The sequence below is a fragment of the Chenopodium album genome, chromosome 6 (assembly GCF_948465745.1).
Source record: "Chenopodium album chromosome 6, dcCheAlbu1.1, whole genome shotgun sequence".
NCBI lineage: Eukaryota > Viridiplantae > Streptophyta > Magnoliopsida > Caryophyllales > Amaranthaceae > Chenopodium > Chenopodium album.
In genome coordinates this window covers 7,392,218-7,536,396 of record NC_137839.1, presented here as the reverse complement: position 1 = coordinate 7,536,396, position 144,179 = coordinate 7,392,218, and the positions used below count along the sequence as shown (strand labels likewise).

The window sequence follows — 144,179 nt, the reverse complement described above, 5'->3', positions numbered from 1 at the left end:
AAATAGAGGTCGGCCAGGTATAAAAGTAGCATATACAACAAGAGTTAATAATAGCCAGCAAAACTGAAAGCAATTAACAGTCAAAACTAAATTAGTGGATAATCACTTATCTCCGTAGTGGTAGGTCTGTCACTCTTACAACAAATTATTGTTTTTTTTTATCTTGACTACTCATTACATTGTGCATCTATATTATTGCCACTTGGCATGTGTTTTATGAATCTCAATTTCTCATCATTTATTATATGCTTAAATATCTGCCTCTTTCTTTTTCTTTCTATTATAAAACTCTTCTACTAGTATATATTTTCTCATCAATCATAATATCACCACAAAACTATTTTACACTTGAAAAAGATAAGTTTATCGGATCAAAAAAATGGCAGAAAGTAATCGGTGTCATATTGCGTTTGAGATTCTTTTGGCTATCCTTTTGCCTCCTCTTGGTGTTTGCCTTAGAACTGGCTGTTGCAGTGTATGTTTGTTTTCCTCTCTATCTTTCTTTTTGGTTGTTTTTCTTGTATTATTGTTGTCGGTGGTGTTGCGAGAGTAATTAACTAAGTTTAAATGATGTAAACGAAATTTAATCTGATCCGATCTGATTTGGTCCTTTATTTTTTTTTGGTTTAATTTGTTGTCTAGGAATCTAGGATGAGTAGGATCTACTTTTATTCTATGATATGGTATCTAATTTTGACTTTTAGTTTGATTTTGACTACGTAGTATTTGTAGACATTACTTGAGATTATTGTGAATGGGATATTTTGTGAGAAATCACTTGACACAAGTATATTATTTGACATAAAGGGTAATTTTAATTAGTTGTCTAATTGATAGAGTATAGAGCCCATCCGGCCTCAAGCTCTGTTCATTGGTTTAAGCTATGATTGAATTGGTCATTTGTGATGGTTTATGAGTTAGTCACGGGTTTAAATCTCAAATACCTTGGTCAAATTTAATATGATTGGGCGTGATAGAGTATAAATCCAATTGTGGTCTCTAACTATCCCCTTCACATTTGAATACTTCCTCTGTTTCTTTTTTATTGCTCCACTTTTCTATTTTGAAAATTGTAAATTAGTTGCAACACTTTTCATTTTTTACCTTTCTTTCTCTATGTCTCTCTCCCATCCACATGGGTTACTCTTATTTTTCTCTGTATTTCTCTCCACTTAAAAAATTGTCTAGAAGACCTTGATAATAAAAGCAGACAAAGTATACGGAGTTATATTTGTAGTTTTTTATGCATAAAAATGTTGCATTATTACTCCCTAGTAATTTGGTCTCTATAACATTTTTGGTTACTTAATTTTGCAGTGTGAGGTCTTGATATGTGTGTTGTTGACATTGCTCGGATACATTCCCGGGATCATCTATGCCATCTATGTGATCGCGGTGCAGCCGCAGCCCATCTCTTCGGAAGGCCCGTACCACGCACTTCCTCAGTAGATGAACACGGAACACTCATCGATTTCTCAACGTTGTAGAAGATAATATTGTTCATTTGGTTGTATTGTTTATGTTTCATCTTTGGATCGTAATTTTTGTTTACCTTTGAATCTTGATCTGTTGTACCAAAAAGTGCCAGAATTTTCGACATTTTGGGAGTTGTTGTTGCAAGTCTCATTTTAGGTGAAATATGTTTGATTCTTGCCTTGAGTTGATACAACCATTGCTATATAATTAATTGTGTACAATGGATAAGAGATTTAAATTTCCTTCATCTATTTGTAATTGCCTAATTGGTAATGCATTTGCGATTATTTGGAGCCGAATAAAAGAAAACCCAAATTGTGTGAGTTATGGAGTAAAATGGAATGAATTCCAAGATTGTTGGTGGAATGATAAGAACTACGAAGTATGTATTTAATGAGTATTCCTAATATTGGAATACATGGAAATAGATGGAAGTTTGTGAAATAATTGTAAATGTTAATATTTCTTTCATGGATTAAAAGCATATTTTATAATGATCGTAATCATTTATAAATTATAATTATGAATTTTAATGCAAGTTGTGTCTTATTTATTGATTAATTATATTTTTATCATCGTATATGACATAATTGACTATGTGATATGTAATATGTTTAAACAGACGAAGTATGCATATGTGATAATATAATAACCAACAAAAACTAAAAAACCTAATTTCAACCAAACATCAATGTTCAAGATGCGATTTGACAAAGAACAAATAACAAAGATACTTCTCGACCACTTTGGAAGAAATCCACGCTGGACGAAAGAGATTGAAATATCAGAAAGACTAAAACTTTCAAGGACTAAACTTCATAGGGCACTCTGCTTAATTGAAGACGAAAAAATAGTGCAACGTGGTTAGGATGGGTCACTACTACAAAAAAGGCAAAAGAGACCCGTTGTAAATGGCATAAGAGATCTCTTTAGAGGAGGTCTCTAGCTCACAGGTCTCTTTATCAAAGATACCTGTTCTATTGAACAGGTCTCTTTGAAATAAATAAGAGACCTGTTAACTAAGGTAACATGTCTCTTTGCATGTAATTACACCATATATTTAAGAAGGGGAAGAGACCTGTTATTTAAGACAACAAGTCTCTTTGATATCAATAAAGAGACCTGTTATCTAAGATAACAGGTCTCTTAAATATATTTATTTTTTTTTAAAAAAATCGCTGATATATATTTATTATTTTGTAATTACTCTTCTAAAATTAGAAAGAAATTGTAAATTACAAAAAGAAACAATTAATTTGATAAATTTACATAAGCTTATATTATTATTGAATGTACTAATATGTAGTAACTTAATTACAATGAGTAAGATCTACAGGTATATAAGAACAATACTTTACAAGTACACAAGACATTATGAATAATTTACAAGTATATAAGAACTTATGGAAATAATTCTAAGTTACCAAAACTAACAACATTCCCATCCTTGGTAATTTCTTTAGCCCTCCATTATCAGATTAGCGAGTTTCTCGAACTGCTCATCCTCCTGTAAACCACTAAGGGAATCAATTATAAAAAATGCACCAAAGCTTATAATTCAAATTAAAAACTAGATTTTAACAACATAAACACAACTTTAACAACTGTATTAGCAACATATCATCCTCTTCCTGTATAGCTTAATGAATTTAGATTAATTAATTTTGTCATACAATCTAACAACATCAAATTTTTTCATTATGGAAGTCTCATCATCAATAGCAAATCAAGGGGATAAATCACTTTAAACAACATTATATCTTCACAAAAATCAACTCTTAGGCATAAATCAATCAATTGACCCATCAACACCAACATTAAGCCTAAACCTCACTTAACACCACCGTAAAAATCTCCTAACCCCTGTACAAAAACCCAATACCATCCCAACCTCGTAGAAACCACCACCAACCCCGTGCTAAACCACCCCCACCCCCACCCCATGAAAACCATCCCGATCCCGTATAAACTACCCTTACCCAGGTAAAACCCTAACAACCCCAACCCGCAACAACCCTTGTATTAAAACAAAAACTACCCCTACCCAGGTAAAACCTATCAACCCACGAAAAAACCGGCCACGTACCCAATCTAACCAAAAACCACCTCCACTAAAACACCTTGTCACCAACTCAAAAACATTTCAAAATATTCAAATTAAAACTAATATGGAAACATACCTTTGCAAATTGTGGCATTTTTTGGGCGAATTTGACCATAAGACTCTAGATCTAGAGTTTTCTTGATCAAAATTGACATTTAAATCCTCTAACTCGAGTTAAAAGGAGACAACGCCGATGTAGGACGAGGATGCAATAACGCTGTAGATGAGGCTCGGAGGATTTAATGGCGCAATCAATTGCTCAAGGATTAAAAAAAAGAAAATGGAGATGAAAGGAGAGGTGATGAGGGTGAAGGAGAGAGGCGCATAAAAGGGGGATTGAGAAAGAGATGGGCGTATGAATGATAATGAGAAGGAAAATTTTGATTAAAAAAAATAAAAAGAAAAACAAGAAAGGGTCGTAGTGGGCTGTGGGCCTTTACACACATAAGAGACCTGTTGAAATATACAACAGGTCTCTTAATTCTCTTACTCGTAAAAAAGTGGTGGGCCCTCTAGCATTTTAGAGACCTGTTATCACTATTATTAGGTCTCTTATATCAAAGAGACCTGTTCTAGTAACCAACAGGTCTTTTATTATAGGTTTCTTTAGCCTTTTTTGTAGTAGTGGGTATTTTTTGAACTTTGCTGAAATGTGCAATGCAATCAATTACAATATATTTTAGATAAAAAAACTTTATAAAAATAAGCACAGTAAATGTGATAGAAAATACAATATTTTAGATGTAGCATCATATCTAAGGATGGAAAAAAATGTGGAGTGGAAGTTTTTTGTGAGAGTAAAAAGATGGGAGGATTTTTCAATGAATTACAACAAAAATTGGAGGTAAAATTATGTTTGTTTAGATCTTTAGATTATCTTCCTATGTATTTATCTTTAGTTTTTGGAAGCCAAATGACATACATAATTTGACATTGTCAAAGTTTTACCGATTTTCGTACGTTTTGTGTTTGTTATTATCCTCTCTTTGTTTTGCTGAACTGCATATCTTATACTTCTATGTTTTAATGATTATCTAATGATTGTGGTGCATTTTTCTTATTCTTATTGATAATCTGATACTTGAGGCTTTTCTTGTCCTGCTCTATACCCAAATTCTTTGTCTCTTTTAAGTTTGGATTTCTTGAAAAAGAATGGAATAGTTTTCGCTATGTGTAAGGATACATCATTGTGAAGATATAAACTGTATGCTTTACAAATTGTTTGAAAATTCAATAATGCGATAAATAGTGTAATATATGGTAGAAGTATTTGACAATTAGCATAGGATCAATTATTCTACTCAGTGATGAGAAAAACACTACATAACATGATGCAGGAAATTAAATAATAGTATATTATCCAAAATCATCTCTTTTTATATTAGTGATTAACATTATGAATCAAAATATACAACCTAAAGTATTTCATTTAACTCATTATCTACTAACAGTTGCATCAAAACCCCATACATACTCACGGTCTCAGTTTTTTTTATGAACGATAGATAGAGGAGCTCTCTCCTTCAATATTAGGGAGATTGTGTGTATATAGAAACTCCGATCATAATAGATATCTTAGAGAGCGATATTTGTAGGTAAATTCTCTATAAGCATGGAGGGACACTTATAGAGTGTATGAGGATATCGAATTATTTAAGGATGATGTAGGTGGATACATACTCCCAAATAATACCCAACACCTTATATTTATAGGTGATGTTAGGAGGTGGAGGAAGTGTGTGGAATTTTCTATACACAAGCTCTACAAATTGTCCACATAAACTTAGAACCTTCATGAGAATTTACTAGTTCTAGATTCTTCCACCATTCTCCATCAAATTCTCAATATTGTAGAATTTTTTAGAAATTTCAGATACCTTGAGACCAAAAATTTGGCTTATGGAATTTGGGCCACACTAACCCAACATGAGGTTTATTTTTATGGATGGGTTCTTGATTTGTGTTAAGTGTTAAGCCCCTTTACACTATGTTTGGATAGAGAACTTTCCAATATTCCCTTTGTTCCATGACCACGCTAGGGCATATAAGCCCGTCTGCAAATACCTTTAAAGCTTCTAAAATCGACGCCATAAACTTTGATTATGTGTCACACATTAACACGTTACATTCTCGTAACATAAGTTTATAACGGTGATGGTGTCATTCTAGACATAAGCACCTTAATGCTTTAGATTTAGAATGATGGTCTCGAAAGTATATTTTAAAATTTGGTGTAGTATTCTGTTTAATATAAAGTGTAGTGAACGGAGCTTGGTAGTTTGAAAGTAAGACCCCTAATAAACTTTGGTTATGTGTCACACATTAACACATTATATTCTCGTAACATAAATTTAACACGTTATATTCTCTTAACATAAATTTAACACGTTATATTCTCGTAACATAAATTTAACACGTTATATTCTCGTAACATAAATTTAATAACGGAGGATCTTCGGACCGTTTTATTGGAGGATTTGCGTGGCGTGACGAGGCCTCGGATGGTTCCATCAGAGACTGCTTGAAGATGGGGTTGTGAAGAGCTGCTTAATAGTTATTATTTGCTTTTGTTTTGTTTTTTTGTTTTTTTGTTTTGTGTGTTTTGTTCTATTTTTTTTCGTTTTCTTTTCTAGTTCTGTAGCTTTCTTTTTTCTTCTGGGGCTTGCCCCTCGTGTTCACAAAAAAAATAAAAAAAATTACATTAATAAATCACGTATACACGTTATTAATTCATCAATATCTTTCTCACGAAGGACAAATGTATTCAACTCTTCTCTTTCTGAGAGGGAACCCGATTTCAAACCCGAGATACTGAGAGGGAACCCGAACAAAACCCAACTTGATTTAACCTATTTATCATTTTTACGGAACTAGACTTAATTTAATGAAATGAACTTATTTTTATAGAATTACAATTAATTTTATTCAACTAGACTTATCTTTATTTAATATTATTTTTTATTGAATATTATTTTTTTAGGGTCATGTTCTCGCCACCTTATTATTTTTACTGGACTGGAACTGAAATTATTTTTACTGATTCTGTAGTATATTTCTTCTTAGAATAAATTATTGATTTTTGCTAAATTGAATCTATTTTTAGTAAATGTTATTCGGAATCTTTTAAGGTGAAGGGAGCCGGTAGAGACTAAATGCAAATTTTATTAATTTACCCCTTGATAAATTTACAAATTGGGCAACCCTTTCCACCGAGTGCCACCTTTACAAAACTTCCCAAGCATAACTACGAAACTCACAATTACATCCAACTACCAAAAAAAAAAAAAAAACATAGTTTTATATGTAACTGGCCACACGCCCATATCATGCTGCTGGGGTTACTTGTTCAGTACTAGTTACTTGTTCGGTTAGGGGTTATTCATTCAGAGGTTCCTTATTCAAGGGTTACTCAGTCGGTTAGGGGTTATTCAGTCGGTTAGAGGTTACTCGGTGAGTCAGGGGTTACTCTCATACAGAAAAACGCTAACCGACATAGTAATTTCAGAGTAAATAACCCTTGATCGACTAAGTATCCTCTAAATAAGTAGCCATGAATAAGTAATATTTGCGAAAACGTATTAAGCGACTGAGTAACCCCAAAACAAACAATTCTTGACCAACTAAATAACTTTTAAATAAGTAACTAACTCACGGTGACGATGTGACCATCCACACAACAAAAAAGTTACGCAAGGAAATAACCCACTTTAATTTTTCTTATCTCTTTTTTTTTCTTAAAAAAAAAAAAAAAAAAAAAAAAAAAAAAAAAAAAAAAAAAAAAAAAAAACTACATTTTTGTGCTTAAAACTAGAACATTTAGAATATCTTATAGACTTGTACTCATTACTACTCCCTCCGTGTTTTTTTAAGTGATACATATTGACCGGCACATAGTTTTAGGCAATTTAATTGACTTAAATAAAATAAGAGGCAAGTGGGGTAGTGGTGTATTAAAAAATTGTTAAAGAAAGATAGTTGGGTTAATAGTTTATTGAAAAGTAGTATATGTGAGAGGAAAGATATAATAAAAAAGTAGTAGTGAGTTTGGGTGAGGACCATGAGAGGAGAGAGATATAATATTTTAATGTATTGTTTTGCCAAAAAAGGAAATGTATCACTTAAAAAAACACGGCCGGAAATGGAAAATGTATCACTTAAAAAAACACGGAGGGAGTATGTGATTTCCATCATCGGTGATAAAAAAATCTTTCCTCTTCGTTATTTTTATTTCAACTCGTTTTTACTTTAGCATTCAGCCTATTTTTCACTTCTGGGTTTTCCGGGTAGCAGCGAACACTCACATTCTCCCGATAAAATTTAGGTAAAATTGCTAAAATTCTCACATTAATGGTTTGTTTGAATTTTTGTGATTTATAGGATTACTCATTTACCCTGTATATATTTACGACATCCAAATTTGTATTACTCCAAATTACTGTAGAAATGTCTTGTAGAAATTTAGATATCGTAAAACGCATTATTAATTTTTATTTGGGAATTTTCAACATTAAAATTTCTTGATATTTTATTGTGAATTTTGTATAATTGATTCTGGTCCCAAAATTTATGTATGCCTTTGTTATATACTTCCTCCTTTTTCTTTTACTTGCAACACTTTCCTAAAAAGGAAATGTCATAATACTTGCAACACACTATAAAAGGAAAGTTACTTTAGGGAAAAACTATACTATTTCCCTTATTTAAAGCATATGGCCCACTAAATTACACTCCTAACAACCACTCATCCTATTTTAAAGTTTATTATATCATGTAAACCTCACCTTTCTTAATTACCGCGTTAAAGGGTGTGTTGCATCTAAAAGAAAACGGAGGAAGTATATTATTAAGTTTAGGAAATTTTGACAATTACCACCTTCTATTATGTCCATTTTAGCAATTACCACCTTGAATTTTTTTTATTTTGAAAATTACCACGTTCTATTTTCAAAAAATCAAAAGTTACCACCTTCTCCACCACATGACGTCATGTGGGGCCCACCCTTTACCTTTCCCTCCTATTTCCCCTTCCTCGCTTCGATTATCAACTCCCTTGTCTCTCTTCTCTCTCCTTCACCATTAATGGCAATCAATTCTTCCTCACCCACCTAATACTTTCTGAAAATTTACTCCCTATTGTCACATCCTCTCTCTCCCTCATAATTCTTGGTCAAAATAGTTGCTAAATTGCCCAAAATTGTACCTTGTTCCAGGCGCAGTAGCATAGTACAATTGGGTTGGAAACGTCATTGTTGAAGGGGGGACCAAGCTAGGATATCTCAATTAGTTCACCAATTGAACACCTTCACCCCTAATTTGATTAGCAAAATCCTAATTTCAACCAGGTAATAATTCACAATTTGTTGTCAATTAGTTCACCAATTGAACACCCTCACCCCTAATTTGATTCGCAAAACCCTAATTTCAACCCTAATTTGTTGTTAATTTGATTCGTAAAATTACAATCATAAACCCTAAAACGCATTGAAAACCCCTAAATTAAGAAATTAAGATGAACAACATATCTTTCTTTTGGGAATCATTGTAATGTCGCAGCAACCACCAATAATTGTTCGTCAATTTGGATTTAGAGGAGTGAATTGAAGTGTTCTGATTTTTTAGGGGAAAAAAAGTGAGTGGAGAGATGAGAATCGAAGAAATGGGAGGGAAATAGGAGGGAAAGGTAAAGGGTGGGGCCCACATGACGTCATGTGGTGAAGAAGGTGGTAACTTTTGATGTTTTTGAAAATAGAAGGTGGTAATTTTCAAAAAAATAAAAAAAATATATAAGGTGGTAATTGCTAAAATGGACATAATAGAAGGTGGTAATTGTCAAATTCTCCTTAAGTTTAAGTAATCATCATTGTAACACCCCTGATTTACTAACTAATAATAAATAAGAAATAAAGGAAAAATAGACAACCTTTAAATAAAATTGCGGAAGCATACACTTAAATCGGAGGTATTACCGCCACACTCAACAACCTGTCGAGTGTTAAGGCTTACAAAATCCCAATAATTACAACCCAATAAACTAGGTGAGCTATTTATACAACTTTATAAACTCATGACATCACACTAATCGAAACACTTGAGCTCCTTTAGCTACGACCACTTGATCACCCTGCTTAGAAATTTTGACTGCTCATCATTAAGGACAAATTCCAAAATAGATCGTCGCAGGGCCACCATAAGAAAAAGACATGGCCGCAAATACAAATAGCACAATAAAACAACACACACGTCAACAAAAGGCTGAGTAATCACCACATATCAGAATATAGAGTATAATATAATAATTAACATTACTATATCAATTAAACCATGTAGTTCGAAACTACATTACCCATTGTACTCTGAAAATAACCTTTGTCAAATAAACCTCGAATAATAATACAAACCTTTACTCAACTCTATCCCATAAGTGTGCCATGCTCATTGTTCTATACCTAGCCTTGGACATGGGTAATTCAAATAACAAACCAACAAGTATAAAAACTTGAATACTCCCAATAACCAAAAAACACCTTGAACCAGACCACATACGGGCCAATTCCCACTGTAGGGGACCATAGAAAAATAAATATAAATAAAGATTGTACCTCATTCTTAACTCGTGATTATTACCCTCTTACCAACAAGCCAAGGACTAAGTTATATAACGTCGAGCCTCAACCCAAGAACAAAACAATAATTATTAACCATTTGATCTCATACATTGATCAAATAACCATTCACATGATAATAAATAATATCTCAATATTGGCACAGGTTCCCAATTCATATATGACGACTTATTCGGTTCATAAAATATCTCAACTCTTATAGAACTAATACTAGTACTCAAAATTAATCAAATCTCCACCCAAAAATAATACTCTGCATTAACAATCCTAAAACCTTGATAAAACAATACTCCCTATAACAACAACATTAAAACCCTAGAAATAATACAATCAATCAATACGACAATTAAATTATACAATACAACAACCAAACACATATATATAAATTTTGATCATACAAATAAGTCATAAAATTTACATATAATAATACAAAATATAATCAATACAAACAATAATCAATTATCAAATAAACAACTCCAAGGATTAAGATTCGTGTGATTACATAAAATAAATAATACAATCAAATTATAAACAAACGATATAAGGGTTGATAGTGTGATTACATATAACAAATAACAAATAGCAACGAGTCTGATTACACTTAATAAATAATATAATCAAATTATCAAACATCTCCAAATTGATAAAGTGTGATTACCTTGCAAAAATGCCACTCTGACAACATTAATAATGAAGACCACATCTCTGCATAATTCTATGTCATCCGTAAATGTTAGTTTTTAGATTAAACAAAATCACTTATATCATAATGCTAATAAGTGATGATGATAATCATGCGCAGAAGCAATTCTAGATTGTATAAGAAACCAAGTTTCTTTCTTTTAGTTGGCTGCACTCATTTGCCGTGAAACGTATATAGGGTTTTATAAAATAGGGTTTTATAATTTTCCAAACACTAAAATAAAAATATGAGATAAGGAAAGTTATTTAATAAATAAAAATAAACTATATTTTTATAAAATTTATTATATAAAATCATAAAATATTCCGGTATTACAATCATTTTGTGTTTAATTAGGTATATTTGAGGATTGGAATTAATGGTGTATGCAATGATGAATCTAGCATTTTTACAAGTGAGTTCAAATAACTTAAACAATTTATATAAAATTATTCATAAATTAATAAATTACGTGAAATTATATAAATGAATGAAAATTACAACAAAAATTGGAGGTAAAATTATAGCTGAATTTTGGTTACTTCAAACTCTTGTATGGGTCTATGTAGACGTATTTGTAAATGTGATACAAAAGCTTGTGAATATAGCTATTTTAAAATTGTTGTAGCACTCTTTTAAGATTAGGTGTTGCTGACATGGTGTGATGTTGATAAGATAATTACACTTGATATATGACACCGTTAGTTGTATTAATACTCAGTCTCCATGATTTTATAAAGATATATTGTGATGGAATTCTAGTAATACTACTTGACCTTCTTAGAAGAAATCTAAGGTGGTTGAAAGAGGATGAAATTTCAGAAAGCCTAAAAATTTCACAGAATAGAGTTCATCGGACGCTTTTTTACCTTGAAGATGAAAAACTAGTTGTACGTGGCCATAATGGTATCTATTTGAACTATGGTCAAATATGTGACATAGTAGATTTCAAGATATTAATGATGAGAAAATCAATACAAAAGAAGCAGAACAATGCAGAGTATTCCTGCCCGAGCTGTGAAAGAAAATATAGTGCATTCAATGCTGCTGCACTTATCTCTAAATATGGAGACAATTTTCTATGTAAAGAGTGTGGAGGAGAGATTATTTCTGAGAGGGAAAGAATGAGAGGGGGTCGGGAATATTTCAACGAATTACAAGATAAATTATCTTTTTATTAGGTTTTTAGCTTCCTATTTATTCATCTCTATCTTTTAGGAGATAATGATATACATTATTTTCATTATTTTACCGGTACAATTTAATTGAAACCCTTGTTAGATCAACTTGATGTTGTGAAATCTTTACCGATTCCTGTAAGTTTTACTTGCTTTTGTGAGGTTTTTTATAGTTATGTGCTGCTTCTAGATAATATCATTAACTATTGTCCTGATGTGTTGAGTTTTCTCGTGTGTTTTTTTTCCAGAGATTGCAGAAGAGAAGAAGAGAAGGATGAGACAAAAGTGGGTTTGGGGCTCAATTAGGCCATACCTAGAAGTATACAAAATAGGAAGAAATAGTTTGGCAATAAAGTTTGTGCATTGTGCAATGTGAAATGTGCACAACAGTCTTCTTCATATTCCGGGATGCATATTTTTGTGCTATGACGAATGTACAGTTTGATGAAAATAATGTACTTTTGATGATTGGCATCTTTTTGAGCAATGCTGAAATGCGTTGTTGTAAAACGAAAGAAATGGTTTGAGTCCCTTTTGCTAGGCCAGGATGAGGTATTCTGATCCTGGGTTCTAGAATTCTAGAAACTTGGGAACTCTGAGTGTGATTATATTTTTTGCAGGTCATTTTTGTTAAAGAATGAAGGGGCCTGAATTTTGGTTACTTCAAACTCTTGTGTGGGTCATCTGTTTGTAAATGTGATACAAAAGTTTGTGAATATAACTATCTTTAAATTGTTGTAGCACTCTTTTAAGCTTGGGTGTTGCTGACATGGTGTGATGTTTATTAGATAATTACAGTTGAGATATGACACTGATGGCTGTATTATTTCTAAATCTCCATTCTTTTACAACTGAAGTTTGTTTATTAATAATCCTAATTGCTTATCAATATTACTTGGCTGTGGCCAAGGCATGGTGTGCTGGTGCGCATTATACGTCTTGTTTGTGTGATTAACAACCAACCTGCCAGACAGAGGGCTCTGTGGAAAAGCAGACATGGGTTTAATTAATTAATTACTTAACCAAAACTTGATTAATAACTATCATTCAAAGAGGTATTTGTCGGGGCTATTATAATCCTTAGATGCATGGTATGGCGTATGTGTTTTTACTTGCAAGTTGCAATGTGTGACTAGAATGATTGATTGATCTTCTACTCCATAGGTATTATGGCTCGATGCTTGTCTGTTATCTTCGTCGGAGCCTTTTACTCCGTAGAGCCTTATTTTTCATGAGTCTAAGAACAACAATATAAGAGATTCGTTGTGCGTCTTGGAGCTGAGAGAACTTGTAATTGATACTAGGGAAAACAAACACTAATCACATAACAACTCTTATATCAATTAAAAGTTTCTCTTCTCTTTTAAAAGATACTAATTGCATGGACAATGTGAACAAGGTAGATTAGTAAGATTCGACTCCTTGCATCATGCCGGAGTGCTATCCTTACCATTAGAACCTTTTCAGATTGGTAATATTGGTAATGCACTTATAAGTTGTTATCTTTGGTAGATACTAAAGTCAGGGGATTCGAGTTATTGAGTGATCCCTACATAAGCAGAAAACCTTGCCTCCACCTAGTTGATATTCAGAAGTTTGATTATGTTATTCATTATCTTCAATTATTTGGACTTCTATACAAGTCTATTCTCCAACTTTTTTTGTTGGGGTACGATTATGGTTAGATGTTTTGAAAAATATGCTTCTTTTTCTTGAGATTACATTTTAATTTCATTTACAGGATACAAGCCAAATGTTGGGAAAAGCACTCTTATAAATCAAACGATTGGTCAGAAGCTGTCAATTGTTACAGATAAACCTCAGAGGCTCAGACTACCAGACATTGAATCCTTGGTATATGTTCTGGTTTGAATTTCCCTGTAAATGATGGCCTTGTGACATCGAATATTTATTTGTATAAGACAATAGCTCATATAATGGCAAAATGTTGTTTCCTGTGTGGAATCTTCAATAGCTTATATATCTTATAGGTGTTTAATTTCGATGCTGATAAATTTCTGAAGTTCAGTTAAGCATGAGTGTATAAAGGACCACATGTAGTATATTAATTTGATTGTTCTGTGTAAAGGCATAGTTACTATATCATACTTGAGCATCTTATTCGATAATCACAGTAGTCAGTAATCAGTGATGAGTATACCTACAGAAACTATTGTATATGCTTTTTAAAAACCTTCCTGAAATGCCTGAATGTGACATGGGCTTATGTTCTTCTTTTTAGATAATGTTGAGTCTGATTATTACGTTGTCTGAGAATGGCAGGGTCATCAATCGCTTAAGAGAAGATGGTATTGTTGATTTGGACTCTGATTATCACACTATCCCAGAATGAATATCAATGAAGGTGATGTTTAGCAGCTGGCTTGTGGATTCCCTTGTATATGAGCTATGGATAGCTTCAGACAAAAAGTATGTACAAAAGATCTACTATTCTGATCTACTTCAAGCAAATTCAGAGCCATCTTGGAATCACCAATGAGAATCGAAACTGAGGTCAAACTTTATCATGATATTATTATTCTAGAAGGAAGATGAGCCAATTGCTTCGATGCTACTGTAACACCCCCAAATCTCCCTCTACAGAAATACCAGTATAATATGTATAATTATACCGTAGAGATAGACTTAGGTGTATTACCGTCGCGTGATTACGCAATGCTACTCAACTTACTAAAAATAACAATACTTTGCAGCGGAAACTTCAATACTCTTCTTTATTAATAATAACCATAATAGTAACCAATGTTATGAGTACTCCAAATAGATACAAGACCAAATTCCTAATTCAGTGAAAACCAATCCCGGGACTCCAATGCATCATTTATTGACTCCCACCTGAAAATAAGCAACACTGCTTACCATTACGGTAAACAGGGCGAACCAAAATAAATAAGAAGTACGAGTTAGCAAAATACGCTAAGTACGGTAAGTGCAAGATAATTAAACTCAATTTATTCGCAAACATGCTTTAAAACCAATTTCCACTAAGTAATCCAATAATTCCAAACTCATGGTTTAAAACCAATTCTTAATAATTCTAATATCAATAATCAATAAAAACCAATTCCAATTATTTAAAAACCAATTCCTCATATTAAAACCAATTCCTCATATTAAAACCAATTCCTCTCCCAAGTGTGCACACCCCCCAAGCTAGTCTCCTTATGTTACAAGGCTATTCTTGAGGAAAGACCCGGTCATGCAAAGTCCAAGGCCTTATCAATAAACCAAATCCGCATAGTGGGATTACCAACATGCTTATAAAGCATAAATAATAATAAATCCATGATTCAATAAATCCTCTTTTAAATACAATAATTCAACCTTTAATGAAAACAATCCAAACTCCTTTTCAATAAATCCAACTTGCTTTCAAAATCAATCCTTTTTAAACATGAATAATAAATTAATTAATCAAAACATGTTATAAAAATCAAAACTCCAATTTAATTTTTAAAACCAATCCTTTAAACATACTTTTAATTCATAAACCATAATTCAATTCAATTTAATTCAATTCATCATAAAATCAGTGAACATGTTATTCAAATTAAATCGATCACTTTCAAGGTATCTAGCCACCTAACGTACTTTGATCTTCACTTAGCCAACAACACTTCAAAAGAACTCTCAAGTAGCTTGATCAAAAACACCCTACAAATAAATATAACCTTAATCAATATAAGGTTAACAAATAATCACAAATAATTAAATTAAACCCTCCCAACTATATGTACGTGAACCTCTTAAATTAATTCAACATGAACATTATTAAAATCTAATTTTATATAATTAAAACTACTCATAATAATTTCATATTAATCTCCCATAATAATAATAATAATAATAATAATAATAATAATAATAATAATAATAATAATAATAATAATAATAATAATAATAATAATAATAATAATAATAATAATAATAATAATAATAATAATAATAATAATAATAATAATAATAATAATAATAATAATAATAATAATAATAATAATAATAATAATAATAATAATAATAATAATAATAATAATAATAATAATAATAATAATAATAATAATAATAATAATAATAATAATAATAATAATAATAATAATAATAATAATAATAATAATAATAATAATAATAATAATAATAATAATAATAATAATAATAATAATAATAATAATAATAATAATAATAATAATAATAATAATAATAATAATAATAATAATAATAATAATAATTGAATAAAAGAAAAGGAGATCGAAAGAATTGGATTTGCGTAGGAAATAATAGGCAGAACTTTCAGAGGCTATAACTCCTTTGATATAGCTCCGAATTGGGTGATTCTTGAGCCTAACCTCAAGTATTTTTTGAGAGGAACAACTTTTTGTGAAACGTCACTACCCTAAAAACTGACCATAAGTGCCTGAAAATTGGATTCAAAGATGAACGGGATGATTTGTGTAAAATTGAGGAGAAGAAAAGAAGAGAATTGGTGTGAAGAATGTGAGAGGTATGAAGGGGTATTTATAGGCTAGTATGAGCATGAATTATGGTAGGAAAATGTAACTATGGTAATTAGGGTTTAAGAGATTACTTGGAGAAGTGAGCAAAGATTTACGGAAAGTTTTGATATTTGAAGGGATTGTGTATAATTGAATATGGAAGGGATGGGCGTCTCGCTGGAAGGAATTCTTCCGGTTAGGGAACGCCTAACTTTCTATTTCCAGTCCCTAAACATGTACTACTTCCCTCCCCGGGATGATTTTATTTCCTTCACCCTTCACCGCTTAGATGTACGCCCGGGTACATCTAGGACCCGTTTATGGACGCTCGGGGAAATAACGGAGACTTTGATTCAGGAACGGGGGAACGGCCCGCCACCATATAGTATGTATGTCATGAAAAATATTAAGGAAATTGGGATTTCTTGGGGAATAATTAAGAAGAATGAATGGCAAGAAAATATAATAATTGGATATAAAAAAGATGGAGAATTAGAATTATGGAAAATAGGAGATTTTAGGGAGATAATTAAAAATACAAATTACCAAAATATTTTCCCAAAATATTTATGGGATGGCCGAAATTATTGAGCTTTCCTAAGCTCATATTTTCGGCCTTCCTATTTAGTATTTAGGAATATATTTTGCTAGTTTTAAGGAATAAAAATAATTGTGTAAATAATATTTATTGTAATAAATAATTAAATAACAAAATACCAAATATTCACCAAATAATTTAACTAAATAAAAATCAGATTTTCACATAGGAAAATCCTAAATTATTAGCTAATTAATTGGGATTTTTTGGACCTATTAAAATAATAATAAAATATAGCTTTTTCCTTAATTAAAATATCTGAAATATAAATAATTCGGTTTTTAAAATAGGATAAATGGATAATAAATCTTATCCAAAATAATGATTAGTTTTCAAAATACTTTTGGCGCCAAAATTCAAATATCATTTTGCCTCCAAGATTTAAATAGTAAGTTGAATTACTAAAATACCCTTTTTAGAAAATAATAATTAATTAGGAAAATACGTATGAAAATACGGGGTATTACAGCTACTGCTGACAAGATAGTCTTATGAACCTTTTTTATTTAAAAAATAAAGGGATTTTATCACTGGTACCCTCAAAGATTTGACTTTTATCAATGGTGCACCTCATTAAGTTTTCATTATTAGCGGTGCCCCTAATATTTTCACCTAATTGCTACCGTGATCATATGTTATTAAAACGTTAATTAAACGTTAACCAGGGGGTTTTTGACTGGTTTAATGGGTTAGGAAAGTGTAAATACTCAAATGCCCCTACCCTAAAAACTCCCTCCAAAAATCAATTCTCCTTTTACCTCTTTTTTTTTTCTTTCCGATTTTTCCCTCTTTCCTCTGTCTCCTATTTATTCTCTCTGCTTCTTTAGAATTCCCCTCTTCTCTTCTCTTCATTCCTCTTATAATCTCATACATTTCAATGTCTTCTTCTGGTAAAAAATTATGGTCCAGTCTTTCCTATTTGATTGTTTGACAATGTTGTACAAATTCCAAAGAAAGTATGACCACAAGAATTTATACAAAATAATTCACAAAATCAAGATGGAAGTTGAGTACTAACCTTAATCCGCAATTTGTCAAAGCGATTCTCCACAAATTTTGCTTCAATTAGGGCTTTCTTGCGAGCTTAAGAACAGGGGAGAGAGTGTGGAAGTTGGACGATCAAATTTTTTTGCCTTTTTTTGTGATAAATGATGTTTGTTGGGCTTGGAGAAAGAGTTAATGACTGGGGGGGCATTATTGTAAACTCACTTGCTGATATATTCCACAGAAAATACCCACACTTAACGTTTACTAAACATTTTAATCAAATATGATCACTGTAGCAATTAGGTGAAATTATTAGGGGCACCGCTGATAATAAAAACTTAATGAGGCGCACCATTGATAAAAGTCAAATCTTTGAGGGTATCAGTGATAAAATCCCAAAAATAAAATACTCGGTAACCGGGTAGTGTAGGTCTAGAATTTGTTATATATACCCGGCTTTATCGTACACCAAACTATTTAAAGGTCAGTTTTTGCTCTTTATTTGATGATAAAATGTAAAACAATTATCAAAATGAGAACAAATACTCACGAGTATATGATAAACCCGGGTGTATATAACAGAGGAATTTTAAAGGGAGGAAAGTTAGACATTTATAAATGCATAACATTGATTAAATTATTATTAAAACACATGATAGAGAGAGAAAATAGGATAAAGATAGGAAGAGAGAGGTCTGTAGGTGGACCTCACCTATTTTTTGGTCGGATTGTATCACGTGATGGGGGACCACATGTTGATTGTTCCACTGAAAGTTTATATGGTATCATTGAATCCTCAGTGATACTATTTATGCATAAATTTTATACAACTGAATGCATATATAATACCATTATGTGCATATATAGTATTACTGTATATTTAGTGGTACCATTTGATCGTCCAATGATACCAGAATATACATTCGTTTGTACATATCTTCTATAACTAATACTAAAGTAACAATCGCTTACATCATTATTTCCTAAAACTAGACACATGTCAGGTTGTCATTAAAAATTTTCCCTCCAAACTATAAGTGATGTCATCATAATATTTAATTTGATTTAATTAAAATTCTGATAAGCTATTTTATTTTTAGTGCCAAATTTCGAAAATAGTTTATCCATCTAATAATAATAATTTAATTTTTCTTCCTCACATAGCCCTTTTATTATTCAATTTTATATGAACTCTAACTTTTATTTTTAATATTTAATGCATTATTTATTTCGGGAATTATTTTTTTTGTTTTTAATTTTGGTATGAAAAATAAACAAATTTTAAAAACATTTATTTGTTCCAATTGTGCATCGCACGAGACTAATCTAGTGTATAATTACATGAATACCCCTTATTATGCATTTGTAAATGCCAAATGACAGGGTAAAGTCGTATCCCCTAATAAAAAATAAATACCTAAATCACTAACTAAGGTAGATAGGGAAGTAGGGTCGATCTCCACAGGGAAACAAGTCTTTTTACTTCCAATTAATTATTATAATCTAAATTATTTAAGTAACCAATATTTATAATTAAGTATGAGACTAAACTACAAAGAATAAGAGTAGGGAGAAAACAATATATAAAGTGATCTAGGGTATAGGTTCACCAATAAATAATACTCCAGGGTAAAACATAGTAATCAATCATTGACATTGCATAAATAACATGATTAACAGGCTCTTGCAATTTATTAATCAACATAGATCTAACAGGCTCTCGCAATTTACTAGATCTAAGTCCTCATTGAAAATAGCCTTTAATATCAAATTAACATCTGCTCGATTCATCAATTTAATATTGCTATACTTTTACAAGCCGCAATTGTAAAACATTAAAACAATCCAATAAGAAATTATCATGCAATACCAATAATCAATAATAGCCAATCATCAATGCATCAATTAACCAGATTGTAAAGGGCTCACGCTACTTATTACAATCACACAATTAATTTACCGGTATTAAATCTCATCTCTCGAATCTTGACTTAACCATTTATAAATTAACCTGCCTATTGAAACTAGACCTAAACATTAATTCTCATCTCTCGATTCTTGAATCAATATTGTCAAACTCATGCATAAAAGATAGGCCTAATCTAGTCACAGAGCATTAAATCAATCAATAGGAAATTAATCTAGCATTGATAATCAACAACAATAATTTACCCCCTCATATTATTTATTAGATCCCCATGAACCCTAGAAATTAGACTACTCACACATAATTAAATATAAACTAAACAAAGCAAATAAATAAATCATGATCAGAGGAATAAAATAAATAACTAAGATTAAGGGAAGAGAAATCGTCACTGAAATAAATCTGGAATTAATGAAAGAATTAAGAACAAAAGTTTTGAGAGAGATTAAGAGAGAGAAAACTAAGTAGAGAGAGAAAGTCTAAGAGAAAAGGATTAAGAGAAGAAGAAGAGGGTCTAAGAGAAGAGACCCCTAATTATTCCGCACAAAATGTATTTAAAACAAAACTAAAACAACTCCTAATTAGAAACTAATTGCTCGTAAAAAAATGGTTCTCCAGAAACACGCGCCCGATCGGGCCCGATCGGGCGCGCCTTTTTGCTCGCTCAGGTCTTCTCATAGCCCCGCCCGATCGTGCTAAGCCTCGCACGATCGGGCGCGCCTTGGGCCACGCACCAGCATGCATCTCGCCCGATCGGGCATATGCTTGCCCGATCGGGTCCGGTCTTCTTCTTCGAGGCTTGGACTTCGATTGGGCTAGATTTCTCGGCCCAATCCATATTTCCTCTCGGGTCTCGAATACATGGTCCAATTGCCTCCTGATCCAAATAACCGAGCCCTTAATCACCGACTCGATGACTCTAGCCGGCCTTGGGCTCCAAAAGTGGTCGCGTTCCTCCAATGCTCGTAGTTGCTTTATAAAAATCCCGAGAAAATGCTCCAAAGGTGCAATTCCCTGCAAAACTCAACCAAAACTACGAAAACACTAGAAAACACATATTAGTAATAAAAGTGGCCTGAAAGAGCCAAAAACACTACTAATAATGACCACAGGACAGGGGTAAAATACTATATAAAATAATTGCAATACAAAAAAAAAAAAAAAAGTTGCTTACATATACAAATAATAGTAAGTACACATATATAATGAATAATAAGTTATATATAGTTCAAAAGTTAACATAAATAATTTACAATTACAATGCATGCCATTTACATGTTGAAGGTGATGAAAGACGCCAACATGTCACGAACTTCATTAAGCTCCTTGATTGTCAACGGACCATCCTTTTGGACCTTGCAAAACTTGAAATACAAAAACATTATTTTAAAAATAATTAATTAGGCAAAAAATATGTATTTTATCAAATATTACCTATACGACTTCTATATAGCCCATTTACTACATTACTTATCAAATGAACTATTTCTTTCTCATAACATGTCAATATTGGATAGTTGTATGTGTGTAAGCCCTAAAATTGTATAGGAGAGCATTTTGTTAAGGTTTATGACGGTTTTTACCCAAAATGGCCCGAATATGGCCTATATGACCTTACTTTGCCCATTTCCTACATTTCTTATTAAATGAACTTTATTTATCTCATAACATGTCAATATTATCTAGTTATAGGTGTATAAGGAAAGAAATCACATCAAAAGAGCATATTAACACAAAATGGCCATAATATGGCCCCATATGACTTCTATTCAGCCCATTTTCTACCTTTCTTGTGAAATAGCCTTTTTTTTTTCTCATAACATGTCATTGTTGGATAATATTAGGTGTATAAGGCTAGAAATCACATCAATATAGCATTTCAAGAAGTTTAACAACGCATTTTACTCAACATGGCCCAAATAGGGCTTATATGACTTCTATGTAGCCCATTTTCTACATTACTTATCAAATGAACTATTTCTTTCTCATAACATGTCAATGTTGGGTAGTTGTATGTGTGTAAGCCCTAAAATTGTATAGGAGAGCATTTTATTAAGGTTTATGACGCTTTTTACTCAAAATGGCCCGAATATGGCCTATATGACCTTACTTTGCCCATTTCCTACATTTCTTATTAAATGAACTTTATTTATCTCATAACATGTCAATATTATCTAGTTATATGTGTATAAGGAAAGAAATCACATCAAAAGAGCATATTAACACAAAATGGCCCTAACATGGCCCATATGACTTCTATTCAGCCCATTTTCTACCTTTCTTGTGAAATAGCTTTTTTGTTTCTCATAACATGCCATTGTTGGGTAATATTAGGTGTCTAAGGCGTGAAATCACATCAATATAGCATTTCAAGAAGTTTTAGGACTTACCTCATCAAGCTGTTGAGTGTCCGTACAATGAGTCACAATGTCAAGCATGAATCTCATCACATACAAAGCACAATCAAGTCCATTCTCTTGTTGTGCGCACTAGCATGTGACAAAAAAATCACATCAGTGAAACATGCAAAGGAAATGAGCAAATATTTACTACCATAGATTTTCAAGATAATCACAATATCATGTAAATTACCAACGGTGTCTTCCATGTTGGACCCTTTGGAGCACGATAATGTAGCTTCTTCATAACACTGTAGTATAAAAAAGTACATTCAAATTTGATTAGTCGTATGATTACTAAATAAGTTATTATTAGCAATAATCATCACTATAGGTTGCTATATATATTTACTTTTGCAATATAGACTTCACGAGCCACTTCTCCGATGATCGAGCTGAATCAAGGTGATAAATTGTGTTGGTGGAATTACAAATCACCATGAGGCTCCAATGCTCCCTACATAAGTTCACAATAGACAAGGTAATTAATATTTAGGAGTCAACATATAATGAGGCCAAATCGATTGAATTTGACATGGTTAGACTTACTCTCTATAACATGGGGCGAATATGAACTTGTCTCCCGCACGCGCTGATTCCCTTATACTCTGTTCAACATAGTACAACACGTCATGGGGGTTGCCTATGATTTTAGTAGTGGATAACTGCTCGGGGCATAACCATCCAACTTTACAAGGAGAATCAGTGTCAGTTAAGTGCTCCTGTAGTGCTCTGCGTGCATGAACATTGAATAATTTATCAGATGTAGGATAATCACCATCAATTTGAATAACTTGAAAAAAGTATAGATTATGTGGGCATTGAAGTACCTCATGAATGTTTGAATGAGGGAAATGTTAAGCTTTGCACCACGTAGAAATTCCTTCACATCTTCTTTGCTGATCCATGCAATTGCATCCTCATCATAGTGGAACATTGCCTTAGGAAGTGCAACTTCCATGGGATCGACCAAATGACAAGCACGGTTGTGAAGAAAGGTCATGTCAGTAGAGAGCGATTGAAGAACAATGTCTTCAACAAGTGAAGTAGGTGGCATGGGTGAACCTTTCGAAGAGTGCAACTTCGACGCTTGTTCACTCTTGGACTGTTGTTCACTTAGCTTCTTCTTAGGTTGATCAATTCTTTTATGCTTCTCCACACTCTTTCTCTTTGAAGTTTTGCTTCCATTGGAAATTTGAAATAGTTTGAGAAATAATAAGTTTCAACTCACAATCACTTATAATAGCCAAGTGAGTACCATTTCGGGTCAAAATGGCTTTTTTTGATGAATTGGACCCAAAAACTTAGAACTTGGCGATTTTTATGTAATTTCAAATGACAAACACTTATAAATATGTGATTATGAGTTGTTTTGAGATGCAAGGAGTTTATAAGTTGAGAAATGAAGAAAATAGTCATGTGAGTAGCCATTTCGGGTCAAAATGGCTTTTTTTGATGAATTTGACCCAAAAACTTAGAACTTGGCGATTTTTATGTAATTTCAAATGACAAACACTTATAAATATGTGATTATGAGTTTTTTTGAGATGCAAGGAGTTTATAAGTTGAGAAATGAAGAAAATAGCCAAGTGAGTAGCCATTTCGGGTCAAAATGGCTTTTTTTGATGAATTTGACCCAAAAACTTAGAACTTGGTGATTTTTATGTAATTTCAAATGAAAAACACTTATAAATATGTGATTATGAGTTGTTTTGAGATGCAAGGAGTTTATAAGTTGAGAAATGAAGAAAATAGCCAAGTGAGTACCATTTCGGGTCAAAATGGCTTTTTTTGATGAATTGGACCCAAAAACTTAGAACTTGGCGATTTTTATGTAATTTCAAATGACAAACACTTATAAATATGTGATTATGAGTTGTTTTGAGATGCAAGTAGTTTATAAGTTGAGAAATGAAGAAAATAGGCAAGTGAGTAGCCATTTCGGCTCAAAGTGGCTTTAGTTTGATGAATTGGACCCAAAACCTTAGAACTTAGCGATTTTAATGTAATTTCAAATGACAAACACTTATAAATATGTGATTATGAGTTGTTTTGAGATGCAAGGAGTTTATAAGTTGAGAAATGAAGAAAATAGTCAAGTGAGTAGCTAATTTACCTCCTTATTAATCAACTTCACCCATGCACGTGGCCAATCAACGAAGCTACCTACAGCTTGCCAAAGCGCTGTTATCTCAACCTCCTCTATCGGTACGGGTAGTGGGATGTCTTCGAACCCCGCAACCACTGAATCGATCCCAACCGAGTAATGATGTGGCCCCGCCGTAGCACCCGTCGTCGGTTGGGCACTACCATACGCCACCAAACTCAACACGGTACTATTTGCATGCCCCGGAGCTAGAAGTGCACACCGGGTGTCTTCCTACACAAGTATATATATAAAAAGAAGATAGTTAAATAGGACTTTTACAACAGCATAGATATAACAAAATTCATTAAGGTAGAGGGTTACAAATCACCTGTAACTCTGGAAATTCATGCGGTGTTGGATTTTCAAGCTCCCTCGAGTCCGCATGTGTAGGAGTAGGAACCTGCAACAGTACATCAATCATTGCACCTAAAATCTCAATTAACTCGGTATTTTAAAACTTTTAATAACCCAATTGATTTTACCTGAGGTGGCACATCTTCACCACGTATCTAATCTCCTCCATGTCTATCACCTTCTCCTTGTCCTTTTGGTTCAGAACATGAGTCGACCGGGGTACGAGTGAGGAACGGCAAAGTCGGTAAGTTCATCAGCTTCGCCCAAGCATTCAATTCACCAACTAACTCGTTGCGTACTTGTTCCTTAATTGATGCCACCTTGGCATCCAACTCCCCCGGTGAGTTAACACTGGCTCGAGATCTACCCGATTTTGTGTATTCGGGACCCATCACCTTATTCCATCCAAGCAATGACCCTCCCGAACCTACTACTCGTCCTGGATGGTATGGCCTTCCCAAAGCCATGGTGAAAGGGTCATTCTCCACACTTGGTTCAAATTTGCCCTCCACCATCTCTTGAGTGTGCTCAAGCTATAGCATAAGGAAAAATGAGGTCAGTAAAACAGTTAATGGTTTGTACAGTGATTAGATGCAAAAGTGACTTAATTTCAACAATTCATAGGTAACTTACTAGCTTATCCGCCAGTTTTTTGGCTTCCGGACCCTTGATGAACCATTTTCCGGTTTTCTTATCAAACGAATGGAGAGAACAAAAGAAATCACCGGCACGACTCACCAATGTAGTGATCGTGGAACTAGAGGGTTCCTTCGATGCCACTAGAAGCGCTTTAGGGTATAAACCCGAAGCGGCCCACTCAGGTCTCTTTTCAGCAAAAGTCTTAGGACCCATACGATGGACGTATTCCTTCTTTTCTGCATTCGCTTGATTTTGCTCTCGAAGTTCCTACAAAACAAAAAATGTTAGTCTCATTAATACAAAAAGTGTCAAGCTATTATTCAATTGACATCAGATTTACACAAACTTACAATGGCTTTCTTTTGACTCTTCATTCTAACGAACTCTTCCCAATCATCTTTTGACACGGTCGGCCATATTTGCCACGGGAGACGGTTATCCTCTTTGGCATTCTTCTTCTTTGTTTGCACCTTCTTCTTCTTATGGATCCACCGATTAGTCAACTTGGTCTTAAAGCCTCTGAATCTTTCCCCTAATAAAGAGACAAACACCCTTTTCTTCTCGGGATCATTAGGAATAGAAAACTGCCTCTGCAAGCACAAATTAAAACCGATTATTAGTTTCTATTTAAAAACAATCATAAGGTTAAGGTATCTTAAATTGTCTAAATGTGCCAAAAACACACTTACCCTTGTATCATCCCAAAATGCTTGAATCAAACCCGGAGGTACTTGCCGCATTACAAGTGTAATGGGGATTTTTCGCGAACATAAGCCAACTTGATTAGCATATTGTCGACGCCATTTGGGCCCGGGTTGGCCTTTGTTGTCATACTCCAAGACCATGGGACCGTCCGGTTTCTTAAAGCTTCTCGTCGGACCCCTTGTTTTTCTTTCAGCCGGTGCCTTTTCCCCCCCTCCACCACCTGTGTTGTTTTCATCTTGTCCTTGGCCTTGACTTTCAGGAGTTGGGTTCTCACCAACAATCTCACGTGCTGTATTTACAATGGCCGGTGCACGTTCAGCTGACATTTCAAAATCGTCAAGCCTACGCTCGAACTCATCTTGAGCCTGATCCTCTGGCTCACCCAAGTCATCCTCCTTATTCACATCATAAGGAGCATCACTATCATCGGAGTCGTCATCCTCGTACTCGTCCTCATACTCATCATCGTCAATGTCCTCTACTAAACGAGGATCATGATCGTCCGCCATGAGATATAAGCACCTGTCAAAGCAATCATAAAACAATATTAGTGTATAGTAAAGTATATGCATGATAGTTATTATGGTTATGTAGAAGCTATTTTAGCCATTTTCACCTACTTATTATGGTCCTATAACCTTGTATATGCATGATAATGAGTACAAAATGCCAATTTCAATCTACATATGGAAAATAGGTTGTTAGAATGAATAAATGTTAGTTCATACACAAAACAAAGGAGTTGGGTTAAGTAGAAGCTATTTATGCCAGTTTCACCTACTTATGGTCCTATAACCTTGTATATGCATGATAATGAGTACACTTAGGCAATTTCAAACTACAAATATATTATTTTCGCCTACTTATGCTCCTATATACATGATAACTAAACTATATTTGCAATGAAACCATTACTAACTTTTAATCAAACTACCTCATTCTGAAATTCCTTCGTTGTGGTCTGATCGCATATAACCTGCTTCGTTGTCTATATCATTTAGTACTCCAGGTCTAGGAACAGTGAAAGGTGCTGAATCATCAAACACATCATATTCTTCCTCATCCTCAACATCTCCAATGCCTAGGATTCTTCTTTTGCCAGCTAGAACTATAGACCATTTTGAATCCATTGGGTCAGTTACGTAGAACACTTTCTTAGCTTGAGATGCAAGGATAAATGGTTCCGCACTATCATTCAAGTGGCCAAGATCTACAAGAGTAAAGTCCTCATGTTTGACGTTACGCCTGATATTATCAACCCACTTACACTTGAAAAGAGCAACCGTGAAGTCACAATAATCAAGCTCCCATATTTCTTGAATTCGACCATAGTATGACAACTCTGCATCGACAGGTGATTTATCCTTAGAACTTGCAAACTCCCTTGACGATGCCACAAGAGTTACACCACTGTTTTGGGTGGAGGAAGATTTCAAATCACGAGCCTCGGTCCAAAAAGTGTACCCATTGATGTCATATCCATCAAATGAACGGACATCATCCCTAGGACCGTACGCAAGACACCGTACTGTATCGGTCACATTAGTATCATTCAATCCACTCATTACTTGTTCACGAAACCAATCAACAAATTTCTTATTATGCAACTGCATAAGTGCCCTTTCACCTTTGGATGGAAATTCGGCACGCAAACAAGCCATGTGCTCGTCTAAATATGGGTGCACATTTGAAACATGGTGCAACACATAAAGGTGTGCTTGTAAGAACTGATCTCGGTCTGGTGACATTCGTTTCGACCCAATTGTGCCATGACCATCAAGTCTACCTTCATGTCGAGAAGTAGAAAGACCAATAGGTTGAGCAAGGGCTATGTAGTCCGCCACAAAGTTACCTATTTCCTCACCCACTGTCCCTTGCATTATACTTCCTTCAGGTTGAGCTCGGTTCCGTACTTTATCTTGTAATGTACCCATGTGTCTTTCAAAAGGGTAGCACCACCTCATGAACACTGGACCGCACAACTTAATCTCACGCACCAAATGAAGAACCAGATGAACCATTATGTCAAAAAATGAGGGTGTGAAATACATCTCAAATTTGCACAAATTCACAACCACATCAGCTTGCAAAGCATCTAATGTACAAGGATCAAGAACTTTGCTACAAATTGTATTGAAAAACGAACAAAGGCTTGTAATCGTTTCCCTCACGTGTTTCGGTAGAATACCACGGATTGCAATCGGTAGGAATACTTGCATCATAATGTGACAATCATGGGATTTCATACTTGTCAGCTTCAATTCTCCATTTAAGGTTACAAATCTTTTCATGTTAGATGAGTACCCTGATGGAACCTTAATGCCGTACAAACATGCACAAAACATATGCTTCTCTACCCTTGACAATGTATAGCAAGTCGGGGGTAAATAATTCTTTTCATCCTTCCCTTTACCCTTAACTTTCTTCTTTGACGCATCTTTGGCCTTTCCCTTTCCCTTGCTCTTCTCCTTCCCTTTTTTCGAAACACTTTCATCTTCTATTCTCGGCTCCTTTCCCTTTCCGACCTTTTCTTGAGGCCACAATTCTGGACGAATCCCCATCTCTTGCAAATCTAACCGTGCACCCTTTCCGTCCTTTGTTTTGCCTGGGATATTCATAAGCGTCCCCAAAAGAGCATCACACACATTCTTCTCTATATGCATCACATCAAGACAATGCCTAACGTCATGTTCTCTCCAGTACGGCAGCTTCCAAAAGATTGATTCTTTCTTAAACAGAGCAGCTGAGACCACAGTTTTTTCTGATTTTCCAAACACCGTTTGTATCCCTTTCACCCGAGCACTAATCTCAGCACCAGTCAATGGTCTAGGCGCAGTATCCTTTTCCACGGTTCCATCGAAAGCCTTTTTCTGCCTACGGTACGGGTGATCACGCCTAAGGAACCTTCGAGTCCGTAGGTACACATCTTTGTGAGAATGAGTCAGGTATACGCTTGATGTGTCATCAATACATATGGGGCATGCTTTTTTCCCTTTGACCTTGTACCCACACAAGTTGCCATATGCAGGGAAGTCATTCATGGTCCACATAAGGGTGCACGCAATGTGAACATCTCGTTCTGATGAGCATCGAAAACGGAAACCCCTTCGTCCCACATCTTTCTCAAGTCGTCAATAAGCGGCGCAAGGTAAACATCTATGTTGTTTCCAGGTTTCTTAGGACCAGTTATTAGCAATGAAAGCATTACATACTTACGTTTCATGCACAGCCAAGGAGGCAAATTATAAATCACTAAAAGTACCGGCCATGTGCTGTGTTGGGTACTAAGAGTGCCAAATGGATTCATCCCGTCCGTGCACAACCCAAGCCTTAAATTTCTGACTTCATTACCAAATTCCTCAAACTTCAAATCAATGTTCTTCCACTGTGGAGAGTCAGCTGGATGCTTCAGCATTCTGTTTTTCTTTCTTCCCTCTGCATGCCACCTCAAGTTTTTAGCGTCTTTTGGTATTGAGAACAGACGCTTAAACCTTGGAATAATGGGAAGATACCACAACACCTTAGCAGGAGGTCCCTCCGTGCCAGGATTGCAACTCATGCGCTTGTACCGCGACCGCTTGCATCGTGGACACTCCTGCAGTTTTTCATACTCATTTCGATACAAAATACAGTCATTAGGACATGCATGTATCTTCTTATACTCCAAACCAAAGGGACACATGAGCTTCTTTGCGTAATAATAAGACTTAGGAATTTCATTCCCATCAGGCAACATATCACTTAATGCGGTCAACAAAGAAGTAAAACTGATGTCCATCCACCCATGCTTCTACTTAATGTTGAAAAGAGTTAGCACGGCCGATAGTTTGGAGTATTTTTTGCACCCGGGATACAAAGGCTTTTTGGAAGCCTCCGATAATAATTCAAACACTTCACCTTCAACACCTTGCAACATCTCATCCACTTGTTCATCCTCGACCTCATCCGCCTGATCTTCATCGGCTCCATCCTTACCATTATCAACAATATACTCATCATTCTCGTATTCCTCGTCCACATGAATCTCATTGCTTCTAACACGCACATCATTCCGATCAAGATCCCCACTGTACTCTCCACTTTCTCCGTGCCAAATCCACACATGGTAAAATTGCCTAAACCCACGACATAATACATGATCTCTAATGATTTCAACACTATCGACCACATTCACACAATTACAATCAACACAAGGACAATAAAGGCCTTTGCCTCCCAGTGTGCGTTGATAAGCTAAAGCCCTCTCGCAAAACTCTTGAACCCCATTCCAAAATTCCAATGTATCGCGTCTACCATACATCCAACCACGATCCTTCTCCATTTAGTAAATTGTCTCTAAACATATATATAGCACCATATAATTATAATGTGTAAGTGCTACATATTTTATGTAAATCAAATTCAAGTACAAAACGTGAATATACCATTCATATAGTGAAAAAATGCATGTTTCCAAAGGGTCCTTATCACTCCAACCTAACCCATCCTTGAATGTCTACTCTCACTAGTGAATGTATGTCAACTTTCCAATTTTAAGGAAAATCCGGCAGCATTTCCCCCTAGTTCTCCAAGTACACGATGTAGATAATTAATTACCCACATATGTACCCAGAGAACATAGTGAGGAAATGGTAAGCCGAGATGTTCCTTAAAATCGAAAAGAAAACATACATTCACCACCTAAGTGAGAGTACACATTCAAGAACAGTCCCAACCGGGGACTATTCAAGACTTTCTCCTAATGAGAAAGCCTTGAACGAGTATCTAGGCATATGATGATGCAATTCAAGTATTCTATATATTGTTGTATTTATTTGCAATTAAACAATACACAATTTGCAATTTCATGAATAAACTTTTATTAAATGGATGAATAGAAAGAAATATAGCTAAGTAAAGTTTAGTAGTCATACCAATATAGCAACTACCCACTTGAGCTCAATATGTAGTCCTCAAGCTAATTAAACTCTTGCTTCAATTCACATATGAATCTATTTATTAAAAAAACAAAAAAACAAAAATTAGGTTAAATATTATGTATGTACTTCTCATAACATGTCAATTCACTAATTTATTTCTAAGCTAAAACACATCATTCATCGAACTAACAATTGCTAAACTATGTATTCACTACTTTAATTTATTCAAAATTCATTTTTTTATTCAAAATTGCTAAACTAAAAAGGTTACTAAGCTAATCTCTAATTTTTTTCATTTTAATTATTCAAAATTGCTAAACTAAAATGGTTACTAATCTCTAACCATTATACCAAACCAAAATTCAACTAATTAAGTAACAAGACTAATATTCTCTACTTTATTCAAAATTACACATCAAAACAAATTAAATTAACCATTAAAACATACTAATATCCAACTAAATGAGTAACAAAGTTACTAATTTCTAATATTTTCACAATTTCCCAATAAAAAAACCAATTATTGAAACAAATTGAAGTTAAATTATATTCTAACCTAAATTTTAATTTGCCTAACAATTCTTCAACATGCAAAACAAATTAATATAAGTTCATAAATGGGAAATTATTGAGAATTAAAAAAAATTATACCTAAAACACTCAAATTGAGATTGTAGCTAGTGGTCAGTGGTGCGGTGGTGCGACGGCAACCTTCAGTAGGGAGGTGGTGCGGCGGCAACCTACAGCAGGGAGGTGGTGCGGCGGCAACCTTCAGCAGGGCGGTGGTGCGGCGTCGAACAGATGAGGTCGGCGTGGAGGGGGTTGAGCTGAGGGGAGAAACACCACGGCAGGGGAGAAGAGAATGGCAGGGGAGAAAGAGAAGGCCAGGGGTGGCGGCGGTGATGGTGGCCGGCGACTGTTGCGGCGGTGAGGTGAGGGGTTTCGTAGGTGAGGTGAGGGGTTTAGAGAATGGAACAGTGAAGAAGAGAATTGAACAGCGAAAATGAAAGAAAGAGAAAGAGAAAGAAGAATAAGGAAGAAAGAAGACGCGCTTTTTTTTTTTTTTTAAATGAGGCACCGGTTCATTTGGCACCGGTTCAAACCGGTGCCTTTTACAATTTTGGCACCGGTTTGAGTTGAACCGGTGCCTTTTCCCTTTGTTTAAAATCCCGCCCAATTTTGGGCCGGTTTTTGGCACCGGTTTGGGCTGAACCGGTGCCATATGGGGGGTGCCAAATGCAATTTTTCTACTAGTGAACAAACCACCAAATATATACTCCAAACAATAAAACAACCCCAACACTCACAATTTCACTCATAAAAATATGATAATGTAGAACAAGAGTGAATAACAAACCTTGAACTCATAACTTGAAATATTTACATTGAAACTCAACTTTTTTTTTCTTTCTCTTGATTAACCTTCACTTAGAACATTTGAACATCTGGTTTTTTTCTTTTTTTTTTCTTAGAAGTTCACTTTCTTTTATTCAAATTTCTCATTTTCTTTTTTTTTGAACTTCTTTTTTTTCCATCACACTTTTATTTTTCTCAAATATATACAACTTTTAAACTCATAAAAACAAAAATATGATCAAGAACAAATTACTTCTCAAAACCCACCCAAATTGTGCAAATAATGTGCACACTACAAACTCCCTCACCTCACTCACTAATAGCTCCCCCAAGCCAAGCTTGGGACTAGTAACCAATGGGGCAATTAAGGCTTGTAATGTGGCTATAAACAATAAAAGGGCACAAGCAACAACATGGGTGACAAGAAGGGAACAAATGTATCTAAATACTCTGAAGGCTACCTAAAAGAATGAATGCCTTCGTCCTCCTCATGTGCATAATAAAAAGTCATGAAACACTACTCATAGTTGCAAATCAATACTCAAATTCATTGACACACCAGGAATTATGGAACTATCACACATTTCCTAACCAAATCAACCAGTCAAGCACTATATTCACAAGTAGTTGGACAAAATTGACGTATGTTTAGGAATCCAAACAATTAGACTTCAAATCATGACCAACAAATCCACAATATTCATCATCAAATACCAAGAATCAAAACAATTTTCTCAAGTATGGGGCACAGGGAAACATGATTTACAATTCATTGGAACGTATTTTTGAAGTTTTTATTTTTTCAATTTTTTTGTATTTTTATATATAAAGAAAGCAATAAAAACTACACTAGGAAAGCAAGAAATCTAACCTAGAAAGCAAATAAAGGGAGAGAAGGAAGAGAATTTCCAAGTGAAAGAACACCCTCCCAAGCCAAATCAAGCAATGCCCTCATTGACTTGGGAGAGTAGCCTACTCCTCATCCTCATCCATCCTAGAATAACCCCCGCCATGGCTAGAACCGGCTCCTCCATGGCTAGAACCACCACCATACCCCGAACCACCAGTATAGCAGTTAGGGTCTACATTCCCCCCAAACCCACCAAAAGGAGCATCGGTCCCATATCCATGGACCGATAAATAGTCCACATAGGTACCGAAGGCACTTGGGTCCGTGTAACCCCCTTGGGGGTATTGGAACCAATCAGGGGCAAGTGAATCGGGGGGAATAGCCCCCCGACGGGCATAATCATCATACATGGGGTATAAACCCCGCCCTAGGTTCCTCTCCACAACCCCAACCCTAGCATCTAGGGCTCCTACCCTAGAGTCCAAATTCCTAACCATACCCTCCATCCGCCCTTGCCCACTCTCTATCCGATCCAATTGGCTTCTAAAAGCCGAAAAGTCATATGGGGCGTTAGGGTCGATGTTGTAGTTGGTTGAGGAAGTGGGAATGTTATGTGTGTAGTGTTGGGGTGATGGTTGGTGGAATTGTTGTGGTGGTGAGGGAGGTGCTTGGTGGTGTGCTTGGGCCTCCCCTTGGTCTCCTAATTCAAAGGTATAGGAGGGAAGACCCTTCTCGAATTTGGTCGAGGCCGGGTTAGGCAAGGTGAAAGCGTTGTCTTTCCTACCCGACTCCCTATGAATCACCCACCAAGTCTCACCCCCTATCACATTTATCCAGTTAAGGCCTCCTAAGTAGGGTGCGTCCATTAAGGTTGGTCCGGCTACCTTACCATCATCATCAAGGGTCCAACTAAGGTATTTGACCGCAATGTGGGTTACTAACCCACCAAAGTAAATTGGGACCCTAGACCTACCTGATTCGGCCGCATTGGCCACCCTCTAAAAGTGTTGGGCCATCCTATGAACTATGTTAAGCTTGTCACTCTTAGGAATCATGTATGATCCCAATAGTTCTAGTTCATCTCTCCTCACATTAGCCGGTTCATGCCTCCCAAAGATGGTGAGGCCAACAAACCGTTGCCAAAGTTTTGGCACGGGATGTTGAATCCAAGTGCCCTTGGCATGTTGGAGGTTTAAGTTAGGATTCCCTGTTAGAGCACGGTAGACAAAAGTAATGTTGTCTTGGGGTGGTTCAATTGGTCTATCGGCTTTCAATTCAAACAATTTACCAAAATCCTTCAAAGACAATCTAATATCTTTATTAAACAAACAAATTGAACATGAGAGATTAGAGCACTTGATTTTATGACATTAAAACTAGAAATGAATTCTAAAGTCAAATAATTATATGTCTCATAATGTAATTGGAACAAACCACTCATGCCAATTCCCTTGAACAATTTCTCAACATATTTATCAATTCCTAGTCTAGAAAGCGTAGGGTGATGAATAAAACGGGTAGGAATTACCTGCCGCGTGACGAGGTTGAGCATCCTTTGCCTTTGCTCTTGGGTGGTGATGATCACCCTCTCCCACCCCAGAATTTGCAGCTCCGGGTCAATGGTAGGTTCTTGTTGCCTCGATCCTTCACCCCGAACAGTCCTAGACCTCTTGAAAGCCATTTTAGAGTGAAAATAGTAGGAATTGAAGCTTTCTCTCTCTTAGGGTTTGAGAAGAAATTGAGAGAAAGTGTTGAAAATTTAGTGTAGATTGTAGAGGAAGATGAGAGGAGTTGGAAAATGTAAGAATTTTCAAGTTTGGATGGAAGAATTGGAAGAGATCTTGGATTGAAGTGTAAGTTGAAGGTATGAAAATGGAGGTTTTAGAGAGAGAAAGTGAATGAAGGAGATGAAATAAGGAGAAAATGAGGAAAGAAAGAAGAGAAAAGAAAATAAAGGGGGGGACGGCCTGAAGGCGCGCCCGATCGGGCGAGCCTCGCCCGATCGGGCGAAGGGTTGAAATTCCAGAATACCAGTTGCGCGCCCGATCGGGCGAGCTCCGCCCGATCGGGCGCAAACGCGAACGAATTTTAGCCCTTTTGCTCGCCCGATCGGGCGAGCTTCGCCCGACATTTTTTTTCTTCTCACTCGATGAGCGCGCGATCGGGCGACCTCGCCCGATCGGGCGAAAAGAGAACTTGTTTCCAAGTCTCCTCTCGCGCCCGATCGGGCAGCCACGCCCGATCGGGCGAATAATAGGCTGAAATCTGGGTTGCTTGCGCGCCCGATCGGGCGGATTGTGCTCCGATTTTTGCCTCACTTGCGCGCCCGATCGGGCCCGTACCAAGCCCTGCTTTCCGATTTCGTTTCTTCTTCAAAATTTTTCTAAGTCTTTATACCTGTCAAATTCATACCTGTACAACAACACTTAAAACTGGTGAAATATCACTCTCCTCGCCTCTCTAATGAAAATAAAATAAGAGAAAAGGAAAACTAATCTAGAAAGCATAGAATACGGGTTGCCTCCCGCAAAGCGCTGGTTTATATAGGTCCCGCACGACCTTCTTACCAAGTATAACGCTTGATCGGGTGGTTTCTCACCCGGCCTAGCGATGTTTAGGCTGCGATACGGCTTCCTGACATAACCTGTGGGACGCCAAGTCGCCTTATGTAGTGGATCCTCCTTGACTTGGAATGGGGGATTTTCAATGCGACGCACTAAAAACCCTTATTCGATCGAATGTTGCTTCAAATTGTCATTGCGTTCAACACTTGCAACTCGATGTGGCGGAACACTTACCGTAGGCTCGGTTCGCACAACTTGCTCGATCGGTTCCACTTGTTCATCCTCGAAACCAAGACCAACATTGTAGAGTGCTCTTTCTATTGCATCGACTTCCTTCTGCCATTTATTTATCTCATCTGAAAGGGATGCAACACAAAATACTGCCTCCAAGGGATCTTTTTCAAGAGCTTGGGGCTTGTTAGAATAATTTACAACCACATTAACACTGAAGCATTTCTCCTCAGTCATGGAGATTTTGGGGGTATTATTTAGATTAAAAACCACTTTATCGTCCCCTACTGATAGTGTTAGCTTACCACTTCTTACATCTATGACTGCTCCTGCAGTGTTAAGGAATGGTCTACCCAAAATAATTGGGGTTTGCATATCCTCAGCCATATCAAGAACAACAAAATCTACAGGTATATAAAATTTACCTGCTCTAACGGGAACATCCTCTAAAACACCTAGGGGGTATTTGAAAGAACGGTCGGCCATTTGCAGAGTTATATTGGTAGCTTTTAATTTACCCATATTCAACTTAGAACACACAGATAATGGCATGACGCTAACACTAGCACCCAAATCACATAAAGCATTATCAATCAAGAGATTACCAATATGACAAGGGATAGAAAAACTACCCGGATCTTTTAATTTAGGTGGAGACTTATTTTGAAGTACGACACTACATTCTGCAGTGAAAGCTACTGTCTCTACCTCACTAATAGACCTTTTTCTCGTCAAAATTTCTTTCATAAATTTTGCATATGAGGGGATTTGTGTGATCAATTCAGTAAAGGGAACTGTTACCTTCAAATCTTTAACCACCTTCAGGAACTTACCAAACTGCTTATCCAAGTTTGTCTTCAATTGACGATTGGGGAAAGGAAGTTTGATAATTGGCTTTTGAGCATTCTTCTCTTTGTCTGAAGTAGCCACCTTCTCTGGAGTTTTACCCTGCAATGTAGAATTAGATGTGTTAGTATTATCCTCTAGCCCTGTAGGGCTAGCAACTACATTGTTTGGTTTAATGGAATCAAGATTAGCATTATTTAATGAAATAGGTTCATCAACTCTGGGCATAGAGGGCCCTTCATAGTTTGAACCGCTCCTTAGAGTAATTGCAAATGCTTGATCCGTAGGCCTAGTCGGCTGTGCCGGCAGGGCTCCCTGTTGGCGTGCTTGTAGAGTAGCGGAGAGTTGCACAATTTGATTATCTACAATTTTATTATGCGCTAAAATTTGATCAATTGTCGCATCTCTGCTCTCCATGTGCTTTTGCATATTGACCAACATTGCTCTAATTTCCCCCAAAGAAGGGTCTGAAGATGAGGGGGGTTGTTGTGGTTGATTCTTCTGGCTAGCATTTGGGTGATAATACTTCTGCTGCTGTTGCTGTGGCACCTGTGGTTCTTGTGGTGGTGGATTTTGAACATTAGTGCTCCGGTAGGAAAGGTATGGATGATTCCGATACCCAGGATTGTAAGTGTTGGAGTATGGGTTATTCTGCCTATAAGCTTGGAAGGCATTAACTTGCTCCACGGAACTCCTGCAATCCTGCTCCCAATGACCTACAATACCACAATTTTCACAAAAAGCCTCATTAGAATTGTTATTAATTGCAGAAACATTAGCTACGCTAGCAGTGCTCAGATTATCTAATTTTTGACAAATAGAGGTCAGTTGAGCTTGCAAAAAGGATACAGAGTCGACGCTATGTTTCCCTTTATTAGCAAATCCTCTGGGAATCCCATATTGGGAATTGTGTATCGCCATATCTTCAATAACATGACCTGCATCATCAACATTAAGATTCATAAATCTCCCACTAGCTGCAGAGTCTAAAATTATTCTAGAGGAATTTCCAATGCCGTTATAAAAGGCTTGGATTAACTGCCATTGTGCTAAATTATGGTGGGGGCATTCTCTTTGTAAGTCCTTGAACCTCTCCCAAGCCTCATATAAGGACTCATCGGCTTCTTGGGCGAAGTTCTGAATCGCACTCTGTAGTACTGCTGTTCTCTCTGCAGGATAATACTTGTTATAGAAATTCAAAACAAGAGTTTCCCGGTCAGTTATACCAAGTGTAGTTCTATTTAAGCCATTGAACCACAATTTAGCTTTTCCAATTAAAGAAAAGGGAAAGAGAATCTCCCTGATTTGGTCTTGAGTGACCCCGGCTTGCCTTATGGTGTTGCAATATTGACAATAGTCGGCAATGTGAAGATTCGGGTCTTCACCCTTTGCTCCACTGAATTGCTTCCTCTCTATCATCGTTATAAATTGAGGTTTGATTTCGAATTGAACCCCATCAAGAGCCGGAGTAGGGGTGAGATGTGGAAAATTCGTAAGCTTTGGTTGTGAATAATCACTAAGCTTCTTTGGAGCCGCCATCTCTGATTCTGTGTCTGATGATACCTCTAAATCGCTAGAATCAGTTGGAGGATCGCGGTGATTATTGTTAGTATCACCAGAATCCGCCAGGATTTGCTTGTAGAAGTTTTTCTGTCTATGGAAGGAACGTTCGATCTCAGGATCGAAAGGGATGTAACCTGATCTGGAACACCTGGGCATAAACAAAAACTAGAAGCAAATATGAGATTTGTCTCAGAGAACTAACGCTCTCTGAGACAAAAGGGAGATAATCTAGACTACAAAAACAATCAGAAATAAAAATAAAACCGTTTCCTCGGCAACGGCGCCAAATTTTGACAGGGTAAAGTCGTATCCCCTAATCAAAAATAAATACCTAAATCACTAACTAAGGTAGATAGGGAAGTAGGGTCGATCTCCACAGGGAAACAAGTCTTTTTACTTCCAATTAATTATTATAATCTAAATTATTTAAGTAACCAATATTTATAATTAAGTATGAGACTAAACTACAAAGAATAAGAGTAGGGAGAAAACAATATATAAAGGGATCTAGGGTATAGGTTCACCAATAAATAATACTCCAGGGTAAAACATAGTAATCAATCATTGACATTGCATAAATAACATGATTAACAGGCTCTCGCAATTTATTAATCAACATAGATCTAACAGGCTCTCGCAATTTACTAGATCTAATTCCTCATTGAAAATAGCCTTTAATATCAAATTAACATCTGCTCGATTCATCAATTTAATATTGCTATACTTTTACAAGCCGCAATTGTAAAACATTAAAACAATCCAATAAGAAATTATCATGCAATACCAATAATCAATAATAGTCAATCATCAATGCATCAATTAACCAGATTGTAAAGGGCTCACGCTACTTATTACAATCACACAATTAATTTACCGGTATTAAATCTCATCTCTCGAATCTTGACTTAACCATTTATAAATTAACCTGCCTATTGAAACTAGACCTAAACATTAATTCTCATCTCTCGATTCTTGAATCAATATTGTCAAACTCATGCATAAAAGATAGGCCTAATCTAGTCACAGAGCATTAAATCAATCGATAGGAAATTAATCTAGCATTGATAATCAACAACAATAATTTACCCCTTCATATTATTTATTAGATCCCCATGAACCCTAGAAATTAGACTACTCACACATAATTAAATATAAACTAAACAAAGCAAATAAATAAATCATGATCAGAGGAATAAAATAAATAACTAAGATTAAGGGAAGAGAAATCGTCACTGAAATAAATCTGGAATTAATGAAAGAATTAAGAACAAAAGTTTTGAGAGAGATTAAGAGAGAGAAAACTAAGTAGAGAGAGAAAGTCTAAGAGAAAAGGATTAAGAGAAGAAGAAGAGGGTCTAAGAGAAGAGACCCCTAATTATTCCGCACAAAATGTATTTAAAACAAAACTAAAACAACTCCTAATTAGAAACTAATTGCTCGTAAAAAAATGGTTCTCCAGAAACACGCGCCCGATCGGGCCCGATCGGGCGCGCCTTTTTGCTCGCTCAGGTCTTCTCATAGCCCCGCCCGATCGTGCTAAGCCTCGCACGATCGGGCGCGCCTTGGGCCACGCACCAGCATGCATCTCGCCCGATCGGGCATATGCTTGCCCGATCGGGTCCGGTCTTCTTCTTCGAGGCTTGGACTTCGATTGGGCTAGATTTCTCGGCCCAATCCATATTTCCTCTCGGGTCTCGAATACATGGTCCAATTGCCTCCTGATCCAAATAACCGAGCCCTTAATCACCGACTCGATGACTCTAGCCGGCCTTGGGCTCCAAAAGTGGTCGCGTTCCTCCAATGCTCGTAGTTGCTTTATAAAAATCCCGAGAAAATGCTCCAAAGGTGCAATTCCCTGCAAAACTCAACCAAAACTACGAAAACACTAGAAAACACATATTAGTAATAAAAGTGGCCTGAAAGAGCCAAAAACACTACTAATAATGACCACAGGACGGGGGTAAAATACTATATAAAATAGACATATCACCAAACTTTCCTCCATTTCTAGTTCCTCGTATATAACAACCTCTAGTTTGGGTCATTCGTCGAAAGAAGCAATCTCAAGCTGATCATAGTACCCAAGTGCTAAGACCCAAATTTGAATACCCAGTTTGCAACATTTATCAAAGTTGAGTAACTAATTTTTTTTTTATTTTTTTTTATTAAGTTGTGGTAATTATCAAATTTTCTTTTGATCCATGTCATCATAGTAGTGAAATGTCGAGGTAATTAACTATGGAGTACTACTTAGGGCCTGTTCACATTTACTAAACTGAGCTGAACTGAACTGAACTGATTGGAGCTGAACTGAACTGAACTGATTAGACCTGAACTGAACTGAATTGAGCTGAAATGAATATTTTATGAGAGAACTAATTGGAGCTGAACTGATTGGAGCTGAACTGAACTGAGATTAAGTATATGTGAACAGACCTTAGTTGGCTTAGGGCTTGTTCACATTTACTGAACTGAGCTGAACTGAACTGAACTGATTGGAGCTGAACTGAACTGAACTGAACTGATTGGAGCTGAACTGAACTAAACTAAATTGAACTAAGCTGAAATGAATTTTTTTTATGAGAGAAGGAAATTAAGATCTGAACTGAACTGAACTAAACTGAACTGAACTAAACTGAACTGATTGAAGCTGAACTGAACTAAACTAAACTGAAATTAAGTAAATGTGAACAGACACTTAATTTTAAAAGACTCCCAAGAAATGAAAACAATAAACAAATCAAACTGTCACAATTACATTAAAAGATCAACGTATACACGTTATTAATTCATCTGTATCTTCCTCATTAAGAACAAATATATTCAACTCTTCTCTTTCTCTCTCTTCCACAAATTTCTCATCTCTTTCTCTCTCCTCCTGTAACAATGGGAAGATGCGCGATGTTCTGCGAAATCTTGATCGCAATCTTACTTCCTCCTCTCGGCGTCTTCTTCCGCCATGGCTGCTGCAGTGTAAGTTCTTCCCTCTTTTCTCTCTCTACTTCTTCAATCAGTAAATTGAATCAAAATCAAAGTCAAAATTGAATTAGGGTTTTATAATTCATCAGATTAATTGTTGTGAATTTGGAAATTTTGCAGTGTGAATTCTGGATTTGTGTGTTGTTGACGATATTAGGGTATATTCCTGGAATGATCTACGCAATTTACGCGATCGTTGTTGTTGATCGTGATCGATGGTATAACGAAGGCGGTTACTATATTCGAGTTGCTTGACTTTGATCGTAAATTAATGTACAATATTATCTTTTGGAACTATTTTTTTTTGGAATTGGATGGTTGGAATTTGATGTAATTGTACTGTATTTTTAATTTGAATCTAATTTCATGGATTTTGGACTTTGAATTTTTTGTCTATTTGTAATGGGATTTAATTGGTTTTGTCAATGCAATGTGATTGTTGTCTCATAGTATTCCTCGGATTAGGTAAAGGATTAGTACTATGTCTAATTTCATGGATTTCGAATTTGAGTTTTTTTTGTTGTCTATTTGTATTGGGATTTTTGATTGGTTTTGTGAATGGATGTTGATTGTTGTCTCATTGCTGACGGCTTAGTCTAGTGGTAAGGATTGAGCTTACGACTTTGAGATCACAATCTCGAATCCAATGTTATGACTTGTGAGTTTCTCTTTCACTTTGAGAGGGCGAGATTCTTGTATAGCCTGGACTTGATTCATAGATTTGCCCAAATAAATTTCGCCTTGAGCGCATTTGATTCACCAATTAACACAAAGTCACCAACACATACAAGCTACTTTATGGATTACTTTGCTTGCATAATTCTGCTACAATGTTGCAATTTTTCGCCAATTGTTCGGAGTGATACAATTCTGATCGTGCACCTTATATGTCACGAACCAGCCTTAACCAACCTTATTGATTTTTAACAGAAAATTTGAAGTGATAATTTTTTTTTTTTGTTTAAGACCATTGAAGTGTTAATCTTTTCTTATCTTTTTCTTTTTGAACTTATCAATCAACACTAATTGACCTTTATTTTACAGAGTATTTTGTTTGAACTTGTAAGAAAATAAGGTTGTGAAAACATAAATATAATATAATTTCGAAATCTCGTATGTACTTTTGCTAGGGACCTTCCCTCTATGCTTGGCCTCAAAACAAAACTTTGACTATCTAAGTCACCGATGATCTATCAATCGACTTCGAGTCTCTGTTTTTCTACCTCTATGAAGGACTTACTACATGTGGAAATGGAGATACTGCATCTACTAAATAATTAAACAGACTGTGAAGCAATCATTTTATAATTTTAGATAGCTTTATTATATAAATGCTGCCATCATTTAACTCCATCCCAAGAGCTAGCATGGTGCTCCATTTCCGAATATGGTTCAAGAATTAGCCGATTGGATCTTAAGACTCAATAGATTTATCAAGCCCTAGACACGAGACACCTAATGCTTGTTATAAAATACTACTAAATAAGATTGCGAGCTTGGGTCTATTATACGTGATTTTTACAATAGTTATATTTCAAACGACCAAAAACATCCATTATATAAGTAGCCGTCCTACAAATCATATTGTTATTCACATAGACAATTGCTTATTGTATTACATAAATTCCATTGTAACACATCAAGCAAAAACAAACATCAAACACACCATGCTCACTAAACCCAACTTAAAACCTTTTCGCGGCATCACACATTCATACTTACACTACATCCAGTTGAATTGAACAAAAATTCAAGCATCAAGACGTACACCATTCGTTTCAAGGGAGGCCAGTCTCCTGATCCGAGTAGGCCGGACAGACTTAAATAAAATTATAATCGAATGTGAAAATACAGAAACGCGTCCATTAAATAGATGTAGAAAGACTGTTGGAGCAATTATTTTACAATGTTAGACATCTTTATTATATAATTCCTGCCTCATGTCTAATGATCATTCTGACCTGTTTTATTTTTTGATTATCATTGAACATACAAGTACATTATATATATGCTCTTTGGTGATCATTTTACATGCCTTGTATATAATATGTTATGATCCTAACTATAAACATATGTCTTTAATTAGTTAGTTGACTTAAATCGTGCAAAGCACGATACCTTCTCACTAATTTATTTGTAAAATTAACAAGCTATATATTAGAATTCAGAATTTTCAATCTGATCATACATAACAGTTGCTTCAACTCTGTCTGAAAACAATACCGTACCAATAATGCCATCGATATCCGATTTCGTTATTGCTGTCTTACTTCCTCCTGTCAGCGTCTTCAACCGTCATGGTTTCTTAATTGTAAGTTCAATTCAATTATCTTCTCTCTTCTTTGTTAAGTAATCATTATCAAGAATTTATAATTAGTCAAATTTCATATTTATTTTTGTAAAAAAAAAAAAACTGCAGCCTGGATTTTGGCTATGTCTGGTGTTGACAATGTTAGGGTACATCCCTGGAAGTCTTATTGCTGTTATCGACCTTTACATAGAAGAAGACCGTAAATCATGGTACGAAGAGTTCGCAGAAGTCTTGTTATAATACTTGTAAGGCCCTGTTCTCCTCGCCTTATTTTTTTATTTTTTGCTAAATTTAATTTTTTATTTTTTGCTAAACATACTCTGATTTTCTCTCATCTCTGTCATTGCAGGAACCCTTTCTTGATCAAAACCGTGATTGAAGTTTATCTATTGATCATTCGACTCGATGGTAGTCTTCCGATTTCAAGAGGATATCAATGCGTTCTTCTTCAACGAACTCTCTACGGCATGACAGCCTGAAATGGACAAAATGTGTCAAATTAAACTGAGAAAAAAAGACTGCTGACTGCCTGATGATGTGCTGAGCATAATAGATACACACTTAAAATTTACAATGTTGTTGATTAGATAGCTTAATCACCTTAATGTTGCTTGTCTAGCAATTATTCTGACCCGTTTTTGGGATCATTTTTATATGCAAATATGTATTACACATATAATGTTGAATGATATATAACATACATTGACTTATAATCTTTAATTGTTAATTAATAAAGTTAACAAATTTTGTATGATACAATAATTTTTTAGTATTAAGATATACCTGGACTATTCCATAAAAACATACATTAAATAGTTAGGCCTTACTGCCTTAGGCAGGCAGGCCCAGCAGCAAAGCGCAGCCCAAATCCTCTGCATTAGCCTAGGCCAGCCATTAAGGGTCTGTTCACATTATTTACTTAATTTCAGTTCAGTTCAGTTCAGCTCCAATCAATTCAGTTCAGTTTAGCTCCTAATTTCCCTCTCTCATAAAATATTAATTTCAGCTCATTTTAGTTCAGTTCAGTTCAGCTCCAATCAGTTCAGTTCAGCTCCAATCAGTTCAGTTCAGTTCAAAGGCCCTAACGCCGATGTGACTTTTTTTGGCCGAAAATAAAAAAGTCAACGCCGGAAAATGGTCAAAGGACCCTCCTCACAACCCAAACATGATATAAGGACCTTTTGTGCCACCTTTTTTATAAAACGACCTTTCTCACAAGGTCGACCATTTAAAAGGACCTTCCTCGCAAATTTTCCCTCTAATTATTATATTTTTAATTTTATATAAAAATAACACAAATTCCGTTCAAAAAAAAAAAAAAAAAAAAAAAAAAAAAAAAAATTAAGGGCCTACCCTGTTCTCATTGACCGAACTCAGCTGAACTGAATTGAGCTGAACTGAACTGAACTGAGCTGAGCTGAACTGAAATGAAATGAAATGAATATTTTATAAGAGAAGGAAATTAAGAGCTGAACTGAACTGAACTGAGCTGATTTGAACTGAACTGAACTGAATTGAGCTGAACTGAATTTCAATGTAAGAGAACAGACCCTAAGTTTCATATGTGGCTTGCTAAACGGTGTACCAGAACTGCTTATTCAAGGGTTACTCGGTCGGTTAGGAGTTGCTCAATTGATTAGAGGTTACTTGGTCAGGGGTTTTTCGATTGGTCATGGGTTACTTACTTGGTGAGTATTTGGTGTGTATCAGCTGGCCATACAGTGTAGGTTTTTTTTTTTTTTTTTTTTTTTCAATTGAGGATGAAAAATTGGTAAGAGTATATTAAAAAAATTATAGAATATTGGTTCTACAAATAAAAAATATTACATACTCATAAGATAACTTTAGTATATTCATCATCTATCAATTTATTAATTAGTTGGTTCGTTCCTTAAAATAAAAATAAAAAAAAAATAAATAAATAAAAAGCTGGTTTGTAATGCAACCCACGTAACTTTAGTTAGTTTGTATCTAACAATACATTTTCAACTAGATCATCAACTGACGGAAACAATGTCGTCCACGGTTTCACGACACAATATCGCGTTAGCCATCTTACTTCCTCCTCTCAGCATCTCCTACCGCTATGGTTGTTGCAGCGTAAGATCATTTGTATCTCCATTGATCTCTTTCTATTTTACTAGATTTGTGTATTTCAATTATTATTTTCAAACATTGCAGTTTCCAGTTCTAGTATGCACGTTGTTAACAATCTTAGGGTATGTCCCTGGAAGTCTTCTCGCCGTCGCCGATCTATATCTTGGTGGTGAACGTCAATCATGGTATGAAGAGTACTCAGAATTTTTAAATTGATGTAAAATATCCGTACTAATTTATGATCTTCTTCATCTTGTTTTGGATTGTTGTACTATTCTACATTTTGTTTTGAATTGTTATATTATCAGTGTAATTTAATTTAAACGAACTTAGTTTCAACTTTCGTGGATCTTGGTTTGGTTTTAATTTCTTGGTGAGTTTGTGATCTACTTTGTATATACTACCTCCGTTACAGGTTATGTGCAACGATTAGACATTTTCCCTCTCTGCTTTATGTCAAATCGTTGCACATACCCTGTAACGGAGGTAGTATGTATTAATATTCATCAAATACAAAAGTTTGTGTACAATTTGGACGACATTATATATACTCAATTCTCTCTTATTTAACCAAGTTATTATAAGAGTATATGAAGTGAGCGAACAAAATTGCTTGTAATTTCTTGTGAAAGGATAACAATAAAAAGCTACTAACATATGCAACCTAATCACAACTTGAAAAAAATAAGATAAAAAAGAATTGAAAGAGGTTTAAAACTTATAATTACTATATATACTCGTTTCTCAATATTTACATTAAATGATAGACTATTTGTACTATTTGTATACAAACTTTGACCATATTTATTCTTACTAATGTATAAAGATAAAATTTTCAATATTTTTATTTTTGTTGAGTTAATCTCAATATATATTTTCATAAAATAATTTTTTTTTTTTTTATAATTTTTAATAAAACATAACTAAAGATATTACAATTAGGTAACCAATATAAGAACTTATTTTTCGTGAATAGAACTTATATGGTCTTATTAGACTTAAAATAAATGAAAATTAAGGTGAACTAAATAGACGACCCTTATGAATCCATGATCCGCAAACCATGTGATAACCTTTTGAACAAATTAGCCAATTGAATCCGATCGAGGACTCAATACACTTATACACCTAGTCGAAGTTTGTATTACTCGAAGTCTATCTATTATGCTCTAACTATTTGGACGATGCTTCCTACAAGTAATTTATGTAATACTCTGAACTTGGTAATAAAAAAAATTGTAGATAGAAGTCATAGCAATGTTAGAGTTAGATTAGATTAAATTAAATGTGTTCACATAAAAAAATAAAAACAAAATCAATTTCAGATTTTGATATGTGTACACAATAATTTATGACTTAATTTAATATAGACCTAATCTGAACTCGCCAAACTTGATCTAGACACTGGAATTGACACCTCATTGGGTGAATGCCCAAATGTGTCCTCGAATTTAAAAAGCTGCTCAAACACCTTCAATCTGTCCAAAAATGAACATACTCTCACGTCCACCATTAGAAGAAAACCCAACCGAGTTGACCCACAACCCGGACTGGGCCGGGTTAATTCACGAGTGCTTAACCAATATCTTCTCACGTCTGCCATTAGAGGATAGATGGAAGGGAGCTATGCTTGTCTGCAAGCCATGGTTGGAAGCTTGCAAAGATTCACCACTCATTAACAACTCGTTTGATCTTGAACGTTACTTTGAGACATATACTGAGTCAGCTCATTGGTGGACTCCCGAATTTGAGAGGAAGATCGATGCGATTCTTATATCTGCGGTTAATTTGAGTTATGGGTTGTTGAAACGAATTGGTGTTAGCCATTGCTCTGATCACGCCCTCATTTTTGCTGCTCAAAGGTTGACTTTTCTTTTTTTTTCCTATTCTTTTCCTTTTAATTTCCAATTTTTGTATTTTTTTTGGGTCAGTTATGATATCGTTGCTCCATTTTGTAAATTAAATATAGCAATTTGATGTGATATTGACGGGATTTGATCCGAGGTCTTAAATAACAACAAGCTAGTTGACATTAGGATGAACATGAATAATCGAATCGGGTGTATACTTAGATACTACTTAGTTATAATCGAATCGGGTGTATACTTAGATACTTAGTTACTTAGTTATAATCGAATCGGGTGTATACTTTGTTACTTAGTTATAATCGAATCAGGTGTATACTTAGTTAATGATATTGATGGGATTTGATATCCTACTTAGTTACTTGTTATAATCGAATCGGGTGTATACTTAGATACTAGAACTTTAATAATGATGTTTAAGTTTGATTGCCCTGTTTACAGATGCCCAAAACTTGAGGTTCTTTCCATCAAAAGCAGCCAAAGCATCTCTGATGCGACTATCATAGAGGTGTCTAAGAGATGCCCTTTGCTGAAAGAACTCGATATCAGCTTCTGCCATAAGATCACTTATAAATCTCTACCAACAATCGGGAGAAACTGTCCTCGTCTGAAGTTACTGAAACGCAATTTTATGAACCTGCAGGATTCTTCGCAGTATAGGGGAATTGTACCAAATGAATACATCGATGCTTGCCCCCAAGATTTTGATTCCGAAGCTGCTGCCATTGCTCGATCCATGCCTAATTTGCTGAGTATTGACCTTATGAATTCTGGGTTGTCAGGTGAAGGCCTCGCTTTGATTTCTGAAGGCTGTTTGAACCTGGAAACTTTGGATCTGCGTGGGTGTGATAACCTGACTACTCAAGATCTTATATCTGTGTTGCCTTTGGTAATGTAAAATACTCGTACTAATTTATGATCTTCTACATTTTGTTTTAAATTGTCATATTGTTGATGCAATTTAACTTAAACTTGATTTCTTGGTGAGTTTTATTAGGAAAGATATGATAATATCTTTACAAAATATTATGTGATTATGCAAGATATATTTTATAGTTTATCTTAGGCAAAGATAATTAGTTTCCTAAGTTAGATAAGTTTTGGTTTCCTTGTTGCTTAAGGAGAAATCTTGTATAAATATTGATGTTGGTGGAATAATATGATCAAGAGAATACAATTCTAATTTTTCTATATTCCCTTAATATTAACATGGTATCGGAGCAAAGGTTTTCATAAATTTTTTTTTCTTAATCCCCCATCATGTCCGGCGGTGATGGTACTCCACCACCACCACCACCTAAAATAGAATCGAACTCCCCGTTTTACCTCGGACCTCAAGATCGTCCGGGTGATTTCATTACCTCTCTAAGGCTTAAACTTGATAATTTCAATGAATGGTCTCACGCCATCTATATTGCTTTGTCATCGAGACGGAAATTTGGATTTCTCGATGGTACTATCATGAACTATGTCCCTCCTTGCACTAAAGACGATTGGATCACCATACAATGTATGCTCGTATCTTGGCTCATGAACACCATTGATCCGGAGGTTCGTGCTATGCTATCGAACTATGATAATGCCAAAAAGCTATGGGATGATTTGCACGAGCGTTTTGGCCTTGTGAATGGCCCTCGAATCCAACAAATAAAGTCAGAAATCAGAAAGTGTGAGCAGCCGAAATCAATGCCTGTTGCGGTCTATTTTAGCAAGTTATCAGTGCTATGGGACGAGCTCGATAAACATGAACCCATAATCAGTTGTAAATGCGGTAACTGTACGTGTGACATTGGAAAACAACATGTCACAAGGCGCGATGGTGATCGGCTTCAACAATTCCTCCTTGGGGTGAATTCAGATTTTTATGCGGCTATCCGCTCTACTCTCCTATCTCAAGATCCATTACCCACCTTGAATAGAGCTTTCCAAACGATTGCTCAAGAGGAACGCGTTCGAGGAATTGTCAGCCACAAGGAAGAACCACCCGAAGCTGTCGGATTTGCGGTTCGAATGGAGAACAAGTCCAAGCCCCATCTTTCCCGAGCAGAGAAGGCTGCTCTTGTGTGCACATACTGCCAGAAATCGGGTCATGACGCTACTACCTGTTTTGAGAAACACTGTGTGCCCGAGTGGTACACTGAAAAATATGGCTCAAAGGAACCCAACAAACGTCCCATGGGCCGCGGCAATGGTGCTGCCTCTGGTCGGGGACAGGGCACCCAGGTTAAGGCAAATGCAACTCCGCCAACGACTGCCCCACCTGATCTAAATGCTCTCGGCTTTCCTCCTGCGGCTGCCCCTATTCCTCCTCTTTCGGCTGAACAGTGGCCGGCTGTTATGGCAGTGATGGGTAATTCCCAACCTCCACCCCATCGTGTGAATGGTAAGTGGATAATTGACACGGGTTGTTCTCACCATGTAACCGGAAATATTTCATGCTTGGTGGATGTTCGTGATGTGTCTCCTTGTAATGTTGGCCTTCCGGATGGTCAGAATGTTATTTCTATGAAGGAGGGGGTTGTCAAATTAACTGACAAAATTACTCTTCACAATGTACTTTTTGTACCTAAATTAAATTGCAAATTAATTTCGGTTTCGCAATTGTGCTCAACTAGCTATTGTGAAGTCATAACTAACTCTATTACATGTACTATACAGGACCAACGCACGAGGGAGGTGATTGGCACGGGTGATCTACGGGATGGACTATACTATTTTCGAGAGGAGGCATCCATAGCGGCCGTTTCTATTGAAGATTCGTCCACTTTGAAGCTTTGGCATAGACGTTTGGGGCATCCTTCCGAGAAAGTTGTAAAACTCCTTATTTTTCTTAGCAATTCTAGGGGTCATTTAAATAAATATTGTGAAGTGTGTCATCGTTCTAAGCACACTAGGGACAAATTTCCTTTAAGTGAAAATAAAGCTTCTCGTATTTTTGAAATAGTTAGTTCATTGTGATTTATGGGGGCCATATAATGAACCCTCTTCTTGTGGAGCTCATTATTTTTTGACATTAGTTGATGATTATTCTCGTGCCGTTTGGATATATTTGTTGATTGATAAAACAGAGGTGTTTAAGATGTTTATGTCCTTTATAGCCATGATTGATAGACAATTCTCCCAGAAAATAAAAATTGTACGGAGTGATAATGGTACTGAATTCTTTTCTTTGAAAAATTATTTCTTGGCTCAAGGCATTCTTTTTCAAACATCTTTTGTGGGAACTCCTCAACAAAACGGGAGGGTAGAGAGAAAACACCAACATATTCTTAATGTTGCTTGTGCCCTTCGATTTCAGGGGGGGTTACCAATTTATTTTTGGGGAGAGTGTGCTCTTGCGGCAGCACATCTAATAAATAGAACACCATCTGCTCTTCTTAATAATAAAACCCCTTATGAATTGCTATTTGGTACTCCACCTTTGTTTACTGAGTTGCGTGTGTTTGGGTCATTATGTTTTGCTCATAATCAAAAGGCAAAAGGTGATAAATTTGCGAGTCGTAGTCGTAAGTGTGTCTTTGTCGGTTATCCTTTTGGGAAAAAGGGATGGTATTTGTATGACTTAGATAAAAAGGAATTTTTTGTCTCAAGGGATGTTCGATTTTCTGAGGATGTGTACCCCTATTTGGAGGCCGAAAGCACAAATATTGATACTTCGACTCCTATTATGGGCTCTAATGTGGGCATAAGAGATGATTTGGATCTTCTATATAATCTCGGGGAAGGTCATACTACATTTGATGATGCGCCACCAATGGATGTCATGCCCACAGTGCAGCCGTCGGCCAAGGCCACCATTCAAGCATAGCCGAATGCAGCAGCCACGACACCTGAGGCTATGGGGCGTGGTTGTCGAGAAAAATACGCCAACAGCAAATACAAGGATTTTGTGACTCACACACAGGTTACTCGAAATAGTCCATCTCCTTCACCTGCTCCAGTCGTCACACCTCCCTCAGGTATGCCATATCCTATAACACATTATGTTAGTTGTGATAAGTTTTCTGCAAAACATCGAAATTTTGTTGCAGCTTTAACAGCAGGAAGAGAGCCTCGTTCCTTCAAGGAGGCGATGCAAGATGAAGATTGGAAAATAGCCATGAAAGAAGAAATGTGTGCCCTTGAAAATAATGGCACGTGGACCTTGGAGAAATTACCTCCCGGGAAAAAGGCTCTTGGTAGCCAATGGTTGTACAAAATTAAGTACAAATCTGATGGTAGCATTGAGCGATTAAAAGCTTGATTGGTTGTTTTTTGCAATCATCAAACCGAAGGTATTGACTATGATGAAACATTTGCCCCGGTGGTCAAGATGACAACAGTTCGTGCCTTTCTTGCTATAGCCGGCTCGAATGGATGTGCACAATGCTTTCCTCCATGGTGATTTACATGAGGAAGTATATATGAAACTTCCTCCAGGTTTTACTTCTGATGAGCCGGGTCTTGTTTTTCGACTCCGAAAGTCTTTATATGGTCTCAAACAAGCTCCTAGGTGTTGGTTTGCCAAGCTCACCACTGCTTTGAAAAATTATGGTTTTGCTCAATCTTACCCGGATTACTCTCTTTTTACATATACTAAGGGGTCCATTCAACTCAACGTTCTTGTCTATGTTGATGATTTAATTGTGGCCGGAAATAATTTCAGTGCTATAAAATTATTCAAGCATTATTTGAGTTCTTGTTTTCATATGAAGGACTTGGGAGTACTCAAGTATTTTCTCGGCATTGAAGTGGCTAGGAGTACTACGGGGCTGTTTTTAAGTCAACGTAAGTATGCTCTAGACATAATTTCGGAGACGGATTTAATGGGGTCGAAGCCTGCACACACCCCAATGGAACAAAACCATAAATTAGCTCGAGCCACTGGTCCTCTTCTCACAGACCCTGCTGCGTATAGACGCCTCGTTGGGCGTTTGGTTTATTTGGGAGTAACTTGCCCAGACTTAACTTACTCAGTGCACGTCTTGTCTCAGTTCATGAAGGCCCCGAAACAAGAGCATTGGGAGGCAGCAATGAGAGTGGTGCGCTACCTCAAATGCACTCCGAGTCAAGGCATCTTGCTAAGGTCGGATAGTGAGCTCACATTGCAAGGGTGGTGTGACTCCGACTGGGCAGCCTGCCCTATCACTCGACGTTCTCTGTCAGGGTGGCTTGTCTTCTTGGGCAAATCGCCAATTGCGTGGAAGACAAAGAAGCAAGACACGGTTGCCACTTCTTCTGCCGAAGCTGAATATAGGTCGATGTATGGTATCACTTGTGAAATGAAATGGTTAAAAGGCTTGCTCCTGAGTTTGGGTGTTCAACAAGCACGAGCTATACCTATTTTTTGTGATAGTCAAGCGGCTATTCATATTGCTCAAAATCCAATGTTTCATGAGCGCACTAAACATATTGAGGTGGATTGTCACTTTGTCCGAGATGCTATTCAAGATGGACTTATTACTACTACTCATGTGCGTACAAATGAGCAATTGGCGGACATCTTTACAAAGGCCTTGGGTAGGACACAATTTGAATATCTTCTAAGCAAGTTGGGCATCTTTAATCCAAGTGCTCCAACTTGAGGGGGGGTATTAGGAAAGATATGATAATATCTTTACAAAATATTATGTGATTATGCAAGATATATTTTATAGTTTATCTTAGGAAAAGATAATTAGTTTCCTAAGTTAGATAAGTTTTGGTTTCCTTGTTGCTCAAGGAGAAATCTTGTATAAATATTGATGTTGGTGGAATAATATGATCAAGAGAATACAATTCTAATTCTTCTATATTCCCTTAATATTAACAAGTTTTGTGATCTACTTAAACTACTTTGCAAATGTATAAATATTCATCAAATTAAAAAGTTTGTGACACAAAATACAATTTTTAATTCTCTCTTATTTTTCAGAGCTATTAAAGTATTTGAACTTTTAAAAGTGAAAGTCACATGGTTATACAGTCTGATCACAGCCTAAAAAAAAGAGATAAATTTAGCTTAGAAAGTACATAACGGTTGCACATGTTATTTTCTGTTAAGGCTATTTGTTCACAAGGTTGATTGAACATACACCTCTGACATCTGGAAATCTTTTACTTAAGAGTGTGGAATGTACAAGTTGAAATTAGAATTTACCTTTTTTTTTTATAACTTCTATTTATGTTGAGGATTGATCCAATTAATGAGTGTACGTGCTTTAGACAATACAGAACGTGTTTTGTCCATTTCTGAAGTTCAAAGACCAAACATGAAGCTTTCATATAACTTTATGGCAAAGGTAGCACAAGGTTGAACAAGGTGAGCAAACATGAACTATTGAAGAACATATTATTATATATCAACAAACCTCAAAAAAAAAAAAAAAAAAATTTAGAAAATTGCTTTATAATATGTACTTAAAACACAAAACTTTAACTATTCGAATAAAGAATTCATACACACTATCATAAGTACACTTGTATATTTCATGTCTTTTTAACTACTCCGTACAAATTACTCTTATTGTGTTGATTAATTAAATAACATGATACACACATGCTCAAAACATAAATAAGAAAAGTAAATGCTCACATATGCAAAGGGCAAACACAATTCTCTTTGCCCATATCAGAAGCAACACAAGGAGGTTGATTTTTCCCATCTTTGAACCAAATCGAACGCCTTTCAACTAGCTCTTCGAGGAAAGTATCCAACGACTTCATTGTAACATTAGGCATGACAATTACATGAGCTATGTTCCCTTGACAAGAGAGCTGCCAATATCGTATAAACTCCTCATCTTGAGGACGCTCGAATACCACAGTGTTGCTTAGCTCATTGAGCATCACACTAACTCCGGCCCCTCTAAGCCGTTGTTTAAGGTAACGGGCTATGATCAAGCACCTTTGAACCTCTTTCTTGAGTCCATTGTATCCTTTGCGGCTCAAGGCATACCATAACAAGACGGGGGCTAGGCCGTTCCTACTCCCCATGATTGTTGTATCCCTTGTAGCTATGTACTCTACATTCCTAGATAGAACATTTATGTGTTCTATCCTAACCATTTGAACACCGCAAGGCATCGGACTTCCCACGAATTTGTGACCGGAAACACAAACACTATCAATTGGCTTCTTGAATGTTATATGAGGCGCCTAGTAACAATGATATGGTACATTTGGACAAGAAAATGTAAATACATTAGTGTGAATTGAAGGAAGTGATGATGATGGTATCAAAAATCTATTAGGTTTCCCATTTTCCCAAAACATGAGAGAGCGTCCCAATTTATCTTTATGATAAACAAAATTCATTTATCTAATGACACTTTTTGTAAATAAAGCAACAAAATATCCTAATTAGCATGACATTTTTTTAAAATAAAACATTTGTAGGACCCATATAAACTTGTATTTTCTCCTAAATATAATAAGTTTCATTGTTTAATTAGGCGCGTTTTCCACCAAAAGTGTCCTTACTACCATACCACCAATTATGCATGACCAAGTTAAGAAAATTACACTATTTTAATTTGCATTGATGACTACAAGTTAGATAGGGTGGTGTACGTAAATTTGTAATAAGAGTAACGTTTATTCTATATATTAAGTCGCATATTGTAAAATGACATTGTTTTACGTCTCCATTTGGTGCAAGAATTCGTGTTTTAATTAACAACTTCGTCACAATTAACCATGTGAGTATTATTAGAGTAATAGAGTGTCTTTTACTATATACTTCGTATTAAACATGTAATCCAAAAATGTATTCAATATATAAAAATTAAAAAGAGATGAAATTGGCAAGCTAAGCTAGATATGAGATACGTACATGGATCTTAAAAGTTCTAAAAATGCAAGAAAAACGCCTTATAATTAAGATAGTTACTAACTCGATTTAGGAATGGCAGCATAAGACCAAATAAGGCTGCATCACAATGGATATAGAACCGATTGCGTGGGAAACCACACTCTTCAAGCGTTTGTACCACAAGATCGATATCATCAATAGCACCTTTTACCGTAGTCCCTGCAATGAGAGACCGCAAATGGGTCATACCATCGCGTTTATATGGGTTAGTTAATACAAGTCTAATTTTATATGTACAACATAACATTTGGTGAACAAAATATACAACCTCCGTTAATTGTTATCTGCTGCAACTTTAGAATATTTTATATCTCTCAAATAATACCCCAAAGTTGCAGATAACAATTAACGGAGGTAGTATATATTCTTATCTAACACTGAAAAATCGAGCATCATAATGTACACGACCACCTAAGCTTGTTATCATATAAGGTAAATGATCGAAGTATGTAAAAGATTATTACCTATGGTTAAATTCATGATGGCAGGTTTATCTTTGTTCTTAAGAAGACTTTCCTTCAAATCTCCGCAATCAATCACCCCAGAAGTTAATGTTCCCACCTTAACACAATTCATTCGGTACATACGTGCAGCTTTAAAGACCGAGTAGTGCGCCTCTTTCGAAGTATACAATATCCCATCAGGAAACATTTCTCTCCTACGAAAAAACATAACTACATGATTAATTAACGTACGTCTTTACAACTTCGCATTGCTCACTTAGTTTTAGTAATAATCAAATACGGATTATATATAGTGCATTGCGTTAATCAACTTCGAAGTAGTTTTTTGGGTCTGTTCACTTCAACTTCAGTTCAGCTCCAATCAGTTTTGTTAAGTCCAGTTCTATTCATTTCAACTCCTAATTTCCTTCGCTCATTAAATATTCATTTCAGCTCTATTTAGTTCAGTTCAGTGCAGTTCAGCTCCAATTAGTTCAGTTAAATGTGAACATGCCTTTTATGATACGGAGTAAAACAAACTTTTATACAGAGTAGAATAAATTGATTTTCATAAATTTAGGAGGTTTTTTTTTTTTTTTTTTTAATTTTTTTTTTATCACACATTATACACTAGTATATTATTTACTACCGAGTAAATTTGTTGAGACAAAATTTGATATCGCGTTCACTTACCCTACTAGTATGCCATGGAGGTTTCCTTCAGTTCCACCACTCGTAACATATCCCCAATATTCATCCTTCTTGATCTCCCAAAGGCGAGCAAACCAATCTAAAACACCTACTTCGAAGTCCCTTGAGTGCACACCATAGTTGCCCTCAATAAATGGATCACCGGCGTTGTTAATTGAAAATCGTTGCAATGGACCAAGAGCATCATAGTTAAAGTCTAAATTCACCGGATATCCTGTATTTAAACGTTAGTTGTAGCTCCATGAGTTTTACATTTAAGGTCAATTTTTTTTTATTTTATGTTATTACAGAAAAAAAAAAAATAATAATTTCAAATTAATATATATATTAAACAAGTTTAGAAAAAAGAATTCAAATAATTTAGAAAATAGGTTCAGAATAAATAATACTCCCTCCGTCCCCTTTTGTTTGTCACTTTTAAAGGAAAATCACGGGAATTAAGGTGGAGAATGTGAATTAATGAAAGTATATGGGAAAGTGAAATTCCCAACCAGTAAAGTAAAAAAAAAAACAAAAAAAATACATGGAAAAAAGACTTTTTCAATTTAAAGAGTATAAAAGTACATTTTTTATTATTATTAATTTACACAGAAAAATAATTAAATTAGTCAAAAGTTGGCACATTTTTTATGACAAATGTTACGGCAAAATAAGAAGATGACTTAATAAGGACAAAAAAAAAAAAAAAAAAAAAAAGGGTATAAAAGTCTTTTTTATGAATATATGAAATGTGACAACCCAATTAAGGACACCCAAAATGGTAAAAGTGACAAATAAAAGGGGACAGGGGAATATTAGACACTATAATTTGTTGAATGTATTAGTTTAATATGGTTTCAAAAAAAAAATTACTATAATATAAGAGGAATCTTGTCCACTTATGTACTATTTTGAATAATAATAATAATAATAATAATAATAATAATAATTTTAAAATTACTATAATATAAGAGGAATCTTGTCCACTTACATACTATTTTGAATAATAATAATAATAATAATAATTTTAAAAATCCTTAGGAGATTATTATTATTATTACTAGATGAAGCCCGTGCGATGCACGATTTGTTTGAATTATATATATATATATATATATATATATATATATATATATATATATATATATGCTAAAATTTGTTATATATTTAGATAAAAATCATAATATCAAAAGATAATATTTTATATTTAATTAATTTAAACTGAAAAATTTCATTCGCCAAGTTTGTTTACGTGTCATTTAAATTATTTAAATCTAAAAGAAATTAATAATCTCGTATTTAAATTGGCTACCACTAAAATTTTTCATGTCGCGCGCTGAAAAAATTAGATCCTACATGGATCTCTAAAAACTTGGGAAAAAACTCCCCTTTATATTATATATATATATATATATATATATATATATATATATATATATATATATATATATATATATATATATATATATATATATATATATATATATATATATATATATATATTAGATTGTTATTGTTATTGTTATTATTATTATTATTATTATTATTATTATTATTATCTCGTGAACATCATCTTAAATATATATTTTTAATTATGATATGTTGTAGGTCTTTTAGTTGATCATTAGATCCTACTCAAGACAAAAAGTAAAAAGTTGATCATTAGATCGATGATGTACATGTAAGGTTTTAAATCTTACTCATATTTTGTTGTATAACTTTTATATTTGTACACTTACCAATTGTTTTTCTTTTCTTTTTTTTTTTTTTTTTTTTTAATATTTTTTAATATAGGACCAATCCACTTTCTTGTGAACATTATATTATTCATTTATACATGCATCCAAACCCTCCTAGGCTCCTAGCCTATACTAACACGGTACGTGCAATGATCATGCATGGGGCCGGGTGAAGCTTGATAAACATGTCTAATTATATTATTGTTAAAAAATAAGGGTTGAACTTTCTCCTTTTTAATTACTTTTTAGTTTACACGTTTCTTTAATCGCGTTTGACAATGTACATATTCAGTCATTGATACGTTTAATTATCGAAAAACAAACATTTACAAAAGTTAATATTTTCAAAATATATACCGTGATAAATCTAATAAGACGACCTCACGTACACACACATATATATTATACACGATCAAAGGAAAGTGTATGAATAATGATAAAGTTAAAACGTGTCAACTAAAGAAAAATGCAGGTAGTATATATTAATTTAAAATTACTAGTAATAATCAACAATTTGAAATGAATAAGAGAAATCTAAATATCATCGTCACCTAGGTTGTTGTTGGTCCTCTCAAGCCATTGATCAGTGTATCTTGCCAAAACAACCGCCATATAAGCTTCCGTTGCTCCGGTCAGCTCATCGTTAGCCTCGGGTTCCTTGATGTCAAGGCTGCAAGGGGTGTACTTATTCCGGCCACTGTCACTTTGCTCCTTTTTCGCCGCCAAGACAACATTAATGTCATCAGTGGCTAGGGAGTAAGAAACAGTATGATCTAATTCAAAAACCAAATTTGTTGAGCCACAAACCACCGTAGACGAAACCATTTTTTGCTCTCTTTCTATGAATAATGTAACACCTACATTCAACTTAGTAATCAGTTATTATATACAACAAGTTACTTAATAATGCGAAAATTTAATCGTATAAAACGAAAAAGAATAAAGCTCATATAAATATACATACCTAGTTGGTCGGTTATTTATGATGAAAATTGGGAGCAAATTATTAGTACATTACAACTCTTAATAATGTATGATATTTATAGCTAGCTCACTTCCTACTAGTAAGTAGTTCAGCGTATTATATTACTCGTATTAATTATAGTTATAGGGTAAACCAGGTAGAACACCGAAAAAAATTAATTATAGTTACAACTTGACGAATATGGAAAGGTACGTATAAACGCTAACTATTACTGTAACGACAATGTTGAAGGTACAACAAAGTTAAAGCCTTCAATGATCGGTTGAGGTGTGAATCATGTTTTATACCTAGTATATAATAAGATTATAAGATGACTCCCAAGAGACTGAGGTGTGAATCATGTGATTGAGTTTTTTTTTAAAATCAAATCTTAGTGTGACATCATTCAATCTTAATTGAGACAAATATTTGCAGAAGATTTGATACAGCTACATATAGAAAAACGAAGTAATATTGAAAAAAAGGGGTTAGTGAAGACCCAATTCAAGAAGAAACCTATGTTGAAAAAAATATCTATGTTGATAAAGGATTAGGTCACGTACGTTCACTTCACCTTATTTTTGCTGAATTGAAATTATTTTACTGAACTGAAATTATTTTTACTGACTTGTTATATTTCTTCATTAAATTTATTGAATTTTACTAATTTAAACTAAAATTATGTCCGCACACTTACTCCCTTATAGTACTTTATATTTATACAGTAAAATCGCGTAAGAGCAAAATTTACATCTAAATTTTAACTCCATCGATCATTCTAAATCCTAAACTTTTGGGTGTTAGAATTTGATTTACTAACTAAATTTACTTGATAATTAAATTGTTTAGCATTACATTAGCATAACACTATATTAATTTCATAAAATTTGATGTTTAAGGGTCTCAATCTTAGAAAAATACCATTTGTTATGAGTTTAGAGGTATTTGGTGTATTTAGTTACAAACCTTATGGGTACACGAGCATTTGAAAGTTTTTAGGATATAAGGCGTATTTTTGTAAAACCTCAAGGTATACGGAACAATTTCCCAAATAAAAAATGGTTAATAATTAACTATATATAGTTTCATTTGTGTATCCTTTATTCCATCTGATAACTTGTATATATAAATACAATATATTATATTAGGGTTTGATTGGATAAGAATATAAATCCTAAATCTAGATTGTTCCGAAATGATAACGGATATCCACAAATATTTCATAACATAAATGGGTAATTTAATGTTTTTGTAATATTAAATTAAGGGTATTTAGATAATTTTAAATAAGTATGCATATATATACATAATAGTTCATTTTTAGATGTCTTTTTTAATACTCTACATTTGAAACCCATCATTTCTTCTACATTTATTACGAATTCCATACTTTCAATTAGTAAAGAAAAATGTTACTGATTCGATACTTTCAATTAGTAAGGAAAAATGATGACGTCCTATTTGGAGTTAAGATTTTATCAGGACATTTGAAACTTAAAGTAAGTTTTTTACTTCATTTTCTGATTTATTTGTAATAATTTGGGGTTTATTTGTTATTTGTAATTTTTTTTTGTTTCCTTGATAAAATTTCTTTTTGACAATCTTCGTAAAATTATTATTGTTTTATCGCTCAAAATTTTTAAACAATTCTTAATTTTGAAGTAAATTATTCATAATAATTTATGATCTTCTGCATTTTTTTATGAATTGCTTTAACTTTAGTTGAGAAAGTATCAATTGTTGCACATGTAACGTTTGTGAGTACATTATAGTAGAAAAAAATTAAAGAGGTAGACATTGAGTAGTAGTAATGGAAGAAGATAAATTCAAAAAAAAAAAAAAAAAAACATAAACGATATAATTTATTTGGGATGAGCACTGGGTAATAGAATTATAATACAAAGAGAGTAAAAAAAATAAGAAGGCTTGTAAATTGGTGTGACTTTTGTGTCTATATCTTGATTAAATGCTTATAACCTATATATTTATAGTTGAAGGTGGAAGTGAAAAGAAATGACCGGAAGATCTCAGATCATCACACTTGTGCTCATAATATTGTAGAATGTTCTTGAACCATATCTTCTCTAGTTGATTCTAGTGTCAGTAATTTCATATATAGAACGTTCAAATAGATAATTTTAGAGAAAATCTTAACAAGAACTAAGTGTATATGATTGGCTTAATAGGAGTATAGGACAGTACACATTAGTTTATAGCACTTTGTAAGAAGATTTTGAAGAAACTGTACAATCTAATGTATGATTGAACAAGTTGTGGATGATTGAAATTCTATATGATTGGTTTACTAATATGATGGAATGAGGTGTGGATAGATGAATCTGCAGGATTTCTTCGCAGTATAGGGGAATTGTACCAAATGAATACATCGATGCTTGTCCCCAAGGTTTTGATTCCGAAGCTGCTGCCATTGCTCGATCCATGCCTAATTTGCTGAGTATCGACCTTATGAATTCCGGTTGTCAGGTGAAGGCCTCGCTTTGATTTCTGAAGGCTGTTTGAACCTGGAAACTTTGGATCTGCGTGGGTGTGATAACCTGACTACTCAAGATCTTATATCTGTGTTGCCTTTGGTAATGTAAATTACTTGTACTAATTTATGATCTTCTACATTTTGTTTTAAATTGTCATATTGTTAATGTAATTTAACTTAAACTTAGTTTCAACTTTCATGGATCTTGGTTTGGTTTTGAAGATTTCTTGGTGAGTGTAGTGATCTACTTCGTAAATGTATTTGTATTCATCAAATTTAAAAGTTTGTGACTCTAAATACTCTCTCTGTATTTTATTACTTGCTCCGATTCTCCCTTTCACGCATCCTGATACAAATCTTTGCTCAATAATATATTTAATTATCAATAAGTATAAATTGTAGCAATTGAAATTAATAATCATCAATAACTTAATACTAATTAAAATAGACACGTGAGTGACACATGTCATATCCCGGTAGGGATGACAATGGGTCGGATCTGGATCGGGTCTGGATGGACCCAGATCCAGATCCGTTTTTGTGTCTAGGATCCAGATTCGATGGGTCCAACGGATTCGGGTCCAAAACGGCTCAAAGCCCGTTGAGTTGACCCGAACTCAAAACTTTGGACAAGGGTTGAACATTTCTGGACTCGTAACTTGAATTGACCCAATCCGAGATGACCTATGACCCGATCCTAATTGACAGGTCTACATAGTAATAAAATTCCATTAGATTGTGAAGTATATTATTTTAACTGATTAGTATATATTATAAATGGATGTTTTACGTTTTGAACTAATTCCTTCGCTCCAAAAAAATATTATGATATAAAAAATAAATTTATATGATAATTTTTTTTAGAATTATAATCTAATAATTTTTTGAATAAAATTATAATTCAATTTGTACATATGAAATATTTGTATTTTATCGAAAATAAAACTCTTAACAAACAATTTAATCCTAAAATTCTATCCAAATAAATTTTAAACTAACTTTTTTTTTATCTTATGAAATCTATTTAAATCTATCAAACGTGGCACGACATTTGGCGAAAAGTTAAAACGTCAAGTGTCGCTGCCTCGTGACCTGACTAAAAGTTTAGCTTTATATATTAGTTATATGATTATATTGGCATAATTACGAGGCAGGTAAGTAGCTTTAGTTAAAGACTTATTTCATTAATTTTGTTGATTTTGCGAATTATCGTTAGTTAGGGTTTTAAATTCGAATTAGGGTTTTTTGATTAAGGGGTTTAATTAATCCTAACAATGTTTTGTAGGATGGAGGTAGCAGTAATGTCGAGGGGTCAGAAGTGCTTTGTGGTCTTCCAATTGCTGTTAGGACCTCATGGACACATGAGAATCCAGGGAGGAGGTTCAAGACTTGAAAATTGAATGACAAATGAGAGGAGAGAGAATTTTTTTCACTTACCCTTTCACTTGGCCAAAATTAACCCACAAATTGAAGCATTCAATTCGTGCCTGCCATGACAGACTTTCTTCATAGAGCTTTAATGGTGAGGTGAGCAAGACAGAGAGGAGTAATTGAGAGGAGAGAGAAATAAACTGAGTTGGAGGGAAAGAAAGGGTAAAAATTAGAAGGGAGGGGGGTAAACCGGCGCACGTGCCTCACATGAGATAGAAAACGCCGTAAAACCAAGTCAACTGAAACCGCCCTCAGGTGTGATTTTGCAAAAATTATCTGGTATTAGGTGTTGACCAAAAAAATAATAATAAAATAAAATAAGATTATAAGGTGTTTCTTCACAACAAATCAGTTTTAAAAGGTGTTATCTGATAAAATTTCCTCTAATTTAATTTAAACTTTGTTTCAAGTTTCATAGATCTTGGTTTGGTTTTGATTTATTGGTGTGTTTTGTGATGTAAATGTAACAATATTCATCAAGTTTAAAAGTTTGTGACACTATAATTTTTCAATTATCTCTTATTTTCCGATTATAAGAGTATCTGGAGTGAATGTCACGTGGTTATGCAACCTGATGATGATCACAACCTGAAAAGATAAGATTATTTTAGCGGAGAAAGTAATAAACAGCGCTCGCACATCACCCCCCCCCCCACTTTCCAAAACGAAAAATCGTTTAAATCCAATATTTTGAACATTTTAATTTGTAATGTCCAATGGAGTTGGCGCAGCGGTCAATGTGAGTTGCATGTGTTTGTGGTCTAAGGGAAGGGATTGAGGTTCGATTCAACATTAAGGTTTTAACATTACTCCATTTATTACTTATTTGAATAATTGTTATTGTAGTTTTTTTTTATTAAAAAAAAAAAATCTTTATAAGATAATATCACTTCAATAACAATTACTCCATTACGTATTTGAATCATTGTGATTGTAGTTTTGCATGAACTTTACCCGAAATTACGATTGCAATAGCCTAATAGGTAATTATGACAAGTACTACATTTAAATATTTATATTATTTATTGTTTGAAATTTTAAAAAATTAAGAACTCCTAATCAAATAGTTTATGGAGAAAACATGGTACATGATGTTGATTTTTTAGCTAAATACTCCGTACTATATATTTTTATGTTGTAAAACTTTAACTATTTAAGTAGATTTTTTTCTCTAATATAATACTTTTGTCAAACTAAGCTATGATTTTCATTTGTCCCCTCGATTTAAAATTCCTGGCTCCGCCACTGTCGCACATGTTATTTTCTGCTTCGTCACAACCTGAAAATTAAGAAAGACTTGAAAATTGTATTATTGTAATCAAGAATTGATGGTTTCATAGGATATTTCAAATGCAAAAAATGCTTGGTATCCTCAACTAATTCACGTAGGACTCAAATGATAACTAATATTTTCAACGGAGTATGCAAATAAAAATAATTTAAAAAATGAAAAGAAGTTTTAAACTTACCATACCCATTTCTAAGTCAATATATACATTAGTTGACTTTTTGTACTATTTTATACTAACTTTGATTGTATTTTATCACAAATAAATATAGATAAATTTCAGTATTAGTATTTATCTAATTAATCTCAATATATATTCTCATAAAATAATTATTTTATAATTTTTAATAAACCAAAATTCAAGATATTAATAATTAAAGTAGTGTATAATGTTCCTTCAAAAAAGAAAATAAAAGTAGTGTATAGTTAAGTATATATATGGTTTTCAAAAAAAAAAAGTATATATATTGATAAACTTATATAGGTCACGAGTTCGAGCCCCACTAGCTACATTTGCTTGGGAGTAAGGGTCCTCCTCCCTTTACTCTCAAGCATTGGCTAGTGGATCTAGACTGACTTAATATGTAAGAGGTGCCGGTTCACTAGAGACCATCATCTTTTTTTTTTTTTTTTTGACAAACGTATATGAAAATATAAAGGAAGACGCAAAGTATATATAGTAGAGCAATAAGTATGAATCCATGATCCACAAACCCCATGATAACCCTTTAAAACCTAGGACTCAATACACCTAGTTGAAGTTTGTATTAGTTGGAATATATTATGCTTTATGCTCTAATCCTTTGGAGTTTGGACAATGTTTCCTACAATGAGTAGTAATTTACCTAATAGGCTAATACCCTGAGCTTGGTAAATCGTAACATTAAAAAAAATGTAGATAGAAGTCATAGTACTATTAGAATCACGATAGAGGTGTAAAAAATTAGCCAACCAATCCAAAATAAGATTTCAAATTCTAATTTCAATATATATAGACACAAGAATCTAACATGAGTCAAATTTAAATTAGACCCAACCCAAATTCACCAAACTCAATCTAGACACTGAAATTGACACCTATCACAGGAGGTGCACAAATGTGAAATGTCCTTCCGTTTGTGAAATACCCACTTTGCCCCCTTCAATTAATTTGATGAGTGCTAGTCGTATTAAGAAAGCATTTGCACATATGTCGTGGCATGGTACCAAATGCTATCATTTTGAAAAGAGAAAACGTGTTAAAAAGATAAATCCGGGAATTTGAGTACCATGACACGACACATTTGACCGTTTTTACGTGTTTTTCAAACTTCCATTACTTTTGATCCGTAACTCGGAATAAGGCATATAAATATATCGTTAAAAAAAATCTTTAAGTCTACTTTCCAACTCAATTAGAATTAGGTTAAAATTATTTGTATATTTTAAGATATGGTCGTTTGAGTGAAGCAAGAGGTGTCAGTTTTGGGCGGAGTTTTAATGTTTTGCTCATATCTTCTTCGTTTTAAATCGGAATTAGACTTATGATATGTTGTTGGAAAACTTATTTCAAGACCTTTCCAACCAAATAAGATTTGGATTACAAATATGAGGCACAAATATCATACCTGCTTGTTTTTGGGATTATGGTTTAGGGAGATGGAGTAGAAATTGGGTTTAAGTGAATTTAATGGAAATGTGTTGGGCTAAGGCGATAGTTTTAACACTCTATAAATTGAATACGCAACCTGACCAATAACGGCGAGGAAAGGTTGTTCATCACTGGGTATGGATTTGGGAGAATACATTTTTATGTGTCATCTATTCCTAATTTTATGTTGAGTTTAATTTGTTATTCATTTAACCCTTTTCTCTTTTTTCTATTAAATTATTATCCAACAGTTATCAATGTTTATTATGTAGTATTGGTTTATGAATGATTTTTTTGTTTTTCAGATACTAAAACTGGATGCTGGTAACGACCATCTTGATGATTCTTGTGGATTGATGCTTTGCACAACCTCTACATCTTAGGGTTTTGTCATTGAGGAGGCGCACACTGTCTGATTTGGTGTTGAAAAAATTGCTTGTCAATATGAAATGACTCGCATCACTAAATATAAGTGGATCATACATAAGTGAAAGTTTAATGGGCAACATAGTATCTATTGAGATTGACCTTAATATAAGCAAATTGTATCCCGACCACTGTCAATTGAAAGAATTGGAACACTTGCTAGTTGAAGTGTATTTTCAAGCTTAAACACATTATCGTTCTCATGTGTTTCAAAGTAAACTGATTAAATAGTTTTATCTTTCCTGACTTTTATTGGTACTAATCTGCTTACACTAAGTAATTCCTTTACTCTTTTAGATCTCTTTATTATATGTTATGCTCATCTTGTCCAAATGGTTACTTATTCATATTTTCACACTTTTACTTTTACAAAATAACTGATCAGACCATGAACTTGGTTGGCCAATGTTGTACAAAGCTGTTTGAAATATGTGTTTCTTAGCTTATATATGTAATTCTAACGTTACACAGCCTTCGAGAGCTAACAATAATCAATTTTATATTAGAATTTCAATTGTAGAGTATATTTGCCCTAATTATGACAATTGGGTTCTTCCATTTTTTTTTTTTTACATAAACCTGCTCAGTGACTTGGTGAATCCAACATTTTTTAACCTAAATAAATTACAATAAAAATATTTATAAATTAACAAATCACATGAAAATATAAATATAAAAACTCCATCTCTATTTTTTTATAAGAATATACTCCATCCCAATTTATGGCATACCACAGCAATTGATATGTAGGCCCTTTGTGACTTTTCGTAATACCCGTATTTTTGAAATCGTATTTTCTAATTACTTAAATAATTAGTATTCTCTTAAAAGGTATTTAGTTTACTATTTGAATTTTGGACCCAAAGACATTTGAATTTTGGCGCCAAAAGTATTTTAAAACTCAAATATTATTTTTGGATAAATAATAAATCATAACCTTCGTTACTTACATGTGGGGTGTCCGGAGCTAGCAATAATAGATTTTAGCGAACAAACTCGAGTCAATGATGAAGCCGTGGCTACATTCATTGAATTTACTGGTCCTAGATTGATTAAAATCAATTTTTATGATACCAAGTTAGTTGAACATCACACTGTCAATGTTGTTGCTTGTTTTTGTACCAAAATAAAACATGTAGACCTCTCTCGTTGCTGTATTAATCAAGCTGATGTTGGAAAGATCATTGAAAGTTGTCCTACACTTGAAAAGATTTCATACATGGCTGTTTTGAGGTTTGTTTGATGTCATAACTTTTTTTTGGTTGATTAATTAATCCTTTTTTTTGTGGGTTTGTTCACCATTTGGTGTTGAATTTTGAGTGATTCTAATGCATAAATTTACTTACTTCATAGGTTAGTGAAGAATTTTTTAGAAGCAATATATAGCCAGAAGATTACATTGTATGTAACTGCAATTAATCTTGAACAGCGAGTCAAATAAAGCATCCAAGAGGAGGAGGAATGATGCACCAACCAACAAGAACAATGCTATACACACTTTGTAAATCTTTTAGCACAATAGACTTTTAGTATACTTAGAAGACCCAATTCTAATCAGAGTTGACATAACTGCTCTCAAAATCTAGGCTCATCTGCTGGTGTTTTTTTGCTCCAAACTTGGGATGGAGACTTAGTTGTTGTTGTTGCTGTTTTTGTATACTGTATGTTCTTATGTATGTTGATATTGCATAAAGAACAAAAGAAATACATGTGCAGGTCAAGGTATACCCTTTTGGTTTAATGACGAAGATCATGTTGTTGCTGTTTTTGTATACTGTATGTTCTTATGTATGCTGATATTGCATAAAGAACAAAAGAAATACATGTGCGGGTCAAGGTATACCCTTTTGGTTTAATGATGAAGATCATGTTGTTGCTGTTTTTGTATACTGTATGTTCTTATGTATAATAAATTAATATATAATAAATAAATAAAAAAGACCTTACATTGAAATTTTGATTAGTAGAGCCTTAGCTTCCATGATTGTGGCGGCGACGGATTGATTGGTTGGTTGTGGTGTTTGTTGAGGAGAGATAATTAAGGAGAGGATAGGAGGTAGGGTAAGATGAGGACTGAGGAGAGAGATTTTAATAGAGATTCATAAACCAAACTTTCCTAGGATTAGGAAATAGGAATATATCATCAAATCCAATCCTACAATATTTTGGTTTGGTAAGTAACGGCTAATTGGGCTTCTTAATAATCCGAGGGAACGTTGGTAATTTCAACCCAAATTGGGCCGAGTTAATTCACCACTCTGGGATGGTAAGTAACGCCTAATTGGCCTTCTTTATCAACATTCTCTCGCGTCTGCCATTAGAGGATAACATCAAATCCCCCTTGGGAGGAACTCAATCCAATCCGAAAAATTTGGTTATTTGAATCTAATTCGAAAATAAAAATTAAAATATATTAATTACAACGATAACATCATGTACCAAATATCAACAACAAGCTAAGCAACAACTTTCACCAAGTTAGCCGCAAACCTTTCAGTAGGCAATCCAAATTTGGGTCCATATTCATACATGCTTAATTTTACAATTCAGTTTTCAGTTTAGTTGGATCCTTTTTGGGTTATCCGAAAATTAAAATTTTCAAAAAAATCTCAATCTGATTTGATCCGAATTGATAATTCGGTTTGGATTAGATTGGATTTCAGTTTTAATCCGAATTATGAACACCCCTACATCTGCGTGGGTGTGATAACTTGACTACTTAAGATATTATAATTGTGTTGCCCTTGGTAAAGATGGCACTGGATCAGGCCGACCCGATGCCCGGCACGACCCAGCACGAAAAAAGCACTGCGACACGGGCATGAAAAAGCACGGCACGACACGGTACTATGTATGTGGGTAGTGGGTCGGGCTTGGGACACCTTTATTTGTGAGAAGCACAACAGTACAAGGCACGACATGATTGGGCCCGACACGACAAAACATGCTAAATCAATGCAATTTTGCTAAGGCACGCAAGCCCAACACGGAGGCACGTGGGCCTAGGCCGTGCACGGTCAACCTTTTGAAAACTTAGGCCCAGCACGGCACGACACAAAACTCGTGGGCCGAGTCATGGGCCAGCCCTAACTAACCCCAAAGCACGTGGGCCTGGCACGGCCTAGAGCCATCTTTAGCCTTTGGTAATGTAAAAAACTCTTACTAATTTATGATCTTCCACATTTTCTCTTTTAATTGCTGTATTATTCTACATTTTGTTTTAAATTCAATGTAATGTTTTTTTTGTTTTAAAACTTGATTTGGTTTTGTTATTCCAAAGAAGAAGAAGAAAAAAAAAAAAAAAAACACTTTGGGAGCAGAGAGAAAGAGTAAGGGATTCTACCCCAAAATGCCTCTAATGGGGATAATCTTACAAGCTCATGGTTAAGAGATGTAAACTTCCCTACTAAACCAAGCTTTGCTTGGCACATGTTAAATTGATAACCAATTGAAACCTAGGATTCAATATACCTAGTTGAAGTTTGTACTAGTTGGAATGTATTATGCTCTAATCTTTTGGAGTTTGGAGTCTTTGGACAATGTATCATATTACTCATTCCGTTCCAATTTTAGAAAAATCGGGACGTTGGACTTTTTCACTATTCATGTACTATTAGCTTTGACCATAATTAATGTTTTACTAACATAATAAAAATACTAGTTTTGTGCCCCGTGCGATACCCGGGTTGTTTATTGAATTTTAGGATAAATTTATAATCTATGTCAAAATTTAAAATATATCATTGATACAAAATTAGTTCGGAGTTGATGTGTTTTTCTGACGATTTACTATCTCGTAAACATGTAATGACTAATAATAATGTTGGTGAAAATGTTCGCTTTAATACATTAAAAAAATAATTAAAAAAAATTAGCAAAAAAATAAACTAAATAAAATAAATGTTCAAAGCACGTCAGATTGACCCGAACACAAAACTTTGGGCAAGGGATGATCATTTCTTGACTCATAACATGAAGTGACCCAATCCGAGATTGACCCGACCCTAATTGACAAGTATCCATTCTATAATATATTGTGAAGTATATAATTTTAACCAATTAGTATATATTATAAATAGATGTTTTACGTTTTGAACTACTTCCTTCACTCCAAAAAAATTATGATATAAAAAATAAATTTATATGAGAATTTTTTAGAATTATAATCTAATAATTTTTTTGGATAAAATTATAATTCAATTTGTACATCTGAAATATTGACATTTTATCGATAATAAAACTCTAAACTAACAATTTTATACTAAAATTATATCCAAATAGAATTCTAAATCAACTAACTTTTTTATCTTATGAAATCAATTTAAATCTATCTAACATGGCGCGACACTTGGCGAAAAGTTAGAACGCCAAGTGTCTTAATGTCGTAACCTGGCTAAAAGTTTAGCTTTATATATTAGTTATACTAGTACGTACCCCGGGCGATGCCCCGAGTTCCCTTCGCAATATATATCTTTATGTTTTAAAAATCCTTACATTAATTCGCAACTTATAAAGACGGGTTAAAGTTGTGTTAAAAGTATTTAAAAGTTATAATTATTTATCTTATGCGTGTCACACTAATTCATATTTGTTGTTTACATGACGTGACACTTGGCGAAAAATCAAAATGCCAAGTTTTGTTTTGGTTGATTAAAGTGTATCATAAATAGTTTTGTACAACTTTGTAAATTTTATGATATATATTTAATTTAACATATTTATAAGATATATTTTTAAAGTTACAATCTACTTATTCATATGGAAAATTAGAAGTCCTATTAGAAATAAAACTATAAATAACTTTTTTATCAGAAATAAAACTCTTAATAACTTTTTTATCTTAAAAAATTCTATCTTAAATGTGGCATGACATTTGGCGAAAAGTTAAAGCGCCAAGTGTCGCTGTCTTGTGACCTGGCTAAAAGTTTAGCTTTATATATTAGTTATATGATATGATATGATATGATATGATATGATTATATGATTTTATTAGAGGACAAATAGAATGGAACACCCACTTTGTGAAATACCCACTTTGTCCCCTTGAATTAATTTGATGAGTACTACTCGTATCAAAAAACGTAAAAACCATTTGCGCAAGCAAATCTTCAATCTGTCCAAAAATGAACACAGAAGATAACCCAACCGAGTTAAGCCACAACTCGGATTGGGCCGAGTTAACTCACGAGTGCTTAATCAACATCCTCTCACGTCTGCCATTAGAGGACAGATGGAAGGGACCTATGCTCGTCTGCAAGCCATGGTTGGAAGCTTGCAAAGACTCTTCACTCAACAACTCCCTTGATCTTGAACCTTACTTTGAGTCATCTACTGAGTCAACTCGTTGGTGGTCGCGAGTTTCAGAGGAAGATCGATGCGATTCTTAAATTCATAGTCGATTCGAGTGATGGGTTGTTGAAACAAATCCGTGTTAGACATTGTTCTGATCATGCCCTCATTTTTGCTGCTCAAAGGTTGTTTCTTTTTTCCAATTTTTGTACTCTATTTTTTGGGGGTCTTAGCTTGATCATTCATTTGAATGCTTTCGTATTAAATATAGCTATTTACTGAAGTATTGAATCTCGGAAGTTGTGATGTTGATGGGATTCGATCCGATTAATTACCAGCCTACTAACATGAACATGTGATTTTGGTGTTCATCTTTATTATATATGGAATTATAAGGAATTGCTGGATGGAGTGGAAAATGGAAGTGGGTATTTTTATTTTTTTTTTATATAATTTATTTGGATTTTGAATTTATGTAATATGGGATTAATTAGACTAATTGATAAATGATGTGATAACTATAGTATGGTTTTGAAATTAGGCATAGTTTGTTTAACAGGAAAGTAGTTTGTAGCACTTTGTAAAGAGGGTTTTGAAGGAGTTGCCTACTATATGAATATTTAAAAGGATTTGGAGTCATTAATTTGGGAGTTTAATGATGATATATGTAGGGTTTTGTTATACATTCATGGTTGAGGCTTGTTGTTGGACCTTGGACATCTACAATATCTTAGTGTAGTGCATGCACTTTAGGCTTTGTATGCTGAAGAAAGCCTCTTTTGAAGTTTTGAACTTGATGGCCAATTTGGTAGCTGGTTATAAATAGTGCTAATGGAAATGAATATACGTGTAATATGATAATCCAAACAACATCCTAATGTCAATGGTAAATTGGTAATGCAATTTCATCCCTAAACGTAGTGTTTTTCTTTATATATATTCATATTTCATAACCACCCCCAAATGGTAATGGATGGTAATAAAATTTTGTGAAGAAAAAGAGAGAACTTGTAGTGAACTAGCATTACCATGGTAATGAAAATTGATTTTTCTTACAAATTTATATACAAATTTGTTTTTACCAAATAGGCTGTGAGTACTAGACACGATGAATATCAGACTCTTTTTTTAAAAAAAAAAAAAAAAAATATTCATTGACTAGGTGTTTGGCTCATTGGAATGGGGTTTTATGAACTAATATATGAATTGGGGGAGGGGGTTGCTATGAGTTAGATTAGTGACAGGAATTAACTAGGCAAAAATAGATAGCAAAAGATAAGAATTGGCTTAAGGTTTCCAAACCGACCTTCCTACTTTCTACCCTTAAATGCTTAAGGCATAACAAACTCTCTCACAGCTTCTGGATTCCTTCCCTTTAGATTTTGCTGATAACAACTTAAAATAATAACTTTTATTCCCTCCTCTTGACGTGTAAATTAGCTAGTAAGATGCTGCCGAACTGGTCTTCTCTTCTTGTTGGTGATAGTCACCGGTGGTTTAGACTTGGTGCATAGTGCCTGGGGGTGGGGGATGATTAATCAAATGTTTCCAGTCCTTAGTCCATAATTGAAATATGTTGAAAATTTAATATTTTGTGGTTAATAAATATTCTTATACCCTTGTATGTGATCATTATATAATGTTGTATTTTTTTAGCCTGATACATATGCCTCCATTCCCCAACCCTGAGGATTGTAGATTGTGGGGATTGTAGGCCACCGTTTTCTGCCCAGTTGATTACTTACTACTGCACCTATTTTCCCTAAACACACCACATGAAGGTCTTATACTCTTATGTCGTATTTAGCTCTTGTTGCTTATCCTTTGTGATAAGCCTTGTCTAACTATTATGTGGTACACATGCTATGTTGGTTGAAATTCCAATCTTTTTGTGATTTGAATCTTTTTGCCTGTGATACTTGGACAGTTGGACTTGCCAAGTTTTCCATGGTGATTGATGGACTTCATTTTGTACTTTTTCGGTTGTGATTAACCCTTGCATATCTAAGTATATCTCAACACTATTGCTAACATGATCAGTTGGTCACTGGTAGAGTAGTAATAAGTATATCTCGTTAGTAGTCTCTCTTTTCTGTTCCTGACCTTGTGCAATATCCACTAAAAACTTAATAAAGAATAAGAGAACATTCTTGCTTCTGTGAAAACGATCAGGAAAGTTATAAAGTCCCTTGTGAATTCTGTGAGTGGTGTTTCAGTTGATTGCTTTGTTTACAGATGCCCAAAACTTGAGGTTCTTTCAATTAAAAGTAGCCAAAGTGTCTCTGATGTGGCTATGACTGAGGTGGCCAAGAGGTGCCCTATGCTGAAAGAACTCGATGTTAGCTTCTGCCATGAGATCTCTCATGAATCTCTATCATCAATTGGAAGAAACTGTCCTCATCTGAAGGTACTAAAACGCAATTTCATGAATCTGCTGGATTCTTCACAGCATAGGGGAATTGTACCAAATGATTACCTCAATGCTTGCCCCCAAGACTTTGATTCTGAAGCTGCTGCCATTGGTAAATCCATGCCTAATTTAGAGCATCTCGAGCTAAAGTTTTCCAGGTTGTCAGGTAGAGGCCTTGCTATGATTTCTGAAGGCTGCTTAAACCTGGAATTTTTGGATCTGAATGGGTGTGCAAACTTGACTAGTCGTGATATTTTAAATGCATCCTCAAATTTGAAGAACTTGAAGACAGTTTTGAAACCAAACTTTTATATACCAAGATCAGTGTATCACACTGAGAGGTATGGTCACTGGAGGCTGTATGATGAACGATTTCAAACAGATATTTTTAGGATATAAATGCCAACCCCTTATAGGTAGGGGCACCAGTTTGACTGTAGGCTAGAATTTACTTCCGGAGTTGCTTCTTACAGCTGATAAAATTGGAACGATACAGAGGCTAGAATTTACTTCTACAGCTGTGTTTATGAAAAGATGTTGAAGCTCATCTCCGCTCTTGTCTGAATGATTTCTGTTGTGATAATACCAGCACTCACCTGAGTTGTATACTTGTATTGTTATTTGTTGTCGCAATATTTGTTTGTGACTACCATGTAAAGCTCATTTCTGGTTTAGCTGTTGTAAATACTGATGTTGTTCATTAAATGAATAAACGGTCAAATATTCTGTGTTCTGATATAATTTGATTCTGAAATATCTGCAAGATTATTCTTTTTGTAGCTCAAATTATAAGCTAGATTTGTCAACATGTATGGACGGTTATTAAGTAGACACCGGATACAGCCCTGGCCAACGATTGCTATTGGTTTTATATACAGTACGGAGTATACTGTTTTGAGGTGGTACACAAGCAAAAACTTGGCTTCATCAACCTTGTGAAACATCAAAGTGTCCTGATGCACAAGAACTTTTGTCAAAACTTCCTTAAGCCAATTTGTTGATGTAGAGTGAACCTTATACCCATTTCTGGCACAACTAACACCTTGTGCAAATAATAAAGCATTAAGCATCCCATAACCTTGAAAATTAGTGACCTTATAATACATTTGATTTGCATCTTCCCACTTTTACCATTGTCCCTAATGCTCCCCAACATCTTATGATGCTTCCTTTGCAAAATATGCACAATTGTAATCCAATGTAACGTCCAATTAAATTAATTCTATCCAAAAAAAAAAAAGGTGAAATTTGAATTACTACAAATAATTGATTATTGATTTTAAATCATTAAGACAAAAAGTAATACAACTAACAAGTGTTTGGATCAGCTGACAAGAGAGTTGTTCTAACTTAATCTGATTTTTTTTTTTTTTTTCAAAGCTAACTCCATAAATAACAATATTTTTAAAGATAGCTTTCATCCCGATTAAGATTCGACTTAACTTGACTAGAATTCGAATTACTTGTATTTAATAAACTTTGGATTATTGGGTGAGGCCCCAAATAAGAAAGGAATGCCCAACAAAATCAAGTAGTCATATCTTGATGATGTGGTTGCAACTTCCAAGAACAAAACTTCACTAGGAGCCTCAACGATAACTCCAAATCCCAATAGTTTCAGACTTTCCTTTTCGCCGGAACTCGCTGATGACTCAGTAGTCCCGCCGCCTTATTGGTGATTGTTGTCGCCGGCCGCCGCGCTCTCCGATTGCCGGAAATCCATCTCATATATTCTGCAGCTTACACTCAGGTAAATTTGATTTCTCCTCATCAATTGCTACAATTTTTAAGCTTGATTTTCTGTCATCTTATTGATGTTAAACTTAGATTGTAATACCCAATTGATTAATTTGGGATTTCTTTACCCTGTTTTGAATATATTCTTTGATATATAATGCTTAGTTGAACTCAATTTTATGATATTTGGAATATTAGGTTTTATAAGCAGTTATCATCTTGCATTTAGTTGATTAAATTTGGGGATTAAAATGAGTGATTTAGTGGTGTATGATTAGTTTATTTTAATAGTTGTATATTGATTTTGTTCGGATTGATGAATTTTGTAAGAGCCTTGTAATTTAACCCTATTAGATTGAATACCCTGCACTAATTTAGCTTCATATGGTACAAACAGCTTAACAAGTGATTGTTTCTACACTAATTACCATTTCCATTGTGCGCCGGGTGTATCGTACAACCTAAGGCTTATTTGCTTTCCCATTTTCTCATAGTCTGGAGCTTTTATTGAAGCTATTAGCAGAAAATAGGTGTATGTATACTTATTAGTTAGTTTATGTTATAATGCACTCTTGCTGTTAATAGATGGGAATTGTAGTTTATCAGAATTTTTTTGCTCGATATCTTGTTTATGTAATATACATGTTTTGCTATTTTACTTGAATGTGATGGAACTCGACCTAGATGAAGGATTTAAGATAGGGCCATGCGAATTGCGAAGGGTGGGGAGATGCTGGATGCTTAGTGGATTAGTTGGGTGTTGAAACAAGCTGGATTTTTGTGGACCACCACTTGGTATATAAGTCTAACTATATCTCTTAATCTCCTAGGCTCGAACCAAAATGGTGGAATACAAATTATGAACCTAATTCATTTTCTGAGAGTTGCTTCTCGGTCTCCACTTTGCAATGGTGGCCTACCGCTTAGGCACGATTCCTGAGCCTCACCTTAGCACCAAACGCTAGAAGACATTGTCCATTTCAGAAAAGGCTATCATATTATTATTTTTTTTTCACTATTTCCTTCTCTTTGTGTCTTCCCATTTTGTGCAAGTTTGGATAAATGTAGATATTTAACTCTACCTAGGGTAGTTATGATGAATTGATGATATCAGCTATAAGAATTACAAGGAATTTCCTTTCTTAGTTGTGTTGATCGTAAAGATGAATTGAGAACAGGTGGTGGCTTCAAGTTCTAATTTTTTCCTATTGTATAATCAAACTTTAATGTCATGTTTTATGAATGGAACTAAGTAGCCATTATCAATAAGCTGAGACTAAGGATTCCATTTGAGATGGTAATGGCAATATGTGGTCATGCAACTCCTGCATCTAAAAAAAGCTTGCAGGCTTGCAGCCTATCACTAAAATGAGCCAAGCAATGACCATATGTCCAATTGTCCATATGTGTTCTTCCAAATCTTCAATTTGAATCTATAAGTTCAGACATCATGGTCCACCTGTGGATTATATGGAGGAAATGGGGTTGACAACTATGTTCAAATCTGAACTGAAGCCAACCCGATTTGGATTTGCTAGGAGCCTAAGAAAGAGTCCAAATCCTTATAGAGGCGGGTTGGACTTGGATACTGGTCTGACTTGTGTTCACTTGTCCAGTCAATAGATGGTATTTAGTATTTTTAAAAATTGTTGTCTAAATGACTCTTATATCAAATAACCTAAACCATATTTTAGCCATCCCCTTTTCTCGTCACCTTTTTTACCTCCTTTCATCTCTTCAGCCTCCCTCCATTTTAGATCTTCCTTTCCTATTTTTTTTTTTCAGTTTTCATTCTTCCTCTCTTACTTTTCTTATTTCTCATCTCCTAGAGGAATAAGCGACAAGACTGCATAATAATAGAGGTCATGGAGATTTACCAAAAAAAAATAAATGAAAATTTCATTAATGAAAACATCTCCTTCAACCGTCTTTAAACCCACTTAGCTGTATACAGGGTAAGGGATTTTTTTCAGATCTGAAACTTAGTTGATTACATCATTCGTACACCTTTTTTGTTATTTTTTTTAGAATTAAACCTATGTAAAGAATTAGGATTGTTTGTATAAATTATGGCCACCACAAGTTTGTACTTTGCTGTAGGTCTTAAAAAAGTGAGCTGCTGATGAAAGTTTTGATGGGTTTTGTGTTGACTAATGGATTTATGTAGTAAAATTTTGGTTGTGCATATCATAATCACTGTACCACATGCTATATACTTATTCAGATTTCATAGTTGAACTCTAGCCATTGATTCTTTTTCACCACTATATCTAGAATGGTTGAAATATGGTGCTTAATTTGCTAGTTGGAATCATTTTAAAGTTTTGCCTTTTGTTGTGGTCTCTCTGGTTGGGAATAATTCTAATTATGATATTGGTTGAAGCTAAAGGTGGCGGCTCAACCAAAAGTAAAGTTATTCCTTTTTCTCCCCTTATTTTAGTAGCGCACTATACATAAAAATGCCCTGTTCAGTTGTTCTAAATCACTAGAACTTAGTGGGACTTATAGCTTCTTTTATCTTCAATAGTTTCTGTTATTAAATATAGGCATCGTGTCTTTGCCATGAAACAACAAGATCGAGCCTTGCACCATGATTTGATTTCACCTTCTTTGGCTAGAGAGATTCTAGACTCCAAGTTTAGATGTCTTGTGCTTCTCTGAAACTTGTGACTCAGTAGTTTGTGTTTTACTTTATTCATTAAAATTCTTAGAGATGGGGGTATAAATTGTTGCTTCATCCTTTCTTTTAGAGTCCTGTTCTTGGATTCTTTGGCCTAGCTTGTTCCAATCAGAAACACCTGTGTGTATGTGACTTTATCTCAATGGTGCCTGATAATTTTTTTTAGCTTGTTGTATTGACTAATCAGTCTCATTCCTCCGGTGATATTGACTATTGTGTGATCTATCGGCAGTTTATTGTAAAACGTATGCTCAACATTTTGGCTTCATTTGATACAACAAGATGGAGCTGAAGAACCAAACTGAAACTCAAGAGGACACTCATGAAAGGGATGAAAAATCATCAATTGAGCTAAAGGTCCTGTTTTTTGCCAGAGCCCGGGATCTGACTGGGTTAGCTGATATGCCACTGGAGGTAAAATCTGGTAGCACAGCTCGTGATTGTTTAGATAAGATTGTCACCCAGTTTCCAGGTCTCGAAGAGTTACGAGGGTGCATGGTGCTGGCTTTGAATGAGGAGTATGCATCTGAATCTGCTATTGTTAAACATAGGGATGAATTAGCCATTATACCACCTATTAGTGGAGGCTGATCGTTCCTTGTATACATTTCACTTTTTATACTTTTGGGCCTTTTGATATTCTTGTAACTCCCTTGTATAAAATAAAATGAAAAAAAATCCCTTGACCAATGTAATATGCAAGCTATAAACTTTGTTGCATATTTTCATTTATGCTTCCTGTGTAAACAGACTGTATACCGAACATGCTCTCTGAATCAAGCCTTTGAGGGAATTTTGGAAATTACTCTGCCAGGGTTGCTAATAAGTTCGTAAGCTCATTAACTTTTCGGTATTCAAGATAATTCTGGAAAGATATTGGTTAAGAGTCCGGCTAATTGCCTAATATTTATGCAACATTTAGAAATGATAGATAGATTGTGACCTTAATCGATAAGCATAGCTGCAGTTCGCTCATCAAGGGTACCTTGGACATTTCACCCCGTCAAACTAGCTAGTCTACTAGAAAATTTTCTTCTTTACATTATATAACTATACAAGGTAGTAGTATATAATGTATATTGGCCGAAAACATTGAAGCAATGAAGCTTCAACACTGAACATAATAAGAGTAGAAGGCGAATACATCACAGCCTGTAACAGAGATAAATGACCAACAAGAGGAAACCATGGAACCAAGATGTTTGTGGTTTTACAGCATCTGATTTTCTACGGTGAATCATACCCAATGGTAAAAATCTTGGTCTTCTTACCATGAAACCGAGCTTTCGAAAATGCAATGAACAACAACTACTGTTACTGTCAACACCATTTGTTTCCATGCTGCTGCTAATTACAGGATAGTTCTTCACACCCTGACGAGTTACAGATGGGGTGACAAGATCAGATTGCAATATGAATAAGGCTGAGCATAAAAAGAGTGCAAAGGATCGACGCCTCAACCACATTGTCATCCCCTTGGTTAGTGAGAAGGGAGATGAGCGCGTATGGTTAGAATTTGGATGTTGTGAAGGAATGAGAGAAGGGGCATACAAATAGGAAGACAGTTAATTGGTTTAGGCTGGCCATCTAAATCATGTTATAATTATAGCCATCTGTATTACTGACATTATAACTATAATCATAAAGAATGCTAAGGTAATTAGCTAGTACTCGATTTTTTGGAATTTAGACATATTTCTTTGCTAACAGAGGATCGGATCATGTAAGAGATACAACGGTTGCATTATCATCTGCTACATCCCTGGCAGATGACTCATGAAGGTTGTATACTTGTTTACAAAAGTATACAAGTATATTTTACATGAAGGTTGTATACTTGTATACAAGTATGTAAATTTGTAATTGTACTATAGTTTTGTTAAGAGAGAATTTTTATTGACAATGGTTCTAGTGGTTGTATTTCTTACATTGCCCTTCCCTTCCAAGGGATTTAAGTACAACTAATTAAAATTAGGTATAAATATAATCATGTTAGGTATCAACCACTAGCAAAGCCTAATATGCCTAATAACGTTATTAATAATTCTTAACCAAAATTAAACTAAAAGCTAATCATTGTTCCAATTTCCACATTATAAACTTTTTGCCTAAAATAAGATAATAGGAGTTATCTAACATTAATTTCCCAAGCTGGAATAGTTGAGTTACAATATCTTATATGCATGATTAAAAAGATGTTCATAGAACATACTTGGTACGTTTTATGTACGTTTTCTCTTTATACATAACTATAACATAGTAATATGTTGTACATCATTAAATTAATCTCAATATACATTTTCAAGAATATGTAATTACACATTTATACTGTTTCATTCCAATTAAGAAAAAATAAATAAAAATAGTAATAGTAAACTAAATGTAAAAAATGAAGATTATTAAAGAAAGAAAAAAGCTAACAAGGGGAGTATGAGCAAAGTAGAGTGTAAATTTGAAGCATCTGATGTTCTGCTACGACTAGCAACAACAGCTGGAATGAATCTTGGTGATCCTCGGAACATCACAGCAAGTTTTCGAGGATTAAATAAATAAGCTCGATTATTACCATCATCATCAACTTCATTTGTTGCCTTACTGCTACTGATGCTGCTAGTAACAGCATAACTCAAGGCATGTTCATCATGTTGTGCTGATGAACTCAGAGTAAGTTGTGACATGAATAACATGAAACATACTAACAACACTGCTTGAATCGACGTCTCAACTGTGTCATCTTGATTGTTTATGTAACTTTCAAGCTCGAATAATTCAATTAAATCGAACCAGGTTGATGAAGAAGAGATGAGCTGAAGTTTTTGGGGTGGAAATTATTTATTAGGTGAGGAAATAATATGGTTTGTGTAGTTATATTTAAAGGGTGGCAATTAGTTGAGAAGCTTAGCTTGGCAGACTATATTTATTTTTAATTATTGGTATAAGATTAAGTATGTTGAAATTATCATATTTGGCTAAGTCTTTTTATTTAAGCATATTTTCCTTTGACTAAACAACTTGAGGTTTTGTCTTGTAATTTCTGTTTCCTGCTTCACTCGGTTTCAATCTAGCCGGCAGAAATTAGTAGTTTCCCAGGAATTTGCATCCTAATTTAATTTAATTTTATAGAGATATAAATAAATGGTAGATGCCAAATGAATAATTAAAAGCATGTGTTCAAAGTTGTTTTCTTTTTTAAAAATACTTGTCTATACTTTTGAAACATCCATAAAAGGTGTGATTTTTTCTTAAAAATTATAAATATGACTTTTGGTTGAATTTTCTAACATTCCCTTACATAAGTAAAGTAATGGCAACAATCATAACTGTGAGGTTATGTCATATAAAATGTTGAGATAGTGTTCTTACAATTAACTAGTTTTTGGACCCAGACAATATCTCGATTATTACATGAATAAAATTTATACTTTTACGGATGAATGACGTGTCATGATCCAATTATTCAGTTATAGTTATTATTTATTTATCTATAATCTATATCTATACTTAATATTTAAAAACACAAACCATAATTAAAAACACAAACCATAATTTTTCATATGACACATGTCATCACAAGTCACTCACTACCACACATGACACATGTCACCCCTTTTAATCTTTTAGTTTAAGTCTTTATACATTCTATAACTTGCAAATTCAATTAAGAAAATGAAGTGTTTCATTTCCATCATAATAAAATAAAGTTGAACCAATTAATATACATCACATAAACGTATGAATTGAATTATATAAAAATTGTCTTTTCAACTAATAGACTTAAAATATAACTTAAACCAATATGTCATTTCATATCCTATATTCTTCATGTATATATATGTAACTAAATTCTTTCATCTTTTTCCCCAGTTCTACCCTCATTCTTTTTTTGCTTTTAAGTTTTAGCAATGAAACAATTAGTTCGTATTTCATATCACAAGTTTCAACTACTGAAAAACATACCTACATATGAAATAACCTAAATATGAACCCGTGCATCGAACGGGCCAAAATGCTAGTTCATTTTGAAAGGATTACATGTAATCTGGTATAGTATAGCCCAGTGTTTAAACACTTTTTTGGATAAAGAAAGAAATTATAGGGTCCCTTTGATTGTTTACACTTTACAGCAATTTGGTTTTCCTACCTAACTTTGTTAATGGATCTACAAAAAATACTAGCAGAATAACGAAATTTGATGGATTTTCCAAGACTATGTAAATGGTTTTAATAATACAGAGGCCTAAATTAGCTAAACAATTCATTAAGTATATCTTGGTTGAGTTTCTGGAGAGACAATACTTGGCCAACCTGTCTAGCCAACTCTCCAGTTACTCGGTCCAAATAAAGCGAATAAAGCCCTGACCTCTTCTCCATTGATTGCAATGTTTTACGAGCATGAAGAAATGAAATCAGCCATTCTTCGAACAACCCTACAATGACATCAAACTTTCACATCAGTCTGTGACAGTTTCACTGAAACATGCTAGACTTGTTAGGATTATTGACACAGCAGTGCACATAATTATACTGGTTCAAGGCCTAATTAACCAACTATGTTCCCTGTAATATGAGAGCCAATTTCAAAGGTAACGCCATATTTTGCACTAATATCCATACTTTCTGTTAATATTGAAATCTTACTGCAAAAAAAGATTTTATGGAGTCCAAACAACAAGGTTAAACACATACTAATCTCAAAACCTTCATCTTTTGACCAAGTGACTAAGTAGTCTGACACTAGAAACTCAATAAGCTGAATCCTGCAAATCAAACAATTTATTAGATGAATAAGAAAAGGAACTACTCCATACTACTAAAAGATAGCCAACTCAGTTACAGCAAATGCAGTTCTAATATTACAAGAATATTTGATTCGTCGTATAGCAAGACCACCAACCAGTCAAAGACTAAACAGCAGCATATCCAGAAAGCATAATTATATGTTATAAATTTTCTGGATACATGACACTGTAAGTCCACATACATTTTGTGGTATACAACAAACCATGAATGCTAATATGGGATCCAAGATATTGGTGAGGATATTGATACATAGATGATTAGGACAGTTTAGGTGAGAGATGAAGATGAGAAATGACAGAAATGAAGCATGTCAATTATAGACAAAGGACCTCATGCCAAAGGAGGAAAGATATGGCGATTTATTAAGCATATATGCAGATATGCTGAATTCCACAGTGGTTCAGTTTAAAAATAGATATATAAATAAGTAAATAATCCATTACTTCAATTGATGCAACAATCAAGCTTAGAGGAAAGTCAGGACATTCGTATTAGGGATAAAAAAAAAGTGTGGGAAGCTTACATCACAAACATAGAATCATGGATTTGGGGAAAAGACTCATCAAATGGATCCAGCAAGAGCAACCGTTCTGCTAGTTCAGATATCCTGTGGCAGACAGAAAGCAAGACCCTCTGTCCTACATAGGACACATTTCCAAGCTTACGAATAATGTGCTGAATATGAGTTTGCGCATCAGTTTCAGGCTCACATAGCTCTACAAACAATAATGCAACACGATCAGCAACCATATAAAACTGAAGAGAACACGAAAAGACACTGAGAATTGCTACCATAGCTAAAGACTACTACTATTTTGACATGCAGTCAAAGGACATTTTATTGCCCTGGACAAAAACTGGGGTCTTTGATTCTAGGCAGGATGATTTGTTTGACTTCAACAATTACTGAACAAAACATCAAGAGCATTCATCTCCAATGGCAGTCATATCTGTTTGAAAGAGCAACTACCTCAACTACATGCTCTTATTATCAATTTTTCTGAAGTTCCATCACATTGAAACAGACCAAAAGTTTTCCAATGCCAATGATCAATCAGACATGACAGTTTCGGAGAAACTGAAAAACTATAAAATCAATGAGAAGTAATTTCTAGAAAGAATCAAAACAAACAGTATGGCCAAAAATTAATTATAAGCATTTCAGCATCAAAGTTTAGTCCATTATAACTCAAATCACCAAGGCAAACCAAGATGAAATATTTGTCCAATAAAATATCAAATAATGGAAAGAAATGAGTATGTTGAAAGAAATATAAATTACCATTTTCCAGAGGTGTGCACATCCTTTTGATCAGACAAACAATCAAATTGCTGATAATTCCATCAGTAACAGCCATATCCTTTCCCGTTGATAATTCTTGATTCACAGAACCTTCAAAAACAACACAAAAATACATCTCTCTTAGATGATGAAATCATAACATCAATATCCTATGAAAGTCGGCGACGCTATGAGATACAGTCACCCATTTTGACATACATAGACAATACAGTTGGGATTGGAATCCCTGAAACTGCAAGATTTAACTTTTAAGATCTCTGTAACTATCAATCACCAAGTTATAAAGTTCCAACAGCAGATAAACAAACTCTTTGCATTTGTAAAAACCACCGCAAACTTAATAGGATAAAACTACTAAAGAACTAAAAGCAAGACTACATTCCGCGATTAGTAAAACAACTTAGTAAACATTGAATATGAAGCATACATTAACTACCACAAGTTTACACAAAGGTAACCAGTTGAACCTCATACTAATATTTGCATAAATTTCAAGACATTGCAGATTATATAACATAACATTAAATTTTCATACCAAAACTAGCATTATACAAGACCAAGTATGAATTAATGCCTAACCTAGAATGAAGTCCACAGCTTGATGTGCCAAGTTTGCAAAATTAGGTCTCTTCACCTACAGAAAATCATCGAACGACATGCTTGAAATCGTGACCATACCACTACATTTACAAACAGAAATATTTCTTGAAGATAGGTTAACATATGCTTATGAAATGCAAATCTAACCATGGTAGGCGTCTCACAAAGATCCACAAGAAACTCAGCCGATATCTTCAGCTTTTCTATCTCCTCTTCCTTGTAATATTCTGTTACAAATTACAAGCAGACAGAAACTTTCTATAATCTGATCTAAACTTAATTTCCTCCGCAATTTCATAACATTGTTCATTTATACATACATTAAACGGGAACAAGACCAAAAATTAGTATAAATGAATGTTTAAAGATGCAATAACACCTGAGAAAACTTGTTGATCAATTGAATTGGCCGTCTTTCTTTTAATTCTCTTATGCAAACGTACTGCAAAATCAAGATCAATTAATTCATATCGACAAAATTGATATAATACAAACATTTCCTAATTCTATAATTTTTACATAAACTGAAGTGCAAAAGAAGAAAGATAACCTAATCTGAGAAATCTGCGACGAAGAACATCATTCAGCCGCTGATCAGAACAATTCGTTAACTTCTTAGGGCTTAAAATTTGCAGATTATTGAAAAAATAACACTTGCAGGACGCACTTTCCGGATACAAATCACGACCTAAATCATCTAATCACAAAAACACAAACAAAAAATCAAAAATAAATAAGCACAAAATTCGAATTTTTACAATAAATTAAATCACTAGAATACGAATTCAAGCGATTATTAAAATTGCTAACCTTCAAGACGTTTGAGTTCATCTGAGAGCCGTTGAATTTCCTGCTTACGATTTTTCGCCTGAATTCCAGCAAAAAACTTCGTCAATCAGAAATTCAGAGTAGAGGAGAGAGAGTAAGAATTGCGCGCGCTTACCTTTTGCTTCCAATGGAAGGTACGAGAAGCAGGAGAGGACAGAGAAGAGTGAGGTTGAGAGAGAAGCTTTGATCGGAGAAGAGCCATTGCGATTGCAATCTTCATCGACTCGTTGGAGTTAATCGCCGCCGCCGCCGTAGGTTCCGCCATTGACGATGTTGTTGTAGCCATTTTTTCTCCGGTGTGTTGTAAGTTTCCGGTAGTGAAGTTGTGACACCGTCGGTTGAGTGATTTGATTTTTGGTGAGCGCGGGAAATTGGGTTATTTGGGATTAGCCGCCTTTTTTGGTTGGGAGTAAAAGATAAAAAGAGAGAATGATTTCTAGTAAAATTGAAGTTGGAGGCCGGGGTGTACAATTAGCCAATTGTCTATTATGTCCTGGCCGTGGCCGTAACCGTGTCGTGTTTTGTGGGTCAATAATGTGAGTAAAAAAGTTAAACTTACAATGATACACAATATAATTTATAAACTTAATTATATCTGTATATATGAGTAAAAATAAAAATAAGTACGAAATATTCGTACAAAAATACATGTTTGTACATCTAATTTAACTAAAAAAATTTAATCAAGCTGTTTAATAGGAGATTAACTCTAAATCAATTATTTCATTGTTTGTATTAGTTTCAATAGGTAAAAAAACATAATTAAACACCTGCTTTTTCGTTAATAAAATAACTATGTAAACTAAATTGAGATGTTTTAACTTTCTTCTAGTTTAGGAAAAACATTAGCAGAAATTTTATTTCAAATTAAGTTCCGCTAAGATACTCATTTTTTTTTTTTTTTTTACATCACAAACACAAAATTATTGGCCAACATGTCACCTTGAGCCCAACAAAAAAAAAATGAGTAGTAAATAATTTATTGCTCATTTAATTTAAAAAAAAAAAAAAAAAAACACAAGAAAATGGCGCTGAAACAGTGAAACAACAACACAACCCGCTAAAATTAACCCGCAACTCCATTTAATAATTTTCAAAATTCTCCCGCGCAACCTTCTCCATTTTAATCTTCCCTCTTTCTTCCTCCCCTTCTTCCCTCTCTTTCTCATTTCCCCCCCAAATTTCTTCAGATTCAACTCCAGAATTTTTTCTCTCTCTATCTTTCTCTCTCCTCCTAAACCAGTAAAAATGGCGAAGCAAGGAAAAGGAAGAAAACCCGATACCAACAACAACAACAACAATGTAGGTAAAGGCAAAGTAACTCCAGTACAAGTCGCCTTTATCGTTGATCGCTACCTCGCCGAAAATAACTACTCCAAAACCCGGTCCGCTTTTCGCTCCGAAGTATCTCCTCTTATTTCCAAGTCATTTCTTCAAGAGGTACTTTTTCAATCAAATTGATTTTTTTTTGGGATTATTTGTTGTGTTTTTGATTGATTTTGATTTGGTTTTTTTTTTTTTTTTTTTTTTTTTACAGACACCCAAAAGTTTGTTGAGTTTAGGGGAATTATTAGATGAGTATATTTGGTTGAAAGAGCAGAAAGTGATTATTGAGCAAGAGAAAAATGGGTTAGTTCAAGAAAAGTGTAGGATTCAAACCCTTTTACAAGGAATGCAAGATTTGATGAATGTTTATAATTCTTCTGCTACTGTTAATTGTCTTACTCCTCCTCCCCCGCCTCCGCCTCCGCCGCCACCCGCTTCTGTTGCACCTAATTCAGGTTTGTGCTTTTGTTCATTGGTTGATTTGAAATTGGGTTTTGGGTGGTTTATTTGTTTGTTTTAATAGAATTTTTTTTGGTTGGATTTGTTGGGGAAAAGGGTGTTGATTGCTTGATTGAATTGGTATTGTTTGTGTGTTTATGTATTTTAATTGATTAATTTGCTGGGTTTGTTTCTAGATTTGTGTAATTGTGATAGTTTCTACAAGAGGACATAGAGTGAATTGAGAAGTGGAAATTAGGGATTTGTCGAAAACTCGAGCATGATCATCCTTCATGTTAGAGTTTAGTTGTTGAATTTCATTTATTTAGATGTATATAGGACATTGAGTGTAACAGATTATCTATTAAAAACATGTAATTTTTTAGTCCTTCATTTTCAAATCAACCCAATAAGATTTTGTCATGTAAGTAAACATGTTCAATGCATTTCATATGGTGGAATAATGGAAACTACCCTTTTGAAATTGACTTCAATGCTTGTTTTTCTCTGGTTTTCAGGCTATCCTGCTTACAGAACTCCAGTTATGACAACGATGTCGATGACACAAAGTGTGAAGGTGGATCATACCAATTACTCAACACCTATCATTAGTTCGCGTCCTCCAAGGAAGAGAAAAACTTACAAGGATGCTCATGATGTACCTCAAGCACCAAAGAAATATTGCACTCCCATAACTAACAACTCATTCTATGACAAAGGTTGGTTTTGGTTAAACATTGTATGCAACAATGCAAGTCCATTAATTTTTGCAAACTTCAATTCTCATTACTGAATTTTGCTTCTTGCGAAAATTAACTCTGCAGGCAGTAATTCAGCTGCACAGCCAAGTAATGCAGCTAAAGGTCATGTTACTAATCATCAGTCTCCTCCTCTACAATCACTATCCCCTAGTTTTGCTCAAGGAGGATCGCCGATTCAAGGATCAAATGTTGCAAAGAATTTATTTGATAAGCCATCAGGATCGCCAAATTCAAATTCTTCGGGTCCTAAAACACCCCCACGAGCACTCTCTTCCCAAAGCGAAAAATCCACTTCTCCTCTTGAAGATGTATCTTCAACTGCAAAGTCTCAACATGATAGTACCCCTCCTGAGACTACACCCACTAACTGTACTATTTACTCCTCTAAGACGATTATTGTTAGTCCTGCTAAGCACATTTCCATCGAAAGGAATCAGTGTACTTTTTCATCGCCTGTTAAATCAAACAAGCGGCAGGGCAATAGAGAACATGTCAAAGGGAGACTGGATTTTGACAGTACTGATATGCCGACAAATGTGGAAACTACCAGTGGGGATGGAAGTAGTGCCAGTTCAGAATCTGAAAGGGAAGGAGACATTTTTGACTTGGGTTTGGATGCCTTTGGGCCGGACTTCTGTCTGACAGAGCTCCTGACTGATTTTGGGATTGATTGTGGAGGTATTGACTATTCCTGCCCATCAACAGCAGGTGCTTCAACTGCTGCAGTTACAGGGTAAGTGGGTTTTGCCATATTACTGCATTGATTCAAGTATTTCTTGTATTTGGTTTCTTATTGTTATTATCATACGCCATATATGCTTAAAGTCGGATGGAATGCAGTTTGCTTCATGACGGAAACAATGAAGAATTAGAGAGTAGCCAAGATTTTGTAGAGCATTCATCAGCTGTTCGAGAAGTTTGTTCTGGAGACATGACAGGAAATGGTAAACATTTTAAAAGTATTACCCCTTTTCAATTGATACTACATTCAGTCAGATGATTTGGAGCTGACATTCAGTCAGATGATTGTTTGATTACAGGTTCAGATACCATTACTTCAGTTAAGTCCATGAGAAAGTGCATAAGAATAGTTAGTCCTAGTAAGTTTGCTTCTCTTATTGCATTCTCTTGTCAATGGTCCTAAAAATAGTATAACAATTCATCACACTTTCCTGTGATTTTCATCTCTTTCCTGCGATTTTCACTAACATAAACTTTTGATTTATGATTTCAGCAAAAGGTTCAAGGAATAGTTCAAGCCATGAAACATGATCAAGAAACCTTCAGCACAAGAAGATTGCCAGTTTAACTTCCAGGCTGACTTCAGCTGACTAGTGTTGATGACATAACAATACATCACACTTTCCTGCGATTTTCATCTCTCGGAGAGTTGTTGATTTTAGGTTTAGAGCTAGACAACTTTGCAGTCACTTGTGCAATAGTGTTTTTGTTTCTAAAGAGAGTTCACTGTAAACTTCGGAACTTAGGATCAATATTTATTATTCCATATTAATGCAGCGATGCAATCTCTATATCTCCCTCTGCAATAGTGTATTATGGTTACTGAAATGTGACATATTAATCCTTAAGAAGAATGAGAAATGCTCAATGTAATTTCTTGTTTACATAACGGGTCTATCCGTCTGGTAGCCTTTCTAATTTAAGCATTTTAGTGTACTTCCTTAGAACTGCAGGGTGCAGACATGCTACTATGGACCGAAGAACTAAAACTTTTAGCAAATATTGATAGCAATTTAAATGGCCAGAACTACAATTTTGCAATTTGCAGTAGTTGATCAGCATTCAAATACTATGATGTCTTAAAGTCTTAAGTACATAATGGGGTGTAATCGTGTAATGGTGTATTAGAATTAAAATTGAGCTCTGTTATAGTAATAATTCAGGATTTTAGCTTTGTTATACTAAAAGGCTATTGCTTTGAGTTTGAATGTTTGAGAGCTAGGAGAATTGATTTATGCCTCACCTATTCTCTTCTGTCGTCGTTTAGTCACCAATTTGGCAATTTGCTTGTAACTTGGCTTCGGATACGTATTATGCTAGACTGTTTGATATTGTAGTCTGATCTTAGTTATGCTGTCTTGCCACGGGGTCCTAGGAAATGGCAGCAAGCGGACTGGTTTGAGATAGAGATTGACATCATCCTTACTAGGCTACTGTCTTCAATTTACCAGTAATAATAATCACTGAATAATACATTATATATTGGGCCAAATCTTTAACCGTTACAGTTCAGATGTTGACAATCAATATGAGTTACCTTTGCCAAGACTAATACAGACTAATATTTACGGAGTATACAGTCGAAATACGGTAAAGTTGTTCGGACAGAAATGTTTTTGTGCATGGAGACGAGATTTTGACAAATTAATAGGCACCAAAGTAATCAGAGGCTTGCTCAAGCCCTTAGGAACAAAAACTTGTCCAATTCAGGATATCACAAAATTCATAAAGTAACCGAATACAGAACAAACTCGGTCCTTGACAAGGACAAACCATCCAAATGTGAAAATTACACATAATCCAGCCATGCCTGACAGCAAAATCCATGGCATTATGTTTAAGCTTCTAGACCAAAAAAATATCCCAAAAAATAAACATTTAAAAAAAAAAATGGAAAAAACCTACAAGTATGACCTTAGTCCTTTGGAGCAAAATATACAGTCAATAAAAAGAAAAACCCAGATCCTCACTGCTCCAACTCAGTATATAGTAATACATGGGTACTGACCTCAAACATGGGAGGAATTGTGAAAAGCATAAAACAAAAATGTAATCATAGGGAAAACGTTGGATAATTGCGGTGGACTACATTGAATTTCAAGTACTACTGTAAAGGGGGGAAAAAGAACAACCAACCGGCATTCAGATAAGGGCTCTGCATGCTTCAACATCAGCAGCTTGTGCTTCCAAAACTCCTTGTCCGACCACCCTCTCGGTGGCATCGAATATAGGTTTTCGGAATATTTCATCTTCTACTTTCTGCAGGACTTCTTTCACTACACTGAAGTTCAATCCCCCAGCCAAAATTAGTTTACCCATGATCTCGCCAAAATTATTGGGAGCCTTGGGAAGGTCAATAGCTACATCATCGATCATTCCACCGTAGAGCAAGCAACCAGTGCTTATATCACTAGCAGTGAAAACTCCCTTGGAAAACAGGAACTCTAAGAGCTTTGCAACCTGCTCAACACAAGGGGGGTTCTTATCCAATCCCAAATTAATTGCCTCCCTCACAATTTCGCTGTGATAAGATGGTGATTTTAGCTCCAGGACGCATTGTAGCGCCTCATCCAACAGCCGGACACTAAAGTATTCCTCAAGGAGAGAGAGAGTCTTTCTTTTAAGTTCCTCAGGCTTGACATTAGTAGCAGCAGCAGCAGCAGCAGGTTTCTCAACTGGAACTGCTGGTTCAGTTGGGGTAGGCTTTGCCTTGGAAATTTGGCTAGTGGGCTCCATACCTGAGCCAAAGCTTGGTTGACGGGCAGGTGGACCACTTCCTTGCAGTAGGGCACTAGTTTTACCACTAATGACACCACCACTTCCCTGAGGTAAGAGGTTTGGGTTCATTGGTGTTGTTTTGCCAACCAATGATGATGGGAAGCGCCCTCCTGAAGAAGAGGAGGCAGACGCATCAAATCCCCTTGGCATAGACCTATTCCTTTGAACTTCCCAATTGTCATTGTCCATTCCTGGCATTCCAGGCATCTTCCGCATGCCGGGCATCCCAGGCATCATACCCCCAGTGCCAGGGCGATTAACAGGGAATCCTCCTGGACCAATGTTTCCTTGAGAAGGTAGTATACCGCGCGCATTCCGCATGCCTGCAGTAGCACCAGGGCGCAAGCCAAGGTTTTTCTCTGCCTCAGTATGGATTTCAGTAATGGTTTTGGCTTTGACCTAAAGAACCACGATCAAGAAAAGAAGATTATGACCAATATTATATTGAGAACCAATTACAAAATTGCTTAAAGTAAAGTTAAAGACAGCAATCAAACCTCTTCACGCCTAGGAACCCAATTGTTGGATCGCATATCTAGAACATCACGGGCCATGAAACGCAAACGAGGGACAAGTTGGCTGTTTGTGCTCAGCTCCTTCAACCGAGCCATATAAACATCATTAATACGCCTTGACTTGGGGTTTTCATCTAGCTGCTTACCGATTGTAGTGAAAAAGTGGCATATGGCCTCAACATTCTCCTCTTCTGGACAACTTTTATTGTCAGGACCTAAAAGCTCCTACATTGTGTACAAAGCAACATCAGAGCAAAGCTCGCAAGAGGAACTTGTCTTACAACAGAATGGACAAGCAGCAAATATCAAATACCTGTACAATATGATGCACAATCTTTTCAGGTACCATTTTCTGCTTCAGAAGTTCACCAATTAGACGTATGTTTCCAAGAGTACGGAGTTTAACCATTTTTTCCTTATCTCGACGTTCAGCTTCTTGTTCAGGGCTTGTCATCAGCCTTAGTTCAGCTCTTAAATTGTCAGCACCTTCAAATGCCTCTTGGCAATTGTTCAAGAGAATACGCTTGAAAGTGACTTCTTTTCCACCAGCTTCCTCTGCTGGGAATGGAGGAAGATTTTCATTCAGATCAGAACATAACTTAGCATACATTTGGCAGAATGTAGGCTCCAGAACAGCTTTGTCAAATATCAAAGAAATAACACCCTGAAAGATGAACAAAAATCAGTCGCAAAGTAAGATTAATAACCAAATTCAGGAAACATAGAGAAAGACAATAACCTTTAGGATCTCAGCTGATGTGATACCAGAGTCGATTAGTTGACCCTTGAGGAGATCATACTTCTCAGGTGTAAGCTTGTTGAGAATACTGCATTGTAAACAATAATATCATTACACAAGAATCTAGAACAAATGCCAGAAACAATCCTACATGTCTGCATTTCTAACACTAATATGGCCTGATGGCAGCAGAACACATCAGCACTAAGACATTATTATAGATCTTATGTGATCATATCATTTACAGTAACCTGAACATATGATGGCATATGCAGCAGATAAACATTTTTACAAACTACAGTTTTTTTTTAAAAAAAATAAATAAATTGCTATACCATATTGCTACCCAAAACTTCAGACCAATAATTTTTTAATGAATTACTTTAGTTTACAGGCATCACAATTGCAGCAATTCAAGCTCAAAAAGCCATAACCAGTTATTGCTAAAGACTAGCAGTATGCAGTCACCATGACTAAAGACCAAGAGACCAAAAATTATGTAACCTGGTAGGGAACGCATAGAATAAAATTCCATGAAGGCTGCAATTAAGGCCCAAAGAGAGGAAAAGACACATTACCCTTTTACAGTCTTCAAAACACGGTCATTATCAGAGAGGGTGCCTCTTCTAACAGACCATGGCACCTCAGCCTTAATCAGAGCTGGAGTTGGACCCTATTCATGTAAAAAAAAACCTTAAGTAAGCCTAAAAAAACAATAAAGTAGAACAGAGGCAAAGAACTGGAGATGGGTAAAACACTACTTGAAATTCAAAAAACAAAAATGCTAATTACGTACTTTCACAATCAACTACTAAAAATTGAGTAAAAAAAATAGCTACATATAGTTAAGCAGACTTGAAGTCACTAACCACAAAATTCAACTACATAATCATCATCTCAGACTGGTAAAGTAAGTTAGCAATCGCAGGCATTACAGGAAAAACTAGCAATGCTCCAAATGCATAAATTCATATGGTCTAACATGAAAAAAAGACGTACACATAAAATTTCCAAGTTCTGAAAGGCGTATGATACAGAACGTAACAGCTACTTTTAATGTAAAGGTCTGCATGGGGCAAGTTACAGAAAGTCACAACTACTTTAATACTATAGTTCTGCATGGGATAAGACACAGAAAGCAACAGCCACTTAAAAACTAAAGTTCTGCATGGGATAAGATACATACCCTAACAGAGCCCAAACCATAATAATGTTTAATAAATTGCATAAAAAAAGTTGGAAGATGCAAACTTAAAAAGATGGAAATTGTAAAATCTGGGAGCACGATAGCATTGGTTAAAAAAAAAATCACTGCTGATAGTCAGACCATAATCAGAAAACAATACAATTAAAGAGATTACCCCTTGACCAGAGGAAATATTTGCCCTTGCAAACTGTGAGTTAAATTGATCCTGGCGATTAGAATCTGGGCCCCTGTTGACAAATTCTCTGTCTTTAATTGTCTCCCATGACCTCTCCTCTGCAGGGGCAGGTATCTGGGTAGAGCGAGTGCGCCAATCCCGGTTATCAGGCTCAGAATAACGGGGTGTTGGTTGGCTTGGAGGCTGATAAATTGCAACAAATTAGTTAAAACCAAATTCTGTATCATAAATGGGGGAGTCGCATATTAAACCAAACACGCTCATACCAAAGTAATTGAATGCAAAATTAACAAGAAGTAAAAAAAGAAACAATTGTTCAAATTAGTCAAAACATTAAATTGCACAGATGACACTTACAATGACTTCAGCACGATTCCAACTCTGCTCTTCACCAAGCAGCTCAGAATCGACTTCTCTTTTCACATTTAGGATTTCCTCAGGAACCACCGCCACCTATGTAAATAGACAATACATATACATAAGATTACAGGATACGAAAATCACATTTGCCAATAACACTAGGCAAAGGACTACCCCTAAAATCCCAATTCCAACACCCAAAAAAAGAAGAAAAAAAAGATACAACCCTGATAAGTAAGCAGATGGACCATAAAGGCATATGAATACTATAACATAGATATTACAGGAATAAGTATACAACAAGAACAATGTAAATCATGACAAGGTTAGCCTCCAGTCTTAATTTAACAAGAATGTACAGAACTCTCTGCAGTAAACCATCAGCCGGGAATATCTCACATAAATTAATGAAAAGATATGCAGCGAAGACAGTTCAAAATTTAATCAGATCAATCATTACTATTCATGAGTTGGATACAAACAGAAACATAAATTTGAATCAGAATAATACCTCTCTGAGTTGCAAGAGCTGATCTCGAGTGTAGCGGACTCGTTCACGACCCTCAAATCGAGCATCTCCAAACTACATCAATGGGGAATACATAGATTAATTATAAAGTTTTAATAAAAAAACACTTCTTTTCACAACCTATAATCATATAACTTCATAAGCACTGAATTATAAATAATAAAAGACTTGCCAATGCAAGATATAGAATCCCTAGAGCAATTAGGACACATCATAACACACATGGTAAGCAAGACACACGTGCAACAGCAAAGCAAGTCTGAGCATAACACAACAGAGTAACAATCGCTTATCGACAATTCAACATACAAAATTATATAAATGTCTTGTTAGTTCAGTTACGAGTACGAATGCGAATACAACAAATGTCTGTAGGTTTCTTTATGAGCGAGATACCACTAATTCTTAGCTCACCTAAAGCCTACATATAACTTTCCGTCCATATTTACAGCAGAGAACACATCTTTAGTCCACTGCTAAGAATCAGGACACTCGGTTCGCCCTATCACCCGAAAAAACTAGCTCAATCCACTAATTAAACACAAAACCACTAGAAACACAACAAATAAATCATGACATTAACATCAATAAAAACAACTCCTCCATTCAAAAAGTTCCAAACTTTACCAACATAAAACACACCAGATCAAAAACAACAATACCCAGATCCAAAAATCCACAACCCACTTAATAAAATCACAAAACAAACAAAACCCAGATCGAAAAAACAGAAAAATCAATCAAATTCAACAGATCTAAGACAGTAAAAATCAAAATTAAATAAAAAAAGACCTTAAGCGAAGCGCCGCCATGAGGACGAAGAAGCTGATTATCAGAAGAAGCAGCAGCAGCAGATGAAGACGATGAAGAAGAAGAATCAAATCGGGGTCCGAGAAATCGAGGGCCTCGATTGCCTCCACCACCACCAGGTCTTAAGCTAATAACGGTCTGGTCAGCCGGCATAACTCAGCTAGCTACACGAAACGCGAAACGGCGAAGAAAATTAGGGTTTCAAAGAATTGAAAAACGTCGGAAAAAGGGATTTTCCGGCGGATTGAAGATTCGACGAATCTGATGAAGATAGCAAACAAAAGGGGATAAATAGAATAAGATTGAATTGATAGATAGATAGATAAGAGGAGAGAGAAAATTGAAGAAATTTGAAGAAAAAGGGTTTTGGTTTTGGGGGAATTTTCTCTCTCTACGGGGAGGAGAGAGAGAGACAGGGGAAAAAGGAAGAGAAGAGAGGCTGTGAGGCTGATTTTAGGGACTACAAAAAAACCCTTTCTTTTTTTTCACTTGATGATGACTTTAATTTTTTTTTATTATTATTATTATTATTATTATCAATTTTTAATTTTCTCGTTTTGGTGTGATTTTATAGTAGTAGTGTGTAGAAAATTAAATTAGGAAAGTTTTTTTTATTGTGTTTTAGTTTGATTTGGATTCTACTATTATGGAAAGTTTTTATTTTTTGGTGGAGTAGGAAATAGTGAAGGTTTAGGATTTGATTTGGTGCGGTTATGATTGAGGATTGATTAACAATTGGGTAACAAACTAACAATTTGCATAGGTTTTTTAGGTTAATTAATGAAAAGGTAATAGAGACGTGTGTAAATGGAGTAAAACATACGAAGTATGCTAATACTTTACGTTCATTACCAATCGGAAATTTAAGTTTCGAGCCCTCGTAAATAAAGTTTCATGTTCATGAAAGCCCACTACAAATCTTACCCAAGTGAAGCCCACTAATAAGCACATTAGAAAACTACCACATGTACAAGATTCTAAGTTTGATTGAATCCGCAAGTCTCTTTTTGTTTTTAAGAGTAAGACTTACTTCTTATTTTTGTAAAAATGGTTGCTGCCATCCGAGACGATTTCATGAGAGGTACAAAGGCCTTTGTTTGATAAAGAGCTTTTGGTGACCTTTTAGCTTATTGAGAATTGACAAAGTTTGACCATTCTTAAAAAGCTAAAAGAGTTTTTGGGCTTAATTAAATACTCTTTAAGGCCAAAAAATAAAACTAAAAATAAAATCATAGTAGGACCTTTTCAAATTAGCGTATTGGGCTTTTTTTTTTATAATATATATATATATATATATATATATAGGGGAGGGATCCGGTAAGAACCCCTCCTTATGTAAGAACCCTAGTTATATAAGAACCAATCTCATCCGTAGGATTAGATTAGGATGAGCGGTCAAGATTAAAACAAAAAAAAAAACTCCCCCAAAACCCTCCCCAAACGTTCATACTTTTCTCTCTCCTCAAACTTTCAATCCTCTTTACTTTCTCTCTCCTCAAATCTCATAATCTAGCCCAAATTGCTGCAAAACAACCTAAATTGCTCAAATCAGGTACATTTTTCTTTGATTTTGTTCTAATTTTATGAATTTCACATGATATTCAAGTCGATTTTGTGCTTTCAATCGCATGATGTTTGCAAATTGGCGATTTTGATTTTTGCGATTTGATTTTCATGAATTTTGCATGAGTTAAAGCCGATTTTGTATGTTTTTCTTTTCGATTTTGTTTAAATTTCTATGAAATTAGCATGATGTTCAAGTGGATTTTGTTTTTCTTTTCGATTTTTTTGAGTTCGATTTTTGAAAATTTAGGGCTCGAATTTAGGGTTCGATTTTTGCGGCTTTAGTGTTCGAATTTAGGGTTCAATTTTAGTTCGATTATTTTGTTCGATTTTTGCTCGATTTTAGTTCGAATTTTGCTTGATTTTAGTTCGATTTTGCTAATATTTTGATTTTTGTTCGATTTAATTAGTTCAATTTATGTTCGAATTATTTTGTTCGATTTTTGTTGTTTGTTTTCTGTCAATTTCGAACAGGCTTGTATAATGTTCTAGACTCTTTTTTTTTAAAAAAAAAAAATTACGTTCTAAACTCATTCTATTATGTTCTATGTTTAAATTAATGGATAATGTTCTAAACTCTTTTTTTAAAAAAATTATGTTCTAAACTCATTCTATTATGTCTACGTTTAAATTAATTGATACCCGACAACATAATCATAATGGAGGTGGATCTTTGATTTTTACGATATATAATTCCACGTTTTAAAAGCATTGCTAAATGCTGCTGAATTATTCAATGGGAAAATGTACCGAAGAAAATTCAATAATAGAGCATCTAGAACAGAGACAACATAAAATCAGTTATCATCCCGACCCATCGCTATCAATTCGTTCATAATACGATGTGACATTACAATCAAAGAGGAATCATAAAAAAGGCGTAAAATTAGAATGCTGTCAAAATTTTGATCAATTATACTAGAATGTTTGGTTTTGATAGTTCATTATTAGAGTTCATATGAGATTGCAAATAATATGAAGCATTTGCTGGTAGTTGCACAAATTTAGTCATTTAGGTTAGTTCATGTAAAAATAAGAGTATTATAGTAAGATATTAGGTTAGCACTTGCAGTAGATAAATTTGCATAATATTTTATAGGAATGGAATCACTGGATGAACATCCAACTGTATATTTTCCTCTGTCAGACTGATGTAATTTACTTGATAACACTTCCTAGTAGTACTGTAGTAGTTGTGTTGGGTAATGTGTGAGCTATGGTGGTTGTTTTAGCAATAATGGAGGCATTTGAGTTTCTACATGTGATCGTTTTCCTCTACTTCTATGGGAGGGTAGTGTGTTGATCTATATCAAAAACCTATTAGCTCAAGTGGTAGAGCACTATGCAAACTGCATAGATGATGTAGGTTCGAATCCTACATAGGCTATATTTATAAATAACTATATAAAAAAAACTTAATCATCGTTCTTTCCTTAGAATAAATTTAGAAAAAATTAGATCATAATTCATAATGTTATAATTTACAACATAAGAAATAATTTTAGAACATAGGGAAAAAAATTAGAACATAGGCTCAAAAGATAGGTTTAGAACATATAAAGAATTGAAATTTAGAACATGGACAAAAAAAACTAAGAATATAGGAAATGATTTTAGAGCATAGGGGAAAAAAATTAGAACATAGGCTCACAATATAAGTTTAGAACATAGGAAAAAGTTTAGAACATAGATTAAAAAAAAAATTAGAACATGAAAATGTAAAATTGAACATAAATCGAAAATCAAGCATAAATCTAAATTTAGAACATAGAAAAAAAAAATTAGAACATAGGGAATAAATTTAGAACATAGGCTCAAAATATAGGTTTAGAACATAGAAAGAAATTTAGAACATACACGAAAAACTAAGAATATAGGAAATGATTTTAGAGCATAGGGGAAAAAATTAGAACATAGGCTCACAATATAAGTTTAGAACATATGCAAAAGTTTAGAACATAGACAAATTTTTTTGAACATAGACAAAAAATTTAGAACATGGAAATATAAAATCGAACATAAATCGAAAATCAAGCTTTTTATGTTCTAACTTTTTTCTGCTTATGTTCTAAATTTTTGTTTGCTTATGTTCTAAATTTTTTCTGCTTATGTTCTAAAAATTTTCCTATGTTCTAAATTTTTATTCTATGTTCTAAATACAAACTCTTCAAAATTACAGAAATGCCATTACTAAGGGATCATTTTAGATGGTTGGATCAAAACAAATAAAGGGTTAAGACTGGTTCTTATATAAGATTGGGTTCTTATATAGAGGAGGGTTCTTACATGAGCCTTCCCCTCTCTCTCTCTCTCTATATATATATATATATATATATTAACAATCTCTCTCTCTCTCTCTCTCTCTCTCTCTCTATATATATATATATATATATATATATATATATATATATATATATATATTAACAAGTAAGTAATAGTTATTTACCATTATTGTCATTTACATTACTAACTATTTATACCGGCTAATACAAGCATTAAACTGGTTAATACAATCAACTATATCAATCAATTACTAGCTAATTACCAAATAGGTTGGACCTACAGTCCTATACTACTCCATCATTATGCAATGGACCATACATGTGGGTAAATTTACATTGAAGTGGATGTATATATATATATATATATATATATATATATATATATACTAATCGTTATTGTGTCCTTACGAGTGAAGCAATAGATCTAGATGATAAAAAAAATAATACTTTGTAATAAGTTTTCATAAAAGGAACAAAATAAAAATGGATAGATTTAATTTAAAATTGTAAGAGAGATGAAAACCAAAGTACATAAAACTTAGGAAAACAAAGTTATTAACATGAACAAATCTGAAAAAAAAAAAAAAAAAAAAAAAAACTAGCTTGAAATATACTTTATTTTAGTCTAAGAAAAGGAAAGCCTTAATATATATGTCCGTATCAACATTCAAATTAAAATTAATTCATTAATATGTAAAAGAGTGAAATAACATCTACAATATAAATTAAAACTAGCAAATACGATATAAATTAGATCAAAAAGATATTAATATAGAAGAATATTCCTTAAATAAGTTAATGACAAAATAACAGAGAGCGAGAGATAACTCAAGTAGTTAGATCTTCCCTCCCGATTCCAAGATTTCCAGGTAATCTTGAGATCGGTTCTAATCGTTCACCCTTATGCCTCTCTAAACAGTACACAAAAAAAAATAAAAAAAAATAAATAAATAATCACAAAAGTGTTCTTATAAAAGTAAGGCAATATTAATTTATTACACAAATAATGTTTCTACAAGTCAATACTTCATTCTATGTTAACCCCTAATAAAAAAAAAATGGTTGAGCAAAGACAATTCATAAAATACAAATTCCAAACGTTAGTTTTTTTACTTGCAAAGTTGCAAGCCCTTATATAAACACTTGTCTACATTATGTGTAAGATAAAGGTTGGTTATGGAACATAGAGCTTCCAAGTAGAACTCTCCAACTTCAATTCATCCAACAAAAAACAAAATAACCTTATAAATAATAAATAATCATATCAACAAAGCACCAAATATCACCGGTTAATTTCCTACTTCCACGTACATCTCCTTTAATCTTCAACTTTAAATTCATGTATATCCTTATTCTATACTCTAATTAAGTCTTTATATATATCTTCTATATGTAACGTTTTTACATAACAAGTATTATAGTTATTTCATGCAAAGAAATGGCAAAAGCAATAGGTATTGATTTAGGAACAACATACTCTTGTGTAGGAGTATGGCAAAATGATAGAGTAGAGATCATACCTAATGATCAAGGCAACCGTACCACACCGTCCTACGTCGCCTTCACGGACACCGAACGCCTCATCGGAGACGCCGCGAAGAACCAAGTGGCGATGAACCCCGAGAACACGGTGTTCGACGCTAAGAGGCTGATAGGGAGGAGGTTTTCGGACCCCTCGGTGCAGTCGGATATGAAGTTATGGCCGTTTAAAGTAATACGAGGCGTGGCCGAAAAGCCGATGATAGTGGTGAGGTATAAGGGGGAAGAGAAGGAGTTTGCTCCGGAAGAGATATCGTCTATGGTGTTGGTTAAGATGAAAGAGGTTGCTGAGCAGTTTCTTGGGTTGTCTATTAAGGATGCTGTTGTTACTGTTCCTGCTTACTTCAATGACTCTCAACGCCAGGTTATCACTTGTAACTTATTATTATTATTATTATTATTATTATGTACTACTCTTCAATTTTTGTTACTCTTGTTGTTGTTGTGGTAATCTTTATTGTTGAACTGATACGGTATTACAAGTTATGGGTATGTCTTTCGTGAACAGAGGAAGACTTACAAATTAATATCTTTATAAGGGAAAATTATAATTAAATCATCTAATAAATTATGAAAAAGCTCGATTATATTGGGGGTGCGATGCATTGGGGTGTATAATGTATATAATCAATTCAATGTCAAAATAAATAAATAAATAAATTCTATGCATATCATGTGTACATGATTTTTACGGGTTTTGTTAACAAAGAAGGAAGTGAAAATAGTTTAGTATTTTTAAAGGAAATAGTAAGATAAAATGGCCTAGGGTTAGAATAGATTTGTTAACTGTTATGTTAGAGTAAAAGATTGAAAGTGAATACTTAAAGATGAAGGAAGTATATACAACAATAATTAATATGTATATTTTTAAATTTTTTTCATATATAATATCATTTTCTTGTAAGAATGGAAAAGCGTAATTTATGCTCTACTCAGTAGTTCTTAAAATTAGCTTAGTTAAAAGTATTCATTTTGTTCTACAACATTAGAGTCTCGTTACAAAGAGAAATCCTAATGCGATACATAGAGAGTAGACAATATAGTGGCTAGAGACATAAGTTTAACTTGAAGTACATGTAACATGATGTTATAGTACATTTATACTCATAGATGGATTGTGTCTAGGGGTGTCAATTCGGTTAAACAGTTCGGGTTTGGGTTGGGTTTATCAGTTTCGGGTTATAACGGGTCGGTTTATAACGGATTGAAATAATAAGCGGGTCGGTTTGGGTCAGTTTTGAAAATTATCGGGTCAGTTCGGTTTGGTTTTTTTAATTGCAGTTTCTATTCGGATCGGGTCCTTATCGGGTCGGGTTCTAGTCGGTTCGGATCATAATCAATTTGGGTTGAACTGGGTAGGTTTGAAAACGGGTTTAGCCCATTTAATGTGGGTTTCGGTTAAAAACAGTTCGGGTCTTAATCAGGACGGGTCGTAATTGGTTCGGGTCATAATCAGTTTGGGTTTAACTGGGTCGGTTCGAAAATGGGTTTCGGTTCAAAATAGATCGGGTGAAATCGGGTCCAACCATTATTGTTTCGGTTATAATCGGTTTAGATTGAACTTGGTTGGTTTGAAAACGAGTTTACCTAATTTGAAACGGGTTTCTAATCAAAATCATATCGGGTTAAAATTGAGTCGGATGATTATCGAGTCGAATTAGTCAGATAATGGGTAGGAACGAGTCATGTTATAATCAAGTCAAGTCATAAATAAGTTGGGTTTATCGAGTAGTGGGTTGAAACAGATTAGATCATAAACATATTGGGTAACAGGTTGTAAATGACTCAGTCATAACGGGTTACGGGTTTTAAACGGTTTGGTCATAACGGGCTACGGGTCGTAAACGGTTCGGTCACAATGGGTTACGGATTATAACCGGTTCGGTCACAACGGGTTACGGGTTGGAACGATTTAGGTTTATCGGATTTTTATCGGGTTTTAATGGTTTTCGGTTTAAAACGGGTCGGGTTACTATCGGGTTTAAACGTAATCGGTTTGGGTTGCTTTCAGTTTCGGGTTGTAACGGTTTGGCTTGATAACGGGTCGGGTTAGTAACGGTTTGCACAAATTCGGTTCAGTTCAGTTTCGGTTTGGAAAAAATTGGGTCGGGTCAGTTTTCGGTTTCCAAAAAACGGGTTTTAAACAGTTCAGTTCCTTTTCGGATCGGTTCGAAACAGTCGGGTTTAACGGTTCGGGTCAGAAACTGACAACTCTAATTGTGTCAGCTTGTTTACATTACTCATAATTTATTCTTATAGATTTTTACAATTTCATGATTACAATATTACTACAGTTTTACATAGGAGTACAAAGTATAAAGTAGCATTTGAATTGATATTGTCAAGAATGTCAACTATCACTCGAATATTCGATTTAATTAGTGCTCGCTCACATAATGAGGTTGCTTTATTTATATATTTTCATTCATTTTTTTGGACACATCTAAGATATCTGGCCCATATTTGAACATATGTTACATATCATTTTTTCTTAAAAAAAAAAAAAAAAAAATGTTACACATCACTATGATGCTTGACTCATTTAAAACTCTATAATATGAATAATGGATGATTAATTATAGTCATTATTATTCAATTCCCTTTATATAATGCTTGAAAATGATTTTTATAACCAAAGTAGTTGATAGAGTATATAATATATTCCAGGCCTCAATAATCAGCTTGAGCTTTTGGTTGAATTAGTCCGATCCACTAATAGTAACGTTAATTAATATATTATGCAGGCAACTAAAGATGCAGGAGCTATATCAGGCTTAAACGTGATGCGTATAATCAACGAGCCAACAGCAGCAGCCATAGCATACGGCTTAGACAAGAAGGCAGCTCAAACTGGCGAGAAAAACATCCTAATCTTCGACCTCGGTGGTGGAACCTTCGACGTCTCGATTCTTACAATCGAAGAAGGTATCTTTGAGGTCAAGGCTACGGCCGGAGACACCCATCTAGGAGGAGAAGATTTCGACAATCGTCTCGTAAACCATTTTGTCACGGAGTTTCGTAGGAAGACTAAAAAGGACATAAGTGGTAATGCAAGATCTCTACGTCGTCTTCGTACTGCTTGTGAACGGGCGAAACGAGCCCTTTCCTCTACCGCACAAACTACTATTGAGATTGACTCGTTGTATGAAGGGATGGACTTTTATGCGACCATTACTCGGGCGAGGTTTGAAGAGTTGAACATGGACTTGTTTAGGAAGTGTATGGAGCCGGTTGAGAAGTGTATTCGAGATGCAAAGATGGATAAGAGTCAAATCGATGAGGTTGTTCTTGTAGGAGGGTCTACCAGAATTCCTAAGGTTCAACAATTGTTACTTGATGTCTTTAATGGGAAGGAGCTTTGTAAGAGCATTAATCCCGACGAGGCTGTGGCATATGGTGCGGCCGTGCAGGTAACATTATAATCTTTTTGTGTTCATGTAACGTTTTATTTTTTACTCCGTAAATTATAAGTATGATATGGTATGATATGATCAATGTTGATATATACTTGATATTTTTCATTTGTTGTCCTTGGGTGTAGGCGGCGATTTTATGTGGGGAGGGACATGAGAAGGTGCAAGACTTGTTGTTACTAGACGTTACACCATTGAGTTTAGGGCTCGAGACTGCTGGTGGGGTGATGACGACTTTAATCCCTAGGAACACCACCATCCCTACTAAGAAGGAGCAAATATTTTCTACTTACTCTGATAATCAACCAGGAGTTTTAGTACAAGTATTCGAAGGAGAACGAGCAAGGACAAAGGATAATAACTTGCTTGGAAAGTTTGAGCTTGGTGGGATTCCTCCGGCACCTAGAGGGGTACCTCAGATAAATGTAACGTTCGATATTGATGCTAATGGGATATTGAATGTGGCTGCTGAGGATAAGACTGCAGGGGTGAAGAACAAGATCACTATAACAAATGATAAAGGGAGGTTGAGTAAGGATGATATTGACAGGATGGTGAAGGAAGCGGAGAGGTACAAGGCGGAAGATGAGGATGTGAAGAAGAGGGTGGAGGCAAAGAACTCATTGGAGAACTACGCGTATAATATGAGGAATACGATAAGGGATGACAAGTTCAGAAGCAAATTGGGGGAGGAGGAACGTGGAAAAATCGAAAAGGCGGTAGGAGAAGTCGTGGAGTGGGTGGAGGCAAATCAGTTGGCTGAAGTAGAAGAGTTTGAGCATAAGCAAAAGGAGTTAGAGGGGGTGTGTAATCCAATCATTTCAAGGATGTATCAAGAAGCTGGTGGCGTCAATGGAGAGGCCGGTGATGAGGACATGGGCGGTGGTTCTAGTGATGCACGTGCCGGGGGCGGTGGGCCTAAGATTGAAGAGGTGGATTAAGGTGGTGTGATCATCACCTGAATCATGCTGTGGATTTCAGGATAGCTCCTCTGTTTTAGTTTCCTCTGTTTTGTGTATATGGTGTTGTAATGTAGTTGTTGTTTTAATGTTGCTTTATTTTTTATGTATGAGTTATGACTCTGAATCCATGACTATGTGAATAGAAATAGTCAGTAATTAATGAATAAAAAGGAATTAGATTGTGAGCTACTCATACTCCTAAATTACTCAATCCAAAGCACAAAACCAAAGCGATCAGACATCATCAGAAATTCAGAATATGATATTCTTAATTAAGGTGTAGTGAAAATCCACACAGATAACATATTGCATAACCAATGATTATAAATGACATAGAGCTAATGACAGTCAAAAGGCTACTGGCTTTAAAGAAAATAGTTTGCATTTAGCAATTCTATAATGACAGTTAGTAAATAACACAAATGATCCTAGTGTTAAGACACCCTCGAAAATTCTGCAGCTTGCTCCTTATTCCTGGTAAGCACAACCAACTAAGTTATAAGATAAACTGAAGACTTTGAGCATACCTGACTCTCAAGGAGTCACTGCACAATATTACGCTGCCTCCCATCAGGAATTGCAAAAAGAACAATTGGCTTTGATTGTTTCACAAATGGAACATCGCATCTGAAGTAACCTTTTCTCTCTAACTGTATGATCTCTCCAGATTTCAGATTTCGCATGTTTGAGTCCCCAAGTGCAAAGGTGTCTTTTCTGGTGACGGGGTTAAGTGCTTTCAGAAATTCCTTCTCCTCCTGGATCTTTTCCTCCTGTGTCTTCTCTCCTTTCTTTTTGACAGGAATCAATAAAAATTGTTATATAATATGGTTGTCTAGGTAGTACCAGCTTCTCCTTAGTAATCAGAGAATCAAAATCCACAAGCTGAAGCTTGACTAGTTCATCTGTCTCAGGAAGCCAGGTCAGTTTCAACTTAGTTGCTTTAACAGATCCTTCGAGATGCAACACACCTAGCAACTGCACCACAGTACCCATCTCATCCCTCTTGATTTCTTTGATGATACAATTCCCCCAATCCATTAAAGTCACCTCATCATTCGCAGAAATGCTCAAAGCATCAGCATAATCGATCCATATATTTTTGGTATAGAGAGTACACTTCTCTCCTGCTTCTTTAAATTTTTTATGGCGAGGCATGACGCGCACAAAGGGCTCTGCAGGGCCATTCGCAAGGGTTATCAGAACTCGGTGTTCCTCGAGCACAGCAGTATGTCTTGGACAAACAGGATCAATGATCTTTTTATTAATGGTCCACAGTTTATCCCATTGCATCAGATTTTGGTTAGTGGAAGCCCCCTGCAGAACAGCATTATAGGATAAGTTTAAAGTTCTCACATACATAATATATACTTTGTAATTTGTATGTCAGCAAAAAGGCACTTTCAATTTAAATTTTCTCACTACGGAGTACATAACATAAAACAGAATCAATGAAGCACAGGTGGTACTGTTAGAGCAAAACAAAATGTAACTACGAATTATACCTGTTCACGTATGAATTGGGTCAGTGCCTCTATCTTAAGACCTCTACGCACCATCCCTTGAATAGTTGGCAAACGAGGATCATCCCATCCGTCAACTCTTCCATTTTGCACAAACCACAGAAGCTTACGCTTGCTTAAAAGTGTATAGACCATACTCAACCTGCTAAATTCATAAAAACAAACTTTTCTAACTCCCATATCCTCCTGGATCATGTGACACTGATCATCACGATCACGATACTCATTTGACCGAAGGACATGTGTTATTCCCTCCAAAGCATCTACAAATGAACTAGCAAAGTCATAGGTTGGGTACAACTTATATTAGAAACCAACCCGATGATGGTGAGCTAAATTACATCTGTAGTAAACAGGATCTCTCAGACACTTGTTCGGGTTCTGGAAGTCTAATTTGCCCCTAAGACAACACATCAAGCCTCTGTCAGACCCCAAAATCATCTCCTTCCACAACTCCAAATTCATACTTACACTATTGTTCCTGCACTTGGATTCAACCCCTTTATCCCTTTCGATCCTCATTTGATCTACTGGTGTATCATCGACATATGCTTTACCCTCATGAATCAATTTCTCAGCCATATCCATCAACTGAGGGAAGTAATCAGATGTATAAGTTACAGCATCATAAACAATGCCGAGACTAGCAATGTCTTTAAGAAGACTATCCACAAATTCGGTGCTTTCTTTAGATGGATTAGTGTCATCCAAGCGCACAATCAGACGCCCATTATACTTATCAACAAAATATTTGTTGAGCAAGGCCGCTTTCGAATGCCCTATGTGGAGATATCCATTAGGCTCAGGGGCAAACCTCAGACAAACCTTTCCTACTTCAGCATTCGGAAGTTCAATTTCAGGCAAATTAGAACTATGTGTTTTCTTCTTCTCAACACTGCCACCAAACATTGTCAGCACGTGTAATTCACGCGCTCAAGATTCTTGTAATTCAAAAACACCCTCAACCTTTCACTCCTCTTACTCCAAAACCTGTAGGCAGCAAATACAATTTATGTCAAACAATTTATGTACAAAGTATATAAACCCACATTTATCTCACATCTCAAAGCCTTTAAAGTAATTTACTTGATAGGCTTACAAAGTCACAATATCACAACAATCTATAATATTCAACTTATACAATTCAATAAAATTGTAAATAATCAAATTGTACAATTTTACAAAATCACAAATTGTAAACCCACAGTTCAATTAATATAATCCTCAGAAAATGACCATAAATATTAAATATTGTGCAATGAATTGAGATTTAACACCCATGATTCAAAGAAATAATTAAACTAGAGACAAATTTGTAAAAAATTAAACCCTATAAGATAGAAATTGAATATTTAAAACCCAATAAAATTACTAACAGAGTAAAGATGAAATCGAGTTGCGGCCAACGTTAGAGACGGTGGGTTGGTGGCGCCGGCAAGCAAAGGGCGTGGTAGAGAGAAAATAGAAGGAGGGATTACAAGATTTGGCTAATAATTTGAATCAACACAAAATTCAGAATTTATGACTGTAAAATTAACCCAAAAACGTATAATTTTACAGAAATCTGATCAATAACCAAGAAAACCACCATTGATGATTCCGAAAAACACGCTAAACCCTTGTACAAATCAAGAGAATAATTCTACCCAAAAATTCCCCACAAAACTAATTAAAACAACATAATTAACTATAATTAAACACCAAAAATTGAAGGATAATGAAGTGTCACCTCTACAAAATTGATCACGATTGGTAAAGAGAAGAGGATTCCTCGATCTTTCTCACCGAAGAATTGCAGATGTCGTCAGAATTTATAAGTTCTGAGTTTAGGCAGAGAATAGAAAAGTGGGTTTGCGCGGGAAGAGCAAAGTGAATAACTGAATAACCCTACAAGAGCAAGGTTGAAATTATTTATAGGAAAAAATTGACATTTACTACCACTACCTCGTGTTACATTTGCTAACTGTTTAGTTTTTTTATTTTATTTTGCTACAACCTAAAATTAAATAATTAAACTTTCACTACCACTTACCAGAATCCGTTTAGGTTTCATTAAGTTTATTAAAAAAAAAAAATAATAAATAAAAAATAACCCGGCCATCCCCTCCCCTCAACTGCCCCCCCCCCCCATCGAAATCGGCCCCCCTCCCCCTACCGTTTTCGGCCTTCCCAAACCCAAAACCACCACCCAAAGCGAATTTAGGGTTTCACTTATGGTTGTGTTTGGGGGTGGTGGTTTAGGGTTAGGGAAGGTCAAAAACGGTAGGGGAGGGGGGCCGATTTCGGTGGGGGGTACGAGCTGGGGGCGGATTCCGATGGGGGTTTTGGTTCGGGGTGGGGGTCGGGGTAGCAAGAACGGGGAAAGGAAAAAAGGGGTTTGTGTAGGGGTGGGGGAAAGGGAGGTGGGTTCGCGCCGACGCCAGCAGGGGAGGGGTGGCAGTTGAGGGGTGGGTGGGGGTGGTGGAGGGGGGGGGGGGGGGCAGTAAGGTGGAGGGGTGGCAGCAAGGTGGCTAAAACCAATCTAACGGAAATAGTAACGGCGTAAGTCAGTTGGTAGTGAAATAAATATTTTAGAGATTTGGGTGGTAGCAAAATAAATTAAACGGGTAGCAAATGTAACACAAGTTATTTTCGTTGTTAGCAAATGTCAATTTTTTCTTATTTAAATTGAAACAATGAAAATTGAGTTTATTTTACTAATAAGATTTTTGTCAACAGAATTATGCTTATACACCCTCTGTCCCTAAAATTTTGTCCCAATGCAAAAAATTGAGTCAACTATTATAAACTTTGACCATAAAATACTCTTAATCTGTAAGTGATAATATAGTCATGTGAGATCTTGATTGATGCGCCTCATTGTACATTTTATTGATATTTAATTTTTATAATTTTTACACGTGTGAAAATGGAGATATGACCTTTTTAAACGTTTGTTGGCGACTGCAAAAAGTCAAACGGGGCAAAAAATTAGAGACGGAGGTAGTAGGTTGTTAAATTGTGCCTTGAATAAGATTATATGTCATATGAATATGTCTATCTTGGGCACCGTGTTTTACTTGGGCACCAATTTTGGTAATACTTGGGCACCAAGTTTGGTAAAGTTTACCTTAGGCTCTAAGGTTAGGAGGTCTATAAATACCCCTTAGGATTAGTCATATTCATCATTGAATTTCATGAGTAATATTTCATAAGATGATACTCATGGGGGATAATCATGAGATATTGAATGGAGATATTCAATATCACTTTGTAGTATATAAATTGTTATTTGGAAAATTCCTCAAGGTCAATAAAACGTTTTTCTCTCGTCTGTCCTTGGAGGTAGCCAATTTGATAATTGATGAACCACGTAAATATGTGTGTTCTTGTTAATACATTTTTATTTTGTTTCTCCCTCACATCCGTTATAACATAGGTTTTTTTTGATAAATTTCCCAAAAAAATAAAAAAAAAATCAATAATTAATTCAATATAAGGTAATTTTTTTATAATGGCAATATAAGGTAAATTACATAAACCTAAAACTGTACATATATATATATATATATATATATATATATATATATATATATATATATATATATATATATATATATATATATATAAAAATCCTATCAAAACCATTACTCAGGAACATAATTCCAAAGAACCATAACTCATACATTCTCTATTCTTTTTTTTTTTTTTAAAAACTTTAATTATCAATAATTTTAATTACTCCGTATTATATATTACATAATAATATTTATTGAGACGATTCTAACAAGATCCAATTTTTTTTCTCTATTTTTAACTAGGTTAGAACCCGTGCGATGCACGGATTATGTAAAATTTATTTTTATAATTTGTACATTTTTTTAAAAAATAATGGATAAATATAAATAAGAATATGCACCTTGTACAAAATATCTGTATTTTGAAAATTTTAGATTTTTATCAAAATTATGATATAATACCTGTTCAAATTTGCCTAATACATCTTTTAATGTAGGACTATTTATTAGTGTACAACTTAAAATTATTTCATTTTTTAAGGATACATTGATAGGTTGTATTTGTAATATAGAAGCTTCTGTTTTTCAAATTTCAAAATCTATTAAATATGATAGCTCAAAAAAAAAAAAAAAAAAAGAAGAAGAAGAAGAAGAAGATGACATCATCGTGCATTTAGGCGGGAAAATTTTTATTATGAGAGTGACATAGAACAATTATGACATTAACAAAGTTTTGTTTTAGTAATAGTTAATAGATAGATTCACAAAAGACGCTAAAAGAGGTGATAAATAGTATATACTTCATAACGAAAAAAAAAAATAAAATGGAGGAAGTATATATATATATATATATATATATATATATATATATATATATATATATATATACCGGCACTGCTCTAACCAAATCCGATTTTAGACCGATGAACCGCCCTAGTTCCAAAATAACCCAAAGTCGAAAGTCGAGAGACTCGAAACACTGAACATCCAGAAAGAGGAAGAGAAGAGACTGTGTTTGTGTGGATAAGAGGCAAAGAAAAAAAAAAAAAAAAAAACAGAGGAACAACAACAATGGCAGGTTTAGCTACTACTGCAGGCAATATCTTAGCTCCGCCATTGTTAACCCGCCTCAAGCTCAAACCTCCTTCTACTCCACTTCTTTCTCTCTCCTCTTTTCAATCCAATCTCTTTGGCCTTCGTCTTTGTATTTCTACCTTTCATTTTCAATCCTTTCCTCTTTCTCTCTCCTCTTCTCACCGTCTTTCTGTTTCTGCTCGATATTCTGGGAAGAACAACGATGATGATCAAGCTCTTGATATTTCTACCGTTAGGTTTTGCTCTTATTATTGAATTATTGAATTTGGTTGAGCTTTTTTTGGTATGATTTTAGCTGAATTGTTTGTGTTTTTTTTTTAATTAGGTCGGATAAAGTTAGGTTAATTGATGAGCAGCAAAATATGGTTAGTATTTCGGATTTAATTGTGATAATTGTTTGTTTTATTTATTATTTTTGGTGATTTATTTACTAAATTGAATTGAATTAGATTGGAGTTGTATCAAAAGGCGAAGCAATTCGAAGAGCTGAGGATTCACAGCTTGATTTGGTATGTTTTTTAATTGGTGAATTGCCAATTTCTACTGTTTAATTGTTGATTTTGAGATAAATAGTGTTGTATATGTTGATTCAGCTAATTTATTACAATGTTGGGCTCAAATTATGCTTGTTACTTTAAATGAAGATTCTTGGTTTAGGAGTATGTGTGGGTGAAATGCAAGAAAAAATGCATGAAAGTTGACTAAGGGGTGATCTTCCCTTGTTGCTATATACAAAGTACGAAGTATATGTTACTGTTAAAGCATTAGAGAGTAATATAGTCGAGTTGTATTGAATGTGTACATTGAAAGAAATACATATTACAAGAGGAAGGCAGCTAAACTAAGCCTTAGTCGCCTAGGAAACAACGATTGCACGCCTAAACCAAGTACAGTAGTTTACTATGCTAAGGGAACTTAACAGACACATCATGTTTTGTATTTATATTAGACTTTCTAATACCTTTGTACTACACTTGCTTGAACTCGTATACCCTTTTTCCAAAAGTGGCTCTCAATGTTGATTTAAGAAGTGTAGGCGTGTAGCTAGTGAGTGTGGAGTAGGATTTAACCATAGTTTATGGTATAGAAAAAACTATATAATATGATTGGTTGATTACAGCAACTCCCCTGTTCCCTCTTCCAGAATTTTAAGCCAACTTCTTTCTTCATTATTGTATAAGCCAACAGTTTAAATGAGTTTATGATTGTTCATCACCCTCCTAAAAAACTGCTATATAGATTTATAAGCTATATATGAACTTTTTCAGGATAATAAAAAAATAAATACACTCCTGGCAAGGCAATTAATGAATGTATGGAGTCTTTAAGTACAGGCATTTGTGTCTAATGTCTAATACAAGGTGCTGTAAGCTTTGTTACACAGGTCCTATAGTAGTGTACCAAAGCATGCCCTAGTCTTCTGAGACTAGGGTTTGCTCGGAAGGGAATAATATAAACACATCTTACTATTTATATTTTCTATTATCTTTTATTGTCCTCTCCAAGTTTCCGTTATTCATCAAAGGTGTCAAGCATGTGTTTAACATGGGTGGGCAAGGCCATTCGAATGATTTAGAGTATCAAAGAGGCATCCTGTTAATGGTTTGAACTTTGAAACTTTATCCCGGTAGCTATTACGGGTCAAATTTTGGACCTCACAGGAAAAGTGGGGAAGCCATAATGACAGATTTTAAGAAAAAGTGCTCTGTAAAAACTTTGTGGCCTATTACTGTTGGGACAAATTTGAAATTTCCCAATAGTTCTGGTCCATTTCTCGGAACTAGGCTTTTTAAGTTAACGGGACTTTGCTTGGAAGTATCATAACATTTCATAATCAATGCAGGACACGGGTATCATTGCATCAGGGTTCTGTTAGTGAAGAATTGTCATGTTTCCCCTTGTGTGCAGGATCTGTGGCAATTGATGTCCTTCAATGAGATAAAGCTTAATGAATATGTTGTTGTATACGAGCATAATTTAGAGATAAATGATTTATAAAGCTAAGCTGGGGCATTCACCTTTGAATTATACAACTATTCTGTGACCCAAATGATATTTTTGTAACATCAAATATAGATACACTGATGGATCAGTAGGATCACTAGATATTGATTTATCTTTACACATTGAAGTTTTAGATTGTTGACCACATGTCCTTTATTAAGTTGATTGATATTGTTAAATTGGTGGCTGAATGTGCTAGGAAGAGAATAGGGATACTAACGTCTATTTCTTTAGAGTGTATGCTTATGTTGAAGGATGTTTTATGATTAATCAACATGTTGGGACTGTAGGATTGATGTCTACCAGAAAAAGAAATAGGGAGGGGGAGTGAGATGCTGCCACTCCTTTGCGTTTGGGATGCAACCCTCCTTTTAGTTTCTTACCCATTTGCTTATGGGTATATGAATTATGATGACTGGATCTTAAAGTCATGTATTCTTGGTTTGAGATGTTGGAAAGATGAAGAGCACTAGTGCTTAGTATAACAATCTATTGGGCTAAAGTTTAAAAGTATTCTATCTACAATCATATCAAATTGAATATGTGAAATATTACTCTGGTAGTCTGGTCTATGTTTTTCCAACTGGATCATACATGTAATTTAATTGAATTTTGCCGTGTTCAAAATGGTGTGGTGTTAAAGTTCTACTACATAATCTTATTTTTAGACTCACTTGTGTTCAGCCTCTCAGACTTATTGGGACTTCATAGTGACTTATCTTTTTTCAGTTGAACTGTGTTAATTCTGCAGGTTCAGCCCAATGGCCTTGTTAGTTTTTGAAATTTAGTGATACATTGATTTTGTGGTTATTAATGATTTTTTTTTTTTTTTTTTTTTTTTTATATAGGTGGTTCTCTCACCCGATGCAGATCCTCCAGTTGTCAGAATAATGAACTATGAGTACGTTTCCTTTTCCTTCCTGGTTCCGTTGATACCTCCTGAAAAATGAGATTTCAGTAATTTCATTGTTCCTTGTAGATTTACTGGAATCATATCATCCCTTCTTTTAATGATTTTACAGATATAGTTTAAGGGGTTGTGGAGACTTGCTCTGTGGTTTGCAATTTCATAGATTAGGCTATTAGCAAGGATTTATATTTGATTTTGTTGTGCTATCTTCTGTGTATATTAGATACTACCTTCTTTCACTTATTTTCTTATTACTTGTCATTTTCATTTTTTTCAGTAAATATAGATATGAACAGCAGAAGAAGAAAAGGGAACAACAGAAGAAAAGTGCTGGTGAATTACTTCTATCTAGCATTTCCAGTAGTCTTACTCGTGCATTTAGTGAAGTAAAAGAAACTAACCCAATTTTCTTTGAATTTTAGCTAGTCGTATGGACTTAAAAGAACTCAAGATGGGGTAAGAACAACCTATCTTCCGCAATTTCTCTTCCGATGTTCTTTTCTCAAAAGAGCTGGAAATGTTGTGAGTCGTGAAAAAGCTTCCTTACCTAACTGGTTTTATTCTGTACTTCTTTTAGGTACAACATCGATGTCCATGATTATTCTGTGCGCCTTAGAGCTGCACAAAAGTTCTTAAAAGATGGTGACAAGGTTAATTTGCATTCCTCCTATGGACTACCATGTGTGCTCCGTTATTCAGCTTTGTGATTTTCACTCACTACATTGAGCATGTTGGTTCTTGTTTACAGGTAAAGGTTATGGTAACTATGAAAGGACGTGAAAAAGCCTTTCTAGATAAGGCGATTCAGCTCATCAGAAAGTTCCAAAGTGACCTTGGTGAGGTAATCACTCTAATTCATGCCAACTGGATGATATGACTTTATCTGGTTTTTAAGCTCATAGTTTTAGGCTTCTTTCTTTTCATTTCAAATTTATTTATCTAAACTTATTAAAACTTATCTAGCCTTATTTTTATAGTAAACTGTAACCTTGATTTGGACTTATTTGAATTTAGTTGAACTTGTATTTCTTGAAACTTCATTCCTAATTTTCTTTGTTGAGTTACATGCATTCTGATTCCATTGAGCTCCAGACAGTGTTGCATTTTCAGCAATTTATTGTTTGATTGTTGATTGATACGATTTGCAGCTTGCAACTGAGGAGCACAACAATTTTGCTCGTCGCAAGAAAGAAGATTTCACCGAGAGATTTATATTTTTGATTCTTGTACCAAATAAAAATGTCGTGCAAAAGGCCCCAGAAGGGCCAAAGAAGAAGCGTGATTCAGCTCCTAATGAAGTCTCAGTTGCCTCTAATGAAGTCTCGGCTGCTCCTAGTGAAGTCTCTGTTGCTTCTAATGAAGTCTCAGCTGGTGTTTAGTGCTACAAAAGTGGTTCAAGCTCTACTGAGAAAATAGGTGGCTGATAGTCTTCATGATGTACAAGGTTTGATAGCAAATTACAGCTTCTGTATAGCATTAATGGAATAGAGTTTGTACGGCTTACACAGTTTGCTCAAGATTGTATAAATATCTTTCGAGTTGCTGTGCTAGAATCAGTATTATATCGTTCTTGAAATTATATGAAAAACATTTTTCTTAACAACGATAGGCCACCAATTACATCAACATCAATTGCTTAGAGCATGGTGAGATTTTTGTTGTAAATTCTACCTCAATTATACGAGAAGAATTTTGATGGATTAGAATTTAAGCAATCTACTATATCTCGTACATGTAAAAGTAAAACTTTCCTATCAACTCAATTACTTGTTGAAGGGCAGTGTAGTACATTTATTGAGTGAATTGTTGTATGATTTATTGAGCTTTACTTGGTTCATTTGCACACTTCTATTGACTCTATGTGTGTCAACTTTGAGAGTGAGAGACGCTCCATTATCTCATTTGTTTCATCTATGAAATGCAATATTAATGTAGATTTTGCAAAATGATTTAGGAAAAAAAAAAAAAAAAAAACATTTTGGCCGTTTTGGGTTTGTATGAGACCTTTACACCTTAGTGATGACTTTTTGCACGTATTCTTTTGCAAATTGGTCGAAGCCGGTTGCACTTGAGAGCAAATGTATGGGTATATATGTAAATAATTCTAAGCTTTGTGTTGCATTGGTGTAAACACTTTCACTTTATGGATGTCAACTAGTTTAGTTGATTAAAGTCTTGAGAATGGTATCCAAAACTTGAGATCAAATCTCGTCTACATCACTGTCATTTGTAGAATTGTAGCTCATTTTACACCATAAAATAAACACTCCCAGCCTTCTACTAATTTGTCAATTGACACAATATAGATCATTTCTTGAATCCCATGCAAAAATCCCTAAAATACATTTTATGAAGAGTAAAAGAAGGAAAAATAAAAGTATTCATACTCAAATAAGTCGTTGGTACAAAATAAATAAGAGTATAGAAATGCAAAGTTAGTTGAGTTGGACAGTTCAGAATATAACTAGCTAATAGGTAACTTTACTTCAAGGCAATGAGGAAAGGGGACTCCACAACAAACTATATACCAAATAATACACCACACCACACCACCATTAGGTGAGAGACTAAGCTTTATGTCCTACCTTTCTTTCTTCATAAATTAGAAAGCCTCCCCTCACCTCCCTCACCTCACTCTTACTTCTTCTCCCGTCTCTCTGCTCGCCGTCCTCCTCGTGATGGAAGCAAGCGCCGGTCTTGTTGCCGGTTCTCATAACCGGAATGAGCTTGTTGTTATTCAAGGCCATGAAGAGGTAATAACTACGTTTTTTGCATGCATTAAACATAAGACTTGTAGCTTGTTTAGATAATACTCTTAACTTCTAAATTATTTTTAGATTATTAATGTTCGGATTCATAATTTATAAACGTTTACATATAGATCGTCTAACACTCTAACATGCTTACTACTTATTCCATGCAAATTTTAATAACACTATAATATACAATTACTAGATGAAGTCCGTGCGATGCACGGTTTGTTAGTATTTTTTTAAAAAAAATATTTTTCATATTTATGTGATTTTTGTTACTACATATTATATTAGCTTTAAAATATTAGATAAAATTTCTAATCTCAAAAATAATATTTTAGATTTAATTAATTTAAACTTTAAAATTTCATTCGTCAATTTTGCTAACGTGGCGTTTGAATTATTTAATTGTAAAATAAATTAATAATCTCTTATTTTATTGGCTACAACTTAAATTCAAAATCCTACCTGACGCGCTAAGAAAAATAAATCCTACGTGGCTCTCTAAAAACTCGGGGAAAAACTCCCCTTTAATATATATATATATATATATATATATATATATATATATATATATATATATATATATATATATATATTAGATTTTGAATCTAATATATATATATTAGATTTGTAAATTTTAACACTCATTATTATGCGAGTTTGGTCAATTAGGATTGTCAAGTTGAAACAAAGGGAATACATAAATAGGACACACGATGAGTGAATGGACTTAATGAGTTTCAGTTTATCTTAGCTATAGCGCGATCTTAATCTTTTATGTGTGCTATGTTGTGTATCTGCAGCACAAACCGCTGAAGGATCTGAGTGGACAAGTATGTGAGATATGTGGAGATGAGATCGGACTTACCGTTGATGGAGACTTGTTTGTTGCTTGCAATGAGTGTGGTTTCCCGGTGTGTCGCCCTTGCTATGAATATGAAAGAAGAGAGGGCAGCCAAAACTGTCCTCAGTGCAAAACCAGATACAAGAGGCTCAAAGGTACAGCAGTAGATATGACTTATTATAGCCCTCTAATACAAAACTTCAGATTTTGATTCATAGTTTCATTTTCAAATATAGCAGATAGGTAAAACTGCAGATAATGTTTTAAGACGTGTAATGCTTAATGTGTAAACAGGGAGCCCCAGGGTGGAGGGAGACGACGATGAAGAAGACATTGATGACATTGAGCATGAGTTCAACATAGATGATGAACATAACAAAAACAACCAGGTTGCTGAGGCATTGCTTCAAGGGAAAATGAGCTATGGACGAGGCCATGATGATGAAGAAAATGCTCATTTTCCCCCTGTTATAGCCGGTCTTCGTTCTCGACATGTGAGTTTAACATTACAACCTTTTATGTACAGTTTCTTTGGTACAATAGGCGATTGTCTAATTGCATCCTGATGCATATATGTAGGTGAGTGGAGAGTTTCCGATCTCTAGTCATGGTGCAGATCAGATGCCTTCTCTGCATAAGCGTGTGCATCCATATCCTTCGTCTGAACCAGGTTTGTTTTAAAACTAAGAGCTCACTTGTCAAAAGTTTAAATGACTGATAGAAGTCTACAATCTGACCAAAACACAGTAAACATACAATGCTTCTAGTCTCATGAAATCAATGGTCAGAATATTAAGAGTTAAAAACCGATATGCAGGAACAATAATATGAATAATGACAATAAATTCGAATAGCAACAGAGACAAGAAACTTATACTTGCTAAAAAAGCTTTTACCATTTGAGAAATAACAGACAAAACATTTATCAGTACAAGTTGATAAACTGGTATTTGAAGAATTGAAGATATCTAACTATATTTTTGGAACTGTAACTGGATACAGGAAGCGCAAGATGGGAGGATAGAAAAGATGGAGGATGGAATGAATGGAAACTGCAGCAGGGGAATCTGGGGCCTGATCATGAAGATTATAATGACCTAGAAAATGCCATGTAAATACTGCTTCCGTTTTTACTTTCTTTTTCCTTCCTCATCAGAATAACTGCAAAAGAAAATGTTAGCTTGAGCTGAATGCTTACTGATATGAGAACTTATGCAGGATTGATGAAGCAAGGCAACCACTCTCCCGGAAAGTACCCATTGCATCCAGCAAGATCAATCCCTACCGCATGCTCATTGTTTTAAGGCTTTTTATTTTGGCTGTGTTCCTCCGCTATCGTATCCTTAACCCTGTCCATGATGCCATTGGGCTCTGGCTGACATCTGTGATCTGTGAGATATGGTTTGCCGTCTCATGGATCCTTGATCAGTTCCCCAAATGGTTCCCCATTGATCGAGAAACATACTTGGATCGCCTCTCTCTCAGGTAAAGCACTCTGCCAACAACATCAGCTAAAATTGTTAGATTTCACAGGCACATTTAGAAATTCAAAAAAGCAACATCAAATATAGTATGAAACATAAACACAAATAAGGCCGATTGAATATGTCATGACTCAAACATTTTGTGCAGATATGAGAAAGAAGGAGAACCAAATATGCTGGCACCCATTGATGTCTTTGTCAGTACAGTGGATCCGATGAAAGAGCCTCCTCTTGTTACGGCCAACACTGTGCTATCTATACTAGCAATGGATTATCCAGTTGAGAAGATTTCATGCTACATTTCTGATGACGGAGCTTCAATGCTTTCCTTTGAATCACTCTCAGAAACAGCAGAATTTGCTAGACAATGGGTTCCTTTCTGCAAGAAATTTTCCATAGAACCTAGAGCTCCAGAATTTTATTTTTCCCAGAAAATCGATTATCTCAAGGACAAGGTCCAACCAACATTTGTGAAGGAGAGGCGTTCTATGAAGGTATTATTACAAAAACTTTATACAAGCATGTATTTCCTATGGACTATGTAGGATTACTAACTAAGCTGAATGTTTTGGTAATTATAATTCTCAGAGAGCCTATGAAGAATTTAAGGTTCGGATAAATGCGATGGTGGCAAAAGCTTCAAAAGTTCCTCCAGAAGGTTGGATCATGCAAGATGGAACACCATGGCCAGGAAATAATACAAAGGATCACCCAGGTATGATTCAAGTATTTCTCGGCCACAGTGGAGGACATGATACCGAAGGAAACGAACTTCCTCGTTTGGTTTATGTCTCTCGTGAGAAGAGGCCTGGATTCCAGCATCACAAGAAAGCTGGTGCAATGAATGCCCTGGTAAGTTTCAGAAGCAATTGGTGAAGTAATTTTGTCTGAGAAAGTTGTGAAAATGAAAAGTAAGAAACAGGATGAAGATCTGGTCATTTTAAGTTTGGATGCCTTTAAAAATTAAGACCAGGATGCAGGTCGTTTTATTCTTTGATTATAAATATCAATCATGATGAAGTTGGCAGACAAAAACTAACAAATTCAAACACACACACACACATGAAAAAAGGTAGGACTGGCACTATAAATTTGACAACTTAATGGAGCATTAATGTACCTTCAAACTCGCAGGTGCGCGTCTCAGCAGTTCTAACAAACGCACCTTTCATGTTAAATTTGGATTGTGACCACTATCTAAACAACAGTAAGGCAGTTAGAGAAGCAATGTGTTTCCTGATGGATCCACAAATTGGGAAGAAAGTTTGCTTTGTCCAATTTCCTCAAAGGTTTGATGGAATAGACCAGCATGATCGATATGCCAACAGAAACACAGTGTTTTTTGATGTAAGCTCCTGATCAGAGACTGAAATTTTCAACACTAAAGAATTCATCAACATTACATATTTATATTCTTAAGGCTTTTTGTCCTTACTTTTCAGATTAACATGAAAGGGCTAGATGGAATTCAAGGTCCTGTATATGTGGGCACAGGATGTGTCTTCAAAAGGCAAGCCTTGTATGGGTATGAACCACCTAAGCGTACTAAGCGGCCAAAGATGGTAAGCTGTGACTGCTGCCCATGTTTTGGTCGCCGCAAGAGGAATCAAAAGTCTAAACATGGTGCCAAAGGAGATGCTAACGTAGACCTTCAAGGTTTAGTACATATTCTCCGTAGCCACTAGCTTATTAAATCTTAATAACTCATTTCACTTTCAACAGATCTAACAAATGTTTACCACTGTAGGTTATGAGGATGATCAAGAGCTCTTGATGTCCCAAATGAATTTTGAAAAGAAATTTGGACAGTCAGCAATTTTTGTGACTTCGACATTGATGGTTGATGGCGGTGTTCCTCCTTCATCAAGTCCTGCAGCACTGCTGAAGGAAGCCATTCATGTCATCAGCTGTGGCTATGAAGATAAAACAGAATGGGGTGTTGAGGTAATCTAACTGATTCATCAAAAACCTGACTAGTAGCTCTTTGCGTGGACCAATAAATCTCAGTCTTGAGCTTCTAATTATGCTATATAGCCACCACATTATTATAGGACTATTGACGTGACTTCAAAATACACAATCCACCACATAATTATACTGCAAACAATAGCAATCAGTGAAAACTTCAAATTTTTTAATTTCTTCCAATTTGAATGTACAGTTGGGTTGGATCTATGGATCAATTACCGAGGATATCCTAACAGGATTCAAGATGCACTGTCGTGGTTGGAGGTCTATATATTGCATGCCCAAGAGACCCGCATTTAAAGGGTCTGCTCCTATCAATCTCTCTGATCGACTGAACCAGGTGCTTCGTTGGGCCCTTGGTTCTGTTGAAATCTTCTTCAGTCGGCACAGCCCTTTATGGTATGGGCACAAAGGAGGCAAATTGAAGTTTCTTGAGCGTTTTGCATACATCAACACTACTATCTACCCATTCACCTCCTTACCACTGCTCGCCTATTGTATACTCCCAGCTGTCTGTCTACTCACTGGAAAATTCATTATGCCAACGGTAAGGACCACTTCTCTCTATACTAGAAGAGTTCAATATAAATACTAGATTGCCACATTCAAAGTAAATTTCCATTATCTTTCAGAATGCATGTAAAAAAAGATACAAGCAACTTGTCATGTAGTCCAGAATAAATGCTTTAGCACTCCACAAATGTCCACACAGAACTAATCCAAATAAGAAATTGTGTTGATGCAGATAAGCACTTTTGCAAGTCTTTTCTACCTTGGGCTCTTTCTATCAATCTTTGCCACTGGTATCCTTGAGCTCAAGTGGAGTGGAGTGAGCATCGAAGAATGGTGGAGAAATGAGCAGTTTTGGGTCATTGGTGGAGTATCAGCACATCTCTTCGCAGTGATACAGGGGCTTCTCAAGATTTTGGCAGGCATTGATACTAACTTTACTGTCACATCTAAGACAGTTGATGACGAGGATGAGTTTTCTGAGCTATATGCCTTTAAGTGGACAACCCTTCTTATTCCTCCAACCACAATCTTAGTCATCAACTTAGTAGGTGTGGTTGCTGGAGTCTCTGATGCCATAAATAATGGCTACGAATCATGGGGGCCTCTCTTTGGAAAGCTCTTCTTTTCCTTTTGGGTGATTGTGCATCTTTACCCGTTCCTGAAGGGTCTCATGGGCCGGCAGAACAGGACACCAACCATTGTTATTATTTGGTCAGTTCTATTGGCCTCTATATTCTCCTTACTCTGGGTGAGGATTGACCCATTTGTGATAAAAACAAAGGGTCCTGATACCAAGGCATGTGGACTCAATTGCTAAGGTTGTAGTTTCTGAAACAGCCATTGCCCCGGAAAAACAATGGTGATAGTGTATTAATTGGCTTATGTAGCACTAAAGATTTTTGTCAGGAAAAAGGATTGTAAGTTTTGCAATGATGTAAAAACTGTGTCACAGATTCACAGGCTCATCCAACATGATTGATAATTGATCAGCTTAGTGATTTGCACACCATGAAATCTTCAATAGCATATCTACTCATTCCATGATCAACATTACTCAAACCAAGAAACAGAAATAGCAAACTGAGGCCAAAAAAAGTAAAACACTAGCAGACCAAGTTATGAAGCAGAATTGTTTATTTCATTCCATAGATATAGAAATAATATAACTGACCAGGATGTGGAGGTAGAAGTCTAGGAGTCACTCTGACATGCAAACTGATGATGACCGCCATTCTGGATTTATTCTAATTGAGCTGTCAAGAAGGACAATAAGTTAAATTGCTTAAATGAACCATTTTGGGGGGGTTCAAATCATCAGAAAGGAAAATAATATAAGAAAGTAATGGTGAAAACAGAATTACTGTCATATTATGTGAGCTACATGGTGTATATAATAAATAGAAAAAAAAAATACATCTTAAACTAAAACAAAGTGACTCAAACAGCTTATACAAAAACTAATATTAGCTACTGTTTAAACAAGCCACAATTGATTGCCAACTAAATCCTAAGAAGAATGCCAAAATCCATCGCATATCCAATCATACACAGCTAGGTTAAAGGAAAAAAATGCAATATCATGCCTAATAATTCATCTAGCTGCTATTGAAATGAAAATGGTTTCATAGTATGGTATAAAAACTGCGTTTTCTCTGGCATGAGGATAGAAGTATCTCACCAATAAAGAGTATGCCACATAGCTCAATTGCCACAATCCAAACAGCCGCATCAAATTTACCAATAGTCTCCACAAGAACAGACACCATCTTTAAAATGGTGGAACCTGTTAGCATCTCTAACTATAATAACTCTATCTGTGAGCTTGGAGATGAACTTAGTTGCAGTATGACAGTCTATACAGACCCTGAGGTTCTTGAAGATCCTGATTTCAGTTCCTGGCTCAGTTGAGATAAGCCCAAAAGCTATAGCTAGCTTCTCACTATGAACATTAACCATGAGCTCCTTCTCTTCCTCCTCAACATCATGCAACGCTGTTAAAGTCTCATGCTGATACCCAGCCTCCTTCATTCTTGCCATTAACTCTTCCAACTTTGCATATATTGCAGTTGTTTGTGGGTGGGAGCGATCACCACATGTGAAGACATGAGGAGTGTCACCTAGCTCTATTAAGGTGCACCCAGGTGTCTTTGCCAGCCTTCTTTTCTTGGCTACTTGTCGAACAGAAGCAGCGTGACAATAGTTGCGATCAGCTGAATATATGTTGGAAAGTAATACATAATACCCCACATTTTCAGGATCTAACTTGAGCAAATTGTCAGAAGCAATGCGTGCCATGTCTGTATTCTTGTGAGTCATGCACGCACCTAGTAATGCTCCCCACTCAACAGAACTAGGTTTAATAGGCATACTCTCGATAAAGTTTAAAGCCTTGTCTAATTGTCCTCCTCTGCCAAAAAGATCAACCATGCAGGCATAATGCTCAGCTACTGGTTTACAATGATGATCATGAACCATAGAATGAAAAATTGTATTTCCTTCACTAATTAGTCCAGCATGACTACAAGCATACAAAACACAAAGGAAAGTTACTCCACTGGGAGGAATTTCTGACTCCAACATTTCATAAAAGAGACTCACTGCTTCATGTCCAAGTCCATGAAGGCCATAGCCAGAAATCATTGCATTCCAAGACACCACATTTTTCTCAGGCATGGCATCAAATAATTCCCGAGCTGTGGTTAAGCTTCCACACTTAGCATACATATCAATCAAAGCAGTTGATATGTATACATTTGATTCTAACTTTTCCTCATTAATCAGTTCATGAACCCACTTTCCTAAACTAACTGCTCCCAACTGCGCACATGCTGATAGGATACTAGTGACTGTAACAGGATTTGGACGAACATTGCACTTTTGCATTTGCTGAAATAATGATATTGCCATTTCAGTCAAGCCATTCTGGGTATAACCTGAGATCATGGCGTTCCAAGCCGCCAAACTTTTCTTAGGGGTCTCATCAAATAATTGTCTAGCCCTATCAATTTCATTTAGCCTACTATATACTGTAGTTATTGCAGTTGACACAGACGAATTTCCTGTCATCCCAGTTTTGATACAGAAACAATGAATGGACGTAGTCAAACTTAGATGGCCAAAAGGATACCCAACTGGTATAAGTCCTACAATTGTGCTAGTGTTCACCTTTGCTCCAGAAATCAGCAGTTCTTTAAAAAGACTTACTGCAGAATCCGTTTCGCCATTACATGTATACCCGGAAATCAATGCATTATAGCATACCAAATCTGGTTTCCTCATCTCATTAAACAGCAATCTGGCAGTACACACATCCCCACATTTTGAATACATAGAAACAAGCCCAGTAATAACATAACCATGAGAATTCAAACCAGCTTTGAAAGCTAAACACTGAATTCCCTTTCCTGCATTCAAATCATGCAACTCTGCAACAGCAGGAAGAATGACAGACAAAGTAGAAGAATCAAATCGAGCACTACTACCAACCATATCACGAAAAACCCGAAGCGAATCAATGTAACAACAATTCTTAACCAACCCAGAAATCATAGTATTCCACAAAACCGTATCCCTCTTAGACATTTTATCAAACACCTTATATGCATATCCAATCTTGGAAAAATTAAGATACATTCCCAAAACAGCCGATCCAACAAACAAATCAGCACCAAACCCATCAATAATCGAGTGAGCATGAAGCAACATACCAACCCTTTGATCCCCAAGTGACCCAGAAGCCGAAACAGAGAAAGCGTAGGTAAAATTATCAGGCCTAAGAATCGAGTTTCGACGCAACTGGGTATAAACAGAAACAGAAGAAGATGGCAAATGATTGAGAGAAAACCCACGAATGAGGACATTGTAGAGGAAAAGATCTGGGGTTGGAGATGAAGAAACAAGAAGATTAGCATGGTGAATGGATCCAATGTCGCAGAGTTTTTGAGTGAGCTTAGTGATTGTAATAACGTCGGAATTGAAAGCGTTGAGAATGATTTGAGCATGGATTTGTTTGAGTTTTGTGAAAGTTGTTGATTTGGAGATGAGGTTGAGGAAGAAGTTTCTCTCTGGTATTGTTGTTGCAGAGACTACGGCTCTGTTCAACATTTGAGAGTTTTGAAGGGATCTTATTTTAAGGATTTTGCTCATATAGTACGAAGTAAGCAATTACATGGCGGGAAATTTCGCAATATACGGCAGTTAAAAACTAACTCGATTCATAAACAGTTAATCCAAACTTGTTATTGTTTAAATGTGAATACAATATGGGAGAGTTAAGTTTGCACAAAAGAGTATTAGGTAAGAAGCCTAAAATTTTCTCTGTTATCTCTCTTCAAACAACCTAGCCACCATATTAAAACCTAGGGGCTGCCATCGATTTTTATCGATGGTAAGCCCCAAATTCTTCTTTAACTTGATGTTTATAGCTAATAAAGATCATCATCAGTATGGTGATAATAGTCCGTCTCTCCATGTAGGGTTTAGTCAGTCCCTCCATGTAGGGTTAGAATTCTTTGTTAGTTTGTATTTAGTGTGTGCAATGATACAAATTTGGAAGATTCGTCATGTAAATTTGTGGAATTGCGGGTCTGTTAGTATAGGGGTGCAGAGTTTGAAGATTCATCTTGCAAATTTGCAGATTTTGATAACCAATCAAGTTTTATCATCACTTTTATGACTATACATCAATGTAGCTCCGTCAAGAACGATGCAAAGACATCAAAAATTATTCAGAAGCAGATCAGAAGCGATGCTATTAGTTTAGAGGTGATTAATTCTTGTATTGAAAATTTAGATCTCTTAAGGGATGATTGTAAGTGCCGAAAGGCTATTATTATTTAATGAAATCACCCCTCCCTATTCCATTTAAAAAAAAAAAAAAAAAAAAAGTGAATAAAATATAGTGTTACAATAGAATAAACAATTTTTTTTTGGAAAAATTGAAAAGAATAATTCCACCTTTGCTCTATCTACTCAAAACAAGCCAACCTTTGCGTATTCTAGGAACGGGTCAACCTTTACCCCTTATTTTCTCAAAACAAGCCTTTGGCTGATTTTATAATTTAGTAACCTGTTTTAGAAGGTGACTTGCCACATGTCACCTTCTAATTGGTTGTTAGCTTAAATAATTAAAAAAAATGGAAAAAAGAATTAAAAAAGAACCACCACCTTCCTCCTGACTCGGCCCCCACCACCACCATAGCTACCCCCTTTTCCGCCGGCCGACCCATCACTAGTAATTAACAAAGCCGCACAACCACCGAGCCTTGACCAGTTGACCACAACCAGCAACCCCACATCCACCACTGCTTCCAGCAGCCGCCCATCACTACGCAACCTCTTTCCGCTCACAACAGCAAGCCACCAACCCACCACCAGCAATCAACAAAGCCATACAAAATAACTCATCCAACTTACCCGGCCCCAAAGACCGAAATCACCCCACCCCTTCCTCGCCGTACAAAACCCACCTTGAAGCAAGCAATTTCAATTCTGGAATTTGGCCATGGCGAAGTGATCTAATTACACAGCCAAAGTTTATACCAAATCTCTCCATTTTTTCTTTTAAAAATCAAATAGAGTCTTTCTTTAAACTTTGAGGCACCTCAACTTCAATTACTTTGGAGATTAAATTGACCATTGTGATTACTTTGGAAATCAACTTCAACTTCGATTACATTGGTAATCAAATTGAGTCTGGTTTTGGGGTTGGGTGGGGTAGAGCTCTGGTCGACGCGGTGGATTTCGGGGCGGGATAAATTACAGTTAAGGGGGTTGTGGGTTGTGGGGGGGGGGGGGGGGGGGGGGGGGGGGATGGTGGTGGTCACTGGTTAGTGGCGGGGCAGTGATTGTGGGTGTGGGAGTCAGCTTGGTTCAGTAGTGGAGGTGGTGTTAGGTGGTGATATGGTGGTTATGGTGAATGGTGCTGGTGATTATGGTGGTGAAGATGATTAAAGAAAAAAAAATTAAAAAAAAAAAAGTTAACCTGCTCATCAGGTAACCTGTAAAAGGGACCGTTTAAAGAAAATAAGGGGTAAATGTTGGCTCGTTCCCAGAATACGCAAAGGTTGGCTTGTTTTGAGCAAATAGAGCAAAGGTGGGATTATTCTTTCAATTTTTCCCTAAGCCTCTCTCTCCTCTCTCTAAAACCCTAGCCTCCATAGTTGAATTTTGGAGTGGCTTCCATCGGTTTTTACCGGTGAAAAGCCTCAATTGTGTGTTTTTTCTCTTGTTTTAGATTTATAAAACTCTTCCTTTTCTAGTGGGGGACATTTCTCCCTGTCAAATCTGTGTGGGATTGAAAAAGAAGTTAATATTTCGATTTCAATCTAACGAATCAGACGAAAATTTTATGCACGGCTACAACAAACCGATAGATCTCCTCGACGAAGAAGGTTGTAAATCACAGCGATATGAATGGGGGTATGAAGAATGTACAATTTGCAACAACGATCGTAGCTTTGTTGACGTAATGTTTTTATTTGATTCAATTATGATGTATTTGTTAGATCTATATCTATTTGTAGATGTCGTATGACTTTTTTTTTAACCCGTATGACTTTTATTTATGAATCTATTTTATTTCAAAAAAATAAATAAATTAAATAAAATCTAGTAAAAATATGTAGGCTTCTTCCTTCAAAAAAAAAAAAAAAAAAAAAAAAAATATGTAGGCTTCATTTTGTACAACCCCACCTAACTTAATGTAGACCTGATCAAACTAAGCTTGGCCTTAAAACACCCGGGATCGGCCACAATTTCTAGGCTCGAATTTCTGGCCCGATTCGATTGCTTAAGGGTTTGGACAGCCCAAAAACCCAATTTAATTAGACAACCCAAAATAGTAAGTTTAGGCACAACATTTTTGCCCCATTTGGCCCAGTTTAATCCAAAAGTTTGGACAACCCCACTTGGTCCATGATCACCTCTAATTCAATTTGAACCAAAGATACGCAAACCTACATATGAGTAGCCAAATACTAATCTAGTACTCTGTATGATTTAGAAAAAAATAATCCGAGTTGAACTTGATCTACTCACTTGATTTGACTGCTCATTAAAAGATTTTCTCAAGAAAAACAAAATTCCTAAAAAAAATTTTAAGAAATATTTTGCCTACTCCTGACACAATAATTTAACATGACTTAAATTTAGAATTAGTCTCCATCTGACCTCGCCAAACCCAAACCCTACCCATACATCTAATTTGAATTTGACACGTCTAATATGGAGTATCACTGAAATGATGTATCACATGACTTATGGACCTACTTATTCCGTTAATCATGTACCTCCAAATTTGTACATGATCCACGTACAAATATATATTGGACAGTATATTTCCGCGTTCGACCCACCTCCCTGATGTGAAATGTCATATTCCAAGGGCACATGCACATCATAATTTGTCATTTTCAATCTATATTGTCAATTTGTCATGAAGTTTCCTCCCCCTATTTAGACATCAAATTCTTAATGGCAAATGCAAGCTTTTAGTAAGTTTGTGGACGATAACTCAAAGCCTTAGATCAAATCTCGATTGCAATAGTCTTTCATGGCTATACCGAATATGAATGTACTATATATGCCCTTAGAAAATAAAAGTTTATCGAGTCAATTCAATTCATTCTCTATATCCTTGAGTATAAACATACGGAAACAATAAAGAATGAAATAATTTTTTAAAGCGAGTAAAATGTACACTTCAGCTTTGAATAAAAATTATATGCTCCAAATCTCATGAATTCGGAAACACGCTGTGCATGTACTTTTCTATATTCCTTTCATTTTTAAGTTAATTTTCTTCTCTCAGCAATTTTCTTTGCCTTTTTTTTTTCTTCTATTTTTTCTTTTTTTTCGAGTTATACAAAATTACATGCAGGGCGAAAAGCGAGCTCAACAGCTCATTTCCAAAAAAAAAAAAAGGAAAATTAAGTAAAAAAAATTATGATTCTCACTAGATAAATAGAAAAAAAAAAAAAAAAAAAAAAAAAAAAAAAAAACCTAATATAGGGACCTAAAAAAAATTTACATACTTTTGAGACCTGAGAATATGGCAAAGTAGGAAAACTGTTAGCTTCAGCACCACAGCAGTAACCAAAAAATGTGTTTAGGATGTCCATAATAATGGCTCCCTTGTCTTCTTTAGTTCTTGTTGCGATTGTATTAGCTGCGTCATCAGACTGTATTCTTTCACCTGTTTTACAGCAGCAGATATAAACATCAGGTACCGGTCCATCATTAGAAAGTAAAGAAAGATCTTGAAAGTTAAAAAGCGACGACAATGGGGATGATGATGACAACTAATAGAGGCTGCTAATGCAAGAAGCATGATTAACATATTGTAAAAGTTGCAACAAAGACCAGACCAATGTGTAGCATATCTAATCATCAAAGCTACTGTATAATAGTTAAGTATGACCCTTTTTTCGGGTTCTTTCGGTGGGTTTGATGATCAGTCCCTCCACTTTGACTGTCTTCTAAAAAAATTAATTTTGACAGCCAGCCACTTTGATTTACAGATAGATCTTTACATAAAAATGAACAAAGTACATAAAGATATTCTATAGAAAGTTCATAGGTTGTTACTGCAACTGACATGACTGGCGAGAGTGGACCAACACCCATCAGCCAAAAAAATTATAGTATATCACTTTAGTGCTATTTAGCATGACAGTTACAGTCTGTTTAAGAAGCAGTAATGATTATAAGTTTGTATGTAATCTTGCAAGAAAAGTCAACGTTCATGGTAACGCTTCTCCAATTATACCAATCAAAAATTCAAAACCACCTCTAAAATACGTAGTCATGAGTGGTAATCAAAATTTATAAAGAAAACATGTACTTTGAGATAACTTGGAGATAAAATCAGAGCCATAGACATTGGCATAGCCGCATGTTGCAAGTAATATACAAGCTCACTATCATCACCAATATTAATAACCGCATACCAAACAAGTCGTTAATCTTGGTTTATTCAAAATAAAAATCCATCAAGTAGCTCAACCATCTTTACATAATAAGATCAAGTAGATCTTTCATAGTCTCACTACAAAAGATACAAGTCCCACACGCAAAAAAGAATGCCAGGCAATCAAGATTGTATTCAGTCCTTGTCATTAAAAGGTGAGGTATGTTAAGGGCTGTTTCATTGTTTCTTACATAACTTAATTTCCTTAATAAACCATGCAATTGCATAATCATTGTCAAAGTTGTATCATCATAAAAACCAGGCAGTTGTTGGATTAGTGAGAGGCACTACTGAGAAATAGAAACATCCACTGAACCACAGCACCTCATAAAAAAAGGACCCACTAGAATAAATCAACAGACACTTAATAACCTTAATGTCCAAAAACGACACATATGCCAAAGGATCGACCTGGACATGGCAGAGTTAAGGGACTTGAACCAAGATGAAGAGAAATTGTCCAAACTTTATATAATATATCTGGTAAATTTCAGCATAATTACATGCATGTGAGCAGAAAAGAAGTTTAGCAATAATTTTCACTTTTTCAATGAAAAGTGCATGTACAATGAATAAAATCATTAAGATGTTGCCAATTATTAACAAGAGAATATCATTACTATGTGTTATCCTCACCTGCATGGAGGACGTTGAAGCTGATAAAGCCTCACACTCATTAAGCATGGCCCTCCCCTGTCCTGCAATGTCAGAGAGCTCAGAAACCAAGCTATTGATTCCTTCAACCTACATATTATATGAAGAGCAAAGCAGATAGTTAGCATTCCAGTAGGGAGGCAATCCAAAGTTGGCATCTATATATGTTTCAGCCATTTGCAACACTTAAAACGAGACATTAGATCTGTAGCATGTTGAAAGAAGATACAAAAAAGTGACACTCTTTCCATTGATCATAAGAGCATGGAAATCATCATTATCCTGAGTACTAAATAAGCAGAGATATGCAAGGCAGGGGCAAAGTAGGTTACTTGTGTTGTTATTAGATAAACTGAGATATACACACATAAGCTTTCCAGGTAAATTGCAAAAACACACATAAGCTTTCCAGATAAATTGCAAAAAAAAAAAAACACTCGCAATGGAAAATTAGCTTGAATGACAGGAAACAAATTCCTAGAGTTCTCAACCAAAACACATCTGATACAGAAAAAACCAACAAGCTGGAATTTCCATTATTTCATGTTAAATGCAACAAGTCCAACTTCCTTAAGTAATAATCCATTAGAAGAATAATTTTGATGGAAATGGAATTGATAACTTTCTATGGATTCTTATAACTTTCACAGAAGTGCATGCAAAAAGACAATATGAAGCTTGCATACTTTTAAAAGAAAAACGGTGTAAGAGTTGATAATGGGAAGTAGATGGAGCTCAGAGAACCAAAATAATTTCTATTTGTACAGGATTAAATAATTTATGCAAGATTACATCCCACATTATGCTTCATTTGCAATAATAACTGGATGGAGTGAATGATCAGCATCCAAAATATGCAATTTCAAATAAAATAAATTTGTACACTCAAAATAGGACAAGAAACATGAACTGGTCCCTTGTCTTACCTTTGATAGAACAGAACAGACGGAGGAACCCATTGCCTGCATCACATCAACAGCAGAGCTAATTGAAGACTTCAAAGAATCAATATCAGCCTGCAAAATAACAAACTTCATTAATTCACCCAAATCCATGATATAACAGAAGCAATTTTTTTTTTTTTTCTTTTTTTTGATTTTGTATTGTTTATCCAAAACTCTCAAAGCTGCCTTACTTTTGCCCCTCCAGTAACTGGAAGCCGAAGAGTGCAAGACTCAAGATCTTTGATTGCTCCGTTTAAAGAAGTAGAGTGGTCTCTTTCAACTAAAGCCCAATCTTCTAGATACGCCATCTGAAATTTAATTTTTGCAATAATTTGAAAGGGGAAGTAAGTATCATCGTGAACCAGATAGAAACAGAAATTTACAAACAAAATATACCCTCTATATACAGATTTTGTTACAGAATATAGTTTCCTCTGGAAAATTTACTGAGCTTATTAAAATTCAATTTCTATTTCACTTAATTTTTATAGATGTAGCTTAAAATTTTAAGTAGAGTAAGCCAATTGAATAAAAGCATCAATAATTCACTCATGGACCATAGAACATGAAGGGAGTAAAATCCATCTGATCATGCTGCAAAGAGAGGACAGAATGAATTTGCTAAATTAAATTTAAGTCTCAAGCAAAACTTACTTGTTCACTCAGCACCGAATTCAGCTTTAGCTCCAGATTCAGCTGCTGAAGATCAATACGCTTCTTTATGACGGAATCCCACAGTTCCAAATTTGTTTCCCAGACATTATAGAGTGTTTGCTGCAGTACCAAAATTATTTAGTACAATGAAAATGAAATGCAAGCATAACAAACATTATACAGGGTTACATCATTTTTAGAGAAGGCACTCCCAAAATTTTACAATTAAGAGAGACTGCAGATACTATAATTAGGATTCTGTTGCATCAAAACAATCACCATTAGATTCTTCCCCGATTAACTAGATATTAAGAACCAATAATCTCAATCTCCTGCATTTTGCAACGGTCACTAATCACATATCTTACATTACAGAGCAGCCAATCACTAATATCCTTCTAGTTATCAAACTAACCATTCATCTTATAGCCCAACTATGTGTTTGGAAAAAAAAAAAAAAAAAAGCATTTAAATTGCCTAATGAAGATCTATTAAATGAGTAATAAACTAATCATTCCATTTTCAAAAAACTACTAAACTAATGTTTTAAATAGGAGAACAAGTTTAACATAGTTTTGGGTAAATAACAAACATTTAAATTCTACCTCTGCCGTTAATTTCTGTATATACAGAGCAGCCTCAGCTCGAGCATTAGCAAATCTCCACTGCAAATGTCTATTATAAAACAAGCGCAGCTGATGAGCCTCTTCTAATTGGTTAGTTTTCTTGCCTTTCTTAATATCAGCAACAAAACTGAGCACTGAAGTTGTACTACTGGGTTGTCTGGTGGGGCTAGACGGTCTAATCCTTGACGGACTTGCTCCCCTAGACTGTGTAGGAGTTGACGGTCTCGTTTTGGATGGACTCGGAGTGACTTTGGAAATGGAGGTCCTACTAGGTGATGGGAGACGTGACCCGGGCAGTGACCCAGATCTGACTGAAGAAGCAGCTGATACCGCCTTTTCTGACGAATTCAACCCATTAGCTTTTTGTCGTGCAGACATCCTCAGTAAACTATCATCCACTGACTTCATCCGTAATCCCAGTGACCCAATATGACCATCAAATTCTGACTGCTCTGAAGCATCACTTGAAGATTTATGTAACGGCCTAGGAATACCATCAGCTGACAGTCTCCTTAATGAAGGTGTACCAATACCAGGAATGGAAGAAGTCGGAATTTTAGCAATTCTATCAGTGAGATCCACACTTCTTGTCATTATATTAGAACTAGAAGACATTTTCCCACCTGTTCTACTAGGCCACCTATGCTGATCAATCAACCGCGATTGTGAACCATCAACAGGTCTCGAATTCTCAGATTGATGAGATGAATTCTTCCCTTTCAATGGACTCCTCTTCCTCTCTGGTGTCCCTTTCCTCGGCGAAGCAGCTGCCTCAGCCTGCCTCTGTGCTACATTGGAAGATGATTTCAAAGTACGATCTGAAAGGGCATGTGTAACAGGTTTCTCTTTCTCCTTCTTACTAACAGGTATAGAAATGATATCAGATTGAAACGAAACACTAAGACTACGCATTGTGGAAGGCCATAACACCTCTGGCAACCTACTACTTATCATCTTTTTAGCAGATATCTGTGACTCTACTGATGTATCCGAAACCGGAGTCGAAGGCCGAGACACTGATGTAGGGGTGGATGACCTTTTCCTCTCAACAGACACAGCTCTCTTAGAACCAGAACCACCCCCCAATTGGGGTGATTGCAATGATGCATTGGCATTCCTAGAAAGGTTTGGTGATGGACATCGCCTTGAATTCGTTGGCGGTGTTGGTGATTTGTATCTTGAGCTAACTTCTCTGGTCCGGGACCGGCGTGTTGCGGTACCGGTGGCAATTCCATTGTACTTTTCAGCCGGAACCAGTGGTCTTCTTGCGGTATCCACAGCTAAATCTTTACGAAATTCTCGCACGGCGTCAAATACATCCATCCAAACTACCCAAATTAGACGACATTGGTGAACTTTTCATCAAATGTACATAATAATAATATATTGCAGGCTTTCATATATATAATCCCACATTCACGCTCCAACCATAAGAAGAAAATCCTTTCTGGGGTGTCAAAATCTGCCATAAATTCAGAAGAACAAAAAAAAAAAGAAAACCCAGAAAAAATAATAAGATTAAAGCAAGATTCCAAACAGATAGGATGATGAATAACAACATAAGAATAATAAGAAATTTAGCAAAAAGATTACATCTTTATTGGTAGAAACCCAGATCTATTTGATTATGAATTGTACAGATCAGACCATGTGAGGATGATCAAAGGACCCTGTAAATTAAAGGGGTGTCTTTAAATTACAGGGCAGATTATTGATATTGAAGAATTGTTGGGCATTAACGGTCATCTGCTTTAAGGGTATCCCTACAATTAGAGGGATAGCTAGGAGAGAGAAAGGGTGAAAGGGGGGGACCGTAAAGAAGAGAGGAAGAAGTGTGATGAGTGAAGCTAGAAAGAATGGTGTGGTGTAGGTTAACACGGGTGAGGTGCGTAGGATAAGACAAGTGTTGATTTACCCTTTTTCTTGCTGATGGAGTGACCACACTAGAGGGGGCAATGGCTTTTGTCACTCTCACGGGAGTGCCATGGTCGGGTAGGCTGGCCTATTAAGGATTCTTTCTCTCTCCTCCTCCTTCTTGCAACTTACAAATCTACCCTGTCCTGTTCCTGTCTCCCTTCCCTCCAAATTTTATGAAAGGGAATTCATTGATAATGAGATTAAACTTCCAAATGCAGCAATTACAGCTTGTTTGTTATCAAGGACTTCTTTGTGGGTATTAATATTATAATCTGGGTGGGGATCTATGTTACTCGGACCCCTGATACATTTGTCCGACATGAGTATGTGTCCAAGTGACAAATTTGAGTAAAAAAAAATCAATGGAGTATCATTGTCAAAAACTCATATTGAAGTGTTAAGATCATATACAAGTAACTTAACATGAAAATCGCGGGGTAATAATCATTTCTAGATGGGTAAATAATGTTTCACTATATCTAATAATCAGTCACAATCAACTATATTTAGGGATAAAGCTAACTCCTTTATTGTTGTGGGAAGTAACAATTATGGTAGAGAAAATGATCATTTCTTAGAAACTCCTAACATATTAAGGTAAAAAAATGTCACTATTAAAAAGAGTAGTTTGTTCCTTTCAAGTAATCTGATGAAGACAACTAATCTCCCTTGTTTAAAAGGTTAAAATAATAGGAAAACTCTCAATTTACAAGACTTTATAGGGATTAGCAGTGAATTTCTTGAGATTAATCACAAGCATTAACTGTTTCTGCTTGTCATTAACTCTACAAAGTTGGGGCAAAAAAAATTCAACTCCTATTTTACTAGCCCAATTTATATGGGAACATGGGTTCACTGTTTAGGGATATGGAAGATGGAGACATAGATGGAGCTCCACGTGCCTTTGATATCATTGTTCATCCCCATAAAATTCACTATGTTTAACTAAAGATCGCGGGAAAAACTTGTACACAACAGGTGTATTAGATAACACTCTAACACAAATTCTAATCATCTTAAAACACATAAAAGTATGTTTCTCTTAAAACAATCACCAAAATAAATACACTCCGGTTTAGGTTAAATGTGTAATAATCTAAAGCTAAACTTACCCGGGGTTGTGTCATTGTACAATAGAAGGTTGCTAAATATGCTAATGTAAAACTTGTACACAACAGGTGCATTAAATATCATAAATGACCGTTTTGCAACAAATAATGAACAAAATTAACACTCAGGGCGGATCCTTCGTATTGAATTAGACCCAAGTACCCAACACATAATTGTTGCACCCGACTGTATAATAGAAATTGTTAACGGAGTTAAGTAAGGCGAGTAGTACTAATTACTCCTATACTAAATTATGTTCCCCAAACTTTATGATTCTGACAAAAATTTCCAGGCGAAAAAAATAGAAATAAATGAATAAAATAAGTTTTGAACTTGGTGAGACTTGTGATTTCCAGAATTTGGAGCGAAATTCAATGCACTCTACACGGAAGATTTTGCGCCAAATTAAAAAACAAAGTTTCAATTATTATTAAACTTTTCAATTTTTCTGGCTTTTTCTCCGTGAAATAATTCAATAATATTCATATAAATCATGGAGTTTCTGATTTTTGCAGGTTCATGTCCCTCGTTTACAGGACACCGAAATTTGCATACATTTGATCAGAAAGAAACACGCCAAAACTCCCCCCTTAATAAATTACTCTCGCGAGCAGGGCATCCTAATTTCGTCGTAACTTGAATTAACTATAAATAAAAAACGATCAAATGAATATCACAAACCCTAATTAACAAAATTAAATGTATCTTACCTCAAAAAATCAATCAAATCGGAGATTCGGCTTGAAAAACTTTGGATTGAAGCAGGAATTTCCTCGAATGGCGAAAAATTGGGGGGATTTTGGATGAAAATTAGTGAATTGAAAGTGTTTGAGAATTGTATGAAGTGATTAATTAGTGAAATGATCGATGTAAATCAATGGAGAATTAGAGAGAGAAAGTAGAGAGAGAAAGCAGTTGAGAAGAGGAAGAAGGAAAAGAGGAAAAACGGAATTTTCAAGTTTTTTAGAGAGAGAAAGTGAAAAGGAGAGAGAGAGGGGCCGTTGAAATAGGAGTTGGTCGTTAATTTCGCGCCACCTTGATGATGTTTAATACAAGTGTTTATTTTGTTCTTGTAGATTTGGAAACTTCCTATAATAAAATGTTTATTTGGGTTTGGTAATTAATCGGCATACATTCGGGTGTACCATCGATCCATCATGTATCAAGTATATGTCCTTAATAGTGTAGCAATATCAATGAGAGTGCAAAAATTGTTTTATGTGTTGTTTTTTTTTTTTTAAAAAGAAAATCATTTATACTTTGGTAAAATTAAGTATATTTTGTGAATAATTTTAAAGTCAAAATGGTGAATGAGTGAATACAATGCACTCGTAGTGCCATTATGCTTTGAATGTATATTAGATTTTTCAAGAACTTTTACTAACTTCTACTTGGAGAGCTAGTGAACTACGCTTTTTTATTCATCAATTTGATTAGTAAAAATTATTGTAATTTAAATCAGGTGAAAAAACCATCGCCTAACAAACTTTCTAAGAATTAAAAAATTATGGGTATATTTTATCATAAATGTGTGGGTACACCAATTATATAAATTATAATAGTTATATATGGTAGCTTTCTTGGTTTCTAATTTAATTTTATGCATTTATGTAAAAAGAAAGGTTAGTTTTGTCTCATTTAACAAACATACTCGGTATTGTTTTACTATAATAGGAAGATCTTTGTCATTTAAGTATATGTATATCTATGAATTACTGAGTAAGGACCTCGCTAGTTTGATGGAGATGGATTATCTAATACATACTTCGTATTATAGATTTAGATTACGCCTTTGAGGTATTAAGATGATTAATTAGGTTATATCCTATCATCTTCTCTTGCACAATATACTTGGAAAAACAAAAATTACTCATGAAATTAAATATTTAATTTAAAATGGAAAGGAAAAAAAAAAGAAGAAGAAGAAAAAAAGAGTAGAATATTAGGAAAATGAATAGAAATAGAAATATGAATATAAATGCAAAATCTACCAACTACCTTGTGTTTGGTTAGTTGCTTAATTTAAGTGTATTGCTCAAGTACTTGGTATGCTACGTATGTCTAAAATTTGAACACGAGACATAAGCTAGAATTCTATATGTTTTAAATCTTTCTAATAATGCTCAAACTCCAATTTCTTTTTCTTTATTCTAAATCGATATGAATTTTAATTTTATCAATACTATTTCCAAAATCAATACAAAAGAAATGCAACATCGTTATGACCCTCGCCTCTTCTCTAATAAGATTTCATATAAATATGTTCTTCTTGATCACATAATAAATGAGGTTGATCAAGACTCTAAATACAACCTCTCACTTAAAAAAACAAATGAATTAAATTACTAATTTGTGCAAACTTATTGTTTATTTTATCACACCAGCCTATTATATGATATATTCATATATCTGAAGGATAGTGTAATTTAAATACTTTAATAGGCAATGTATACACATTATAAATTATTTTTCATTACCTTTATAACCGATCATCAAAAATACCTAAAAAATTTTATTAACATTAAATATATAATTCAAATGGCATAAATATTTATGACAAAGTTCATATTTGGACATTTGCTTGTAGAATTATAATTATTCAAACTATTCATTAATGGTATATGAAGTGTTTCATAACTTTTGGAGGTTGATTGAATATACTTCTTTCGCTCCTTACTATTTGTCCTATCTGAATTTTGAAATATAACATACAGAGTACTTCTTCCGTTTTCTTTTAGATGTAACACATCATTTAGCGCGGTAATTAAGAAAGGTGGAGTTTACATGATATACTTCATCCGTTTTCTTTTAGATGCAACACACCCTTTAGTGCGGTAATTAAGAAAGGTGGGGTTTACATGATATAATAAACTTTAAAATAGGATGAGTGGTTGTTAGGAATATAATTTAGTGGGTCATGTGCTTTAAATAAGGGATATAGTATAGTTTTTCTTTAAAGTAACTTTCCTTTTATAGTGTGTTGCAAGTATTGTGACATTTCCTTTTTAGGGAAGTATTGCAAGTAAAAGAAAACGGAGGAAGTAATAAACTTTAAAATAGGATGAGTGGTTGTTAGGAGTGTAATTTAGTGGGTCATGTGCTTTAAATAAGGGATATAGTATAGTTTTTCTCTAAAGTAACTTTCCTTTTATAGTGTATTACAATTATTGTGACATTTCTTTTTTACGGAAGTGTTGCAAGTAAAAGAAAACGGAGGAAGTATAATTTTTGGTGCATTTTTTGAAAAACAACTTCAAGTATCTAAACTCGGACAATGCTGCCTCAGCTCGAGTCATTACTGGAATTATAAATTGTACATTTGATTCATCATGGCTCAATGATCTTTTCTTAACTAATTTTTTATTTATTTTTTCCTTTCCAAAAGTTAACATAAAATATGACATAATTTAGTGGTAAGACATATAGTGTGAGAACTTGATTAAAGTTACATGTTTAAATTTTGTATAGTTAAAATCTACACTTTTTAAAGCAAATTATTAATGATATGAATTGAGGAACAATGAATGAGGAAAATTATATAGATGCATACAAATATAAACTTATATATGTATCCTAAAAACTTAACATTTTTAGGACCTGTTATCTTCATCTTATTTCTCCGATAAGGTAAGTATAGAAAAAATAAGCTATAGTAAGGATTGATACAGATAGTCAAGTTCAAATTAGAATAAAAAATAAGTTATGATAAGGTTTAATAGGTTCAAATAAAGGTGCGTTATATTCACCTAAATTTCTAGGTATCTGAACTTATATGATCTTATCTGAACTAATTTTTAGCTATAAATTGAACTTGGGTTAATTAACCCTTATCACAACTTATTTTTCCTGAACTTATCTTATCGGAACTTAGGGTATGTTCACTTTAGCTTAATTTCAGTTTAATTCAGTTTAGTTCAGCTCCTAATTTCCTTCTCTCATAAAATATTCATTTTAACTCTATTAAGTTCAGCTCAATTCAGTAAATGTGAACAAGCCCTTATTAAACCTTATCTGAACTTATTTTTACTGAAATAAGTGAAAATAAGGTGAACAACATAGAGCCTAAGCTAATTAAGTTTAGATAAGCTCATATAAGATACAATGAGTTTAAATAAATACGTAGTAATTGAAAATGAATGAATTGAACACACCATCACAATTGGGACAAATCTAACATAAATTTCCAATGGTATGCTTTTTCTTATATACAAGTCAAATGAGACAAACAAAAAAGAACAGAGAGAGTGTACGTACAATTTTGATTTTTCTATGGTCATTGTTGTAAATACTTCAACTCTATAGAGTACCCTACATGACACTTGTTGGTGCTTATATCTCGTCATAATTGTATATCAAGGAATGAAATGAATGAGAGTCTTTTGGGGGCCTTAAAATTGTTGCGGTAGTTGAACGTGCTTGTTGTTTTGGTAGACCTAAGAATTAAGATCATATCTAACTTAATCAAGAGCTCTTAAAGAAACTTTTAGGCGCTAACTTAGTTTGCAAATATTAGGAGCAATTTTGTAATGATCACAAAACACAATCCTTTATCAGTTTATCACACATTATTAATATATTATTTGTGTTATTATCTCGTTCTTTTTCATCTTACTATTTTTTTTTTATATGGTAAATGGATTTTATATTTTTATTTTTTTTACCCTGTCTTACATACGCCACCTTATCATTCAATTGTTATACTAGCCCTAAAATGGTATAAAGATAAAACTAAAAAATTTATTATACTAGCCCTATATGTATGCATGATTACGTGCATTAATTTTTAAATATAATCATGCCGATTAATCAAACAGAAAAAGAAATGACATTTATTTTACCATACCCCCTACACCTTTAAAGTATCTCAAAAGGACAAAAACGGAAAAAGAAAAAGGAAATAATTAAAAAAAAAAAAAAATTCCTTCTTACCAATTAAAAATGAACTCTCTTTCTATTGATTAACTCTTGATCCTTTTCATGAGTTATGTAATTATATTGCTATTAAGAAAAATTATTGTTAAAAAAAGAGCTATTAAGAAACACAATTATTCTGTGTTTCTTCAAAAGAAAAATACAATTATTTTGGTCTGTAAGACTTAATTTTTAAATCATTAGTATGATTCAATAAGAATTATTGGCACGATGAACATGAAAATAAAGTATGGAAAATTTAGTTTAATGCCCACAAGTCGGTCCAAAATTATCATCATTATTCTATTCTTGTTTTTAAGGCGTGGACAATAGTATAACGTTAATTACATGGAGAAGTCTATAAAAAGTCAAACTAATCCAATATCTTAATTAAAAAGCTTGTCACTAGGCACGATCTCTTGATTTGCACTACAATTTTATCAAATCTTATTGTCACAATATAGTTAAAATTAAAATTTCAATTTTCTGCTTTATCTTCCCCCGCAAAACCTATACATATTACACTAGGATTATGAGAGCGAGGTAGTTTGAAACCATTAGTAAGAGCTCTAACAAGCACATGTGGTGCGCGCATAAGCTATATGTCTATATTTGTAAGTGTAATTTTAAAAAATGATTTGTATATTAAAAATTAATTATTATAATCTTGCATAAATACGAGGAGTTTACCATGATTTTACTTTAATGTTTTTTTTGGTTTTTTTTTTCTTCCCATGAAAAACAACTTGAAATTTTTGAGGAATGTGAATTGGAGGTAGCTAGTTGATATAATGTTTGCTTGGTTAAACGTTGAAATAATTATTGCTTCTTAAAAAGTTGCAACACCTATGAAGTTTTACTCTTGAATTATCAAAAAGAATTGTTTGGTTGAACATATCAACTTCTTTTAATGGGAAAAGACCGAAAAGTGTAATAAGTGACTTTTTTTTTTTCATATAGATTATCTACATGAAGAGTGGCTATTTTCACTATAAAATGTCATAAAACGGTAGTAATGATGAAAAGAATAGTAATATGATAGAGCTAGCAAGTAATTAATCATTAGTACGATGATGAGAAGATAGGTGAGTAAATAATGAGTATCTATCCACATCAATTTAAGGTTTCTTCAAGCTAAGGCAAATAAAATGAATGGTGAAACTTTAGGTTTCC

General features: G+C 34.8%; 10 protein-coding genes, 2 non-coding genes and 4 pseudogenes across 19 annotated transcripts; 9 read left to right on the top strand and 7 right to left on the bottom strand.

The window, feature by feature from the left end:
• The first annotated feature begins 38,149 nt into the window (after positions 1 to 38,149).
• On the top strand, positions 38,150 to 38,256 carry LOC145637518 (small nucleolar RNA R71). Its single transcript, XR_014114293.1, has one exon. It is a non-coding gene; the product is annotated as a small nucleolar RNA R71 (small nucleolar RNA).
• A 9,218-nt stretch (positions 38,257 to 47,474) lies between these two features.
• On the top strand, positions 47,475 to 48,868 carry LOC145634470 (F-box protein SKIP1-like). The gene is made up of 2 exons (XM_081685890.1): positions 47,475 to 47,910; positions 48,355 to 48,868. Exons 1-2 carry the CDS (start codon positions 47,537 to 47,539, stop codon positions 48,809 to 48,811), a joined length of 831 nt encoding a protein of 276 aa, XP_081542016.1. The 5' UTR covers positions 47,475 to 47,536; the 3' UTR covers positions 48,812 to 48,868.
• A 305-nt stretch (positions 48,869 to 49,173) lies between these two features.
• LOC145636603 (uncharacterized) lies at positions 49,174 to 51,721 on the top strand. Its single transcript, XM_081688177.1, has 3 exons — positions 49,174 to 50,466; positions 50,572 to 50,724; positions 51,212 to 51,721. The coding sequence occupies exons 1-3, from the start codon at positions 49,174 to 49,176 to the stop codon at positions 51,719 to 51,721; spliced, it is 1,956 nt and encodes a 651-aa protein (XP_081544303.1).
• Positions 51,722 to 54,462: 2,741 nt separating this feature from the next.
• Positions 54,463 to 59,441, bottom strand: LOC145636602 (serine decarboxylase-like). The gene is made up of 5 exons (XM_081688175.1): positions 59,168 to 59,441; positions 56,881 to 57,112; positions 56,209 to 56,402; positions 55,767 to 55,903; positions 54,463 to 55,029 (listed from the first exon to the last, which is right to left on the bottom strand). Exons 1-5 carry the CDS (start codon positions 59,439 to 59,441, stop codon positions 54,463 to 54,465), a joined length of 1,404 nt encoding a protein of 467 aa, XP_081544301.1.
• A 12,452-nt stretch (positions 59,442 to 71,893) lies between these two features.
• On the top strand, positions 71,894 to 75,286 carry LOC145635789 (F-box protein SKIP1-like; annotated as a pseudogene). Its single transcript, XR_014113913.1, has 2 exons — positions 71,894 to 72,320; positions 74,371 to 75,286. The product of XR_014113913.1 is annotated as an F-box protein SKIP1-like (transcript).
• Positions 75,287 to 76,102: 816 nt separating this feature from the next.
• LOC145634468 (molybdopterin synthase sulfur carrier subunit pseudogene) lies at positions 76,103 to 79,567 on the top strand (annotated as a pseudogene). Of its 2 annotated transcripts, none has more exons than XR_014113420.1 (2): positions 76,103 to 76,295; positions 79,195 to 79,567. The product of XR_014113420.1 is annotated as a molybdopterin synthase sulfur carrier subunit pseudogene, transcript variant X1 (transcript). The 2 variants fall into 2 exon arrangements; XR_014113421.1 differs by lacking the exon at positions 76,103 to 76,295 and adding an exon at positions 78,756 to 79,086.
• A 3,633-nt stretch (positions 79,568 to 83,200) lies between these two features.
• Positions 83,201 to 86,878, bottom strand: LOC145634467 (protein MULTIPOLAR SPINDLE 1-like). Its single transcript, XM_081685889.1, has 10 exons — positions 86,609 to 86,878; positions 86,476 to 86,533; positions 86,216 to 86,362; positions 86,045 to 86,107; positions 85,813 to 85,892; positions 85,645 to 85,699; positions 85,045 to 85,155; positions 84,286 to 84,478; positions 83,649 to 83,719; positions 83,201 to 83,389 (listed from the first exon to the last, which is right to left on the bottom strand). Exons 1-10 carry the CDS (start codon positions 86,777 to 86,779, stop codon positions 83,205 to 83,207), a joined length of 1,134 nt encoding a protein of 377 aa, XP_081542015.1. The 5' UTR covers positions 86,780 to 86,878; the 3' UTR covers positions 83,201 to 83,204.
• A 1,842-nt stretch (positions 86,879 to 88,720) lies between these two features.
• On the top strand, positions 88,721 to 90,605 carry LOC145636601 (uncharacterized). Its single transcript, XM_081688174.1, has 5 exons — positions 88,721 to 88,976; positions 89,082 to 89,751; positions 89,859 to 89,962; positions 90,041 to 90,118; positions 90,253 to 90,605. The coding sequence occupies exons 1-5, from the start codon at positions 88,721 to 88,723 to the stop codon at positions 90,288 to 90,290; spliced, it is 1,146 nt and encodes a 381-aa protein (XP_081544300.1). The 3' UTR covers positions 90,291 to 90,605.
• An 814-nt stretch (positions 90,606 to 91,419) lies between these two features.
• Positions 91,420 to 97,302, bottom strand: LOC145635788 (eukaryotic translation initiation factor-like). Its single transcript, XM_081687147.1, has 9 exons — positions 96,855 to 97,302; positions 96,045 to 96,116; positions 95,531 to 95,626; positions 95,153 to 95,356; positions 94,370 to 94,464; positions 93,792 to 93,879; positions 93,366 to 93,716; positions 93,035 to 93,277; positions 91,420 to 92,936 (listed from the first exon to the last, which is right to left on the bottom strand). Exons 1-9 carry the CDS (start codon positions 97,023 to 97,025, stop codon positions 91,902 to 91,904), a joined length of 2,355 nt encoding a protein of 784 aa, XP_081543273.1. The 5' UTR covers positions 97,026 to 97,302; the 3' UTR covers positions 91,420 to 91,901.
• On the bottom strand, positions 96,426 to 96,532 carry LOC145637715 (small nucleolar RNA snoR103). The gene has a single exon (XR_014114451.1). It is a non-coding gene; the product is annotated as a small nucleolar RNA snoR103 (small nucleolar RNA).
• A 617-nt stretch (positions 97,303 to 97,919) lies between the features above and the next one.
• Positions 97,920 to 106,820, top strand: LOC145636598 (heat shock 70 kDa protein-like). Its single transcript, XM_081688173.1, has 4 exons — positions 97,920 to 97,953; positions 102,139 to 102,620; positions 105,001 to 105,666; positions 105,798 to 106,820. Exons 1-4 carry the CDS (start codon positions 97,920 to 97,922, stop codon positions 106,608 to 106,610), a joined length of 1,995 nt encoding a protein of 664 aa, XP_081544299.1. The 3' UTR covers positions 106,611 to 106,820.
• Positions 106,821 to 106,979: 159 nt separating this feature from the next.
• Positions 106,980 to 109,999, bottom strand: LOC145634466 (glutamate--tRNA ligase, cytoplasmic-like; annotated as a pseudogene). Its single transcript, XR_014113419.1, has 4 exons — positions 109,881 to 109,999; positions 108,134 to 109,141; positions 107,475 to 107,945; positions 106,980 to 107,398 (listed from the first exon to the last, which is right to left on the bottom strand). The product of XR_014113419.1 is annotated as a glutamate--tRNA ligase, cytoplasmic-like (transcript).
• Positions 110,000 to 112,560: 2,561 nt separating this feature from the next.
• Positions 112,561 to 117,502, top strand: LOC145635787 (translation initiation factor IF3-4, chloroplastic-like). Its single transcript, XM_081687146.1, has 9 exons — positions 112,561 to 112,979; positions 113,069 to 113,108; positions 113,193 to 113,252; positions 115,596 to 115,648; positions 115,935 to 115,990; positions 116,080 to 116,113; positions 116,235 to 116,307; positions 116,406 to 116,498; positions 116,806 to 117,502. The coding sequence occupies exons 1-9, from the start codon at positions 112,720 to 112,722 to the stop codon at positions 117,034 to 117,036; spliced, it is 900 nt and encodes a 299-aa protein (XP_081543272.1). The 5' UTR covers positions 112,561 to 112,719; the 3' UTR covers positions 117,037 to 117,502.
• A 729-nt stretch (positions 117,503 to 118,231) lies between these two features.
• LOC145635785 (cellulose synthase A catalytic subunit 7 [UDP-forming]-like) lies at positions 118,232 to 124,241 on the top strand. Its single transcript, XM_081687145.1, has 13 exons — positions 118,232 to 118,410; positions 119,217 to 119,412; positions 119,552 to 119,751; positions 119,837 to 119,927; positions 120,260 to 120,368; positions 120,476 to 120,742; positions 120,890 to 121,235; positions 121,330 to 121,593; positions 121,876 to 122,088; positions 122,184 to 122,397; positions 122,489 to 122,685; positions 122,903 to 123,256; positions 123,455 to 124,241. The coding sequence occupies exons 1-13, from the start codon at positions 118,336 to 118,338 to the stop codon at positions 124,037 to 124,039; spliced, it is 3,111 nt and encodes a 1,036-aa protein (XP_081543271.1). The 5' UTR covers positions 118,232 to 118,335; the 3' UTR covers positions 124,040 to 124,241.
• LOC145635786 (pentatricopeptide repeat-containing protein At4g30700 pseudogene) lies at positions 120,633 to 127,326 on the bottom strand (annotated as a pseudogene). Of its 2 annotated transcripts, none has more exons than XR_014113911.1 (3): positions 124,901 to 127,326; positions 124,394 to 124,475; positions 120,633 to 120,752 (listed from the first exon to the last, which is right to left on the bottom strand). The product of XR_014113911.1 is annotated as a pentatricopeptide repeat-containing protein At4g30700 pseudogene, transcript variant X1 (transcript). The 2 variants fall into 2 exon arrangements; XR_014113912.1 differs by lacking the exon at positions 120,633 to 120,752 and adding an exon at positions 123,204 to 123,233.
• Positions 127,327 to 130,723: 3,397 nt separating this feature from the next.
• On the bottom strand, positions 130,724 to 139,100 carry LOC145635784 (AUGMIN subunit 8-like). 2 transcript variants are annotated; one of them, XM_081687144.1, is made up of 7 exons: positions 138,806 to 139,100; positions 135,048 to 136,530; positions 134,443 to 134,562; positions 133,980 to 134,096; positions 133,771 to 133,860; positions 132,827 to 132,934; positions 130,724 to 131,416 (listed from the first exon to the last, which is right to left on the bottom strand). In XM_081687144.1, the coding sequence occupies exons 2-7, from the start codon at positions 136,389 to 136,391 to the stop codon at positions 131,330 to 131,332; spliced, it is 1,866 nt and encodes a 621-aa protein (XP_081543270.1). In that variant the 5' UTR covers positions 136,392 to 136,530; positions 138,806 to 139,100; the 3' UTR covers positions 130,724 to 131,329. The 2 variants fall into 2 exon arrangements, with proteins under 2 accessions (XP_081543270.1, XP_081543269.1); XM_081687143.1 differs by lacking the exon at positions 138,806 to 139,100 and adding an exon at positions 136,662 to 137,080 and having other exon boundaries at positions 130,725 to 131,416.
• Positions 139,101 to 144,179: the final 5,079 nt, after the last annotated feature.

Excerpts from the sequence above, each read along its gene's own strand:
- LOC145635785 (XM_081687145.1), top strand. The coding sequence starts at position 118,336 with ATGGAAGCAAGCGCCGGTCTTGTTGCCGGTTCTCATAACCGGAATGAG. Across the intron at positions 118,411-119,216 it reads TTATTCAAGGCCATGAAGAG|CACAAACCGCTGAAGGATCT; the intron begins GTAATAACTACG and ends GTGTATCTGCAG. Across the intron at positions 119,928-120,259 it reads ATATCCTTCGTCTGAACCAG|GAAGCGCAAGATGGGAGGAT; the intron begins GTTTGTTTTAAA and ends AACTGGATACAG.
- LOC145635788 (XM_081687147.1), bottom strand. The coding sequence starts at position 97,025 with ATGCCGGCTGACCAGACCGTTATTAGCTTAAGACCTGGTGGTGGTGGA. Across the intron at positions 95,627-96,044 it reads AGCTCTTGCAACTCAGAGAG|GTGGCGGTGGTTCCTGAGGA; the intron begins GTATTATTCTGA and ends CTATTTACATAG. Across the intron at positions 95,357-95,530 it reads GGAATCGTGCTGAAGTCATT|CCTCCAAGCCAACCAACACC; the intron begins GTAAGTGTCATC and ends GCAATTTATCAG.
- LOC145636602 (XM_081688175.1), bottom strand. The coding sequence starts at position 59,441 with ATGGTTTCGTCTACGGTGGTTTGTGGCTCAACAAATTTGGTTTTTGAA. Across the intron at positions 56,403-56,880 it reads CTCCATGGCATACTAGTAGG|GAGAGAAATGTTTCCTGATG; the intron begins GTAAGTGAACGC and ends GTTTTTTCGTAG. Across the intron at positions 55,904-56,208 it reads CATCATGAATTTAACCATAG|GGACTACGGTAAAAGGTGCT; the intron begins GTAATAATCTTT and ends CTCTCATTGCAG.
- LOC145636603 (XM_081688177.1), top strand. The coding sequence starts at position 49,174 with ATGTCCGGCGGTGATGGTACTCCACCACCACCACCACCTAAAATAGAA. Across the intron at positions 50,467-50,571 it reads ACAAAATTACTCTTCACAAT|GACCAACGCACGAGGGAGGT; the intron begins GTACTTTTTGTA and ends TGTACTATACAG. Across the intron at positions 50,725-51,211 it reads GGCATCCTTCCGAGAAAGTT|GGGGGGTTACCAATTTATTT; the intron begins GTAAAACTCCTT and ends CTTCGATTTCAG.
- LOC145636601 (XM_081688174.1), top strand. The coding sequence starts at position 88,721 with ATGGAAACTACCCTTTTGAAATTGACTTCAATGCTTGTTTTTCTCTGG. Across the intron at positions 89,752-89,858 it reads TCAACTGCTGCAGTTACAGG|TTTGCTTCATGACGGAAACA; the intron begins GTAAGTGGGTTT and ends GATGGAATGCAG. Across the intron at positions 90,119-90,252 it reads CATAAGAATAGTTAGTCCTA|CAAAAGGTTCAAGGAATAGT; the intron begins GTAAGTTTGCTT and ends TTATGATTTCAG.
- LOC145634467 (XM_081685889.1), bottom strand. The coding sequence starts at position 86,779 with ATGGCTACAACAACATCGTCAATGGCGGAACCTACGGCGGCGGCGGCG. Across the intron at positions 86,534-86,608 it reads CCTTCCATTGGAAGCAAAAG|GCGAAAAATCGTAAGCAGGA; the intron begins GTAAGCGCGCGC and ends GCTGGAATTCAG. Across the intron at positions 83,720-84,285 it reads CATGATTCTATGTTTGTGAT|GATTCAGCTTATTGAGTTTC; the intron begins GTAAGCTTCCCA and ends TTTGATTTGCAG.
- LOC145635784 (XM_081687144.1), bottom strand. The coding sequence starts at position 136,391 with ATGGATGTATTTGACGCCGTGCGAGAATTTCGTAAAGATTTAGCTGTG. Across the intron at positions 134,097-134,442 it reads ATTCGGTGCTGAGTGAACAA|ATGGCGTATCTAGAAGATTG; the intron begins GTAAGTTTTGCT and ends ATTAAATTTCAG. Across the intron at positions 131,417-132,826 it reads CTTCAACGTCCTCCATGCAG|GTGAAAGAATACAGTCTGAT; the intron begins GTGAGGATAACA and ends GCTGTAAAACAG.
- LOC145634470 (XM_081685890.1), top strand. The coding sequence starts at position 47,537 with ATGAACATACTCTCACGTCCACCATTAGAAGAAAACCCAACCGAGTTG. Across the intron at positions 47,911-48,354 it reads CTCATTTTTGCTGCTCAAAG|ATGCCCAAAACTTGAGGTTC; the intron begins GTTGACTTTTCT and ends CCCTGTTTACAG.
- LOC145635787 (XM_081687146.1), top strand. The coding sequence starts at position 112,720 with ATGGCAGGTTTAGCTACTACTGCAGGCAATATCTTAGCTCCGCCATTG. Across the intron at positions 113,109-113,192 it reads TTGATGAGCAGCAAAATATG|ATTGGAGTTGTATCAAAAGG; the intron begins GTTAGTATTTCG and ends GAATTGAATTAG. Across the intron at positions 113,253-115,595 it reads AGGATTCACAGCTTGATTTG|GTGGTTCTCTCACCCGATGC; the intron begins GTATGTTTTTTA and ends TTTTTTATATAG.
- LOC145636598 (XM_081688173.1), top strand. The coding sequence starts at position 97,920 with ATGGTTGCTGCCATCCGAGACGATTTCATGAGAG. Across the intron at positions 97,954-102,138 it reads CCGAGACGATTTCATGAGAG|TTATTTCATGCAAAGAAATG; the intron begins GTACAAAGGCCT and ends CAAGTATTATAG. Across the intron at positions 105,667-105,797 it reads CATATGGTGCGGCCGTGCAG|GCGGCGATTTTATGTGGGGA; the intron begins GTAACATTATAA and ends CCTTGGGTGTAG.